Here is a 144,179-nt window from a genome sequence, read left to right on the forward strand (position 1 = left end):
TGTATGACGATATTTTGAAGACGAACTGAGCTGAATGAATACAAATAGTGCTTGCACGATTATTACTTCTTCATTAAAACTTGCTTGACGAGATATATGACGAAAGCTTACGGGAAAAAATACACACCAAAAAGCGGTCGAATATAATATTTGAGCTACATAGTGTTTGCAAAGCGGCAGTATGACGTGGCGCATCTTCCAAAGGTCGCATAGCAATTGCGCTGTAATCTAATCTAGTTTCTGTCTATGTAGAAACGCACCACAGTGCTGCTTGCTTCGTTATGGACTCCCTTGAGGATATTGCGTACTAGTATTAGCTTTGCCTGTAATGGTATATTATCTCCTTCCATATAGTTGTTAGCAAAGAAGTAACATGAAACATCATTATTATGCATGTATATATATTATATAGTATTCCATATACATTTCTATATCATAATATATATGTATATATGTATATATATATATATATATATATATATATGCATACATATATATATATATAAAATATACTATATATGTATATATATATATATATATATATATATATATATAGAGAGAGAGAGAGAGAGAGAGAGGGTGCGCGTAGGGGTCCCGACCGTGTATACAGAACCAGTGTTAGCTCCTTCATTATCTATTCAGTGCATTGATCACTATAGCTACCCGTGGTCAACGTCCGCGAATGCTCTTATCTTCTCGCACTGTGTATGTGTATTATGTATAATATGTATATACATATATGAAGATTTTGTTTGCAAAAACCGATAAGTCCATTTTTGAAGATTTTGAAGTACGGTCTCTGTCATAAAGTGCAAAATAATACCTTTTAAATGATATATTGGTCACTACATAAATAAAGGTACATTTTTGAAGTTATGGTCAAAAGAAGCAGAAATTTTCTTATTATTCTCTTTATTTTTCTTGACCTTTAATCCCAAATTGATATGATAATGTCACACTGTACTTCTTTTTTTGACTTAGATGGACTTTCAACATAACCACAACTAATTTTATTGAGGCAAAGTTGTAAATTTAAAGTTTAAAAATCGGTTTCTGATATCCGGAGCTTTCTGGGGTTTTCTGGTCAAAGAAACCATGGAGTGGGAAGGTTGACCCTACTCGTACTCGGATATATAACCACAATTAATTTTATTGAGGCAAATTTGTAAATTTAAGGTTTAAAAATCGGTTTCTGATATCCGGGGCTTTCTGGGGTTTTCTGGTCAAAGAAACCATTGAGTGGGAAGGCTGACCCTACTCGTACTCGGATATATAACCACAATTAATTCTATTGAGGCAAATTTGTAAATCTAAAGTTTAAAAATCGGTTTCTGCTATCCGGGGCTCTCTTGGGTTTTCTGGTCAAAGAAACCATGGAATGGGAAGGTTGACCCTACTCCTACTCGGATATATAACCACAGTTAATTTCATTGAGGCAAATTTGTAAATTTAAAGTTTAAAAATCGGTTTCTGCTATCCGGGACTTCCTGGGGTTTTCTGGTCAAAGAAACCATGGAATTTAAAGGTTGACCCTACTCGTACTCAGATATATAACCACAGTTAATTTTATTGAAGCAAATTTGTAAATTTAACGTTTAAAAATCGGTTTTTGCTATCCGGGGCTTTCTGGGGTTTTCTGGTCAAAGAAACCATGGAGTGGGAAGGTTGACCCTACTCGTACTCGGATATATAACCACAGTTGATTTTATTGAGGCAAATTTGTAAATTTAAAGTTTGAAAATCGGTTTCTGATTTCCGGGGTTTTCTGGTCAAAGAAACCATTGTGTGGGAAGGCTGACCCTACTCGTACTCGGATATATAACCACGATTAATTCTGTTGAGGCAAATTTGTAAATTTAAAGTTTAAAAATCGGTTTCTGCTATCCGAGGCTTTCTGGGGTTTTCTGGTCAAAGAAACCATGGAGTGGGAAGGCTGACCCTACTCGTACTCGGATATATAACCACAAATTAATTTTATTGAGGCAAATTTGTAAATTTAAAGTTTAAAAATCAGTTTCTGCTATCCGGGGCTCTCTTGGGTTTTCTGGTCAAAGAAACCATGGAATGGGAAGGTTGACCCTACTCGTACTCGGATATATAACCACAAATAATTCTATTGAGGCAAATTTGTAAATTTAAAGTTTGAAAAACGGTTTCTGCTATCCGAGGCTTTCTGGGGTTTTCTGGTCAAAGAAACTATGGAGTGGGAAGGCTGACACTACTTGGATATATATTTGAGAATCTCTGTAACGAACTGTGTTCAGCTTTATCACTTCAGTATCAGTACACACATACACACACACAACCCAAGAATCTCGACTAGAGTCGACCGTTACCGATGGGCGGTGCTATTCTCGGTTTTCGAATGGACCCCTTCGGGTAGTGACTGGATCGGGCAATCGATGAAACCCCACGCTACGGGGGTCTTTAATAGTTATATGTGCTTTTTCAAAGTCTGATACGATAAGTAGTATTTACAAGCAGGGCGTCAGTCGGACAAAATGCAGCTTCCGAAGCCACGCATACAAATAATTTCCATATACGTGTACTGTCAATTTACCCAAAACACTGAGTTCGGGTGTAATTAATGGTTCCATGATTCCAAGATTCTTTTTCTGTTTGAAACTCTCCTGCATTGTCTACTTTAGACGAGTAAATCACGATTGAACCAAAGAAAATATTTTCTTTGTTTTCTTTACTTTCATCTTTCTTCTGTGATAGTTTTCCTTTTAGCATTTACCGGCACACGCAGGCCTACAAGACTATGAACGCGTACTTGTACATATTAAGTGCATCCATGCACATACGTTTACTAAAGTTTGTCTGTTTATGAAGCAATCAACTAAGGGCTTGAAAATCAGTGTTACCGTTTCCAAACAATTCAATCAGTTATTTTTAACCTTGGCAGGTAAGTGCAGTGATCCCCTAGGATTGGTCTTACCGCTTTTTTTTTACACTAATTGATCCGAGAATGATGAAATTGTAAGGTAAGAATTAAACACCCCATTCTGTGTAGAGTCGGCACAGGTTACGGTCAGCACTAAACTTCAGGTCGGTGTAGTGTTAGGGTTAGATTTAGCATTAAACACTTTGTTGGTTGTATGATTAAACGGATAACGTTAAACTCCTGTTGATTAGGTCCACGTTAAATCCCCGGTTTGGTGTAGGTTTTGGGTCATGTTGCCAATAATGTCCCTGTTCGATGTTTAAGGTTTAAAGGTTAGGATTACCTCTAGGGTTGGTGCAATGATCACGATTTGAAAATGAAATACTGTTCGTTAATCGAAACATTAATGTGGCGTTTTTCCGAAGATTCGTTATTCCGAAGGTTCCATAATCTGAAAATGAAATAGCGTTTGTTATTCCGAAAGTCTACACAGTGAAATAATGTCCGCACCAACGAACCATGCTTCATTTTCGGACTAATGAAGCTTTGGAATAACGAACTGTTACCAATTTCACGGACAACCGTGTAACTGTCGACGGGTCACCCTTTTCTACTTGCGGACGATGGAATCTTCTAGGTACTTTCTTGCATGTTAGTCAAATATTTTTGCAATCGTAGTCTGTCGTTTGTATATGACTTTTTCTCTGCAATGGTATACTTTGGAAAATATGGATGGTGCATGGGTCTGCATGATTGTCCGCTTTTGGCTGTGTACAAGAGACCGCCGAATGCTTCATTTTCTTGAACTTCACATGTTCAAAACTTTTTTTTCATGATAGTGGATCATGGACTCTGTCACCAAACCAGATGATTTAGGCAACATAGAAGGTCTCATCTTTTAAGTCTGATCATTATTCATTCCGAAGATGTGGTTTCAAAAACAGTCAATTTGCTATAATTTGCTTCTTGGCTCATATTGTGGCGGAAGAGTTCAGCGAGCGGCATCACTCACAGAGATTCATTGCCTCTCGCCCAGAAAGTTGACTTGCGAGTTGTCTGCTTGGTGATTTGGCTCATGCCTGGTCTAGAAACTGTCACCCTAACGTCGAATAAACAGTTGCATTGCAGCTTGTCTAAACGATGGTTTGATAAGAAGGTACAACAGAACGTTCAAGAAGCTGTTGCTGATCACCAGCACAATCAGTATATCGGAGACTGCGCAAGGAAGCACGATTCCCGTGGCAGCGCTGACAATATTAGCGAATATATCCGCGCCCCAAGTCAAGTAGAACACACCAGTGACGGCTAGCACGGTGCGTATATCTCTGCTTTTGCGCATTGTAGCATTCAACTGGTCGTCCGGATTTTTATCGTTGGGTCCCCGCGCAACGGAAATATGCGCATCTCTGATGGCGCGGCGGTGCCTGCGCGCTATGCGCACTATAGCAATGTTACAAACTATCGTGATGCTCACAGAAACAAGAATTGGAATGAAGTAGAGAATGTGGATAGACCGTTTGGCGATTATGGTAGACGCGAATTTTACATCGTCCACCCCAGTTTCGGATTTGTGAATCAGGCTGCTCAGAGAGTTAACGGTTCCAGTGAGCATCGCCACAACCAGGAGCAGCGCCATTCGACGTTTCGTGAGGATGCTGTGACATCGCAGCGGTCTCGTTACAGCGATATAACGATCGATACTAACGCAAGTCAGTATCATGACCGACTGATTGGAAATGGTCGAACAACCGAGGACACCGACAATGGAAAACGATCTCAGTTTGGTAATCGGTACGGCCATGCACCTGATCGTGTGGAAAGTGCAGCAGAAGAGACCGACCAGCAAGTCGACTACGGCGATAAACTGGAAGCTGATGCGCGTGTTTTCGCTAAAACACTGCTTGGCGATTCGCAGAGCGACCAGGTTAACGACGTTGGAGAAGATGGTAATGAGACCACAGAGGGCGAACAAAAACGAAAAGATGACAGACGGTGTGCACTGGTCCTCCGAGTCTACCGAAACTTCCCCGAGGACACGGGGGCTGCAGGTAATGCAGGATGTCATTGTGATGTCGCTTAACTTACAGTCAGCAGAATAATGATACTCGATTACGTGTGCTCACACAGCATTTCTTATTTTTTTACCAATTAGGGAAATATTTCCGCGATGATCATGTAATATCCCTATGAGCGTAGTCTCAACCCTAGGAACTGAGCTCCTAGCTCATGTTGTCCTCGCAGTACTGGATTACAACGTCAAATGCGCATGCTCCTTGTTCTGTTAGTGCTGCCCTTCCGTCACAGAGTCTGGAACACGACAGTGTAGGATTTTGCGTGCCTCCTCCATGCTAGAATCAATGACATCATAATATCAAGTATAGCAATCTCTGCATGCTCTTCCAATGCGCGCGAAACCATATCGTAGTGACCTGAAACGAGGAACCAGACGGAAAAGACGATCGAGTGGACGACATCCAATTGACACCGCTACAGAAAACGAGAACGACCACACGATCGAAAACGTCCTTTGCTGTCGTCACAAAGAAGAGGTCACCCCTCCGATAATCCGGTACAGCCTCTCCCATCGGTGCCTGAAATGAAATACACAAGAGGTCTCGCTTAGTAACTTCATTTTTTTTTTTTCAAAGTGTGAATATATGTGTTTGGGAGGTTCGGATGGGCCAAGCGGCAATACTCAATCCCCCCCCCCCCCCTTCAAATCGATGGTGTTGTCTCCGAATCTGAACGCTTGAATATAACACGCCGTTTTTACAAAATGAATGCGACTGGGAAACCATAATTAAGCTTGTTGATTACCGTCTTATGACCCGCGATGATGTAGGTCTATTTTGACCATTTCAAGCAGAACGCACGCACTCTCACAAAATAATTTTACGATGCGATAATTATATCGCGACACGCTTCCTCGAAGTATGTATAGCAGTTTGAAGCCTGATTCTCCCAAGTCTTCGAAGTCTGATTATGGTCAGAATTTTAATAGTTTGATTTTAAAAATATATATATATATATTGTGTCCGTTTTCAAAAAGGCGTAGAATCCCGTTACCCACGCAGTGATGAAGACAACGGGCCAACACTCATTTTTTTTTTCTACTCTAGTTCTTCCTAATGTATTGTTCTCGATATCATAGGAATTATCTGACCTCACTTTCCAATAACCTCAATAAAGTTTGAGACACATCTGTAGACAAATCCAGCCCTTTAACACGCTGGGGAGGACCATAAAACAGCCACGAATTGTAACGTTGTATACACAATCCATAAATCATCCTTTGTGACAGAAAAGCATGTGAACATTGACGTTAAAAGCCTAGTACCACGAAAGGTTTGTAACCTAAAAAAGTGTCCAAGAAACGATCACCTAACCCAAAGCGGTGTCGCGATTACTTCACGGACGTTTGCGGCGTTAAAGGCTGAAGGGAAAATGAGAAGCTGGGCGAAATAGAAAGATGTCCTCTTACATGTATCATCACTGGATTGGAGGACTGCAGTTATACGAGGAATGCTCGCAGAGAGGATGGATGACTCAAAACACCATTTATTGATATTCATAGTAATCACCCGTCACACAATGATTGTCCAATCAAGTTAGTCGGACCAATCATGGGGGCACATCATTCTGCTTTAGCCATCCAATGAAATATTTCTGAATCTTCGACAAGTTATTAATTCGCCCTCACGTGTCCTTGGTGTTTAGATTGAGTTAAAGTGACAAGTCTGTATTCAATGTTATTATGAACAATATAAATGATGGATCAGTCGTTTCTGTGACCCGAAATACTGGATCCATTCTAACCATGGCTTACGTCAAACATCAGGTAATTAGCTTTCTGCATCACGCTTGTGCGGTGTTTGTCGAGCTTTCCGTACTTCATTCTGTTTTGCTCTTCGTTCTTTCTTCGGCAACACTCATCAAAATCAGCCTCTTCGATTTTTCGTAATCATATTTTGTTATTAAGTTTGTTTTTTTGTGTCTGCATTACTCTCCTTCCATTATTTGTTCCAACGATGTCATTATGGAAGAGCAAAATATGATACTTCGGTGGGATACTTACACGTCATTATGTACATAATGAATAATGAGAGCCTTAGATAAGGGTCTCGAATACATGATCATCCTCATCTTTGTCATTAGCATTGACGAAGTCTGGGGACAGTCTGTCTGAATAATCTTCGTTTTCGAAAAGGTCACATTTCAGAGCAAATAACTTTTTTTCTCTCTCTCTTCGATGCAAGAAGGTCGATAATTGTCTCCAGTTCATACTGGTTTATTGCGATGCCTTATTTACACTGTGCTATATTAATCCTCCTCAATATCCGAATTAGTAGGACATTTTCGAGCAAAGTAAAAAAATGAAGCAAACTCCAGTTTGTCATTGACACTGATGACTAGCGACGAAAACAAGGACCAGCAAATGAATGACAGACTGAGTATATTATATTACTGCCAGCAAAGCCATCTAAATCTACTCACGATGGACATCGAGTGACCGTTTACTCTACAGCCACGTAGTTGACATATTACAGTTTGGACGGTTTCCATGTCAATCATCTTACAGGTGTAGCGTTTTCCTTTTGAGCTATAAAAGGCCATGCATATTCGACATGCATGACTAAATGAGGTTTTTTCTTTCTTTCTTTTTTGAGACTTTATATGATATCTATATGAGTGCCCAGTTGGAAAATTAGTTCAGGAAAAATTATAATTTCGTTGTTTTTGTAATAGGTAAAAGCGTATGATCCAATATTTCCTTGTATTAAAGTGATCATCATTTCCACGTATCACTGTCTGGAGAACTGCCACACTCACTGTATTTGTCACATCTTGAAGTCTGAATTGACATCAAATGGAACACACATACACACATACACACACGCACGCACGCACGCACACACACACACACACACACACACACACACATATATATATATATATATATATATAATATCATATATAATAACGAGTTGAGGTTTCACGTATTGGCTTCACGACTAAAGAAATGAAGAAACAAACTACCAGTTTGTTTCTTTATCTTATAATAATTATTATTATTTTCAACTTGAGTCGACAGACTTTGGTCAGTCTCGCATCATTCTCTCCCACGCCCTTCATCCTCAAGAGTGATTAGGCCTATGCTGGTGCTGTGTCAATGTTTTCAATTGTTTTCTGCCCTCCTCCAACCTGCTCTGCTTCGTCTTCTCCCTTCATTAGTTGCATTTCAGTCACTGTCACTTAAATGCTACAGTCACACACGGCCGGGTAACAAAACGGAATAGATCCGCGTGAAGATGAGCCGGATAAGTCCCGGAATGGAGGGTAGTTTATGCTACAGTCACACACGGCCGGATTTCGAACCGGGTCCATAAGGAATTGAAATCGTAACGATCCGGTTCAAGCCGTAGAGACCCGTATTGACCCGTATCGAACGGTACAAAAATCCGCTTTTAAATCCATAACTGAATCCTTTTCGACCAATATCGACCCGTGTCAATCCGCTTCGACCCGTACCGACCCGGATGTAAACCTTGTCATCATCCGTTGCATGAAGGCAATGCGGTATATGCGGCGGCTAAGGTCCATACGGTTTTACGCTGCGGATTGCAGCGGGTGGATGCGAGTCAATGCGGTTCGAATCGGGTCAGTTCGGATACCAATACGGAATTGAAATCCGTGAGAAAATTTTAAACATGACCATTTTTTTTTTTTTTTTTTTTTTGTATCGTATCGTAGCTCCCGGAATCCATCGGGAATTGACACGGGTTACTATGCAGGTCAACGCGGGTCTCTACGGCTCGAACAGGGTTGATACGGTTTTAATTCCCTATGGACCCGGATCAAAATCCGACCGTGTGGACTGTAGCGTATAAGAAACCTAAATCCAAAGAGCAATATGGATTGAGTGAAAGCAGCAACATTGGCAGAACACATCGGTGAAAGTTTGAGGAAAATCGGACAATCGATGCAAAAGCTATTCATTTTTAAAGTTTGGGAGTTGTAATCACTAAATAAGGTGACTACTAGAGTATATGATGTCATGTGTGGACAGCAATATAAAGAAAATAAAAAGAGAATTCCACAAAAATTCATTTTTCATGAACATTACATATTCCATTAACTTGATACTAACATAACAAATGTCCTATTTACCTTTGGGAGCATGATTTAAAAAAATGTTCAAGATATCACATTTCATGCATGTCAAGTGTGTACAGGTCTGTCAGTTGTACCTCAGAACATCCTACCATGCCTACCATATAAAATTTGTACTAAAGCCTGAAATATAAGGAGATAATAACCTATCAGTATTTCTGTTGATAAACTGTAACTGTAGACGGTCTAGTCGTGAAACATTTTATATTATAGCTATTGTTCACATTTTGTATATTTAACAATACTTAACATTGATTTTGCTGATTCAAACTTTTATAGTCAGTTGTTTTAATATATCCCTACCTCGCATGCTAGAACTATTTTACAGCACTTAAATGCTCGGATTTTGTTTCCTCTGCAATGGTAAATTATGCCTATAAGGGTACTAAGCAGTAATTCCCCTAGCCTTTAAACAAGGCGACTCGCTCTGCGTGCCCCCGTATAGCGCGTTTACCCCACAAACCTGTTGGCCGGCGAGCGAGCCGCCTTTATCCACTCGTTCAGGGATGTGTACTTTTGTCGTTGTTGTTGCTTTATATTCTTTGACAAATTTGCGTACAAATTTGACGCAGAAAATACACACGGCACACTACGGCACACACGGCACACTACTTAATATTAACGAGGCTTGCCTTAGTGCCGTGTGTATTTTCTGCGTACACATCCCTGAACGAGTGGATAAAGGCGGCTCGCTCCCCTCGCCGGTGTCACAGTCGATCCGTTCCGGGTTCCGGGGGAACCGATATACTGGCTGAATCCAGTCGATTAGTTCCGCGGAACGAATATACCGCACAATAGGCAGTACGCAGAAACGTTCCGCAACCGCCGATCCTATCCGGGTTGTGCGAGTAGGCCTCATTAAAAACAAAATAATATCTGTTTATTGTGGATGCCTATACCAAAGCCAAAAATCTAAGAAAGCTATTTCTTCATTTTTACGGAGGCACGCAGAGCGAGTCGCCTTGTTTAAAGGCTATAATTAACAGATTAAACGAGATTTAAATGAAATTTAACATTGAAGTTTAATCATAATTCTACGAAGTACTAAGCCTAATATGAGGAATCATGTCTGGGTTGTACACCTGCCACCGATCAGAGAACGCCACACATTCAAAGTATTGTGTCCTTATTCAGATGCAAATGAGTACATGTTCATGTAGTGTGTATAAGTAGCCTGCTCACATCCGTACACGTCAGTATTTAAAGTCAGACTCATTCAACCACAGTAAAAGGGGCGGGCAAGAAATTCATTCTCGCAGTCACAACTCGATCCCATTCATGAATTACGTAGCACTCATTCACGTCAGGAGACGGGATGAACCGTATCATCGGGTGGGACATGATTCCTCATATTAGGCTTAGTACTTCGTAGAATTATGATTAAACTTCAATGTTAAATTTCATTTAAATCTCGTTTAATCTGTTAATTCTACTTCGTACAGCCTAATTTATTCGGAATCATGTCTGGGATTTCAAAGACGATGGTTGAATGAGACTCAACAAGCCGAGTAATTTGTTCGGGCATGATCAAACTTTATTCATGCAGGGGCTCCTCGTGAGATTGAGCAAAGCAAAAAATAACATGGCTCTTACTCGAGAGATGAAATATCAAATGACTTTTTCTTCAGTTCGATAGGCTTCTGATAAAATCTCGCAAAAGTTCTAGCAGAACTCCATCCTGCTGTGGACAGTATTGTGTCTATATCCGTCCCGCCTCTTAGAGCGGCACTCGTAGAGGCGGCGCGAGTACTGTGCCCTTTATATGTAGTTGTGTCGATACCGGCTGACTGGAGGACGCCTTTAAGCCATCGGCTAATCGTTTGGGGGGAAACGTTGCGATGAGGGCGATTGACAGAGAGGACGAGGTACCGATTCCCGCTTCGAAAGCTTGCCGTCCTGCGAAGATATTCGCGTAACGTTTGGAGAACGCAGATGCGGTCGTCCTCTGGGTATGCTGACAGCTGTATCGCCGTAGCGAGTTTCCCGGGCCTGCTAGTTTTAGTGATGTGGTTGACTGAGAAGGTGACTAATGACCTCGAGACCGATGAGTCATGTGGAACTATGTAGGCTATAGTATGTGCTCTCTGACTGGAAACGAGGGCAATGAGCATGACGAGTTTGTGAGACAGCTGTTCTAGTGAAATCTTGTCGTTAGGACTGAGAGTGCGAAGGTAATTCAAAACCACAGCGACGTCCCAGGTAGAGTTGTATCGAGGTCGCGGTGGTCTAGAGTTGAAGACCCCTCTCATGAATCTCGTTACGAGTGGGTGTGATCCCACTGGATGGCCGTCACACGGGAGTAGAAACGAAGATAAGGAGCTGCGTAAACTATTCAGAGTGCTGTATGCTGCGCCAGCGTGAAACTCCTCCGCCAGAAAATTAAGAACGATGCTTACATCCGAGCAAAGTGGATCGCTTTTCCACGTACAACAGAAACGGCGCCATCTCCTATATGCCGAGTTATAGCACCTCTGAGTTGACTGTCTCCATGACCGCATGATGATCTCGGAAGCTGCATGTGAAAGGCCTCTGATGCGTAGGCGTTCCCGGACACATGACATGCCGCTAACGTCAGGTGATGTGATAGCGGATGTTGGCTGTCGGAGGAAGGGAGAGATAAAATTTGGTTAGCAGGAGGCAGAATCACTGGGTAGTCTACTAGCATACTCATTAGTTTGGGATACCAACTTTGTGTCTTCCACAAGGGAAAAACTATGATGGCCTGGGCCTGATCATTAGATAATTTCCGTAGAATTTTACTCATTAGGCAGAAGGGGGGAAAGATGTAGCTGCGAAAGCGCCCCCAATCGAGACAGAATGCGTCGGTTGCCATGGCTTCGGGATCATGGCGCCAAGAGACAAAAGGAGCCATGCGGAAATTCAGGCGCGATGCAAATAAATCTACCTCTGGTGTGAAAAATAGTTCAGAGAGTGAGTCGAAAATATGTGCTGCGAGCATCCACTCAGTATTCAGGTTAAATGTGCGCGAGTAGCCGTCTGCTATTGAGTTCTCAACGCCAGGAATGTGTACGGCGGACAGCCAGATGTTTCTGTCTAGGCACCAGAGCCAGATTGTGCGCGAGATATTATGTAACTCGGGGGAATGGCAAGTCCCGAAGTGATTAATGCACGACACTACTGAGACATTGTCTGATTTAACGCGGATGTTAATGCCGGATTCGTTTGAACATAGTGATTGGAGGGCAAAAAGGACTGCAAGCAATTCGAGATTGTTAATGTGGAGATTCCTTTCTCCGGAGCTCCATTGTCCGTGCGTGCTGCGCTTGTTAGTGGGGCAGTAGACGCCCCAGCCTTCGAGAGATGCGTCTGTCTCGAATTCCAGGTCAATATTTCGCATGATAGGTGAAAATGAGTTACTTGAATTTGATGCCCACCACTGGAGGGCATGACGTGCCTTATCTGACAGGGAAATGATAGCTTCAAAATCCCCTTGATTACATTGCAAAGCAGTATTTTTCTCAATTTCAAGATCTCTCCGAAAAATTGCCCCATAAGGAACAGCGATTTCCGCTGCAAGGACGAGCCCAATAACGCGAGATAGCAAGCGTATCTTCGTTGTCCGTTTCTTTACCAAAGAAATGCATGCTTGGATAATGGTGTCGCTCCTTCTTTCTGGGAGGCTGATTGTCATAGTTACTGAATCTATAATGAGGCCCAGAGACTCAATATTGGTGCGGGGCTCGCGCACGGACTTTTCCTTGTTAATGACAAATCCAAGTGACTCGAAAAGTTCAATTCGGTTCTTAACGCTCGCCGTGCAGTCGTCGTAGCTACGAGCGATTAGTAGGGCGTCATCGATGTAGTTACATGATACATATCCTAAATTACGGAGGGCAGCTATTGGGGGTTTTAGCACTTTTGTGAACACTCGGGGGGCACTGCTCAGTCCAAAGGGCAGAACGCGAAACTGAAACAATTTTCCCTTCCATTGAAAACGAAGAAATTTCCTGTGTTCTAGTGCTATCGGTATGCTAAAATACGCATCTTTCAAATCGATAGAAGCGAAAAAACAATTTGGTTCTACAAGGAGGAGTGCCGATTCAAAAGTCTCCATTTTGAAATGGTGATATGAAACAAACTTGTTCAGGTCTTTCAGGTTAATGACGGGCCTAAAAGATCCGTCTTTTTTAGGCGTTATGAAAATGTTAGATACGAACTCCCCGTCTTGGTGGAGGCATGGCTCAATTGCGTTCTTATTGAGAAGCTTCGTAATTTCATGGTCGATAATGGTAGTTTCACGGGGTGAAAAACTTATTTCGTTTGGAACAAATTTTTTGAAAAGGCAAATGGTCAAATTCAATATGGTGGTGTTGTATAGCGTCTAAGACCCACTGGTCAGACGTAACCAGCTTCCAACTATCCGCAAATTGAGCCAGCCTACCTCCCACAACCGGGGGAGTCGAAGTCTTTGAAGGCAATTTCGGATCGTATGGTCCGGGGTGCCCGGGGTGTCTCCTCGGGTAGGCGCTCCTATACGCCTGCCTGAAGCTCCTGTCTCTGGATGGACGGCCGCGATATGTCGGCGCCCGTCGGCCGCTGAAGTTTGGGTGCTGCCTGGGTCGAAAACTCGAAGAGGAGGGACCGTCGTTCCTCCGTTGCGGGTACGAGAATGAGTTTGGCCGCCCGGGAGGATGGGGTTGTATTTTGCGATAGCAGCTCATCCGCTGCTCGCGCAAGGGGCGTCGTTGCCGTCAAAAAAAGGGTCTGCACCTTTTGTAGCTTCGAATCTGTCACTCGTGTTTCGGTTTTTAGTACGTGCCATACTTCTGGGTTAACCCTGCAAGTGGCAACGGCCTCGCAGTTGGCAGGCCTTGGATATGACTCCTGCTTAGATTTCAGAGTGGGTTCTTTAAGTTTCAGCCGAATGAGCTTGTTCACAATGTTAGCGAGCTTGTCGCTTACTGCTGCTCCCACGGGTTCGCTCTGGTGTTCCACCATATCAGAGAACTCGCCGAGAACTCCGCTGTCCTGCTGAACCAGCTCTTCAATTTCCATGTCGATATCGTCGTCACGGGGTGGTTGCTCTTGCGGAGCTGGAGGGGCTTGGGTGTCCAGCAAGGACATGACCGTGGACTGCAGTGTGGAGACGGCAGTAGCGAGTTCCGAGAAGCGAGACGTGGAGCAGGACTCGTTGGGGGGTGCGCCCAACGCCGCTGGTGCCGTCATCTGGGCGGGGATCGCGCCCGCCAGGGAGCCAGCAGGGATCACGCCTGCTGAAAGGGATGGGGCAGGGATAGCGCCTGCCGCTGTAGTTACAGCGGATGCTTCGGGGGGATGCGCCCCTGCCTGTGGGCGTGGCGTCTTCTTGCTTCGGCCCTTGGGACCTCTCAGCTTGCCGCCTGGGTTGTCGTTCGCCAGCTGCATGTTGCCCGGTATTGGAGAGCTTGGTTCGTTGAGCAGCCGCTCAATATCGCCTTGCAGGTCTTCCATCTCTAGTAGTTCTTCTGGTCGGCCACAAAATGTACACTGACGTGTACGGATGTGAGCAGGCTACTTATACACACTACATGAACATGTACTCATTTGCATCTGAATAAGGACACAATACTTTGAATGTGTGGCGTTCTCTGATCGGTGGCAGGTGTACAACCCAGACATGATTCCGAATAAATTAGGCTGTACGAAGTAGAATTCCCCCTGCTTTCTGAAAGCGGTTGGTCAAATATCCTTTCATTACGCAAGAAAAGTGCAAGCATACTAAATTTTCTTTGTATTTCCTTTTTCTTGTTGTCCACACTTCATGATGTCATAAACTCTATAAATAGTAGTCTCCTTATCCAGTGGTTCCGACACCAAAACGTTCGAAATACATAACTTTTGCATCAATTGTCCGATTTCCTCAAACTTTCACTGATGTGTTGTACTATAATCTTGCTGCTTTCACTCTATCCACATTTCTCATTGGGTTTTTTGGTTTCCTTACTATCAAAACATCGTACTACCACACGGGGGCGCTGTTGCATAAAGTGAATGATTCGAGACGTCGTATCGGTACGGAGCCAAGGACGGTACCCTTCTCTCCAGTTTGAGACTTGCCAAGTGTTTACCTCCTTGGACAAAATGTTTTTACCAACGACGGCACTCGATGCAGGTAAAACGGTTGCTTGGCAACGCTGGGGTAGTCTAGAGCAGTGAAGAGGCTATCCTGGAAGATAATGACACATTATCACACTTCTTATTCTTTATCATTATTAATGCAGAAGTAAGACTGATAAATAAACAGAATGGCCTACGAACTTATTGTCAAAGGGAGCGTGAGAGCAAAGTGTCAATTCTAATGAATCAGCACAATATTAATCATCACCCATCACATAATATTTATTCATCTTTTGCTCAGACATATGCATAGAAGCCAACTTGAACAATAATTGATTAATTAAATTTCGACAATTTGTCACTGGCTTCCTATCAAAATAAACAATCAGTTTTATAGCATTTTTTTTATGCCTCCGCCACGAAGTCGTAATCGTAATGGTGTATATAACATTATGGCACATGCACGAGACAGTATTGTTTCCTTTGTCCAACCGGCGAGAAGGTGTCGTCGATAGTTTGCGTCGCGGCAGATCTAAAGCTCGACTAACATAATCGAGAATCACCTAGTGAATATTTTGACGGCAAAACGAGATGAGCGCCATGGTGTGATTGCAGCAATAATAAGGAGTATTATATTGTTTGATATAAGGCCATCATAAAAATACAAAATGGAACCGTTGCACTGATTCCTCGCTTGTGACATAACAAGGAGTAATCTTGAAGTTATGACTGCAATTTTCCAACAACTTATTTCTTATAATTCCCGTTGCTTCTTAGCAGCTTTAATATCAAATGATAATCTCAAACTTTGACAAAAATGGAATTAATTCGTTATGCAATCAAACCCTAATAATGGAGGGCACTTTCATCTAAGCAGTGTGCTTGACTAAGAAGACGGAGTAGTATCGATTAGTTTAGGGGAAAGTGGGTGAAGTGGGAGAAAAAAAAATGTGATTTGATGACTTTTCTCCCATAACTTTTCTGATATTCAGAATGGGGCACTAGTTTCGGACCCAAAGACTACTGCCACCTGATGGATTGATGGATTGTTACTTCATATTCCTACAAGTCTCATATTATTTTGTGTTATTATTGATTAAAGAAAAAATCTTAACGGGGTGAATTGGGCCACCCCCGAATTTGCTTGCTAGAACAATTTAGAAAAAAAAAAATAAAGTATAAAGTCATGTGTGTTCTCATAGTGCACAAATCGAAATAAAATGATACTAGGCCTTCTTTAAAAGTTGATGATTATAGTAGATGATGCGCACATTTGACCATGTAAGTTTTGTACATTAATTTTATTCATTCTTTATTTGATTTATTTGATTTCATTTTTATTTTTACCCTTAATGTGGGTACTCCATCACCAGCAGTGTTAAAGGACAAGTCCACCTTCATATACATAAGGATTGAGAGAATGCAGCAATATTAGAAGAATATATCAATGAAAGTTTGAGGAAAATCGGACAATCCGTTCAAAAGTTACGAATATTTTAAGTATCTGCGCAGTCAATGCTGGAAGAGAAGACTACTACAGTGTATGATGTCACATGCGTACAACTATACAAGGAAAATAAAAAGAGAATTTCACAAAACTTTACTTTTTGAATAAAGTGCACATTTCTTCGACTTGCTACTGATGTATGTTAAGGGTAATATTATTCTCCCTGCCTTCTGAAAGAGAGAAGTCGAGTGTTCCTTTATAAGAGAAAAATGGAAATATGTTGAATTTTCTTTATATCGTTGTACTCATGTGACATCACAAGCTATAGTAGTCTTTTTATCCAGCCGTGACTGAGCAGAAACTTCAAAAATTCATAACTTTTGAACGGATTGTCCTTTTTTCCTCAAACTTTCACAGAAGTGTTTTACTAATATTGCTGCATTCACTCAACCCACATGTCTATGAAGGTGAACTTGTCCTTTAACTCTTGAAAAATTATAAAATACGGCATATTCAAAGAGCGCTTCCCCAGTAAGCGGTGAATAAATTGTATCATAATAACACAATCTGCACGAATCTTCAGCTTATTGAAGGAGGCTGAGTACTAACAAGAAGAAGAATAGAAGAAGTGGTGGAGAGGAGAAAAATCTCTTTGGCATCTAAATCTTTTTTTTTTTTTTTGGACGCTTTTTATAGCCTTTATTCAGACCAATCAAATGAAATTGTTACATTGTAATGACACAAAATATGACTATAATACACTGTTTAACGGACAACAAAAGGTTGTGTGCAAAATATAGATAAAACATACATAAATTGTACACATTTGACATGATTCAGTCACCAGTCTGAATAAAGATTTACACAGTAACTCTTTACTAAATGGCGCCATCTACTGTCACTCGACAATATAGATGTGACGCACATGCAATGATCGCTCGAAAGACGAAATCTGAGTGACAAGGCACAATGGCAGGCGTGTTATTTGAAGACATTTTTGACGTGAAAGACATCGATCCAGAAGGGAAGAAGTTCGATCGAGGTGAGATGGTAGTTATATGTCATTTAAGTGTTAGGAGTAAGTAATCAGGCCTCTTGGGTAGTGTAATACTACCGTGCAAAAAACGTACAGCGTGTGTAGACATGGGCGCTGCCATCTTGGTTCGCAAAAAATTACCGTATGTACGAATATGCACATAAATGCAGCAGAGATACAGTGATGCTGCGGAGCGACAGTCCCGAACGTACGGGCCGGTGGCCGTTCACAATGTCACAGCTGTCCGATGGTCGCGATGCACTGTGTTCGACCTTCACTTCCCTCATTCTTCACAATCGTTATGAAGAAATCATGTAAAGCAAGAATTGTCTCATATTTTGCACTTGAAACATATATCTCCAGACTGTGTTTGCGTGCAATTTGGTAGGTAATTCGCCAATAATATTATTAAAATTTACACCCTTCATCAGCAATAGAATAGGGTTGTTCCTCACATTTACACAGTTAGGACTAACGTTAGGAGTCAGGACACAACAAAGTCAAAGTCAAAAGAAACAGTGTCATTACTCGTAGCTAAAACTGGAACTAACATCAGGCACCCCTGACATCATGATCTAGATTTTAGTCTAGAAGTCTAAATTAGTTCTATATTTCCAGATGAAGTAATTTCTAAACTAATGAAAGCAAAAGAATAAATCTATAGTATTTAGTCTGAGTAGCGGACCCAGTTTGCGGCAGGTTAGGGCCTTTTCAAGGGTATTTGGTAGTATTCTGGTAAAACGGGCAACAGAAATTAAATATTTTTTTTTTTTTTTATTGGAAGAGGTACCAAAGGCCTCTTGACACTACATCACAATTTTGTATGGTGGACAATTACCCTAGTCATAATAATCAATTTTATGCAGAAAATTTGCAACCACCAAGAGGACCCGGTTTCCAAGAGGACCCGGTTTGCGGCAGGGGGTCCAGTTTGCAGCACCCCACACAAAAATGTCCCCAGATTTCTTCAAACATTAAAATTTTGCAAAAACCAAATATTTTTTGATGGTCCAACTAGTTTTCAGCTTGTTACACTTTATTTGGATTCATTATCTCGATCCTTCACGATATCATAGTTTTTCAAGATCGCATGTATTTCATCAATTTCCACCCATTTTGACATGTAAAATAGCGCTATGTGTGTATATCCCATAGGGGCGCTGCAAACCAGACCCATCCCCGACATTTTGGTCAAAACTGACAAAGGAAATGAAGTTTAGAATATTTAACACAGTTACATGAGGAATCCTTACCATGCCAGGCCTCTATTCATACTTCATAGTAAGATTTTGTATAAAGATACAAACAAGGGTTGATGGTGGTTGCCGAGCAACAGAACAAAATCTTAACGTTTTGTGAAAAGCAAGTCATACTCTTTTAAAAACAGCGTGACACAGACTGTTTAGATTAGAATTATGAAGGCCATCATCCGAGTTATTTCATGATTCTGGTATCAAAAGAAAGCTCTTCAGTTGCTCTTCAAATAAAACAATTTAGAAAAAAAAATACCCTTCTACTTTTGAAGATATGGTTACATATTCCTAGGGGTGCCGCAAACTGGACCCCTGCAGCAAACTGGTGCCCCTACTCTAGGGTCTATTAGCAGACGGATGGAGGTTGAGGTGTTAATTTTCTTCATTTTGTCTCCCTCTAGAAATGAAATGGTATTAAGATCACAGCTGCTGATCTTTAATTTAACAAACATGTCACAAAAAGGATCCTCAGGACTGGAACCTTTCATCTAGGCCTACTGCTTTCCGGACAGATCAGCAGTTACGATCTTACAAATTTCATTTGTAGAGGGAGACAAATTGAAGAAAATTCATACCTCTACTATACTTACATAGTATCATAGTCTTATGATATCTTATGATAATATTTAGACCTGAATTTATTTGTTGTATTCAAAATTTTAGATATTAATGCACCCATCCAATCCATTGCTGGCCATTCGTCACTAATTCTTCCTCCAACATGCTTTTTTTTTTTTTTTTTTTTTTTTTTTTTTGCCAACAGCATGATGGCTCTGTCTGGGGGGGTTGCAAAAACAAACATGCCATTTACATTGTAGTGTTCATAATGGACCCGATCAAAATTATCATTTGTATTGTAAGATATCATCTCTTTTTTTAAGAAGTCTGACGATTAAGTGATGAGTGGTCTTCAGTGTTTATCTCGTGCAAGATGAGATAAAGATACTTTTCAATGTCTTACTCTTGCCGTATTCAGAGCATTTCCCGTGAACTTTTGTGAAACCTTGAATTACTTTGTAGGAGCTGGACTCACAGTAACCGCAGGGCGCGGTAACCAGTAACAGAGCCCTTACAACATGTGTGCAGTTTGTTGAAGTGCTCTGCGGATACATTGTAAGCTGTACGACGATACGTAGTGCGCAGGGACTAAAAGCTCAGACGAAATATTTTGCTGCACTCTTATATCAGAGTTTATTGGAGATTAGTTCCTCTGTAAATTGGATTTGTGTTGTATGTAATCTGAAATATATCCTACAAATTTTTGTACAAAACCCTATATTTTTGTCGCTGGTCCCGCTAGTACTATGCCATATCAGGAGATGCAATGTACATCTAAAGGGATAGGGTTGCCCTGCGACCCCGACACGAACGTGTCGGGGTTGCTGGTACTGTTAGACTTACAGTGGAAAGTCTGTGTGGTACTGGTGATGAATTTCTTCTGTAACCTACACAACACACACAAGTGCAGTACTCTCTGCTTTAAAATTGGTCACTTTGCTTAATCGACTTAAAAACTGAAATACAATTCCTGACATGTGTTAGCTTTCCTGGTTAAACAGATACTGTACAGGCATTCCTAATAAATGGATAGGAATTCTCCAAGTTATCCTGATCTACTTCCATAGTTTTCCGCCAAAAGCCTAAATTTAGTATAATATGAATTTTGAAGAAACTTTGAGGTGCTGAAAGTCAAGAGAAAGCTTGTTAAACATGCAGTTTGGGATTAATTCGCCATATCACTGGCACAAGTAGGCACATACCATGCACTTGTATACAAAATTTATGTAACCAGCATGTCACACACACACACACAGAGCAACACACTAATCACTATACATGTGCCTGTACAAGCTATGACTAGCTCTCGAGAAAAACAAAGAATAAACTACATGTAGCTCCATGCAGTTATTGAGACCCTACTGTTATGCTGGATTCAGTAATCCTTGTGTAGGTAAATTCGGGAGTCCAGAATGGTTCCTAATTACCTCTCAAAAGTTAAAATCTGAATTTCCTTCTCAACCAAAACTATGCCATCCCCGTAAACCTGTTGAGGACAAGTCCCGAGTATACTCGGGCAGTTGTCTATGGGAAATGTGTGTTGTACAATATGAAACCGTCCTCAACAGGTTTATAAGATGCATCCTCTTCAGATGAAGCTCCTTTTATTCTGTTCGTCTTATTTTGATTCATTCATTGAAGTCAGATTGATTATGGTGTAAATTGGCTCTGGCTGCATTTATCATCATGCCATGTTTGAAACACATATTGATACCCAGTACCCACTATCAAAATGGTTTTGCAAGGGCCTTTCAGATTGCATTCACAAGTTGTTTTCGTAAACAAGGGTGTTGAGACGCAAAAAAAAAAAAAGAAAATATGTAGCTGTACCAAAAGGTAAAGCTATACGATAAATTTATACGTCTGAACCCTACCTTTGTAACTTGGACCCCATTTACAGCCCGGCCTCAATTGCACGGCCGAGCCTCGCAATTTTGTCCGTTTACACTGCTGGGCTCGGCCGCGCTTTTAATTCAAACCTTTCTATATTTTGTCGTAGTGGCGCTCTGCTTGTAAACAAACGCAATTTGGTATAGCCTGGTTTTCAGACCCTTTGCCAACTGGATTCCGTGGCGACGAAGTCGCCGTTCGGGCAAAGGCCTTTGCCGAAGGAAAAATCCTTTGCAGGACAAAACCACCTTAAACTATACTAGTTTTCCACGGTCAGGGGGTTAATATCGTGAATAGCGAAATAGTACGGGCAGAGGGTCTGGAAGGCAGACTAAAATTGGCATTTGGCCCAGGTTGCGTTTACACCAAGAAGAGGCCGAGACCACCTCCAGAGCGAGGCCAAATGCGAGGCCAATTTTGGCCTCGCATTTGGCCTTTTGCGCGTTTACACTGAAGCGGGGCTGGGCTCGCACTGTAAACGGGGTCTAAGGAAGAGACGTATTTACAAAACAACGGTCAGAGCATCATTTTGAACTACGGTACCGGTACTCGGTGTAGAACTCGATAACAAATCAGCATTCCATCGTGTCCATTGCGCATCTGAACGTCTATAAATCCCTTTAATACGTAATGTCAGTGGCCTTGCAAGGATAGTATATAAAGGATTGTTACATTAAAAAGGATTACAGTTGTTGGAACATCAACTTCTGCTCATATTAGTTTGAGGAGAAAAAAAGAAGAATTTGCCCATTATGTAAAAGGCAAGCAGTGAATTAATGCAAGGACAGAATGTTATCAAGTTTGTCTAAAGCCAAAGGGACAATCAAACATTATAGATGATGACTGGCGGGGGAGGGAACATACCGAATGTTCCACCCGAAGGGTTTGAAGTGATATTGAGGGAGGTTATAAGTCCAAAGATGAAGTCGAGGGACTCATAGCCTCCCGAAATAGCAATTCAAACCCTGAGAGTGGAACGTTTGGCACATGTTCCCGACATCAAAAGTCATTATCTGTTATATTATATGGGTTCATCAAATACCATCAATAATCGGTCATCTCCTTTTTCACATTGTATGGAATAGGCAAATTTATCCTATCGATTGCGTGAAAAATATGATCATTCAATCGTTTGGTATCGTTTGTCATTTGTTACATGAAAATGTTTTCCCATGGGAGAACATTACAGAAATGTTCTGCCCATGGGCGAACATAACCAATGTGCCTCCATCACATGATTGTGTTTAGCCAATAACTGACCGGTATTTGACTAACCCATTTAATATTAAACACATAATGCTGGCAGACATTCTGTGCAGTGTAGTGAATAGGGTCTGCAATCTATGCACTAGGCAGAGAGTGTATTGCGCCATCTTGTGAAATCTGGGACTGTCTATTGTGGAAGAGTGCAGGCTGTGAGTTTGAAGGAGGGAATTGTGTAGTCTTGCAAAAAGACTTTTTAGCGGCCTTGTGAGTGTGTGCATACATATTGTGTGTATGTGTGCAAAAGCCTTTTTAACAAAGGCTGTGTGTTTGTACTTTTACATGTATCCTATCCTTGAATAGTGTTTCATTTTGTTCTATATCTTGCCTGCATCCCACCATACAAGTGTATTGTTATTCACAAAATGTTGTTTTAAAATTTTAGTACAGTCATGTCAACTTTTGTCAAGAGTAAATGTTAGATTTGTGTTTTATATTTGCCCATCCCTGTTCAGTCATTGGACTTTCTCATGTGCTTATCAAAAATTTCCCATTTGATACCATATCTTGATTGTTCTCATTACAGCAATAAATGTTCAAGGATACAAACAAAGCTTCAGAAAATTTCTATGTCAAAAAAAAGAATTAAAAATTTAAAGAAATTCATTTGTTTTTAAGAGCTGTGTTTTGTGTGTCTTTACATGAAGTAGCTTTATGAAAAATAATGGAATGTTTTCATTATTGAATCGTATGGGAGACTGAACGAATGATACAGTTGTACAAGGTATATCACATGATCCAGTTTCTTATTCATTTGAATAGAAAAAGTATGAAATTCAAGTGATTTCTCATGAAATTTCAACCAATTTTAATGACATTTTCACCTTTTCCATGTTACTTTGAATGTCTTGCATATTTTTTGACCAATTTAATGAAACATTCTTTATTTTTCCATGTGCTTAATCACATTTTTTCATCAATTTCAACTTGAACATGTAGGACCCTACTATGTAGTTTTACCTCTCAAAAGAAGCATAAAAAACTAATACCTGAAGAGTTTCCAAGTACTGTACCATAAAAACTTTCTAAAAGGCTATTACATTCAAAACTTTTCAAGAAACTGTTACATGAAGAGTATCCAAGAAACTACTACATGAATACTTTCCAAGAAACCAAATTACATGAAACATTCCCAGGAACTATTACATGAAAACTTACCAAAAAACTGTTAAGACTTTCCCAATGAATCAATACATGAACACCTTCCAAAAAACTATTACATGAAGATTTTCCAGGAAACCATTACATGAAAACTTTCCAAGAAATATCTTCAGGCCTCTTCACATGATGTGCCCAGTTGCTGTGTTTTATCGATCCTTTCTCTACCATGCAAACCTACACTGTACAAGGTCAGGCACGGGAAGACTGCGCACAGTATAACATGATACCAAATGAGTGCTTAAACTTGAGTGTTGTATTTTACAGTGTAAAGAAAATTAACTGGGAATAAAAAGTAACATTTCTATTTAAAAAGATACAGTCTGCTCTGAAATGGGACATCAAAATGTTTGAAATTTGTGGCAAAGAAGACTTGTAGCTGAAACAATTTTGATTGTAGATGTGGTAAGAGATTGAAAATCTGACATTTACATTATGTGCAGATTGAGACTTGTAAAATTAATGTAGGTTTCTTTGAGGAAGTAGATGTGTACATTCTGAGTGTACATGTGGGCCCATCATACAAAGCTGTGTTGGCCTCCATGTGCTGTACATTGATTATTGGAGTGCTCAGGATGTCGGCCTATCACGCAGTTGACCTTGTGTGCAGAGTCCAAGGAAGGACTACTTGTGTGCTTCTGATTGGCTGAAGGGCCCTCGGGTCAATTTCATGTGGGCTTCCCTGATTGGTTGCTCTACGGGCTTGTTGGTGCAATCGAGGGAAGTTGTCTGTTTTTGTGGCGAATCCGTTTGGGCTCTGCATTTGGTGAAGATGTTGAGAGTTTTCTTGTGCAGGCGTGCTCTATGATATCTTCAGACTTTGGTGTGTTGCATGGGCAGAGATTAGAAAGTGACCCAACTTAGCTCCATTTCCATTGTGGGATTTGCGATTATACATGCTATGTTACATCAAACCATTTCATTTTCAAAAGAGCTTGTTGATTCAACTGGTCATGTCCCAGATACTGTGAAACCAGTTGTGTTCATGTGCACTTTAATTTTACGAATTTTGCGAGAGCCAAGATTTGGCAAAATTGAAATGCACTGCTAGAGTTCTTGTCTACATTATATGCAGTGAAGGTCCATTATGTATTGAATTTCAGAAGTGGTGCCTCAATTTCTGACCTCTTTCAGTCTCGTAAAGTGGGACAAAGGTCTCATTTCCAAGTAGTCTCATTGAAGTTTTGGCACCTTTACCATTATCTCTACTATCCATCACCACTTTGATCAAGCTTTTTTTATTTTACACACAAATGTTTCATGTCTAGCTATGAAATAATGCTGTGGTACATTCAAATAAGTACTGTAAACATCAATATTTTCCTTTGATTAAATTTTTGCGTTGGGCACATCAAAAACATACTTGAAAGTTCTTGAATTTGTGCTTTGTAATTGAAAATTGTGACGATACCTTTGCCGGTTTTAGTAATTGCAAGAGCCAAAATAGTGTGATATACGCAATTTACCAATGTACCATGATGATTTTTTTTTTTTTTTCATTTACAACAAGTAGATTATGTGTGCCATAATATGGATGCATAATCTCTATACACGCATTCACAACTTGGAAGGCAGAGCGTGCACCTTCTGGAGATTCCGTTGAGACTAATTCCTTTAAGTGCTCTCAGAAAATAAGGGGAAGGAAATTCACAGAATTCACTCATGTCCCACAGCCAAATTTGCTGGTAGTATATGAGCTGAAATTGGATACATTCTTTACTTGTAGTCAAATCTTGATATGAAATGTGATTGGTGCTGAGATTATCAAGACTTTCTAGGATCTTTATGCTATTGCTAATGTTTCACAAATTTTGTCTCGATACCAATTAGATTGAGATTTATATCTTTCGCCCATTCAAAAAGAAAACAGAATTGGTTAGTGCAAAATGCATAGTATTAGGTGACGGTTGCTATTTGTGGTTTTCGGAATTTAACCTGTTTGGCAGCGAAGAAAGATTGATTCAGTTGTACCACCCTGTAGTTACGTTCAGACTGACAGGCATTAACCTCGAGGTTAGGAAATCTCGGGGTTAAGCTCTTGCCCCCTAACTACAACGTGCGTCCACACGGACGAATCTTAAACTCGAGGTTAGGAAACCTTGAGGTTAAGCTCCTGCCCCTTTGAGTACGTTGATTTTTGTGTCCACATGGTGCTTAACTACAAGTAGGACCCCCCCCCCCGCAGCTCGTGGTTAGAGCGCTAACCATAAGATATCTTGTGGCTCTTAACATCGAGCTAACCTCGAGGTTAGCTAACTACGAGCTATGCGTCTACATGGCCTCTAACTACAAGCTTAACCTTGAGGTTTCACCTCGAGGTTAAGGCTTGTCGTCTGAACATAACTTGTGTATCCCCACGCTACCAGATTTTAGAAGACAACTCAAAGCTGCAGAGAATTTCACTCTAGTGCCTTACAGGTTCTGGTGTAATAATATGCAAACATATGTGCAGCACCAATGTTGCTACCATGTACTACATAGTATTCCCAGGGAGGTGGGGATTCCATAATTCATTGTCACTCTATGGCACTCATGAGAACTTTGGACATTTTGTGGGAATAGTGTGGTTTAGTGGACTAGTATCGGGACTTCCACACAGAAGGTGGGGGGATCAAACCCCCTGCTTGGCGCTGACGTCCTAGGATAAGATGTTTTGCCCTGAATAGGACCATTCACACGCAAGAATCATCATTATACAAAAATGAATTTCACTCACATCTGGTAACCCATTGAGGATGAGTCCAAGTATACTCAGGCAAGTGTCTATGGGAAGTGCGTTTTCTGGCAAAATCAGCTCGTCCTTAATAACAGATTGATACATACATGTATGAAAAACCCTGTCTTCTGCAAGTGTAGCCCTTTAACCCTAAAAGGGCCGGGGGGGGGGGGGGGGCGGAATCCCCCCCCCTCGACGTTTCGCGCTATAATTCTGTAACGCGAGAAGGCCTCATCGCGAGGCTTCTTGACTTTCTTCGTTCAAGTCTCGCGCAACTTTTGAGACCAAATTTGCAACGTCCGCGCATACTTTTGCGAAGCCACGCCCATTTTTGTAACGGAATGTCGCTCCAAAACGGGCACAATTTTGTGATTTTGTGTACATTTCCTATGGAAAACAGTACTCTGTCATGAAAGGCATAAAAACCTGATTATTTTTACAGTTAATCACTTTCATTGATTAATTTTGTGCTAATTATGGTAGAAAAGTGGTCAGTGACAATTTCCAATGAAAAAACAAAGAAAAAACAAAAGTTGAAAAACAGAGAAATACATAAGAAATTCTGAAAACAATAAAATACATAAGAATTGAAATGAGTTTTGGAAGTTTTTGTGATGTACAATTGTTGAATATGCTAAAACAGATTTACAGATCAAAAATTAATTAATTAATTAAAATTAGAAATTGTTTCAAAAAATCTTATAACACAATCTTGTAGATTATGACGCGGGTCTCACGCATGCAAAATTTCATCGCGATCGCTCCACCGATGGCCGAGATCTCAGGGGGGGGGGGGGGGGGGGGCGGAATCCGCCCCCCCCGGTCTGAGCATAGCCAAAAAAGCCCGGCCCCTTTAGGGTTAAAGTATCTTAAACTATTAGTCAGTGACCATAGCATGACCCCAAGTACCCTAATACACCAAGCTTTAATAGTGGGATGAGTTGTACCATGGGATTATGTCAACTGTCTTTGTGGCTTACCATTCACTCACACACAAACCCAACTGCACGGGGCAAACTGTTGTGATGATGTCAAAACAAAACAAAACAAAACAAACAAACCAAGATGGACTGATTTCTGTGTTGCGATGCAAGTCAGAGCATGGAGGTAGAAAATACTTTTCTACCTCCATGGTCAGTGTAATTATTTCTTTTGTGTGTGTGTATGTGTGTGTGTGTGTTTGTATGTGTTCACACAAGAATTAAATCTGTTTTGGCACTGAATTTCAAAAACTGATGATTTTAAAATCAGTAAGGTGTGTGTGTGTGTGTGTGTGTGAATAGGCCAAATGTCTCTCATCACACATGCAGGAAAAAAAACATGGGTCACTGTCATCATTGATAAGGAAGGTTAATACAAGCCCCTGTGCCTCCTTGCCCTGGGCATCTAAAATCTCACAGTTGGGCAAGTAAAGTAAATGGGCACTTGCTTCTTTAAAGTCTGGCACTGTTGCTGAAAGGACTAGTTAGGGCAAGTGGGCAAATTATCTTTTTTTTTAATGTCTTGTAGCAAGAGTTTCACTTGAAAGAACTGAGCAAATGCTGAATAGGCTGCCCTGGCTGGGTAAATGAGACCATAGTTGCATTTGAAATAATGATATCATATTTGTGGTAAAACTCTTATGATGAGTTTCATTTTTTTTTTTTTTCAAATCCTCTTGAGTGGCTAGAAGGAACGAGGAAGTGGAAGAAATCCAGTTTGTGGTTTTATATGTCACTAGTAATGCATAAGGTCATTGCAGCTGATACTAATATTCGACTAGTGCCTTTTCATGTCTGCCATCGACCAATTTGAAGCCTTTGTACAGTGTAGAAACTGGGTTGAATTGCAAGCAAATGAGTACATGCACTTTCTCTCTGATGCCGGTTTCCATGGCGATTCCTCCAGTCACATGATTCCCCGGTCCGCTGCCTCTCTTCGCAGAGGAGCCCCCAGGAGCAAATCACTTTGTACACTCATCACTGCATCATCCGCAGTGCCCTTACCTGATTCACAATGAGTCATGCTGGAAGCGCTCATGAATATGCACGAGATGCTATTTTAAGACATGCCAAGGTGCCCCACTGGGTGGGCTGTTTCATTGCAAATTTAGGGGTGGACAGTGTTTTGGTATGGGATGGACTTCTTGTCTGCCTTCTGTCTGGCATATACTGACATATACAGCATGTGTACAATGTATGTAATGGCTGGCATTATTTATGCACAAACGGTTGTTTTCCTGAGAATGTTAAAAATCAAGGACTGCAATATACAATGTACATCATTCAAAGGAGCCAGATGTAGTATGTGACTATGTAAAACTAGGGTAGTAAGAAAACGAGGCTGCAACTTTTTGTGGTGAGGAAAATTGCAGCCACAGAGGCAAATATATTTTTCTGTATAATATGATTGTACAGAAAGCTTTAGAATTGATGGCCATGTATTTATTTTGTTACTATGGTATTAAAATTAAGGCTCAGTAAAGACAAACAAAATCAGCTCGGTACAGGATATGTTCTAATAATGCTGTATAATAATACTCAAAATCATCATGGCCCCTCTGCTTAACAATCTCTTGTTTTCAGTACTGCCTTTTCCACCTTGAACTCTTTAACATTAAGCGGTGTCAGAATTTTGGAACTTGGGTATTTCTTCCAAGCCAAGTTCATTGTGTCACTGCCGGCAACCAGGGATAGCCTGGTGGTAGTATCGCTGCCCGGAAAGCACTGGATGACAGGTTGAAGATCCAGTGTTCCTTTTTCGCCGACTTCTGTGTTAAAATCATAGATCAGCAGTTGCGATCGTATAAATTTCATTTGTAGAGGGAGACAACTTGAAGAAAGCTCACACCGTAACCTTCCCCCCTCTGCTTAATAATCTCTTGCTCTCATTTCTTGTTCATTGTTCAGATGATTAATAGCCCCATGTCTCCTAAATATATCAATCACCATAGATTTACAAAAACACAAAACATGGGGTTCCTGTATGGAGAGAGCATTGGCACAATATCAGTAGGTCAGTTAAAATGCCACGCAGGAAATCTTGTGCTCCAAAAAGGAGTTCACGGGGGTTCTGTGAAGTTTACCAGGGAAAGTTCGAGGGTAAACGTTCTGAAAAGTCACCCGGGTGGCATTTTACCTGAGATTTCACCTGCAAGACCTTTCAGTCTACGAGATTTCCTGGGTGAAATTTGTTAAAAGAATGAAAGGGGTCTGAAAAAAAGAAATACACTTAGCTTTACCTTGTCTGAATAGCACCAACACATATTATTTGCTCCTTTACTTATTATACAGAGACGAATATATTTTAGTGATGTGGAATGTATGCTAGAAATAATGCTGAAACGTGATCCATTAAGGACGTGTGTATTGTATCCTTAAAGATTGATGAAAATTGATATCATACTTCACCCAGCTGTGCAGTTTAAGTCAAGTTGTTTTAATACACATGTACATGAAGCAGTAACTGTTGAAAACAGGCTAATTTTGCTACAACACATATTTCCCGTATATAGACATCCGCCCGAGTATACTTGGGACTTGTCCTTAACGGGTTAAAACATTAAGTTCTCATACAAGTTTTTATAGTCAGGATGCTGTATGCTGGATACACACCACAGTTACATTTTAATCCTTCAGTCTTTTTGGCAGCAAGTTTACGTCCAATATCAATGGGATTGCAGGATAGGGATGCTGAGAGGGTTAAAGAGCATTCAAAACTGAAATCTATAACCCAGAGTACATTGTCTCAGCTCGTCATATAAAGTAAAGCTGCCACCATAGACTGATGGATAGGACCATATACTATTACTTTCACTTTACCGGATCCCTGGTCCAAAGTTCAGACTGTACTGTACCTGTGTGTGCGCACAGTGGGTTGGGCCATCTACATTGTACACCAGCGCTGTAATCCTCCGCATATGTTGTACAGCATAGAGTCAATCATACAACGTATATTGTATGGTGCCATTTTGTTTGTGCGTGACAAAGCTAATGCCTCCTCTACTACTTTTCCTTGTGTTTGCTTTGAACCCTATAAATTATGTGTGAGAGACTGTCAACCCAAGATGCCGTAATGTAATTTATGCAACGGTTATCATTCATACAGTTGGCCTTTGAGTGATGATAAGAGCAAAAGTTTCAAATAACCTGTTCAGTGTATGGTTTGCTGATTGAGCAGTCAATAATGAATTGGCTTTAAAGCAGCGAAATGTCAAAGAGCGCAAGAATGTAGTACTATGACTGACAGTGTGAATCTGAAGTACGTTGAGAGTCAATAGGGATGTATTACTGTATAGCTGTTATTTTTGCGAGAGTTTAATTTTCGCAAATATAGGGAATCACAGTTGCAACGCGAATTCAACAACACGCGAAGATGTCGCCACGCGCTAGGGTAGTAGCGCATTTACAATAAATTCGCAAAAACACATCTCACTAAAATGTCCGTCACTTCCTCATTCGCAAAAAATACATGTATCTGTATGTGAAAATAACAGCTTATACGGTAAACCTAAATAGACCAGAACCAAGGCTGCCAGAATGAGGTATCAAGGTGTGGCCAAGATACAAATTGTAGCTCTGGAAATCAGCTTACCAGTACATTGAGTTTGTACAGCTTTGTATTGTATGTACATGTAAAGTGATTGCCTGGATTCTGGCTTGAATTTTCGCAGGTGCGTCATCGTATGACGTCAGAGGTCACTAAGAATCAGATTTGTGTATAGTGTGATCATGAACCCTGGGTATCTTTTTAGTGGGTATTATGGTGGTTTGATTTTTAAAAAACTAACTGACTGACAAATTTTTTTTTCTACTGGGACTTCTGAGCAGTGGCCTGATTATTGATATGAAAGCCTTTAATGTATAACAGACAGAATTTAGTAATGATATATAACAAGTAATATACAGTATACTGATAATATTCATGAGCATGATATGCACTAGAATTTCATGTAGTTTGCTAGAGTTTTGAGACAGAAAATCTGAAGCACATCTTCTTAGAAGGTGGGGAGATGGGTGAAAACAGAATAGCCTCCATGGCAGTGAGGATGTATTTGCTGCCCTCTGGTGGTGGGTGGGAGGAATCTAGGGGAGTAGTCTTCCTGCCTGATGTTTGCTTGCTTCCTGGATCAAGAGAAAAAAAAAAAAAGATTAAAAAAATGGGAGAAGGAAGTAGTGTGGTTTCTTACACAGGAAGACAAAGAGAGAACAGGAAAGAGTGTGCTCTGATATGATGCCTCTTTATCACTGCGCGCATGGTGGTTTTATCGAAGCTTGATTCGCCGCCGTCCACCACCATATGCGCACATTTGCATGGTCTTATGAAGTCACACATGCCTCCAACTCCACCGAACAATACATGTGACCTTTATTCAACTGTCCAAGATGAATGTAACTATATGCAGATTGATGTCCTAATATGGTATCATGTGGCCTTTGCTCATCATACACTGTAGCTGTACCTAGTTTTCTTGTGTGATGCATTTGTAGCAGTCTGCAACAGTCTTGTAACATGAATGAAGGCTAAACGTAGACTACAGGTGTTCATTAAAAACTTCTTTTTTTTGTGATGAAAAACGTGTCTGACTTCTGGTAATTATATTATTGGTCACATTAAAGTGGACAGGCTGTCTCTCTGGACTTGATTTCTGGATCCAGTCCACAGGCAGAAGGAAAATACTATTGTGAGGTGAATAGTCCTGCTAATGGCACATCGTAACCATCTTTGCCTTATGGAATATAATTGAGATCGATCAGGAATTCGTTGTTCCCAAAAAGTGAGACATTCACATTAACCCGTTGAGGACTTACTAGCTGATTTTGCTATGTACAACACATATTTCCCATACACACTTGCCCGAATATTCTCGGGGATTCATCTTCAATGGGTTAAGGATAGTTGTTGAAACCACTGTGAAACTTGATTCGTTTTATAACACATGAGTGTGCAAGTGTGTGTAGAACAGCAAGATGAAAGATACAAAATGAACATGTAGGGAAATTTGCTGCTATAAAATATTTGTTATTAATGATGGACAGAAGGAGCATGTTATCTGAATAAAGTTTTCATTGAATCAAGGTTAAGATTTTAGGGTGTGAGATAGCAGACAAATTGAATAAAATTTGTTTGAGTCTCACATGGCTAGTTAGCTTTAGAATCGCTCACAGTCTTGAAAGAACTGGAAATGACAAGAACAGATTATGTGGAAGAAATCTAATCAAAAAACCATTTGGTCATTGAAAGAAAGAAAAAAAAAACTGTTGAGGGGTTCATAAATTCTGTGTAACTGCTGAACTTGAATCATATTCATGATGATTTTGGTGAACGATATTGCACATTTCACTCACATTTTACAGGCGTAGTAGTTTAGTAGTTTAGCATACAATCGCTGAGCTTGTGTAACCGCGACGAGCTGGACCAGAAAAAGGGCGGGAAAAGCTCTCAGCCAGTCAAGCCTTGCCAGCACTTTGGTCGCCTCTCGGTCAACCCTCTCAAAACCAGGAAGCGGAGCGCTCTCTGCTTTTGCCTGAAAAATGAAACCGAGATAAACAGACCGGGTACTTCCCACTGTTTGCGTGTAGGACCAGCGCCCACTTATGTACATGCCGAATCAGTACCAGCATTACGAATTCATCTATTTTTTTTTGTCAGCGTCCATGGCTGTGTAGACAAGAGAAGAGGAGTTGAGAGAGAGAGTGAGTTTAGGATAGAAATAAAAGTGACAGGGAATGAATAGAAAGTGAAATCAGATCATATATTAATGCCTGGAAGGCGGGAGAATGTTTCTGCTCGACTCTTTCATATCTTTGAAATATGATAGGTTTATCGTGATTGAACAATGGTCAACAGAAAGAGAGAGTAATGGGGTTGTAAGAGATGAAAGAATAGAAAAGAAAAAGTGATAGCCCAAGTTTAGAGACTGGTCGATTGATTGTGCGTCTGGGGCAACGCGGAAGTTAGTTGCTAGAAAAGATGGTTGAGTCACTGTTAGCTTTGGAAGGCAATGGTCCTGTCTTGGCCATCGCTTTCATTTTAAAATAAGAAAATAGGATATACAATATTGGTTCAGTCAGTTCCTAATCCTGCAGACAAATGAGAAATGAGGTAATATAGTTAAAAAAGTTGGATTAATTTGTCGCTTTATGAATGCAGCTCAAGTGACCCCCCTTTTACTCATCCTTTTTACCACTTCAAGCCAGTTGGTATAATGCCACATCAATTTTCACTGTGGCTAATTAAAGGACAGTAAAACCCCAATATACATGCAGATTGAGTGCAGCAACATTTAGCACATCAGTGAAGTTCAAGTTTGAGTTTGATTTGAGTATATATTGGTATAAAGATAGTAATACTGGTACTTGTTATGATGAATTCACTGATACCAAGGGAGGATTCCTGTGGTATTATAATGAAGCATTTTCAAACCTTCCACCTCTGTGAAGGCTGATACAGACTGTCAAATAGAAATATGGAAATAAAGATTTCTGAAAGCCACTGTTTTTATCTCTTGTCACCATGGAAACATTCCTTAGAGACATTCCTTACAGACAGATGTATTTTGTTGTGGCCCGTCCTCCACACTTTCTCCCAAGTTTATCTGGGCCCCATTTCATAAAAGATGTTAGGATGGCAACTCTTGCTGGAATGGTAACTTCTCATAGCAACAGCCAATCTGAAAAGTGGATTCTTTTAGTTACCATGGCAATTGCCATTTCACCAAGAGTTGCTATCATATCAACTTTTTATGAAATGGGGCCCTGGAGATGTCATTTGTAATGAATCGGCACATGTTGACACTCGTCTTTGAAAGACCTGGGCCCTGTTTTATCAAAAGATATAATCGATTTTGAATATCCTTAACACACAGGCTGCCATAGACTTACGATAGAAATCAACTTTATAATCAATTTTAACTCGTCATAAAACAGGGCCCTGGTACTGTGGGGCTTCATGGAGCGGGAAGGCTGGTCTGGTTCAGTTTCAAGAATCCCCATAACAAATTGTGTACAGCTCTATTACTGCTCTCTCTGTAAAGTCCACACACAACTGAAAAAAATCTTGACTGGAGTAGACTCTATATTCTTATCGATGAGTGTACGCTTCGATGCATGTTTTCGCTGACCAGTGGTGTATGTGGTTTTCAAATGCACTTGGGTGAGCAGCGAAGGAATTGGGTCACCTATGAATCCCTGTGCTATCCCTAGTGGGTCTTTAGTACAGTTCAGCAGTGAAGAGTGACTGTAGTCCCTGAATTTCCTTTTATTTTCATTTTGAACCCTGGGTTTATTTTAGTTCCCTGTGACCAAGAAGGTTTGGTTTATAAGATGTGAATGTCATTTTCAGCAACAATAATAACAGTTCTTGCACAGAGCCCTGTAACCCAGACCTAGCTAACAAGGGCTCCTGTCGCTACAGCCACAGTGTGATTTCAATAACAATGTAAATCTCTTGTATTTTGTGCAAAATTTCCAGTGCAAAATACCACATCCAGGTCTATGCAGTGTCAGTGTTCTGGATTGTTAGACTACAGTAGCTAACACATAGCCTATCTGTGGCAGTTCACTTATTTTTAGATATTGAATAAAAAGAAGCAGAGCAGTACAGGATTTTTAAGGCCATTTAGTGCATAATTCTTGTTGTATGATACCAAAAATGGAAACCCCAAATGTCCAAAATTATCAATAGATTTATGACATGTTTTCAGTGCTCTGTGTCAAAACCTTTGCACAATATATATATTATTCTTTTCTGGAATTTTCAAATGAATTTAAAGCCTTTACCGTAATTTCTAAAAGAATTTGTAATGTCAAAACTTATAATGTACATCATTGTCGAGATTCAAGTTTAAAGGGGCTGTACAATGTGTACATTGCAGATCAATATTCATACAGTAACCCAAATTTATCTTTCTCGCTTACAGTCTGTGGTAGCTGTGAGTGGCAAGAGAGAATGAACTTGAACCACGCTGAAAATCAATTCAAATGAAAGCAACTATCACTTGGTGTATTTTTCATGCATTATTCGTAATTTAGGATGACCTCACTGAGTTAAAAATGCAAAGAGCTACAAAACGATCACACGTTGTGTGGTGTGTAATAGCCCTGATTATTATGTAGCCAGGGGTATTGTACGAAATCATATGACCCGCAGGTAACCGGTGTGGGAAGTGTGTTTCCCCGTACAGCTGTAAAAACAAGAATGGGATAGAGCTAGGCCAATCTGTAATAGCATGATACAGCAGTTCGTTTTTCCCCCGTAAATTTCCTGTTTCTTTGCTACCAGTGGTATGTTTGCTTAAAGCCAAATTGCTGCTTGTGGTTCGAAATGCATCATAAAGTCGTGCCGCTTGCGTCATTTTTCGTCAAGTTTTTCCTCTTAATTCTCAATCATTAGGTGCATTCACATTTGAATTATAATATTGAATGGTATTTGTTGGCACCCGTCTCATTTGTCAAAATATAGATTATACTGTGGTATTGCTATTGGTACTGTTCTCACTCACAAAATCGTATGTGACCGTGCATCAAAAAATTAACAAAAAGTCGCCAGATGTGGATTTTTCGTTAAAGCGGATTCTGAAAGAGCAGACTTTAAGCTTTAAAATGATACAACTCACTTCAAATGGACTCTCGTAACCTGTCCTAATATTTCAAAGAAAGCACAAACTCTGGAAAGTGTGAACTGAGAAAAGAGGCTCTGAAGTACAGTGTCTATTCAAGCGCTTGATTCTTACCATTGAGCTTGCCAGCTGAGCGATGAATGGAACAAAAAACAGTACATTGTATGTTGATAACCAGAGCAACAACAATGAAGGGATGAAATCAGATTAAGCTGAAATAGGGCATGCTTCATTAACACATTCTGTAGATAATTCCAAATTTCAAAGCAATAGCATCATTCTTTCCAAAGTTTTAAAGAAATGAAAAGAGGACTCCCATGATAAACACCTTATCACACTTTTCTAAAAAAAGGTGTGTACGAAAATCTGCTAAAAAAATGCAATTTCCTGTTTGTTTTATGATCCCAAACTTTAGTATAATGTAGAAGAAGACTTTACTTTCAGAAAATGTTATTATGACAAACTTAAGATTGGCTGGGTTGGCCCATTTCACCTTTCTTCAGTTCTAACACAAAGTCAGTGCTTGCGACTTTTTGTTGGTTTTGTGATGCACGGTCACCTATGCATTTCTGGGATTAAAGCACTTTGCACGCCCTTATCAGCCTTAAGGAGGAAACAAAAAGAGTGTAAGGTCAGGTGACAAATACACCACTGTGTGATCGATGGTATTCATAATTTACACTCAAATCTCACATGCATGTTTTGTTCCAGTTCGAATTAGGGGTTATGACGTCATGTGTGGACAACAATATAAAGAAAATATGAAGAGAATTGCACAAAAATTCACTTTTCTAGCATAATGAAATCTTGAGCATTTGACTAACCGCTTTCAGAAAGCAGGGGGAATAATTACTCCCCTTAATATAATTATGTCAGTATCATGTTGATGGAATGCGTAATTGTCATGAAAATTAATTTTTGTTGAATTCCCTTTATATTTTCTTTATATTGTTGTCCACAAATACGTCATAACCTCAAGTAGTCTCCTCATCCAGCGGTCCCAACACCAAAATGTTATAAATTCATAACTTTTCCATCGATTGTCCAATTTTCCTCAAACTTTCACTGGTGTGTTCGACTAATGTTGCTGCTCTCACTCAATCCACATTTCTCGTTGGGTTTTGGTTTCACTTAATTACAATATGTACCTTGTGCATCACAATGAGTTTGGCCTTGAGAGTTCAGGACTTTCTTTCACAAAGCACTCAATTTTATCAAGGAAGGAAAGTTCATTTCACTTCTGGGGCTAGAAGGAAGTTTGTCTTTGAAAACTGACACGCACAATTGTTTCGCTGTCCATGCTCATAAAATTTCTTTCAAACTATAAGAGATTTCACTGAAGGTGGACAATTAACTGAAGTGTTCCACTTAGAGAATTCAGCACACCCACACTCAACAAAAATTCAATACAACTTGCATACGAGAATCCCATGGTAAGAAACGTCGCGGGACATGTGAGGACATAAATTTCAGAGAGAAAGTTTTTTTCTCCGTAAGATAGTGTGGATTGCTTTTGTGATGTATTTTTCATTTAAGGGTCTTGTGACTTACCAATTATTAATTTACTTGTTGTGTAGAGACTTTTTTGGGGGCAGACAGTGTCTCATGTGAGCTTCTTTTCTGAAAGGACCTATGCTTTGATAAAGTGGTTGATGTACGTTATGAGGAAGTATTTGAATTTTATTACCTACTTGGTCATAGAATTGCTTTTAAAAAAATTGTTACCAGAGTTTCCTAAAATATATGTGACTGCCCAGCCAAAAAGCTCACAAAAACGTAGGCCAAAATGAATTTTCTCTTTTCTACTATAGTATAAAAGCGTAAGTTCTTAAAACTTTGAAATGATACCCGGTACATTCATTTTTTTTTTACTTGTTCGAGTCGGACCATCCTAACCCATTAAAAAGTGATTGATATACAACTGTGGGAGAGGTAGGAGGTGCAGTTTCATAGAAAAGGGTGAAAAAAGGATTAGGCTAACTCAGGTGTGCTGTGCAGAAGTATCAATAAAAGTATATATTCTATTTTCCAGTGAAAGCAGCACATGTTGGATAAAAACTATATGACCAAGAAAATACTGTGCATGTCTCATTTTAGATTTTGTTTTAAACTGCCAAATTTTGATAGGAGGTATAGAAAAGATTACCCTGGTACTGTCCCAGGTAAGACGAACTTGAAAAAAAATGAGTCTGTCAGGTCAACCCAAATGACATAATTAAGTCCATTGCGGAGAATCTCAAATCTGCGACCCTTTGTTGGTTTTGAGCTGGGTGGGTCGTCTGTGTAATATCTGATGCCAGAACATCTGTTTTCTGGGTGTTTAATGCCACCATTGTACATGTATCTTTATTGTACCTGAACTCCTATCCTTCTCTGAAATGTATGCAACATTTGTGCTGGTAGATGGAAGGTAGAAAAAAACGGTGAATGGTGCTACACTGATTTTGCGGTGTTCTGGCTTGTCAACAATGAGCTAAATTCTGTGATGGGTAAATTCTACAACAGATAAATGATTAATTCAAATATCAAACATTTTTTTCTAACACAATGCAAAATGAAAACAAACAGGCATTATTTTATGCATTATGCAAATATATGCAAACATTGTGATGCGCGGTCACTAAAGGGGCAATAAGTCTTGTAGTTAATTTGCCTCAGGGTCAGTTTTTGGTCACCCAAGCCAACAGTCACATGTTTTTGTGCAACATTGTAGCTCCCCTCATGAGAAATATTCATCTCTCCTTCAATATTTTATGTGGGAAGGTTTTGATTATTAAGTATACACTGCATTTAATAAAGCCCATTGTAGAAGCTCCTTTTCCACAATATTCTATGTCCTGTACATTTAATGCCCTAGTAAACTTCACGGAAAGCAGTGTTTTATGACTGTACGTGACTGGTTTCAATGTGTACTTCAAGAATTGGAATGACATCTATTGATACTCTAGAAAACTCCATTTAGCATGTTTTTAATGGTTTGATGTGCAACAATTCTGTTTCTATCAGGTATTATCTTTTAGACGATATAACTCTAATCTGTACAGGTTTTAATAGGTTTGCAATTGCGGTTTTAAGAATCTGAGTGATTGACAATTATTGAGAACTTGTAGGCCTGTCGCGTTGTTTAATATCCCTTCAGGTTTAATGATTGGAAATAATTAGATAACATTAGACTGAAACAAAACACTCAAACCCCAAGCAAGTCTCAAGCTCTGTTTTAACATCTGGAACCTTTCAAATTAGAGATACTGCAAAAAAAAAAACGTGTGGGTAGCATCCCTGTAATCTTTTTCTACACTTCCAGTCGAGACGGTCCCTGCAAAATGTTGCTTGGATGTTGTCGTGGTAACTTTCGCTGAATTCTACTCTAGCCAGCAAGGGTAATTACTGCGACGTTACCATGACAACCCTTGTATTAGAACACATCCATGGTAACATTCCTTTGATACACTCAACACGCATGCGCAACATTGCAGACAGAAAATGATTGACACGCTACGGCCCAAATTCACAAAGGCGGTATTTATAATTCAAACCATGGTTTCAACCATGGTTTATGCAAATTTCTTCTGCGTAAATTCAATTGACAGATTGTAAACACCAACAGACATCCAGTAGCAAACGTGCATTGGGCCGAATACATAAGACAAGCAATTGCTTGTAAGCGATTGCTTCAAGCAAAAGCACAAGCTTGTCTAGCAAAAGGTCTAGCTCAAGCAATTGCTTAAAGATAATATAAAGTTTTGGTACCTCAAAAGTTTCCCTGAATTTCCTTGTTTAATTTGTGTTTTAGGTTAAAGTACCTAAGTTTAAACCACCTTCATGAATTTGGGCCAACACATGTGCATGGATTGTAACCACTCATCTCTATGTAGTTGAGATCAGTGATTGTAACCATGTTTTGTTTATTTTTAAACACGATTGCCTATACCTAGATGTGCACAATCTAGAAAAATAGGTGGCGCTAGTTTAGCGAGCGGGGTAGTCAGTGGACACACCCCCTTTATGGAAGCCTACCCGGAAAATTTTTCTTTGGTTCAAACTGTGCAATGGAGCTGCGCTGTGACAAGTTCTCCCACATGTGGTTGACGTACGATAGAGATGATAAATACTACAATTATAGAAACGTGATCTGAAAGGCCTTTGCAAATGCGTTTTGATAGTGGGTGCTGAAACGTGTTTCAAACATGGGAAAGATATATATTAACACAGCCTGTTACTTACTGGTAACAAAGCATGGCTACACGCTAACCCATTTTTTCTACTGGTCCAACCTGTCCGTCGGACCAGGAGGTATCCAGTTTTTCCATTCTTTACTGGTCCATTCCTAAAAAAGTTCCTGGTCTGATGGTGATTTTTACTGGTCCTGGACCGTCGGACCAGTGCCAGTGTACAGCATTGAATAAAGATTTGGTATCGTCAATTGTACTGGGAAATGATCTTAACATTAAAAGTGAGTCTTCTTTCCTACATGAATTTGGATGAGACTTCTCACAAATGAGATTCTACCCTACCTGGTCTCCAAACATCTGTCAAACCTTCACACAGTGTGTACAGTTACATGTATGAGCTAGAGAAGCACTCTGAGAGTGCAGACCTCCGCCAAGCATGCAGCTCATTTCCACCACTGATCTTGTTCTTCCATAGAGATTAGTGATTTCCACCCATAGATATATATATATACATGCGAAAAATCGCCCAATTTCCCAATATAGAAGCCTTTTGATACATCATCATCTTCCAGCTGCACGGCACACCTTGCCCTAGCAGAAACTAGAGCACGCACTTTAGTGCAAATAATGGTACATGTAAACCCTAAAAAAAAAATGCACAGTTTGAACTCCCAAGTTCATTGATCCTACCTACCACAATATCAAAAATCCTTCATGGATCACTACCAAAATTGTATCATCTGTTCCCTGGATCATTCTCAAGCTTTCCTGTAAGTTTCATCCAGATCCGTTTACAACTTTTTGAGTTATTTTGCACAAAGACAAACAAGCGAACCAACAAACAAACCAATGCTGATGAAAACATAACCAACAAACAAACCAATGCTGATGAAAACATAACCCCCTCCCTTGGAGGAGGTTATAACAAAGTTTGAAAGCACAATTGCAGCTTTAAGTTAGCTGCTGGAGCTCTGGCAGTTTTTTTTTTTTGAGAGGGGAAATGGGGTCTTGGTCTTCGGTGTAACCGAGGACCAGCACTGCACGATGAGATAACGGCAAGCGGCTTCCGAAACCAGGGTGAGAGTGATCCGGCTGGCTGTGGTGCGTAGGTTGGAGTTGGAAGAGCACTTTGGGTGCTGGGCCTGGCTCCTGCCTCTCTCTGCCTTATTTTTCTCCTCACAAATAACTTTTGTCCTTCCTGCGTGGGGGGAATTTATGGTTTGTTTTTAAGAACACAACCTTTTATATAAACAGCGTATTCATAGGACACTTACCTCCATATTCTTTTTTTTTTTTTTTTTATTTGTCAGGAGAAAGAGAGAGAGAGAAAAAAAAAGAATACTGATAAAAACATGAAAAGATACAATCAAGGTAGCCCCATCATCTTGCCAACATTGTACCGAGGTGTTTTTGTTTTTTTCTGAAAGAATAATAGTACCATGTGAGCTTATTGTAGGCACATCTGAAAGCATTCAATCCCTAGATCATAGCAAGGCATTCTATCCAAAGAAAGGAACATTTTATTTGGAATCATGTAGATAGTTCCATGTAGTTTGTGATAGATTTTAAGAGGACGTTTTCCCCGTACAAGGATATGGAAACAGTTAGTGCAGAAAGGTGCTCAAACACACAATAAAAGTTTTGTGAAAATTGGACAATGTTTTTTTTTTTTTTTTTTTTTTAAGAATTTCATGTACTACCCTTCCCAGATGGTAACTGTACCGTATGTCCCAAAACAAAGAAGTTACAATGGGACCCTCCGCAATGATATCTTTAAAAATATTGAATCAATCTAAATACAAATTCAGGGTATGAAACTATAACTCATTGCCCACATCTTACAGAAAACCCCATTCAATTTGCTTCAGTGCTTAAAGAGAAATGAGGAATTTTGTAGAGGATGTCGGGAATCTCTTCCCTCCAAGTTCTGTCTATTGTATTCACACACAAGATCATCGAAGTGCTAGACTCGGAAGAATCAGACTCGTGACATGCTTTACAACAATCCACATTTCTCTGTGACAGCCTGGTCAAAAGCGAGTGGGGTTTTCTGCAAAATGGAGCTAAAATGTTATATTTTAAGACCCTTCTGAAGTAGCATTTGGACAGTTTAATCATATTGGGTGTTATTATTACGAAAATTTGAGAGTAATTTTTTGGGGGACATACTGTACAACAATTCGTGATGTCATAGAACCATATGAAGTTGATGAACAACTACCCCACATAATTTTCCAGGATGAAAATTTCACGTTCCCTAGACTTGCTTATCCAGTTATGCTAATTTGTTAAACCCAGCCAAGCGAGTTGTGTTGCCAACATGTGGGAATGGCAGCGAATAAGGCCAATATTTGCATGATGATCCAGAAACCTCTAATTCTTGTGTATTGATGGGACATTAGAGACAAAAGTTCTGTGTCTCAAACTGAAACATTCCAACATAGTTTGAGCACAGATACCAACGACCACCACGACGAACAGGGAAGAGAGGCAAAAGAGACTGGGGAGGGCATGGCAAGGTCAGAAGGAAGAGGAACCAGGACTGGCCTGGTAGCTGGCTGGAGCGAAGACCAGGATGTATGGTCAGCTTTTATGACCCCGGTCTAAACCTTCCCAGTCTTCAACCTACCAGCAGATGTTTGGCGAAGATAGGGTGGAGTGGCTTAGTCTTGATAGTCAGACTCAATTAGCTCTTTGTTCCTGTAGGAGAGAGTTAAAGATGCAATGCAGGAAGTAGTATTAGTTTTCATTAGATTAAAATCTCATGTGTTGCAACCAAGTGCTGAAGTACAGTATTATGTATGCCTGATTCACAGACTCAATATCACAAGACAATAATGCAAGGCATAAATTGTATACTAGTACATATATCAAACATGCTACATTGTATTGTTCATATTCATACTATACATAAAACCATATCTCAAAATACACACTATGAGCATTACATGCATGTAATACACTAAGAAACTTTGTGATTTATACATGTTGATTTTTTTTTTTTAATTTAATAAAACATATGGATAAAAAGGCATAAATTGTTTAGGTACTCTAAACATGCTTTGAGTTTTGTTCATATTTGTACTTTACATAAAACCAAGTCTTCAAGTTGCACACTGTGAGCATTAGATGTACATGTGTATGTTATATACGAAACTTGGCAGTAGCAGCTAATGTGTGGATTTGAAAAGACAAATAGATGAATCAACGAACAATGATAATAAAAGAAAAAAAAAGATGTGTTTATAGTCTCTAGAAGAGTAATGACTACACAATGTGTTGCAGACTGTACTTGAAGACTTAATTTGCACGTGGTTTAGGTTATTGTGTCATGTGTTGCATTGTATTGTATTGTGAAGACGATCTAGCCAGTGAGCTCAGTTGGCAGTGTGCCAGCAGTTACCACGGCGACACCCGTACGAGTGGCCTGAACTTGTTAGGCTTATTCACACGCAAGAATTATTCTGGGATCGCGCTGCAAATTCTATTTTGTTCACCGTTGTTCAAGCAAAAAAAGAAAGAAAAAAAAAAGGGAAGACAAAATCTAGACTTAGAAAATTTTCAAGACTGATAAATTAGGTGATCCATTCAATTAGTTATTTTGGGAGATTGTCTATATGATGTATTTTTTGAGATGTTCATCATAGAATAGATTTGGAAAAAAGTCACTGCACCAAGATTCAAAGATGCTACTTTGCGCACATCTAGCTACTGGTACTCTGCTCAAATGCACTGCGTGTATTGCACAAAATCATCGTGAATTAAACCGTAAGTGTTGATTTCGACCAGATAAGTAGGCAAGATCCCAGCAGATATTCAGAACAACAGGGTGTACATATGATTGCCATATAAGTGTAAGTGAGCACTACAATGTAGTTATTGAACATATTCAAATCTGAGAGAATGGCGTTTAAGGATAAGTGAGCTTCTGCTCAATTAACACAGTTATGTCAATTAATAGCATTTCAATTAAAAAAAAAAATGGTCAAATTTTATGTGGTTGATTTCAATCGATTTTTTCATGGTAATGATGTATTCAAATTGAAACACTATAAAACAAATTTCATACAGTACAGCACACTGAAATCTGGGTAAAAATTGGCAAAGAATATCAGAAATATGTTGAAATGAATTTGAAATTTGATGGTGTCATTGTAAAATTCATCATTATCTTTTCTGTGCCCGCACAGAATGTCAACTTTGAGGGGCCCGACTGATGTCATATCAAGTCGGATAGACTTGAAATTCGGTGAACATACTCTCAATGATATTTGAAACTGATTCAATTAATGGATGCAAAACTTTCATTTTTGCCCAACGGACATACACTGTACATAGCTATGGGTACGAATGACACTGTCATGGACGTGCTTGCGCAAACTTTTAAAATGTGCAAAATGATGTCTAGCTCATTTGGTGTACACTTTGCAATTTTGACACACGCCATCAGGGCAATTTTTTATAATGTGCAACTTTTATATTGTGCCCATAGATCTTTACATGAAATATGTATCTACCAGGTTTCATTGCAAAATGTTGTTTAGAAATGGAGATAATGACATCATACTGACATCACAATCAAGAGATCACAAGAGAGAGAGAGAAAAAAAAAAATGTTAGCATCCTAAGCTCATATGAGCCATATGTGATCAATGTAAGTTTCAAGAGATAAGATTTTGGACTTTTTTAAAGATAATCAATACATAAGGATCTGTACAAAAGAAAGAAAGAAAGAATAATAAAATCAAGGAATTCATGCAGAAACAAAGTGGTTTTTGAACTCTCGTGGATCTTGATAATAACTCTGCAATCACAATTGGAAATGAGGTACAGTATTGAAGACTACTCAGTGTTAAAAAAAAAAATGAACATGACTTGCTTGTTTGGTTGTGCTATAACTGTGTATGATTTCATACAGATACAGGGCATGGTATTAGCATATTTTTACTGTGTACGTGAGAATATCTTGTCTCGCCAGTGGTACAACTCATGTTCATAAATTATGCCAGTAATTCTACACTACAGTAGTGCCTGAGCAATACGATGCTTGATGAATTCAAGTAAAGTAAGACATCAACAAGCAACTAGTTTTGAAGGTGTTTAAAGGAGTAGTAGGTGAATAAAATAGACTGGTAGTGGCTTGTAAATCAATGAAATTCTGTCAGCAGGAGAAGCAAACTACGCTGCTAATAGTTTTTGTTAAAGACCCAGTAGCATGTAGAGGGAGCTAATGTTGGCCCGCGATTAGATTCATCTTCATTCGCTACACCCACCAAGATCCAGTACAATAGAAAACCATGGCTAGCACAGGCCTGCAAGGGTAGATTCGCCGAATGTGTGCATCAAAGTGTACGCTCGTTGGTAACATTGGACTCTAGTCAAGATTCTGTGCTGTGTATGTACCTAGTATACAGATCATTGATAGAGCTCTGCACAATTTGTTACAGGAATTCTCGAAAATATTTGTGTCGGGCCATGCAACCTTCCCGCTGCATGGTATTCCCATGCTTGCTAGGTCTTTTAAGGAGCAGACTCCCTGCTGTCTTCAAGAAGAAATCCACCCCAAAAATAAATGGACTTCAAAAGAAAGAGACAAATATTCTCTACAAAATGATACAAAAATGATGAAAAGTGGAAAAGAAATAAGGAAGATATGACATTTTGAAATTTCACATTTTTTCAGAAACCGTTTCTTGACCAGTCCGTATGGGTAAGTTGATGATGTTGTGACTTCACGTAATGATTTCAAGTCATGATTTGGAAGTGGATTTCCTCTTTAAGGAAAGTATCAAGCAAATTTTCCCAAACCCATCCTTCATTTTCCCTCGCAATACCCCTGCCCCAGAAAAGAAAAAAGAAATTTGACAAGTTTTGCTGACATTTGGCAGACTCTGTAAATTAATTACCTCCCAAGGCCTAACATCAGCATTAATTGTCCTTACATGGAAATTAATGATTTCCTGTAAAATTAGCCCTCCATTGTTAGGACAGGATTCACCTCATGCCTAGGAGTTTCTCGAGTGCTTCATTTCTGCTACGATGACACCATGTTTCCCGCCTGCCACAGCAATCACGTTTCAGGCCACCGCGGACAAAGTGGGATGGACGTGAGACAACATGGAGGATGGGATGGACAAACGTGACAGGCCATGATTGCCATAGATGCTGTGTCAGAAAGTATTTGTGTGTATGTGTGTGTGTGTGTCCACACGTAAGAACTAACGGTCTCTGCATCATGTTGCAAAAATCAGTATTGAAAATAAAGTTTAGTTTTAGGTGCGTGTGAACGGGCCTTTAGTAACCCATAGCTACAAACCCATATCTATGCTTTGCTTGCCCTAGATCAATAGAAATGCTAATAGTTGGGCAAGTAATTTGAAAGGTCATTTGCCTGTTAAAAAATATGGGATCTATATCAGAATGCCCGTTTGGGGTATTTTGGGGGGTGATATCTGTAATGCCACACCCCTGTACACTTTTTTTTTTTTTGGGGGGGGGGGAGGGTGGTGGGTGATAGGAGGGGGGTAGGGATGAGAACAGGGAGGTAGAGGGGATAGCAGAAGTGGAGGGAGGAAGGAAAAGGGGAATAGGTCAGAAGAGAGACAGAGAGATTCCGGTTTTCCAAAGCTAAACTTGCATCGGATCATTAATTTAAATACTTCAGAAAGACCCTCTTATTGTCAGCCGTGTCCTGAGTCAGTAACTTGCGTCTCATACAAAAATTTCACCAGTATACTGGGTAGTGATGTTTTAACTCTCTGTGTGCCATGTTCGCACGCCTGACTCAGTGGACCGCGTGCAAACTTTGCATATTTTACTCAAACGCATGAACCCACCCAAACCAATCGACAAATTGCCAAATGCCACAGTGCAGTGAAAGTGTTCCTTGTGATTCCATTTCTGTCACATGTAGCTTTCATTTTATGTGGTGATTGACTATCAAGGGGTGCTCCCTCCTGGATTTGCGAGTAAATTCGAAGTTTCTGTCACTGTTTTGTGCACAGATGTAATTTCTTGGGCACAAAGAGTCCACAAATGTCCCGCTACTGGTCATTTGAAAGAAAAGCAATCATAGACTTGTCATACAATTTACGTCAAAGCAAAGCGTGGCATTTTCTCTACATCTTTGCTCATTACATGTCCAGGTAACAAAAATCTATGAAAGTTTAAACATAGATTTGAAAAACAGAACGTTTTCCCAAAGCATGACTACGTTGCTGTCTCAGAATAAAGTGGCACACAGGGGGTTTACACCATGGCACATAAAGAGTTGAACATGATCCAACATACATCCATCAATCAATGTTATGTACTACAAGCTTCTCTGAGCACTAGTTAAATGTGATATGTGTGTTCTGTGTTTTCCTCTATGCAGCAGATCTGAAACTTTGCCCCAGTGTGTATATGCAGTAGTTCATAAAGATTTATACCTTAACAAGCCAGCCATTTCTGTATTTTGCATGCATTGTCCCTAATCAACCAGTGGTACAGCTGTACTGCTTCTAGCAGTGAAAATATGAAAGTGATAAATTTAGAGTTTCATTGTCCTTTCATTCAACAACTTGGTTGTGATTTATTGTACCGTGAATGTACCATTGTGTGCCCTGGCCTGGTTGTAATGACATCAACTAGTAATGCCGCTATTCTATCATTAGAGAAACTGTAATGAAAAGTAACTATGTAGTATTACAAACACATTTATTTCTGTTAGATCGATATCTTCTTCATGTAATATGCAATGGTTGCAAAAAAAAAGAATGTCAAAACTATGTGGTCTGCGTACAGCACCTGCAAAATCTAAGCCAGCGACGCTTGGGCGTACGTGGAGTCATTAATCTGCAAAAATGAAACCAGGAAGTGGAGAATGGGTTTAGAACCAAGAGTAGGGTCACATGACGGCGAGGACATTGTAGCGTGGGTTTCCTCTCGAGCCGTAAGGAGTTTAAAGGGGCAGGCGTGCTCGAGTTTGTGTCTATTGAGAGACGACTGAAATCATATCCGTGGCGACACAAAGAGGCCATGATTTGTGTCATGTTCACATTTCTGGTGTCTTTGAGGTGCTAGGATGATATGTAAGAGGAGCATTTTAAAGCCTGGCTGGTCTTTCTGTAAACTTCCGTACTCCTGCATCTGGTCCCTATCTCTCTATCTCTCTCGCTTGGATATCGTCCTTTTGCGGTGTAATTTCATGATCAGTTACAGGGTGGTATACAACTTGAAATTTGAGCATGTTGCAAGCTCTGAATGTGAAAAATGTTGCGGAAATTGTACATGTACTGTATGTGCATGGAGCACGCATCATGAGCATGTGTGCACAATATTTTGCGGCTTATTTATCCTGTGCTTCGTACAGATGTTTGATGTTCGATCTCATGTTTTGCGCACAAATTTTCTAAGGACCAAGTAGTTTGATGTTTCACAGGTTGTGCGCCTGTTTTTCACGTGCCACATTTTATTTTGAGCAGGTTGCAAATTCTTGAGGATGTTGTGTAGCATGTTGCTGGCTTTTGATGATGGTGCACAAGAATTTGAGGATGTTGCAGCAACATGCTCAAATCCCTCATGGACCCTGTCAATCTAATGCTTAACTTGAATCTTTGGTGAACAGGGGTTCATGAGAAGTAGAAAGTCATTAAACTTCGTAGACTCCATGTAGCATTGATACACCCATCTTGTTCCAAGCTGATGAGAAGTAGTTACCTACTCAAATAAGCAGACATACACAAGGGTGACCAAATTCGAAAAATTGATATTCGTTATTCATTCCCCTTTTCCTATCTCTCTCACATACACAGGTAAAGCTCTGCACCAGCATTTAACCTGCTGAGTCTCACATTTGTAACAATACCAGCAGAGATATGTTGGCCCTCTATTGCAGAGCACCGTCATTTCAAGTCACGGATCCATATCATGTTCGTGGCAGCCAACATGCCAGTGAATACTTTTAAAACCACTAAAGCCATGTGCCACACTCGTCTGCATTCTGCTGGGGTAGGAAATGGACAACGCAGCTGTGAATGAGTTTAGGAGGGTGTTTCGGAAACACAAATATGGGATTTTCGCATGGTTTCCTCCAATGCCCTCCTGGTTGGCAAAACTTGGAAAACTGTTTCTGCAGTCACTATATCATAGCAATGTTTAAATTCTTAAATTTACGCATAGAAAGATGCGTAATACACATGTCTTTCAAGGTTCATACCCCCCCCCCAAAAAAAGTTTAATGATAAGATAAAAGCATGAATTTACCATTTAAAGATACTGTAGTACCCTGTATCTTTGCAACGCAAATGGCTGGTCTCCTTTTGGATTAGAGGAATGCAGTGAATTGTTTTTGCTGGAATGAATTTTAAAGAGATTTTTCCTCAAAGAAAAGGATGTTTTGAATGTCAACATTTCTCTACAAGGTCACTCGTGAAAGTTTCAGTAAATTAGGAGGAACGATAGAAAAGTTATAGCCAGCATGAATGAAAGTCGGTGTTTTGGCTGACTTTACTGCTATGTAGTCCAAGCTTTCTTGAACCATCTCGTTGGCATGGCTTGTATCATGCTCTTCTCTCGCCTTGCATACAAACTTATCAAATTTGTCTGGAATCAACCCAGAAATAACTTCCTCTTCCTTGGAGATGTGTTTGAAGGAAGCTGTGCAGAAAATGTCTGTCTTGAGAAAATGTGAAGTTGGTGATATTTCATGCTCAAAGCTGAAGAAGATCAATCAACAAGCAGTGACACAGTTAAAGCCATAGGGTACCATTAATAGTAATGAAAGATGAAATCCAGTCTATTCCAGTTAGGTTGACTTGGAATAGGTTTAATTAGATAAGCAGCTACATAAAAGTGTGAGTAAAGTGACACGCAAATGAGATTGTAAAGTTTCTTCCTCTTCTTTTTAACAGCGAAATGAGCTGTTTTCGTTGAGTGGTTAAAGACTCTGTAGCATGGGGATACCATGAAGTGGAAAGACTGGCCGGGATCGATATTTTTGAGAATTCCAGTAATGAATTGTGTACAGCTTTATCAGTTATATCTATGTAAGTGCACACACAGTGGAAGAATCTTGACTAGTGTCGACCGTTACCACTAAGCCTCACATGCTTCAAAAGCCCACTGCACACAACATGATCAGACTGGTCGCACGACAAAGGCAAGCTGGGTCATACGACCAGTCGCACGACTCGACACCGAACACTAATGTAAAACATGATATATTCGCGGCATGAATTTTTCGCGAATTGGAGCCGACGGCCTTTTTTGCGGCATGAAATTTTCGCAAATTTGCCAATGGCATTCAATGCATATAGTGTAGACAAGAACTTTCGCGTGCATTTTAATTTCGCGAATGTTGGCGCTCGCAAAATTCGCGAAATTAAAATGCACATGAAAATTCCTCGTTTTACAGTATACAATCAGACTACACAGCTAGGCTTTACGACCGCTCTGGCTTCAGTACATAATACTGAAGCATAATTGGCCGAAAGCCCACAACCTGTCGTGAAAATTCGACATGTCAAATCTCTTCCACTGGCATTATGACTGGGAACTGGCAAGGCTGGTGACGTCACACTTGCGGTCATAAGGTCGTGCGACCGGTGAATTGTGGCAAAGTTGTGTAGTGTGCAAGTGGCCTTTAGACGCACAATTCGCCTATGGGTGCTACTAGTGGTTTTCGAATGTACCGTGGTGGGTAGTAAATGAAGATCAAGGTACCTGGTACTCGGCCCACCCATGAATCCCCATGCTTTCTGGCCTTTAAGACCACTGACTTCCATGTATACACATACTGTAAAACGAGGAATGTTTGCGTGCATTTTATTTTTGCAAATTTCGCAAATTTAGCGAGAGCCAAGATTTGCGAAATTAAGGAGCACGAGAAAGTTCTTGCCTACATTACTGTATAAGCTCTTATTTTTGCGTACAGATATTTTCACGAATGGGGAGGTCACAGACATTTTCGTGAGATGTTGTTTTTGCAAATTGACACCGAGGCTTATTGTAGATGCGCTGTTACCTTAGCGCATGGCAATATTTTCGCATTTTGTTAAATTCGGTTTGTTAAAATCTACTGTGATTCGCGAAATTCACGAGAATTAAACCCTCTCGTAAATAGCAGTATATGCTTTGAATGCCAGTGGCAATTCGCTAAAATTTTTATGTCTCGAAAAAGGTCATTGGCTCCAATTAATGAAATATTCATGCCGCGAATATATCATATTTTACGGTATGAGATTCAAATCCCAGCCCGGCAGTTGTGCTCTTTGGCAAAGCACTTTAAATATCCCCATTGCCAAGTCTATCGGTGGAGACTTAAAGTAAAGCCGTTGGTCCTGCATGCAGGAGAGCTATACCGTATGCACATGAAAGAACTCACTTCTCTCATAAAGAGCTGGCTGAAATCCAAGTGGAGTGGTCGAGCACACAAAAACCAGGAGATGTCTGCAACAATCTTTGTGATTGGAGGAGGTACATAATCCTTACAAAGAAGAAGATTCAAGGGAAGAACAGAACAAGATACACTGCAATATCATGAATAATCTCTAGCTTAACCATTTCTGTACCAGGGACTTTGGACAGTGTGTTCAAGGCTATGGGGTTTTCTGTGCCAATCAGCACTCAAAGCAGACATAGGCCCGGATTCACGAAGGTGGTACAAATGAAACCATGGTTTAAACCATGGATAAAAACCATGGAGCGCCAAGTGTCGCACGAAAAATTTCGTTACGAAATTGGTTATTTCGTCGACAAAATGACCTCTTCGTTAACGAAATTATCATTTCATGGACGAAATGTTCATTTAGTTACAAAATGTTGTCATTTCGTTACAAAATAATCATTTCATTGACAAAATGACTGATTTCTTAACGAAATATTCCGTGTGACACTTGGCGCTCCTTGGTTTAAACCATGGTTTCATTTGTACCACCTTCGTGAATTTGGGCCTTTGGGTTAAGATGAGATGGTAGTGATATCTTTAAAGCGTGTGTACAGTTCTGGTCGAGGTGAGGATTTAGCTTTTAACGTTTTGCGAGATATTCAGAAACCACTCTATGAGATGTCAAAGAGCATGCAATTCTAAGGGGTATCAAAAGTTTATTTGATGAAAATCTGGTTTGAAATGACTGAGATATCCAAAAGCAACGTGCAACAAAGAGATCCTAATAAAAGGCGTGGCCTGTTGCCTTTTATCATTATCACTTTTTTGGATATCTCAGCCAATTGAAAACCAATTTTTATCAAATAAACATTGAATCCTTCATAAGATTACATGCTCTTTCATATTTCATAAGAGGTTTCTCATTATCTCACTTAGGAATGTTCAAAACATGAATCCCCACCCCAACCAGTACTGTACAGTCTCCTTCTACCTTGCCTTTAGATCTCAAGTAGTTTTTCTATTATGCAAAGAATTGAAATGAAAGAAATGAAATTGATCACATCCCTCATATCAAATAGTAGTTCTAAGTTACTTAGTAGCAATGGCCTTGGAGCCCTGATTTGCTAATTACAGATTAAGGTAAAATTAGTAAGGTTTTCATATTCAATACAGATTGTGCCCAGGAGACCATAAGAAAGAAATCCATATCTTGTAAAACTTTGTCACCATCATGCAAACTATGATTATAACATGTATGCACGTAAAAGTTAGACAAGAAAGAATGCTTGAAGACCAGGATTTAAGCCATCATAAAATACTGTATGGCGATTTCAGCCACAATCATTCATACCCATGCGAATAATTCTTGGACTTAATATTCTGCAAGTTATATCATCATCTTCAAATTTATGAAGCACACATTATTATGAAACATAATTGATGTGGGATTCAGTATATTCTCCTTTAAAATCAAATATCGGCCAGTATTCTGAAATATTTTTTTTTAATTTTTTTTTATTTTGCTGTTGCTGTTGTTGATGTTGCCGACACTTGGCTACAGCTTTCAGATGAAAATATCTTCATTGAGACAGATAAAAAGGAAATTTGCATGTCAAATCACCAATTAGCACTTCAGGCCACCTTTTATGCGAGTGAAAGTAAAAATGCTGGAGGGGAATTTCCACCAGATTTTGTTCTGGTCAAAAGTGCTTTGTCTGCTAATAGACCGAAAGTACTTGGTCTTGCTTAGTGAGTGTAACTGAGATGGTGTATCAAAACATTTCCTTGAAAATCATAGCGCGAAAAACTATCCAAGTTGTTAGGACATGAAGACATATGAGATTGAGTTGCACAAAGATTTTTTTTCTTCTTTTTTTTAATGTGAAGATTGATATCACTGTAAAGTGTTTGCCTTTGAGGAATTAGATTCCAAATGATTGCTTTTTCAAAATATAATTCATGAGGAAAATGTGTGCAGGAAGAGTTATTTTTTTCAAGTATTTTCATAGATAGATTTACAAAGCCTACACGAGCCTCTTGAAACTGTAAAATCTTTAATGCTGATATTATGTTAATAGGTTAAAGTGGAAAATTCCACTCCAAAATGAAGTTGACTTTAGAAGGTGAATAAATCATTAAGCAGGCAAAAAGAATGGTATAATGTTTCAATGAAACTGTGTGTAGAATAAAAGAGTTAAAGAATTCTACTGTGCATACAACGTGTACCATGTTTCTGATGGTTTTCTTGGTAATTACACATCATCTCTTCACAAATCGTCGCCGGTCACACGAACCGACGAATCACTCGATTTTGGGTCAAATTTTCGATTTTGAGATTTTCACTCATTTCGATAGTAGACATTCCATACTACATATTCAGAAATTCTCAGTGTGTAATTTGGTGTAATTTTTACGTAGTTATCACTTTTGTAGAAGTATGTAATTCCATTTGTGAAAATTATTTGTTTTCCCCATGTGTTAAACAATCAGGCGATTCAACGGTTCGGTGACCGCGCGTACTAGTACGCGCGGTCACTGAACCGACGAATCAGTGCGCATTGACTTGCGTGTTGTTTTTGAGATTCAACAGTTCATTGACCGCGCGCACAGTGCGCGTACTATGTAATACATGCATTGACAATGACAACGCTCAATGTACATGTACATATGGACACACATGGAAAATGACAACGTTCTTTGCAGACCGAAAATACATGCATGCAGCTCTTTGACGATTTCCTGCTTATTTGATAACAATACAATTCGATAAAAACTTCACAAGTTAGAGCAAGAATTGAAGTCTGATGTACTACAAAAATAATTGGAAATTATAGACATGAAATTGTAGCAACCATAAGTAAAAAATGGGTTAACTTCAAACGTGATTTTCTCGAATTGTCATTCTTACGCAAACCTGAGGGATTCGTCGATTCATGTGACCGGCGACAAAATGTCCCATTGCTCTGCACAAAAATCATAGGGCCTACTGTTTGGTGAACGTGATATTTAACCTGTTGAGGCCGAGTCCCAAGTATACTCGGGCAAGTGTCTATGGGAAAAGCGTGTTGTAGCCAAATGAGTCTGTCCTCACCGGGTTAAACTGAATGATTACTTAGCATTCTCATCTCAAGTCAGATATGAGTGAGCATCCTCCCAGTTTGTTTATTTAAAGGAAGCCCAAACCCAAAGAGAAATGTGGATTGAGTGAAAGCAGCAACATGAGCAGAACACATTCGCGAAAGCTTGAGGAAAATCGGACACTCGATGCAAAAGTTAAGAATTTTACAGTTTTCTTGTTGCAACCGCGGGATGAGGAGACTGCTAGAGGTTATGATGTCATTTTGGACTACAATATAAAGAAAATATAAAGGGAATTCCACAAAATTCATTTTCCCTGAAAATTATACATTGCATCAATTTGATACTGACATATGTTAAGGGTAGTAGTTATTCCCCCTGCTTCATGAAAGCGGTTAGTCAAGTGCTCCTCCATTATGCTAGAAAAGTGAAAGCATGTTGATATTTTTTTTTTATATTTTCTTTATAATTGTTGTCCACTCATATGTCATAAACTCAAGAAGTCTCCTCATCCAGCGGTTCCAACACCAAAACTTTAAACATTCATAACTTTTGCATCGATTGTCCGATTTTCGTCAAACTTTCACTGATGTGTTCTACTAATGTTGCTGCTTTCATTCAATCCACATTTCTCTTCGGGTTGAGGTTCCTTTAATATAAATCTCTTGCTTAAAGTCTTCTTAACCCTTTGTATGCTTTGAGTACTGACAGGCACAGAAAACCTCTTAGCATTGTACACACTGTCCAAATTCCCTGGCACAGAGAAGGGTTAACATGGCATTTGCATTCCACTTTTGAAACAAAGAGAAAATGTAAAACATCAGTGGCTCCCAGGCAATGTTTGAACACATTAACCCTTTGTATGCTTTGAGTGCTGATTGACACACAGAAAACCCCACAGAATTGTACACACTGTCCAAAGTCCCTGGGTACAGAAAGGGTTAAAGCAAGCAAAGATTGTAGCATACCAATCTACACTGAAGCCAGGGACTACATCTATCAAATCTGTGCAAAGATGTGTCATACCAGAGAATTGCAATTAATGGTGTAACTTTAGAAGTGAATATCATTCTGATTGGAATGATTTTTTCAGTCATTGTGATTATGATAATGATTATGATGATTATCATCATTTTGATCAGCAATATATGACTGTGGGATAATAACAGACCTCAAGTTGGTCATAGAATAGGACAGTCTATGTAGGCATTTTGACACAGATGTCCTCACCATGTAGGGCGCCCTCACATGGTTCAAAATGTTCAAATGCTCTTCACACAAGCAGAATACAAATGTTAAGCATACATCTCGATGTGTTCAGTAAATGAGACAGGAACACCATGGGATAAGTTCTTGACTTTTTAATTGAAGATTCTGAGTTTAAATCCTATGTGGTGTATTCAGTGGATATGATTACATTATTGTATCCACACCTGTCCCTCTTGACCCATGAAATGGGTAAGTGGGAAGGCTATGTTTATAAAAAATGGCAGGCCCTTTTGAGAAGAGTGATAGTTTATATTGAGTTTTTTATTCTCTGTGTGGCCACTAAAGGAAATACTCAATGCGTATGAGCAAGCTACCATTTTGACCTACAGCTAGCTGTTAGTCCCTTCCAAAGGATTACCAGAGGGCCCTGCCATCATTATTACCACATCCAGCGTTGCTCCTCTATGTACAGGGGGTGTAGAGGGACATTGTTCATGGAATGTCTCGTCTGAGGATGAAAACACGGTGCAGATTTTGAATCCAGAGTATTCTGTGTAAAATCTCAGGCCATATCTGCTATATCACTGAAAACCCACTGCCTACTATGTACACCATGTATTTACCGAGTCTAGTTTATCGTGAATCAGGCCTGCCTGTCAATTTTGCAAGTGGTTATAGTTTGCAGTTATGGAGTATACCCATGGACAGAGAAATGTCTGTGTGCACACTGCATTCATATTGGGATCAGAGTTGACATTTTTGCTTGTGTTGAAATCCGGCAACTGCACCCTACTCATGAAATTTGTGAAAATAGAAATCATTTGAAATATATGGTGTATACTGAATATGGTATGACATGTTGGTTAGCTTTGGGGTTAGGTTTGGGTCTGCTTTTGCTCCAATCCAGACCAATCCATGGTCGATGCATTTTTGCTTGATCCTTTGATGGATCAATTTTCCTTTGGACAGTCTTTTAGTGATGCTATCACTGTTTGTGCTCTAGTGTTTTCATGATGTCATTGATTTCTTTGTTTGTGTTTTATTATGTTTACAGATTGTTTGTAAAATAAACACATTAAACTGTCCTTGTTTAAAAAATCCAGTGGAGAAACGGGATAACCATGGCAACAAGAGTGAGAAAGTATATCTCTCAAAATGTAGGGCCCTACCAGTCTCCTATAGATGTGTGATGTTGTAAAAGTGAATCTGGTACTGGGAAAATGCTGCATTCATTGAATGAAAGAAAAAGAAAAAGAAGCAAAATGAAAATTCATGTTTGACCTCTCTTTCCAGAGATCAATGTGCTAAAATACAGTTACTCGTGGAATGACAAGAGTGCAATTTTCTTTTTCTACCTAGTGTCGAGGCTGCATTGTGAAAGTGAAAGTTTCAAGATGGACCTCATTCTAGACGTCAACACACAGATCTATCCAGTGGATTTGGGTAAGTCAACTGATTGATGTTTCTTCCATTTTGATTCCTGTGTTTTGGGACTTATAGTGCATTGTCACTGTGCTAAACTGTGTGTGTGTGTGTGTGTGTGTGTGTGTGTGATTATATTGATTATATTGATTGGAAGGGTAGAACAAGTGAAATATGAATGAAGATCTGAGCGAGTGAGCAATCCATATTGGTTACCTCATCGCTATAACTTTCTTGATTGCCTTCTCATTCTTGCCCTGTTTCACATTAAAGTTTGTGTGCTTGTGTGTGTGTGTGTGTGTGTCTGTCTGTCTGTCTCTTATTTATCCACTTGTCAGTTTATCTGTGTATCCCGTTGCTTTTCTATACCTGTCATGTTTGCTCTCATTCTTTATCCTTTTCATGTAGGCGTACGTACAAATAATTACCCGGGATTGTCACTTCTATTCTGCATTTTTGTTTCTGTTTGAAGTCAAGTGGAAAATATCTTCCTCCTTTCTGTATCTTAATTTTACTTGTTGTCTTTGTTATGATATGAGTCACTAGCCTTATGCCAATTCTAGTGCTTCTGGAGCGCCTCGAGTTCTCACGCTCTGGGCTTCATGGGAAATTGAACAGCACCTCCACCCACTTCCTGTCTCCAACATTTGACCATCATCCTAACCATTGTATCACCCACTTGCTCCAAAATCAATTCCAGTGTTCTCCCTGACATATCTATTATCCCTCATTCTTACTCTATCCCTACCCCAGCCATACCCCATCCTGCTCCAAATACCCCATCCTAATCCCATTCCTATCTTTTCTCTATAGATCCTGTCCCTACCATATTAATACCACATCCCCATCAGCCCCTATCCTGCCCCAGCCTATCCCTTCCATTAGCCCTACCCCATCCTCATCCTATCCCTACTCCACCCTAACCCTGTCCTTACCCCTTCCCCATATTATCCTTCTAAAGTTAGAAGTTTATCACTACCACCCTATTCCAACCCCTTTCCTATCCATACCCCATCCCTTTCCTATCCCCATACACCAACCCTAACCCATCCCTATCACATCCCCACCCTTTTCTACCCATCCCTATCCTATCCCCAATCTACCCCATTCTATCCCTTCCCCACCAATCCCAACCACATCCCATACCTACTTCAAGCTCACCCCTACCCCAACCACCCCACCCTAATCCTTACCCCTCCCATTTCACTCCTTCTACCCCTTCCTCATCCCACCCCTTCTTCCCCTTCCTCAACCCACCCCTATCCCATCCCCACCCTACCCCATTCTATTCCATCCCTTCCCATCATATCTCTACCTACCCCATCTCCCCCATTCCATCCAGCCCCACCCCTCCCATACTTGTATCCCATCCCCACCCTATCCCGATCTCATCCCTATCCCAACTACCCCACCCCAATCCATACCCCTCTCCCATTCTACTCCTTCCAACCCTTCAACATCCCACCCCATCATATCTCTACCCCACCCCATTCTATTCCACCCCCTCCCTGTCATATCCTTACCTACCCCATCCCCACCCTGCCCCATTCTATCCCTTTCCCACCACATCCGATATGGTATCTAAACCTCCCTGCTCTGTCCCATCCCACCTTATACATCCAGATCTCATCCCTACCCCATCTAACCCCTATCCCACCCATTTCCCATCCATTCCCTATCCATTCCCTATCCATTCCCTATCCCAATCCCTTCTCCATCTCCACCCCATACGCATTTCTCCCCTTTTGGTACCACTTCTCTAGACTCCTCCATCTTCCTTGCTCTCATCCTGAGTAGATGATTTGTCGTATGACATCCTTAAAGGACAAGTTCACCTTCATTAACATAAGGATTGAGAGAATGTAGCAATATTAGTAGAACACATCATTGAAAGTTTGAGGAAAATCGGACAATCCGTTCAAAAGTTATGAATTTTTGAAGTTTTTGTGCAGATACCGCTGGATGAGAAGACTACTGCAGTGTATGATGTCACATGTGTACAACAATATAAGGGAAATATAAAGAGAATTTCACAAAATTTCATCTTTTGAAAAAAGTACACATTCCCTTGACTCGTTATTGACATATGTCATGGGTAATATTGTTCCCATTGTCTTTAGAAAGAGGCAAGTCAAATGCTCTTTTATTATGCGAAAAAAGTGAAAATATGTTGAATTTTCTTTACATTTTCTTTATACTCTTGTACTCATATGACATCACGAGCCTTAGTAGTCTCCTCATCCAGCGGTTCCAACACAACAATTTTAAAAATTCATAACTTTTGCAGTGATTGTCCAATTTTCCTCAAACTTTCACTGATGTGTTCTACTAATATTGCTGTATTCTCTCTATCCTTATGTTTATGAAGGTGAACTTGTCCTTTAAAATGAGGTCCTCATCAATCATGTCCAGTTCTGACTAGATATACAATGATGTTTACATTTCAGGTCACCAAGCAAAACTTTGCAATTTGATAAGTTTTCTCCTTTTTCAAAGTTATTATATTTAAAGTATATACCTTGTGTAATACTGTCATCAAATAAAGCATCTTGTCTCTGTATTCCTTCCAAAAACCACTATTAGAAAAGCATGATTTATTTTTTTTTTTTTTGCTTCCTCATAATCAATGATCCTTATTACCTCTCTGTATCTCCTATGTTAACCAGGCATTGTGCAAAAAACACACACTGACTTTCCCACCATCTTTCCTTGAATATTGACCCCATCCTCTTTGGTGTCATAGACAGTCCTCTCCCTTCCTCATCCCCCTTTCTCCCCCCTCTTCTTCCAACCCCGTCTCCATCTCCCCCTCCCTCTTCATCTCTTCCCTCCCACATCTCCGGCGTGTACCCGTTTCTGTTGCACCCCATTTCCCCAATTTCTCATGCTCCAGTTTCTACCAAGCGCTGGAGCCCTACTTTCATCATCGCCATCCGTTTATCCCCCTTGTGGCTCCCATCTTGGCCGTATTGTCACCCCTCTCACTCCTCATTTTTCTCCATTTTTCATCTTTAATAGCATACATACTCTTCTTCCCTCACTCTCCATCTCTCCCTCAATCTCTACCTATCTCCCTCTCTCTATCTCTCCTCATTTTCCTTTGTATATTTTCCTTATTTGCTCGATGGCATTGAAGTGGGAGGACGAACTACATCTCCTTGGGTCACCCTGTCCCTCTTTTACTCCGGTGTTAATTTTTACCTGGAAGTCATGGTTTCGAGTGCAGATGATGCTGTGTGTGTATTTCAAAGCTGTTTGCTGGATCCTCATCCTCCCCCTCCTCCTCCTCCTCCAGAGTCTGTGTACCTCCCACGCTATGTGTCATCCATTTGCTCTCCCTTGCACTTTATGCATGCCTGTTTGATAAAGAGGACTCCCATTTTAAGCTGGTAATGCTACTGTAGCAATGGATGAAAATGGTAAAGACGATAATGATGGTGATGATGATGGTGGTGATGGTGATGATGGTGATGATGGATATGATGGTGATGATGGTGATGATGGTGACGATGATGATGAGGATGATGATGTGATGATGATGATGATGATGATGATGGCAATGATGATAGTTCGTAATGGGAGGTCTTACATACTAATGTGATCATTATGATGGCAGTTGTGCACATCAGGGTGATGACGAGATTGTGATGGAGATGGTGAAAATGATGATGTTGAAGATGATGAAGAGAAGGAGGATGCTGATGATGGTGCTGGTAGTAGCCAGAGTATGGTTCACATTTTAATAATGGCTGGTTTAAAAAAAAAAACAATGACTGTGATAGTATAATGGTAGTGAAGATGATGATAATGAGGAGGAGGAATAGGGAGACAGAAGATAACAATATGGACAAGGATGATGGTCAGAATCAGTTTGTTGCCAGTATTGACATGTTGTTTTGCTCTTAATCAGGATTTGATATGAACTAGCACAGAGGGTAACCATGGCAACATATACCAATGGATGATGACAGTGTGCCAAGGATAATGAATGTAGTTGTGTCAGTGACACACAATTCCATTTCATATCATACAATATTATTTGGTACAAGTTTCTACCATTTAATACCTGCTTTTAATCCTTAATATGAATAATAAGATAGCAGTAATTCATACTAACACTACTGATGATGGTGGTGACAATCGTGATGATAATGATTATAATGTTGATGATAGTAATGATAAGAATCATTATCATCTGTCTAGAAAAACCCATGTCGTCACTAATGATTTGTTTTGTTTTCTACAGTGATTCATTCCTATTTTATCTGAATTGATGTCCATCTGAATTCCCACTCCCCCCCCCCCCCCCTTTGGATGAATTGTCTAGAAAATATTTCATGCTTGTATCTCATTTGGTCTCAAATCATATCCCCTTGTCACCTCAGCTTTCTTGCTTCATCTCAGTAAATAGTGATGCATCTTCATCCCTGCCCATTTCCACATGATAATCATAACTTCCATAAGTCTGTAACCCCCCCTCCCCCCGCCCTCGAGAGAGCATTCTCACTGTGCAGATAGCATATGACTGTCTATCTTTTTGTATTTCTTTCTTGTCATTGTTGAAATTATGGGGAAAAGATTTGTGTGGCATGTCGGCAATGTTGCCGTCATATGGCGCGTTGGATTGTCAACAAAACTTGTGTTTGTCCTGCCCGTGTTGTCAGCCATCAAACACACAGTCCAGGAGTAGAGCTGAAGATGGCAGTAACATGACTAAGGATGATTCACACAAGTGTCATCATAGACGGAGAGCGCCGCAAAAGCGCATTGACAGGAGGGGATGACAATCAAGAGCCATTTCTCCGGCAGCCCATCGCCATGGCGATGAGGGATGCGGGCCATTGACGAGTCCTATTAATGAGAGACACCGGGGCCCCGATCCCCACGCTAACAATGACGACTGTGGCAATGATGCCAATTGACATCATCAATATGCAAATTTGTATCGACATTTCTGGGCACAGCTTAACTGATAACATTCAGTAAAAGCCGAATGTGAGGCAGGGATGTATGTTTTGATTAGCATCATTCTGGACAAGCATTGCAAAGGATAGAAAGCTCTGATTCATAAAGCGCGTGGGGATCTCTTCAGAACTCACTTTCTTGTAGCTCAAATATTAATGCTTCAACTCCTGACTAGGTCTGAAAGTGATATTCACCTGTGTGTTCAGAGCTTTTACATTAAAGGCATCAGATTATCAAGAAATCTCAGGTAAAATTGCCTTTGATGTATCAGTCAGTATTGCACAGGTTAAAGACCTGATAGTGAGGGGACCCCATGGAGTAGGAAGGCTGGCCTGGCTTGGATATATTTGAGAATCCCAAATGAATTGTGTCCACCTTTATAGCTGATCTCTATGTAAGTATGCAAACATCCAAAAAATCCTGACCAGAGTTGACCGTGATTGGTAAGGGTATGCTTCAATGTATATATTCGCTGACCGGTGCTATTCGTGTTTTTCAAATGTATGTCAGGAGGCAGTGAGTGAATCAGGCCATCCATAAATCCCCATGCTACTGGGTCTTTATTAACCAGTTGAAGACTAGTGCCAATTATACTCGGGCAGGCATCTATGGGAAATGCTTGTTGTAGCAAAATCAACCCGTCCTCAACGGGTTAAAATGCGGACTCCCCAGCCCATGAATAATAACAATCACATTTGTTTAACTTGCAATTCTCGGTGCAAATAATGGCATGAGGGCCTTGGAAGAAAACTAGGATTTTAACCAAAAGGGTTGGACCATGATAAACCCATGTCTAATACATATATCTAGCCTAGTGAGACTTTCGTATTAAAGGTTATGTTGAGTCATATGAAAGAAAATGGTAAGCTGGCCTTTAGCATGGGAGCTTTTTCATTGTTGTTGTTGTTGTTGTTATCATTGTGGTGACAGGATAAGAATGAGTCAAAATGTTTTCAACCAAATTAAGTTCAGTCCGTAAATAAGTCAATGAAGGTCTTGTCAGGAAGCCGTTGCCTGTGTGTTATCACAAATTGTCATGTAAGCAAACCTTGCTGTATGAGTCATCAAATAATCACCAGGGTGAGCTTCATTTCTTGCATTAGAGCCATCCATGCTCCTTTGAAAATATGACATAAAAAAAAACCTGTGATGTCTAACCTTTTCTATTCACACCGCAACAAGAACTCATGAGTTTGTGCCGACGATGAATGCACCATACCCAGTTGGCTTGGTAGACTGCTGCAAATTTATCACCCCCCCCCCCAAAAAAAAAAAATAAATAAATAAATAAATAAATAAATAAAATAAAATAAAATAAAATAAAATAAAATATGAATGGATCTTTACATTGATCATAATGCTAGTTCAGATACAGGTGTAGGGATTTTTGTGTGTATGTGTGTCCACACTTGCGATTTATCAATTTTTACATTGCATTTCAAAGATTGAGGTTTTAACAGCTTTCTTCTTTTTTTTTTCAGGTGTGTATGATTAGGGCTAGAAAAGCATTTTTACATCAACAGGTCAAAACCAAGTTGTTTTTTTTTTATCAAAATCCAGATATCAGCAGTTGCTAGGCAACTAAACCCTGAAGGTAGATGAAAAAGCCCTCAACTTATAATCCTCATGGAGTGCAGTTTTTCTTTTTTTATATTCTGTGAGACTTCCCCTGTTTTGTTTTGTTTTGTTTTGTTTTTGTTGTTGTTGTTTTTTTTTTTTGGGGGGGGGGATGTTTTCTCTATTTATGCCAGTGTAAATGCTTGCTCATCTTTCACAGGTGAGAATCCCATTGTTCAGTTATAATGTAACTTATCATAGCAAGTACAAAGTGCACTTTGTTGGGGTTTGTTTGCATCCTGTACCTTTGCTGAATACTCCAGCAAAAAAAAGCAGGGCATGCAGATATCTTGTTTATACTTGTAGGTTGAAAGTTTTCTGGTCTTTTTACTGGTGTAAATGGAGAGTGAAAACTCAGAGTGTTTATTTGTTTGGCATTGTCTTTAATATCATATTTTGTCAATGAAAATAGTCTTTGTTATTTCTTATAGATGTGAGGTTTACACAAACCTGTTAGTGGCAATTCTGTAGATCTATACTCTTACACTAAGATAGATTATTTTGCAGTTTTATGTTTGTCGTAAGCTGTCCATGAAAGGCTTACTACATTATGCTCAGTCCCTCATATACAGTTTCATGTAAGTAGAAATGCTTTGATTTGAGCAAACATAGTATTTAGCAGAGAAATCTGAAAATGATATTCTTTTAAAACATATGATACATTGTTGTACATGTGTTTCTGTTTTGTTTCTATTAATGTTTGTTTGTGACATGTCTTTTAGAGTTTGGGCTGTTTAAGCCATCTCATAATATTTTGAAATATAAAATGCAGAAATGTTGTATTTTGAATGGGGGGGGGGGGACAGACCTGGAGACTAATTTTCAATACATCTATGGTAACTATCTTGCAAGCCCCAACAAGTTCAGATTTTCCTTGATATCACCGTTCTTTATATCGACAGGAAGTACTTAAGTCCCACTTGGATCTATTTGTTTGCGTTATTCATGCCAACTTTCCCATTTTGGTGCCAGGCATTTGTGTAAGTCCGATTTCTGAAGGAGAGCCTTACAATCTTGTGAAAAGGTCTCAAAAGCCAGAAGGTACAATGTGCATACCACTGGAGTAGTCTTGTCAATCAGACATGTGCTGTTTCTCTTTTTTCCATCATCCTTTCCTTTTTTCATCATTACAAAAAGTCTACACGCGAACGGTGACAAACAGATAATGAGCTATGACGTAGCTCTGTCATTTGCATACCACCTATCACAGTGCGTTGAGCGTTAAAGAATGATACATATTCATGATGCAATCACGCGCCGCAAATGCTACGTTGAGCTAATGTATTAATGAAATCTAAATAGTAATAAAGATGCGCGCACCTATTTGTCACGTCACGAATTTGCATACGCGCTAAGTCACGATCACGCGTTGACCCGATGCGACCTCGTAAGGCCAATGACATTTAGCCAATCAGCATAGCGTATTCAAGTGAGAAGCACGCAATTGCTTTAGTGTATGAACATATTGGTGGGTTATTCACTCGGGGCTAAACTGACATGGTTTATGAATATTGAAAAGGTACCGATGTCGAAGTTTCACGAAATTCCTCCAAACTCAGTATGAATACACGTGAGTATTTGCTGCAACTTACTAGGCAGGTGCATTGTACAAATACAACAGGTATGGCAGTAAAATAACCCTCCCAAAATGGCCTTCAGGCTCACAGTTGGCACACCGCGCCGTCAATGTAAAATTGCGTGTTGTCGTAGAGCTGATTGCGTTTGAGTGAGAAATGACACCTAATTTTCAACTCGAAAGGTACCGATGTAAAATTTTCACAAAACTCTACAAATGAAGATTTTCATAATAACCAGGTGCATTTTTAAAAGCAAAAAGACATATTCTGGGAGTTATGAGTTCGTAAAGTCGAGAGTCCGTGTAAATGTCCTATACCTGATTGTGCGCTCTGCGCGGTGCATTTAAAAACGCTCGTTTCCTATGGAGGATGTCACCGCACTTTTTGTAATGTGGTTTTTTTTCCCTTTATCACTGTCATCATATCTTTCTCAATTTCCTATCCGTTTCCCTTCCTTTCTTTCTTCTTCTTTCGTCTTCTATGTATTCTTATTCTCCCTCTTACCTTCTTCTTTCTCATTCACTTTCTCATTTTCTGTTCTTTTCATCCTCTTCTAACACTTTTCTCATTCGATTTCCATTCATTTTATTCTTTTCTTTCCCTTCTTTTTTTCTGTTCTTTCTTCATTTTTATAACCACTATTGTGACTTCCAGAATCCACTCAGGCTGACATTATTGTGGAATATATTCCTGAGCTGCTCTGTTGTGTTATAAATGGAAGTCATTGGCCCTCAGATAGAAATTCTCCAAAAGATTTCTTTATCACGTATTGCATATGATTTCATTTAATCCATTTGTGTCAGATTTGTCCTTCAAGGTATAGATTGTGTGCTTTAAAGAATGATCTCAGTCCTTTCCCTTTTATTCAATGAAAGAAGTTATATTGCATAGTTGTCATAGTTTATAAGTACATGCAACAAAGCACAAAAAGTTTTGCCTCTCTTATGCAATCAAGTCAGTATATAGTTGTATGTGCATCTAACATGCCCCCCCCCCACCCCCGAAAAAGAGAAAACAACTCAAAAATTGTACTGTTGCTTGTTACATTCTATAATATATACACACAAAAAACAAAAAAAAAAATGTCTGGACATTGCTGAAAGTTGAGTTTGGAAGTTTATTCTTGAATACAAAACACTGGTTTCTCTAGCTACAAGCATACAAAAAGTTTTATTTCATGACTTGTGATCATCTGAAACTTCAAATCATTCATGGTACATCAAAAGTGAGAATGAAAATTACTGGACATAAACAATGAATCAGTCAAGTGTTTTAGTAGTAGTCATGATAATAATAAAATCATGGGCATACATATACTCGCAATGGATTTGAACCAACAACCTCCTGATCACCAGACAAATTCAGGTGTCTTTATAGATCCACTAGACCACAAAGCCTCTGCCCAACAGCCAGTGAGTGCTGCATATAAATATTCAAATCAATAAAAAGATGCCTGTCCTATGATCAGGATGCTGTTGGTTTGATTACTTGTGTATACCCATGATTTTTTTTTTCATTATGGCTATTACTAAGAGCATAGTTTTGTGGATGTTGGGCCATTCATCAATCAGTTGCAATAGAAACAACTTGATGCAAGAATTTCATTAACTTGAATGAAGATTTCTGTTACATCATAATTTTTGACCACATGTTTCAGAGGTTATGAAAATATGGGGAGTTTCCATTAAAGCATATATTTCAGGTATTTTTTCTTTCTTGCACGAAACATTGCCGAGATCAACGAGATCAAGCATTGTGGCGATGAATCAGGTTCTGAACAGGGTCTGCTTTTGTAGACTATACTGTGCCTTTTGTTTGACAGAAGGGTGCAAAGTCTTGCCTCCACCACAAACTTGTCTGGACTTGCCACCAACCACATGGCAGCAGCATTAGGGCAGGCACCATTTCGTCAGTGGGGTGCAAAATTCATGAAGGGGCGAGAGAAACACAAGAGATGGAATAATTAAAGCCAAGCTTACTTATTTTGATGGGGCAACTGATTTTTTGAAGTAAACTATTGTTCTAGAGTGAAAAAAGGAGGTATGCTTCAACATATTCAGCAATAGGTTTGAGGCAGATATTGCGAGGATTTTGTGCAGTGATTGGTAGAAATTTTTGTGGCCCCTCCTGAGCAGTGAAGAAATGGTAGATTCCAAGTCCCCAGCTGATTTCACAAGAGTGTGTGCACATACCACTGGAAACGATGAAGCGACGTTTGTATTTCTGCCAAACTTAGCGGCTTGGAAGCTGGAAATGTGAGTAAATTTTCAAATGTTACACTCTGTTTACTGTGAAATCTGTGAGGTGAATGTTTTCTGAAACAAGTGTGAGATCTGATCAGCTTGTTTTCCCAAATTGCCACTCATTTTGGGGAAATATCTTGATGTCTTACTGTCACATTGTACACTCCAAGAAGAGACAAATATATTGTTTCCTATAACAGCATGCATTCATATGTTCAGACTCTGCTGCATGCTGCTTCTGTGATCAATGTGAGTTGTGACATGTTGCAATCTGTCATGTGGACTTATGGAATACATGAGAAAGCAGTACAATATACATGTATGTTAGCTGCATGTTCACTAATATCTTATTCACTAACTTATAGCAGTCTTGGGATGTAGAGCCCATGCCCAATTATTGACCACAAAATTAAATTTTTATGTGCAGGATGTATTTATTTATTTATTTGTTTGTTTGTTTATTTATTTATTCATTTATTTATTTATCATTTATTTATTTATGTATTCATTTATTCATTTATCTGTTTATTGTTTATTTATTTTATTGATTTATTTATTAGTTTGTGTGTTTATTTATTTATGTTTGGAAGATAATTTTTAGGCTTACCTGCTTCAGCTTTGACATGGTATAATTACAATCTGACTTTTGCCATAGCTAATCAATTATTGTTACATAAACATAGCTGGATGTGTACAGAAACTGCATACCACTTGCTATCTTCACAAATTGTTTACTGTATACGCCATATATTTCGCAAGTCTAAATTTTCGCAAATCGGGAATTCCCAACGATTTCGCGAGTGATCAAATTCGCGATTGTGGAGTCCTATACTGAACGGAGAAATGTACACGCGTACATCACGTCCACATCGGGATCAGAGTCAATATTTTCGCATGTCTTTAATTTCGCGAATAGCACCTGACTCGCGAAATTCGCGAAAATAAAAACCTCGCGAAATATTCGGCGTATACAGTATTATAAGTTAACTATGATGGTTATTGGGCTGTATGATGATCTTCAACCATGACAGCACCTGATTGAGGTGGAATGAAAGTGTCATAATGCCCAGTTCCAAAACACTACTTGAGTTTGTCAAGGCTCAAAATAATCTCCTCTTTTGCTCGTCTTGGATTCTACTTCTAATGGGATATTCTACCAAAGATGTTCTTAATACTGTGTTCACAGGAAATCTTCATATTTATACCCTGCATACATGAAATGTATTAGGGGCTATATATAGCCTATAGGAATCAGCGTGTGGTCGGTCGGGCAGTCGGGTGGTCCGTTGCTTGCGTCGCGAAGTCCTTCTACAGTTTTGAAGCAATTTCGATGAAACTTGGGTTACATGATGACATTGAGGTATAGATGTGCAAGACATGTTTTTGTGTGTTTGTCGGAGAAAGCGTTGCCATGCTAACCACAATTTCCCCCAAAACTGTGTGGAGTGAACTACTTCCACAGTATTTGAGCAATTTATTTCACATTTGGTATGTGTAACGATCTGTAGTGTAGGTGTAGTTATGCAAGACACACTTTGTGTTTGTGCCTGACAAGGCGTTGCCATGGTAACTGCATATTTTCTTCAAATTTTGTGGAGTGGACTACTTCCACAATTGTGAAGCAGTCAAACTCACCAGGTACTCATAAGGTATTTCACACATGTATACACACAGACAGACAGGCAGACACACAAAGACAGACACACACACATGACCTTTTTTCAAACCCAGGTTCAATTCTTTTTCATAGGAATCTGGGCTGTGGGAGTAGGGATATTAATCACCTTTAGTGATTCCCTACTTTTAGTTGGATTTGGATTATGTGGGATTCTGGGATTTCTGCTTGTATTGCCAAGTGTATGAGTTCTTCTTATAGGTATCAAACTGAAATAAAGGAGCCAGATTGTAAGTTCAACTGCTGTACATGTGTCATGTATTAATGATATAACGAAAATATAAAGAGAATTCCACAAATTTTTATTTATTTATTTATTTATTTTTATTTTTTTTTTTTTTTATTTTTTTTTTTTTTTTTGGGGGGGGGGGGGAGTACGCCATTCCAGTTGATTTGGGGCATGCGCAGTTTGGTTGTCAAACTAACACAATTGGCAATTGGTAGGATATACTTCTGTCCTTCTGAACGGGTGCAAAAAATCTCAGTATTGGGATCGTGCTCATTATCCCCCTATTTTGCCCGGGCGAATGCAACTCATGATGATAGCATGACAAGATTTCTGGGAAAAGAGCTGATCGGTCCTTGTCGGCCTCTTATTGCTTGGCTAGGAATGGAAACTGTGTTGCGACATCCAGGCCTTGAGCAGTGAGGTGCTCAAATTATCACTATTAAATTGTTACGTGCTGCCTTTGTCTATCGTTGTCAAGTAATGTCTGCGCTGATATCAGCGTACCATTCTGCTCCATTATGCTCCATTATTCAGCAGTCATCGAGTGGGTTGCGAAAGTAAAAGTTTGGCAGGGATGAATAAAAATTGCTCTGAAGGGTATAATAGAAGTGTAGCCCTCATAGATGATGAGTTTAATTAGCGTCAGCCTACTTTCGAGTGATTTATCGCATCGTTAATACCTGGCATGGTTCATTTTTCTGTCTCGCCTCTCCCTGTCTTTCTCCTTGTACTCCTGCTCTATGCTTTCCTTTTGCATGTTATGAAACTCTGTGGGACTGTTTAAAGCCACCATTGAACATTAGGAGCAATGATTCAATTTTTTAAATCCAAGTTATCACATTTGATACATATGTTTAGTTGCATCACAAAACACCCTCCCAGTTCAAAAATTTGGCAATAAAGCCACAAATATGTGGAGATATGACAATTTTCTCAATATACTGTCATGGTGATGGTTTATTCTAGAAATGTTTTTTTAATAAAACTGTTATTCACATTTTGCATATTATCTTTGACAATACTCAACATTGATTATACTGATTGACATTTTCGTGTTTGCCATTTTATCTCTAACTCACATTTTTAGAACAATGTTGAAGTACTAAAATTGTTCTTTTTTTTTCTACGAATGTTAGCAAGGAGCTGGAGGTATACATGTGTACCTCAGGCAGAGCTACTTTTGTTGTACTTTGTCTGTGATTGCCTAGAGTTCACCATTGATCTCCCTTTGATTTCATCTGTTCCATTATTCTCATTCATGATAATCTTTCCCTCTCCCTCTTCCTCTTCTCTCTCTCTCTCTCTCTCTGTTTTTTTCTCTTTCTGTCTTTCCTTCTCTCTGTCTCTATTTGTCTGTCTATATATTTATCTATCTATCTCTATCTCTACCTATCTATCTCTATCTATCTATCTATCTATCCATCTGTCTATCTATCCATCTATCCATCTATCTATCTCTATCCATCTATCTATCCATCTATCTATCTATCTATCTATCCATCTATCTATCCATCTATTTATCTATCTATCTATCCATTTATCCATCTGTCTATCCATCTATCTATCTATCTTGTTATTAATCTCTATCAATCTATCTATCTGTCATCCTTTCTTCTTCCCTTCTTCTTGTCTCTCTCTCTGTCATAACTCTGGCTCTGTCAACACTGAATCTGAGCAGTTTAATACAGTAGTCACCAGTCACAAAGTGTGACTGGCGACTTTCGTGGAACCAAAAATATTCGTCAGCATGAAACATGCGAATTTCTTCTCATTGAGCCACGATTAACACAAAAAAAAAAAGATAAAAGGGATGCATGCAAAAGTTTCTGTCTACACAATGCATCGAATTTCAATGGCGATTTGCGAAAGTTCACATGCTGCAAAATACTGTAAAAGTGGAAATTTTGGCGGTATTGAAATTTTTGCGCATTTTGCGGAGCTCGAAACTAGCGCGAAAATAAAAGCATGCAAATATCTTTGCTTGCCACATGCTCCAGTAGTTGATGTCTTGATTCCGCGGAATTAAAAACACGCAAAACTCTTCTTACCCTGCGGAGCGCGAAAATATCCACTTTTACAGTAGGTGGTCAAGTCCAATTCGCGAAAGTTTCATGTTGCGATTGTATCTGTTTTTGCAGTGTATTGTACAAACAGGGCTGAACACTAACCCATTTTTCTACTGGTCCGACCTGTCTGTCAGACCAGTAGGTACCCAGTTTTTCCATTTTTTACTGGTCTGGTCTGACAGTGTTTTGTACTTGCCCTAGACCCTCGCACCAGTGCCAGTGTGCAGCCTTAGTACAAGTTTCCCCGCTGCCCAGACTGAAGGAATAGACACCTGCTGCAATCTTGATGAAAAAGGAATTTTCTCTTAATTCAGGAAAAGCTCCAAACCCCGAGATGAAGTTGACTTCAATAAAAAGAGCAGTAATTAAACAGAACAGAAAATGTGATATCAACAGCTAATAGGAAAAATTAAAAGTTGAAGTTGACTTCAGTAAAAAGAGCAGTAATTGTAATAACAGAACAGGAAATTCAATAAGCAACTAAGCCAAAAATTTTTAAAGTTGAAGTTGACTTCAAAAGAAAGAGTAGAATTAAACAGAACAGGAAATTTGATACAAACAACTAAGTGGAAAAATTAAAACTTAGGCAGAAATATGAGAAAGCTTTTAAATTTTCAAAGCACCTGTGTTTTCTTTAAATAGTGATACTACTCACTGTTTCATGCGGATGTGAGTTATAAAAGGAAAAGATGGTTTCACCTAAAAAAAAAAGTTTCCCATTGACTTGCTCACAAGTCTTAAAACTGAATTTTGAGTGTGATGGAACAAGATTTCACAGACAGTGAAAGATGAGATGTACTCTTTTCAACATGGCGAAAATAGAGCATTCTCATCTTTCGCTGAATGCAAAATCTCGTTCCATTGCACGAAAATGATCATCACTATTTGTGTTATAGCATATTTTATGCAACACCATCTAGACATTCATGTACATTATCCAATGTACACACCATTTCTGAGGGAAACTGGTATTATACCACAAAGTGATTGATAGAAATAATCAGTAATAAGAACATAATGAGTGTTTGTAATGTGACTGAATGCGCACTGCAAAAGTATGCATATTGTGACATTAGAGGAGTGTGATGGTACGGCGCTGCGAGTTGAAGGTAGCAAAGGTCAGAGGTCAAAGATTGAGATCAAGTTCTGAAAGTTCAAAGTCTACAGAGTACACAAATGTAGCTTTATATAACATCATGCATCAGATCTTAAATGTGGTATCAGCGTATGAATGCGCACTGCAAAAGTATGCATATTGTGACATTAGAGGAGTGTGATGGTACAGCGCTGCGAGTTGAAGGTAGCAAAGGTCAGAGGTCAGAGATTGAGATCAAGTTCTGAAAGTTCAAAGTCTACAGAGTACACAAATGTAGCTTTATAACATCATGCATCAGCGTAGTAAATGTACATTTCGAGGAACATACCATTTATGGGCCAGCAGAGTCCTCATTCCAAACATGTGGGTTGAATTTAGCCTCGAAAAAGTTTCCAGTTGTAGACCAGATTACATAACTACACAGTGCTTCAGATATTTTGTTCATTGAGAGTAAAAGTGTATCATTACCAAAATTTGCATTTTTTTGTCTGGGTTTTTTCTAGTACCTTGGAATTGCCTGAGATTTAGTAAAGAGTACATGTTTGTTGTTATTTCAGTCATATATTTGTTTCTGTTTCTGTCTTTTATTTGCTTATTCTATTTTTTTATAAAAAAAAGGAAAAAATAGCTATGCTGTGTTCATGGCAAATGTTGCATTTTTGTCTGGAAGTTTTCTCATGGCCTTTTTCTTAGAATTGCATCAGATTTGGTAGAGAGTGAATGTTTGTTTCTGTCATATATTTGTTTCTTTTATCTTTAGAAAAAAGTTAGCTATGCTCTTGTTGGTGGCAATTATTTCCCTCTGATACTTCTTGGAATCAAGTCCTTCCTGGTTGAGAGAGATGTGGAAGTGAAGTGAGAAAAGAAAGTAAAAAAAAAAAAATCATTGACTGACGCCCTGATTTCCTGTTGAGTAGGAATTTGGGGTTTTACTTCCATGGTATGTTTTTATCATTAAGCATGAAATTAAATACGTAAGGCACAGGCTGCATTCATATCTAGTTCGAGAGACAGAATCACATTTCAAACTGCATTTCGAAAGGCATTTACGAATGTGGTTTGAAATGCGAATTCTCTGGGTGCTGCACTTTCTTTCTTTTTTTTTCTTTTCTTTTTTTTAAATATCATGAATCCTACAAATCCCACAAGCGAAAAACCAAAGCTTTTGAATGCACATTTTCGTATGCTGGATCTATTGTCTGGAACACTTTGCCAAAACAACCCTGCCTATGATGTGTTTTAGAAGAAATGTTGAGAAGGAAACTTCAGACTGAACTGTTTCAGTTGTAATTATGTTGTCTCTATCTTTTGTGAATGTCTTATGTTGATTGTACAGCACTTTGATCAGGTCCTGTAAAAGCACTCAATAAGAAATAGTTATTATTATTATTATTATTAAGTGCGATTTGAGTATTATCACTGTGGAGTTGCTTTGTGCCGTTCGACCCAGGAAGTAGAGGTCAACTGAGGCACATGTTTGTTTGTTTGTTTGTTTGTTTGCTTGTTTTTAACAGATGGCATGTACTGAGTATACTGGTAGTTGACCACCATAGCAGCTTGGAGATCTCTAAACGTAAAGTGTTTCAAAATGGCATTGCATATATCTACTTGCAGAATGGCAATCATGGTCTCAAACGAATTTCAAAATGCCCTTGGAACAGCATTTCAAATTGGCATATAAGCGTTTGAAAACGTGGCTGCATTTATCGATTTGCCCGAAAATGCCTCAAACACTTTTAGTTGTGTCATCCTAGCTCAGAAATTTGTTTAGATGTATTATATGCACTGTCAGTTTCCCCAGCTGATTTAACTGTACCATCATTACTGTGAAAAGCATTGCTATCCTGTTGAGGACGGGCTGATTTTGCTACAACACGCATTTCCCATAGACCCTTGCCCGAGTGTACTCGGGACTCGACGTCAATGGGTTATGGTGTAGCTAAAGATGGAAATGCATTGGTTGCCCTGTGCCACAAGTGAACCATGATGTTAGCATTGTTCAGCCACATATTTAATGCCTCAGTGACTCTGAAGATACGCACATGTTACATGCTTGCCGACTGTGCAAAGGTGGGGCTCACCCGTGAAATTTTGATACTGAATGATTATAAGAAAGAGACAAATTTTCAGCTGTGATACTGTGTTATGGATTGGCAGGTTCAAGGCATTGAACCATTGCTCTACAAGATTTTTAGTTCGAAATGAATTTACCTCAATTGTACACCCATGCATTCAGTGAATGCAGTCTAAATATTACTAGAACACATCAGTTAAAAATATGAGGAAAATGGGACAATCTGTTTAATAATTATGAATTTGCAAAGTTCCAGTACTGCCATGGCAGCATAAAGAAAACTAAAATAATTTGTGCTGTCACAGTAGTACAATGATATAAGGAAATATATAAAGGCATTCAATGCATTTTAATTTTCATATCATAGTGAAAGAGTGCCTGACTATTTTACTTCTGGAGTCTCCGAAAGAGACTACATTGAGAGACCCGCTTTGCGCACACGCAGTATGAGAGACATATGAATGCTATATACCCCTGACATATTAAATCAGGGCTGCACACTGGCGCCGGTCCGACGGTCAAAGACCGGTAAAAGTCACTGTCGGACCGGTAACTTTTCAGGAAATCCACAAGTTACCGGTCCGACATGACCAGTTAAAAAAAAAAAAAAAAAAAAAAAAAGCATTGGTGGGGTCAGTAGAAAGGAAAAGAACAGCCCCGATCAGGGAGAAACAGAATGCAAGATATCGCACTGTTCAACAAGTTTTACGCAAGTTTTCGTTTATGTCTAGCGGTGCAATTTGTACAGTAAACATTAGTTTTGAGCACTAGCAGTCGACCAGTTACATTCGCGCTCGCTTGCGCATTTGGCGCTGCTCACGCACTGCCATGCAATGCAATACATGCAAAGCAAACGATGCAAAGCATGTACAGTGTAACTGCTTCTCGTTTGCTTGCGATCGGCGGTCATGCCAGACAAGAAGCATTGAAAGAATCGCACGCATTTCTGGGTCATTTTACTCATGATTTTTTAACGCAAGATCGATCCGATCCCGGCTTCGCAGCAGCGTGGCAGTTATGTTAGAACTAATTTACTTGTGTCGATTTTTAGAAAAAGTAAAAAACACACTCGATATTCAGCGATACAGTAAATGGATTTGATTGCGTTTATTTTCATTTTGAGCAGTCATTTCACAAATTAATATTTTCATTCGCTCAGAATGTTCTCATAACGAAGATAGGCGCAAAAAGGATCACGAAATCGGCCCTTCCGTGTACTTTTTAAGAACGCATGCACAAAATGTGAAGAGATAATACTTATAGGGAGAAAAAAAAAATCATGAAATCATGGCAGTCCCGCTTGCATATTCAGGTAGAAATCGTCCCCAAAAGGATCGACCGGCCGCGTCGTATATCTTCCAAAGGTTATGTACGAAATGCGAAAAGATTATAGAGGAGAAAAAGAAAAAAAAATAAAGGACACATTTTGGTGAGTGCATCATAAACGATTACAGCCGAATAACAATTCATGAAATCAACGCAATCCCCTTGAAATTTGAGGAAATGATAGGCGCAAAAAAAAGGATCTTGAATTCAGACCTACATGTCGTCTTGGTTATCAAAAACGCATACACAAATGCGACGAGATTATCGGGAGAAAAATATAAAAGAAATTTTTACCCTTCTGGTGCGTGTATTACAAAAGATTACATCCGAAGTAATTCAAGAAATCGCCACAATCCCGCTGATATTTGAGGTAGAAATAGGCGCAAAAAGGATCGTGAATTCGGCCGTGTCGTATACCTTGTAGATAAGAACGCATGTACGAAATGGGAAAAGATTAGCGGGAGAAAAATAAAGGACTCATTTTCACCCCTTTTGGCGCTTGCATCATATAAATTACAGCCGAATAGTAATTCATGAAAATTTCGCAATCCCGTTGGAATTTGAGTAAACAATAATAGGCGCAAAAAGAATATCGAATTCGGCCCTGCATGCAATGTACAATTCTGAAAACGCCAAATACAAAGAAATTATCGGGAGAAAAGTAAAGAACGCGTTTTCAACCTTTCTGGTGAATGTATCACAAAATATTACAGCCGAAATAATTAATGACATATCGCAATCCCGCTGATATTTGACGTAGAAATAGGCGCTAAAAGGACCGTGAATTCGGCCGTGACGTATAGGCATGTACGCAATCCGAAGTGATTATTGGGTGAAAAATGCAGCACACATTTTCAACCCCTTTTGGCCCGTGCATCATAAAGATTATAGAGCGGGGTGATAATTCATAAAATCATCTCAATCCCGTTGAAGTTTGAGGAAACGATAGGCGCAAAAGAATCATGATTTTTGGCCGTGTCGTGTATCTTTTAAGAACGCATATACAAAGTTAATGCGAAGAGTTTATCGGGGAAAAATAAAGGACACATTTTCAACCCCTTTTGGCGCGTGTATCATAAAAGATTGCATCCGAAGTCATACATGAACTCATCGCAATCCCGCTGATATTTGAGGTAGAAATAGGCGCAAAAAGGATCGTGAATTCGGCCATGTCGTATACCTTTCAAGAACGCATGTATACGGAATGCGAAGAGATTATGGGGAGAAAAATAAAGAACGCATTTTCATCCATTCTAACTGGTGCGTGCATCACAAAAGATTACATCTGAAGTAATTCATGAAATTACCACAATTCGTCTGATATTTAATGTAGAAATAGGCGATAAAAGGATCGTGAATTCGGCCGTGTCGTGTACGCATGTACGAAATGCGAAGAGATTATTGGGAGAAAATACAGGACACACTTTCAACCCCTTTTGGCCCGATCATAAAGATTACGGCCGAATAATAATTCATGAAATCATCGCAATCCCGTTGAAGTTTGAGGAAACAATAGGCGCAAAAAGAATCATGATTTTTGGCCGTGTCGTACATCTGTTTAGAACGCATTACGAAATGCGAAGAGTTTATCCGGGAAAAATAAAGGACACTTTTTCAACCCGTTTTGGCGCGTTTATCATAAAAGATTACTGCCGAAGTTATTCATGAAATCATCGCAATCCCGCTGATATTTGAGGTAGAAATAGGCGTAAAAATGATCGTGAAGTCGGCCGTGTCGTAGAACGCATGTACGGAATGCGAAGAGATTATGGGGAGAAAAATAAAGAACGCATTTTCAACCATTCTTGCCGGTGCATGCATCACAAAAAGTTACATCCGAAGTAATACGTGAAATCGCCACAATTCCGCTGATATTAGAGGTAGAAATAGGCGCAAAAAGTATCATGAATTCGGCTGTGTGGAACATCTGTAAGAACGCACTTACGAAATTCGAAGAGTTTATTGGGAAAAAAGGACACATTTTCAACCCCTTTTGGCGCGTGTATCATAAAAGATTGCATCCGAAGTCATACATGAACTTATCGCAATCCCGCTGATATTTGAGGTAGAAATAGGCGCAAAAAGTATCATGAATTCGGCTGTGTAGAACATCTGTAAGAACGCACTTACGAAATTCGAAGAGTTTATTGGGAAAAAATAAAGGACACATTTTCAACCCCTTTTGGCGCGTGCATCATAAAAGATTACAGCCAAAGTGATTTATGAAATCGTAATCAATCCCGCTGATATTTCAGGTAGAAATAGGCAAACAAAGTATCATGAATTCGGCCATGTGGTGCATCTTTTTAAGAACGCACTTACAAAATTCGAAGAGTTTGTCGGGAAAAAATAAAGGACACATCTTCAACCTCTTTTGGCGCTTGCATCAGAAAATATTACAGCCGAAGTAATTTATGAAATCGTCACAATCCCGCTAATATTTGAGGTGGAAATGGGCGCAAAAAGGATCGCGAATTCGGCCCTGCATGTCGATCGTGTACCTTTCAAGAACGCATGCACAAATGCGAATAGATTATCGGGAGAAAAATAAAGAACCCCTTGTAGCGCGTGCATCAGAAAATATCGCAGCTAAAATAATTCATTAAATCGTCGCAATCCAACTGACCACCAAGAGCAGGTTACTCAGCAAGTTCGTGTGCCGATGTTTAGAAAAAGTCACAAACGCATTTGATACAATCTGATTTTGTTCATTATCATTTTACACTGTAATTCACAAACAAACATTCTATTTTTTCCTATCTTTTTTTTTTATTTTTTTGTGCAATAAATAATGCAAGTTTAAGAAAAAATATTAATCTGTAAAATGTACATGGATGGGGGGGGGGGGGGGTTCGTCCATAAAAAAACAAGAAAATAAGTTTGCAAGTCATTTAATGGTTTTTTAGGTTGTTGTTGTTGACCGGTAAATTTTCTGTTCGGACCGGCAAAAAATGGAAAAACGGGGCATTTACCGGTCCGACAGAGACAGGTTGGACCGGCAGAAAAAATGGGTTAGTGTGCAGCCCTGTATTAAATGGTAAGTAATAAGTTGAAGGAATGTGTTAATAGCAATGTGGTCTTTAAAAAAAATATTGAAAGCACTGAACTTTATACCTTCAGTCTGCAAATAAAGAAATAGTGTAGATCTGTCCATACACATCAAAAATCCCAACTCAGCGTAGTTGACTAAAAATGCTACTTTCAGGCGTACTGCTGAAGCAACTCGTGCAACTTTTGTAGGTTTTGTGATATGTGGTCTCATATTAAGTGATTGAGAGAGAAGGAGATAGACAGATGGACAGACAAACAGACAGAGGGAGAGATGTAAGTAAATAAAATGCTGAACGCACAATTTCTTTAATTCTTGATTCTTGCAATATACAATTTGTATGTAATACTGAATGGAGTTGCAAAAAAAAAAGTTATGAAAGCCATGTTTTTGCTGAAAAGTACTTACACAAATATAGGTTTATGGGACCCTTATTGATTGATATTCATTTGATACAAAAATGTGTCTGCAAATTCTTGGGCTGTGGCCAGCTTCTTGTTTAGATTGTGTTAGCTTACACATTTGCTTGTTTGCTCAGAACTTGGAATTGTAAAGGCATCAATTCTTGTTTTCTTTTTGTTGTGTTTTCAATTCATGGTTTTCAAAACTGATGTACAATTTTCTTAAGCCAATCTGTAGGTGGTACATTTGCATTTAATAGATTTCTGGGTTGATTACACTGCTATTAACCAGTTGTACCTGGTCTTGGTCATGGCATGATATTAATTAATTTCTTGCCATGGATATTGACCCGATTTAGAATTACATCTACTAGTAGGACTCGACAACCAAGTGGGAATGAATCTCACCCGGAGACCAAGTAAACTGTAATGAGTGCTGGATTTTCATCTTCTTCTTTTTTTTTTTTCCTATCTGAGGAAATACATTGTAGTTGGATATCCCATATTCAGCTGCAATAGCTGGTCTTCCATGGGTCCAGTTGGATATCCATTATTGTTAGGCAGAAATACAATGTACTTCACCGGTTTAAACACCCTGCCCTGTGTTATGAATAAAAGTGAAGTGGGATATAAACAAACTGTGAACAGTAGTTGTGATAAAACTGTTTCTCGAACAAACCATGTACAGTTATGATTTATTGAGAAAAAATAGTGATATCTCCTTATGTTTTAGGCTTCATTGCAAAATTTTTATGTGGTAGACTAGGATATGTTTGTGATACAACTGACCTACATATGCATCAAATGTGATAACTCAAATTTTTTTAAATCACTGCTCCCAATAGAAAATAGTACCTTTAAAAGAAAATACATGTACTCCTCTACCACACAAGAAAAAAAAAATAGATCGGAACCTCACTTCATGCAGTTGAACTTGCTTAGGGAAGTCTAAGAGGGTGTGTATTTAGGGAGCCTGGAAGCTTATAATGTGCAGCAGTTCACAATTTTTGTCAGAATTAGCAATGACCTTGTTAAATGACCACAGATGTGTTACAAGGAAGGCAAGGTGTTAGCCCGTGATTAGATGTGTTGTTTGCTGCCTGCCTGTCATTTTCACCATAACTTGGCCTGGTGGAAGCAAGTTTGTATCCTCTTCAGGAAGTAGTGCCCCGGTTCTTCCTTCTTCGATCTCTCGAAAACCAGAAAAATGTTTTCCCTTCCCCCCTCCCCTCCTCCTCCTCCTCAACCCCACCCCCATCCCCCAGGGGGTTACTGGTTTGGTAGTGTCTGCAATGAATATTCATGACTGCTGCATTTGGCAGCACCAGCACAGATTGGTGGGCCTGAGTTTCCAGGCAAACCACTTCCTCATGCTCACAGAGCTCCCATTGGTTTGCTGAGTCAGTACCAGGCGGATTAGCCCCGCCCCTCTCTGGGCAAACTCATGAATATTGAACAGTGTGTCTGCTATGTCACCTTTGCCAGCGAGAGTCTGGCATGCATATTCATGTCTCTAAAGTTACTGGCTGCTGCTTGATTGGTGAGTCACAGGTCATGTGATTAGGCGTTCCGTGAGTCAGAAGTGGCCATGTGAAATCAGATGCTATTTAAACACAGTGATTGGTAACCCGTGTTTATTCCATCTAGTGCACTGAGGTGAGTCAGCCTGTCCGGACGTGTCGTGCTCTGGCTATTGTGTGCATTTGGACTTGTGCATGAACGAGAGAATTTTGCCAATAGTAGCAGTCATCAAAATTCTGGAAACCTCGGGAGGTTGTTTGGAGAAGAATTGTTCAAACCCATTGGCCATGGCAGGTGTAACTGAAGCATATCACAGGAATTTTCATCGGACTGGATTCATTATCTTAATTAACGGGCATGCATTCAACCGTACTGAGATGGGAGGCGGTCTGCGGGCACAAACAGGTAATGCCTGCCCTCCCTGGGACCTGAACTGAGGGCCCTAAGCGTCTGGTGTAGGTGCCTGAATATTTCAGTGTCTTTTCTGAGGCGATGCCGGGTCAAAATGCCACAGCCGTTTCTTCTGTGCCACGCTGGAACCATCGAGTGTGAGGTAAAGTTGCGCAATATTTGCTCAATGCTCTCTCTCTCTCCCTATCTCCCTCTCTCTTTCCTTCTCTCTCCCTTGCCTGTCGCTGCCTGCTTGCATGGTGATACCTGTACAAAAGAGCCGACCTGTGGCCATGCCATGGGACGATGTGTGTAGGGCTGTAGCAGATCTCTAGCAGTTTCTCCGTTCTAGCCAGATGCAAGGCCTTACCGCCCCTCCACGATTAGCTCATGAATGGTGTAAAATTCTGTCCCATCTCCATGACTGTTATCTACCCCATGAAGCCTCAACAGTTCCCCCCCCCCCCCCCAGACCCAGGCCTGGCTACCTCATCTAATCCCTCCTCGACCCTTTCTGCCACCATACTGCTGCCTTGCTCCCCCTAACCGCACCAGGGGTGTGGATTTGTCATTCCTCTTTTACTTGGCTAGTGTCGTTATTCTTTGACAGGATTTGCCAGATTTTTGAAACTCCTTGTTGGTAGGGATGATCATTTTTTGCCATAGATAATGATGGTGACCAGTTCTTGTGTGTCGGCTCCATGCTTTTACATATTGAAGGTGATACATTCAATATTTTTTCTTCTTCTTTACAGTGTTAAAGCTCCAGAACAGTGCTCTCTCAGAGTTGGTCAGCCGCAACAAATTAAACACTGAAGTCAAACTGAAAAATCTTTTGTGTTAATGTGAATCTACAGAAATGCAACCTAACAATCTTTAGAGACCTGTGCATTTAGTGCTCGTGTAGTTGACATTGATCCAAAAGTTCACACACATGCACCTATGCCTTATAATGAGGGTAGAAAATTTGTCACCATTACATGTAATTGCCAACGAATTTAATCAGTAATAAGTGCGAGTGTGGCTCTTGAGTTATGAGAACTTGCCTTTGTAATCCTCCATGTTTTAAGTAGGCGAGCGTGAGTGGGAGTACGCCTTTTTGTTTCTCACCGTGCATCTTCCAAAATCATTCCACCATTTCTTGTCACTCGAAGGTTCACTCGAAAATTGGGATATTCAGTTTGAGTGGGATTTGTAAGAAACTGTGACCTTTTGTCACTGAAGAATGCTGCATTTTAATCGTGCCAGCAATGAGTCAGCAAGCCTTATGTGCCCTTCTGCCGTTTACAGACAGGCATAATGAGGGTAGGGTGAGACTATACACAATGTATGACACTGCTGTCTATACAGAGAAAAAGAAGGGTTAGATTGGTGGCAACAGGCCAGCTTAAAATGACCAGGCCTATGTCTTTGTGTGTATTTCTATGCTTATCTCTGAGAGTAATGTTTCCTTGTTTCTTGCTGCCTTACCATGTTTGAAGATAAAATGAGACCCATGTAAAACAGATTGACACAACAGTCCCCTAGGTTAGAAAAAAAAAAATTGTCACTTATCCAATTAGCTGATATCCCAAATTCAGTCGGTCTCTTCCCACCTCTCTGGTCTATCATGATAATGTACTCATGAAATGGTTAGTTTATATTGAGCCAGAAGCATTGATATTGAATTGTGTTTTGGACTTGGGGAAAGAATAAATCATGGATGAAATAGGGAAAATCAGTGAGTTATCTACAACAAAAAAATCATTTTCATGCTTCACACTGAGCTTTGCTGCTTTCAGAGATATCGAAACTTTTGAACTTTGAACTCGCTGGCCGTTGCTAATGACGTTTGTTCTCTTGCCAAACCTTATCTCCTTTATACCAGTTTGATATGATGAAGACCATTGTCATTTACTAGTGTACATGTAGTTTGTTCCAGTTGGGGTGTTCATCCATCGAAATTTAGATCATTTTGAATCTTCTCCGTAAAGATACTCTGCATGCTTCCCCACGTTTGATGTAAATGTTTGGTTCGCAAGAATAGAATCATGGTAACTTGCTCCAGTGTTTTCCCACCTTTTTCCTGAACATTAATATCCTAATCATAATGTATAATTTATCACAATAGTGAGGTCATATTGATAGCATCCCAGGACAAAATGAGCACTCCATTGCCCAACTTGCCATCAGACTTGTTCACACACACCAAAAATAATGGTTTTATAAAACTTGATTTAACTGCAACACAATTTGAAAACAGATACTCTTGTGTGTGAATGGGCCTGCAGATTATGTATCCAATTCTTCTGTGCACACGTTGATCTACTTCCAAAATGTAATTTTGACTACTGGTACACATTGTACATTCAGCTTGAAAAAAAAATAATATTGGCAATAATGTGAGCATTTCTGTACAACTTTCAATGAGCAACACATCACTTTAATATGCCTGGCTCACCCATGGCAACTCTAACTCACTATTGGGCAAGTAATACAAATGAATGTTAAATGTACAGGACACTTGTGAATTTGGGCATGTAGTTTAAAGTTCTTGCTCCTTGGTTTATGGTTTACCAGAAAGGCTTGTGAATTCCTTTATGTGCAGAGTAGTAATAAATACTTATTGTATTGTATTATGCACTGGTAATAACCAGAGTGGAGTTTGTATTTTATGCTCATTCTACAGGGGAAAAGATTTTTTTTTTTCTTTTTTAATTCAGTTCTTTTTCTTTTGATTTAGGCTGTTGGCTTGAGTCTGTTCTCTTTGACGGCAAATTGTATTGCTCAGTATTACCGCGAACAAGACTGGTTTAGAAGCTATAATATTTTCACATAAGGGTTGTGTTAGATAATACTTTTCCCACTTTGATTTTGACAGAAGAAGTCCCTCCCACATGCCCCTTCCCCCACCCAACTACTGTTGTTTTATTCCCTGAAAGTCACATATTTTTTTCTCTCTTTTTTTTAAATGAAGCATCTCTCGTGAATAAAGTATAATATGAGATGCTTGTAAGAATGATTCATGAAAACCTTCTCGTGTACTAGGCTGTACAAAAGTCCTGCCAGCAATTAAAGTTTAAAATGTAGAATGGCTTTAATACAGGCATAAAAAAAGATAAAAGATGGTTCATTTCATGGAGACCCCATGCAGTGATACAGAGGGTACCAGCAGAACGCTTGATAATCCTCCCAGGTTATGTTCCTTTACCCGTGAATGGGCCTCTCACCATATAACTCTCTTTGTCTTATTGGCAACAAGAGTATGTACGCTACCAGTCAAATTTTGCCATGCTGGCTGTTGGTATTACTGCCTGTTTTGTGAACACAGGGTTTGGTTCCTACTATGTCACAATCTTCAACAAAGCTGGCCGTTAAGTTTGGCTGGAGTAACATTTTTAGTTAGATTTTGTTGTTGTTGGGGGTTTTTTTATGGGGGGGGGGGGGGTGTGAACATTATTAACATGGTACCATCATACCAGCTTTTTATCTGATTTGGACAGACTTTGGGGGGACCAACTTCCATGTCCGCACCCTTAGTCCCGATCATGCTGAGTATTGTTGCTGGTTAGATGCTGAATCTGGGATGGAAAGGAAGTCATGAAACAAAATTAAAAGACCGGAATTAAGGCACAGTTTTCTTACAGCCAGCTAACTTAAGTCCAGACTTATGAGAGCTGCAGACCTGCTTTGAAATAACTAGTGTCTGATGGGGAAAAAGAATGATGTCAGAAAATGCTGTTCTTTCAGACTTAGATCCAGTAGAAAGAATGTTTTCAGTCTATTTTCTGTGACTGCCAGAGCATAAAAACAAATACATGTGCATGTGCTGTGTGGAACAGTATGGTGGAGTTCATGATAAAAAAGAATAGTAAAAGGAAGTGAATATCCTCTCACCCTCATCATACTTGTTTGTCTCAATTGCATTTCTTCGGTATACTGTAGTTGTTATCTTCAGGCAAAGACATTTATTTATTTTTTTTATTATTGTTTTTTTTTATTTTTTTTTTTTTTATTATTATTTTATTTTTTTTTTGGGGGGGGGGGGGGCCTTATGTTGTGAATGTGCTTTTTATTTGTGGTTAGAAGTCTATGTTACAACTACCAACAAGGTATTCAAACGTGACTTCCATGTTGGGAATCCCAAATACACGCTTTGATTATTGCTATGCCAGGCACACCTTGGACAAAGTTTCTAATTGGCAGGTGCAGGTTTTATGGAAAAGATGCTCCATACAAAAAAAAACAGAGCCGCCAAATTTCCTTGAATCTTCAGCAGGCTCCCTAAAAGCTGAAATTTCCCACCGTGTCTTGACAAAAGAAAATAAAATCCTCCCTTATTTGGATATTATTTTGGTCTCTTGAATTGCATGTACACACACGTACAGTCTGTACAATGTAATATGCCAGTATCACATCTTCCTGACTGCTTTGTTAGATCTTCATGATTTTGATGTTGGAATATTTACAGTGATGCATGAGATTAAAAAAAAAAAAAATATTGATAAACTGTAGAATAAAATTCCCACCCATTAAAAAAAAATGAGAAATGATTAAAAAAAAAATCAATATTTCTTTCTTATCTTTTGAGGTTTTCTTCCTGGGGTAGATGTACACCCAGTCATAACAAAAGGTGGACACATTCCATGGAATGCCAGCAATGTGTGTAATGACAGGTCTATTATGTCAGGTTTCAAAAAATCATCCATGTGTATCATGGCATTTCTTTCTGTCAATTACCAACTCCTCTACCCCCGTCCCCCCTTACCAAGCTAACATATCAACCTCGCTCACTGAGATTGTTGGTGCAATGTGAATGAACTTTGTAAAAATTGTAATTGTGTGTAGAATGCCTTTATGTGTGAGTGTGTGTTGTCCATGTATGAATGATTCATATTGAATTTGGTATGTGTGCCCATTTACTACATTAAAGTACTTTTGAAATCTATAAAGTTTGTGATACTGACAGGGGTCAGATACTGATAAGTAGATGTTGCTCACGTAATTGTTTGATTTAAAATCACTCACTTTTCATGTGCTCTCTCCAACTTCAGAAGTAAGGCGTGGGACTACACAAAGATTTCCAAAGCAGTAAAGTAGGAGCCAGTTAACAGAATAGAAAATGGAAATAACTTGGCTTATAAAAAATTCTTAAGATCAATTAACATAATCCACAAGGTAGCCAAGTAAAGAGTTTGGGTACATGGAAGCCATTATCAACAATGTAAGAGGGCTCACTTATGATTTGTAATTCTTTTGAGCATGTCTTTGTTATCCATTCTGGCAAAAGCTCTACAGACTTGATATTTCATTACAGCCTGTGGTGATTTTCTTGGATCAGCTACAAATGTCAGTGACATGACTCTAAATCAAATCATCGTTTGTTTCCCCCGTTCATGCATCTGTGTAGGTGACAAATTCCGCCTCGTACTCGCCACCACGCTGCGTGAGGATGGCTTCCCAGACGAAACCGACTTCGTAGCCCTGGACGATGGCCAGCCGAGCCGGGCCGACAGCTTTGAGTATGTGATGTACGGCAAGGTCTACCGCATCGAGGGAGATGAGAGCCTCACGGAAGCAGCCACTAAATTGTAAGATTTGTTTGTTCTCACTCGAGTTGCAACATAAAAGAGTTTACTCTTATGGTAGCTCTGAATCTAAGATAATAAAGGCACTGAGTTTCCTACCATATTCTGAGCAACAGTCTTTCATTAAAGGACAAGTTCACCTTCATAGACATGTGGGTTGAGTGAATGCAGCAATATTAGTAGAACACATCAATGAGAGTTTGAGGAAATTCGGACAATCCGTTCAAAAGTTATGAATTTTTTAAGTTTCTGCTCAGTCACGGCTGGATGAGAAGACTACTATAGCTTGTGATGTCATATGAGTACAACTATATAAAGAAAGTATAAAAAAAGTTCAAGATATTCTCACTTTTCTCACATCATAAAAGAACACTTGACTTCTCTTTTTCAGAAGTCAGGGGGAATAATATTACCCCTAACATAAGTCAGTAACAAGTCGAGGAAATGTTCACTTTATTCAAAAAGTCAAGTTTTGTGAAATTCTGTTTTTATTTTCCTTATATCGTTGTATGCATGTGACATCATACACTGTAGTAGTCTTCTCCTCCAGCAGTGATTGAACAGATATTTTAAAAATTCATAACTTTTGAACGGATTGTCTGATTTTCCCCAAACTTTCACTGATGTGTTCTACTAACATTGTTGCCTTCACTGAATCCTCATGTATATGAAGATGAACTTGTCCTTTAACTCGGTGCTTACTAGAACTCAATGGATCTTATGCAAAGCCTATGGTGAGTATCAAATCTGGCAGGTCTCGGGGTTAAGAAGATGTGGCATGAGGCGCTCAAGGGTCTACGCACATATTTCTGCGGTATCCATGAAGGTTGGCAGAGGATGTTAACTTCACGGCTGTGACGTTCTCTGATTTTGAAGTGCTGGCGTGACGGCAAGCCTTCCACTGCTCTAAGAATTCACCTTGATTGAGTGATTCATCTTCAAGTCACTACAGGTCATGACGATGTCTATCTCGCAGTTCAGTCCCTCTGTCACTTCAAACTCCTCTACCCCTGCCTTCTGTTGCCTCTCACTTCTCTCCGTAAGACATGGGCAGTATCAAGTGGGGTGATCAGACCTCCCAACCATTCTGAATTTGGAGGAAAGAATCTGAATTTTGACCATTTCCAGCTCTTGTTTCAATAGGAGTTCCTTACTTTTCTTGATAATTTTGCTACTCGCTCCTTATGGAACTGCTCTTTCTTTCCTACTTCTGGGCCAAATCATCCCTATTTTCAGTTGAATAGAAAGGGTAGGAGGTCTGGTTGATAATACTCCGTACATACTACGTACCGGGAAACCTCTCTGGATTGAAGTTGCCAAGACGGCTAATTTTATCTTGTTATAACAGGTACCTTCTTTTAAATGTACAACTCTGTACTTTTCAGAAAAGAGAGAGGTCAGCTAATCATAGTTTTGGAAAATTAGGATTGCTACAGATCACCATGACTGCCGATTATACCTTGTTGTAAATATTCTGAAAAAGCAAACAGCTGCAATGCAAATACAGTAATGGGAATTGGGGATCACCAGTTCACCTTGTTGAAAGTGGCACCTCATTGTAAGGGAGCTCGTTAAAATGGGGTTTCCCTGAATAACAATCAAGATGTTATGTTTTCTGATAGATATATAACATACAGCTGTGCACTGGCTAAGTCTTTTAAATATCCAATACTGCAAAGATTTGGGTTCGTCTTTGAATTTTGTAATGAGAAAATTAATGAAGTGAGACAAAACAAGACTTCTCTAATTTTAATAGACACACAGAGGTCCAAAGGAAAGATGAAACATGGGTAAGAGAAACTGAAACACAGGATAAGGTGGTTTCAGTATCAACAGATGGGTTTGTGCAGCTGCGAAAAGGAATTTATAGATATGGTGTTCAAATCAACATTTTGTGGTGTGCATGTTGTCATACGTTTCTGTGAAACTGCATGGAGGAACATGCAATTCTCTGTTTCAGTCTTTATCCTAACCCTGGTTTTGAAGACATTTAAGCTGTACGTGTAGACAAAGAACCCTATGCCAGAAATTTCGAGCAAATGGAATGCGTGCTGTGGAGCTGAGTAAGGCAACTCAGAAATTGCATCATGAGCTTGATACTTGCCTGCTGCTATCGCCTGACCAAACAAAAGGGAACAGCTGAAATTTAGTGGTTGGGTATGAAGTTACCTCTCAATGAAATATTGAAACCAAGATCCATCCCACCCCCCCCCCCCCCTTTTTGAATGATATTGGTATTGGTAGGACACTTGTACCCCGTAGTACACATCTGTGTTGTCGTGGCGATGGCACCTGTTCGGTTTCAGCCATGTGTTTGAGCACCTGCCCGTCCAGTCATGCAAACATACAGCACCTCTTCCGCCAGTCGGAAAGCACTAAATAGTCGTGTATGTAAGAGGAAGTCATCAGCGGGATGCTTCTCCTTCCAGGAAGAGGGGTGTGAAACTGGACGGGTTTTCGTGTGCATTGCTGAACAGTTGTTCTTCATTTGTGGTCTCTTTCAAGCATTCCATCTTGCTTTGTTCATTCACCTCTGTCCATGTAAACAATGTTTTTTATCTATCCACGAATATGGTTAGCCTTGTGAGTGTAAACCTGGCTGCATCTGCAGAGTGTAGCCAACCTACAGCTGTCCTGTTCCTCTTTTCTTCTCTCTTCACGACCAAAAAAAAAAAAAAAAAAAGAAAACATGCTTTTACTCTATCAGATGTGATCATTCTCATGCCATACAGTCTAACCTCTCTTATCCAGCCACCCTTTATTCTTATCTCTCTTCAGCTGGACATGATCTCACCATGATTTCATATATTTATTTTTTCTTTAAATCTAACAGTTTTGGGGAAAAGAGGGATTACAAACTCAAACAAAATTCCTACACAAACTCACATGAATTACATATCATTCCCAACATGATTAGCATACATTCACATAAAATTTTCATCTAAATAACATCCATTCCGACATTCACTACCCCTAAAGCACCGCAGTGTACGCTACCAGCAATAGGTTACATGTAGCTACCATACGAGTCTCCCATATCTGGCCGCATCCCTTATCCAGATGAGTGCCGGTCCGAATCGTCCGGATAAGAGAGGTTGGACAGTATGTCTTTGTCTCCATCCACGTGTGTCCTCCCTGTTTCAAAGGCTCTCTCTCCACCCAACCAACACCTCTAATCTAAGTCTTCTGGTCCATTTCTTTGTTGGCATAAAAAAATGATAACAGAGTTATCATGCTCAGGCAGGTTGCTGAACTTGATCATCGGCCTCTTGTGCTCTGTTTTCGATCCAGGAGTTTGACGTGGACTCCTGCGTGGTAAAGGAAGTTGAGATGATTCCTTCAAATTAGACCTTTTTTACTCTTTTTTTTTTCAAAATCGGAATAAGTGAAATGTGAGGTAATATTGTCAGCATGCCCTCCACTTTCTCACAATTGTCTTCCTCATGCCTGTAGTAGTCAGAGAGAGCATCTGGTCGTTTGTTCGGCTAGACGGTTTCCTCTTTATCACCTTACGCCCACCCTTTTTTGCCCAGTGATTCCAGCCAGCGCTCCCAAGCAGGGGGTTGTTCCCTCTGAAGGTTGAAGATTGCGACATCTACAGATCTTGTGTTAGTCTACCTGCACAGACCCATTTGGTGTTAAAAGACAGTGCTGAGGAATTTTTAGGGTACGACAGTAACTAGCCTAAACCTGCAAAGTAGTGCGATGCTGTCGGAGCCAGGAACTCATCCCAAATGTAGCCCACATGTCTGCTAAAAGCCTAGGCACAGTTCAAGGGGAAAACGCATACTTTATGCAAGTACAGTCTACTAGTAGGCCTATATCAGACTGCAGAACTTGTAACAGTAGCTCCATAATGGTAATTAAATTCCTCAAGATTGCTATGTCATATCATGGTGATCTTGTCATTGACTTACAGAAGCTGGTGTGAACTTTGGATTCATCCAAATTGTGTGCAAAGTCTTGCCATACCACGGGATATATAGTCTTTTTTCCAGACTTCAGAATGCATTTGATAAGTCCTGATACAGCTTGACGAAAGAGGAAATAGTCAATGGCTTTCTAAGTCCAGAATTCCAAGTGTTTATCTTGCATCATCAGGCCATAGTTTCTTGAGATATAGTGGTTCTGTGTGTGTTATCATCAAAAACGCTAAAAGTGTAAGGGTAGTTTGCTTGGTACCACAGGGTGAAAATGGTACCATGTATTTGTTTTCAACCACGATATATACAACATTAATCTCCTAAACCCTACCTTGCTATATTGCATGATAGGATCCAAGCAGTATTATTTTGTTGTAGTGAAGTACCATTGTAGTAGTCTGCAAGTTAATATGATAACCCTTTTATATTTTGTTGGGTGTTTTAGTTCTTTTTTTTCACTCCAGGATATTTGCCTCAATTTCTCACAAAGCTCACAGATTTCCATGAAAATAGAGTGCGAGGGTACATAGGCCTTTTTCTTTTACTTCTCATCCTCATTCTTCTGCCTCTTTCTTTGTCTCTCTTTCTCTTTCTCTTACTCTGTTTCTGAATGTGTAACAATATGACCCTATGGCTGTTATTCTGTACACACCCTCGCTTGGAGGCATTATTCATAGACCCAGTTCATTCCTTTCCTTAGCACAATTGATAATTTTTGTGACATATTTGCAAGTTGCAAACCAGAAATCAAAGTTCACCTAGTGAATTCAGACAAAAATCATCCGCCTTCTATCATTTGGGACCATTTTATGATCATTCTAGGTGTCATGCTCAGAAAAAGTCTGTGTGGGGTCTGCAAAGGTGAGACTAGGGCCATCACCTTCTGCTACTCAGGCAGAGCCAGCATTCCAATGTATGACATCATCAAGCCACGCCCCTTGGAAATCAGGGGGTTCCCCCAGACCATTTGCACCTGACTAGCTTTGTTATCAGCCACCTCAGACCTTTTCTCGGTGTGTTCAAAGTGCATTCCCACAGGGAGGATCATCTTTAGACAAAGGCTCACATTTTTAGAGAGCTTGGTATAGGCTGAATAGCCTTTGTACAAGTCTCCGTCATTTTCATCTTCGTTTGTCGGTGTGGCCAGAATCAAACTCTTTGTTCCGTATTGCACAAATATTTCTGTCTAATTCATACATCTGTTCAGAACCCTGTTGAAAGGAACTATCCATGGTGCTCATTTTATCTTGAATAGCCCATCTTTTATATTCACAGAGGTGAAAATGGTAGTATGCCTGCAACATACATATGTACGTGCATCAGTATTTTCTCTTTCAAGCTCATAAGCACTAGGGCATTAACACTCTCAACTTTATGCTACTCTGTATGTGTGGGTGTGTGAATATTCCTATCCAGCCATTTTTGCAAGAGATAGTATGCGTGATAGCTCTGTTGTTACTGTCAGTGAATTTATTTATCTTTTCTTTTTTTTTTTTTTTTTTACAATCAAAACATTCCTTTTTTTGTCTGTTGTCAGTATTTTAACTGATGGAGACAAGTTCATGACTAACTTATTCTAGAAAGAATTCCTGCTGTTGTGTCGCCAGCTCCCGCCATCTTTCATCCTCTCTCTCTCTGCCCGGTTTTCTGTTCACCGAAAAGACCAGCACGTGCTATTCTCACGTGAGCCGTCAGAGACTGTGAATACATCTGCTGGTTTTTATCGGTGATTTCAGAGCTGCCGTCAAGACCGACATTACAAACAGGTCTCGCCTGTGTCATCGTCGTCTGGTTCAAATGAAATTTTGCTCGCCCTGTTCTGTGTGTTTGTCTTGTTACAAGTGAGCCTGTAAGCATTTTCTTTAAACAAAGGTTTCCATGGCAACCTATATTATCCATCCATGGCAATAACACATTTTTTTTTTTCACTTTGTCGTAGAGAGTGTAGGGATGGTAATTCAAAAAGGTGGACGATGAGGGTTTAAAGTAATCTTCCATTAATTACAAAACTGACACACTGATAAAAAAAAATTAAAAAATTTCCAATTGTTTTGAAGCCATTGATGCATTTAAGCCGACTTCTCTGTAAATCACCTACATTGTCGTTATTTTTTTCTCACTCATTGTGTATTTATCTGTCTTATGAACCATTTTATAGTGCATTGTGGACATAAAGATTGGTTTTTGAAAGGTATTCCAAGCATCCAGAAAACTTGACTGTGGTTGTCTGATAAAACAGTATAGAAGAATATTGAATTATTTGCTCTGTGAAAGGTATGGGATTGGTACATAACACTGGGACATATAAAAGAGGTCAGCATTGAACCAAGCCTAGCATACCTTTGGATTCACATATTATAAAGACCCCTCTGACTTGATTTATCTCATAGCACAAGGTTGATTTCTGGACATAAGGGATCAAACTTCCTGTATCAGTCTGCCTTTGCTACATAATTAGTGGCTTACTTCTTCATTTCCTGTTCTGTTTTCCTCAATTTAGTAGTCTTTGTTCCAGGCTCATGCTTTAAAACTTTTAGCAGATACAGTGAAATTTTGCCTTCATGTAAAAGCCCTTCTCAGCATTATCTTTGAGGTCTTCCCGATTGGTTTTCTTGTGTGTCGCGCTCTAACACTTACTACCTCATCCCAATAACTCCTGTTTAACCTCACCCTTCTGTGCACACTTACAAGCGGTTAGAATGTCATGGTGATTCTTTTCGCATTATCTGGAAAATGTTCATCTTTGCTTCTTCTTTTTTTCTCTCCTGAATTTTGTAACAAATTGAAGAGAGAGAGAGAGAGTTGTAGAAAGAAAGTATGATTATGGTAATACACCCAAGAGTTGGAAAAAAACAAAAACAAACAAATAAAAAAAAATGTCAATTGAAAATGTGTCCCCTTTTATACAGAAAAGGATGGTTGGATTTTTTTCAGGGGCCGAATAAATTCAGTGGAAATCTATAGTATTTATTCCCTCTACATCACATAAACAAGTTTTCAGTTTTGTTGTTCTGTGGAAAGGTCTAAATTACCTGTACCTCTATAATATACCGGCTTATGAAAGGGATCTTCTCATTTTCAGGGTTGTAAAAGGGACAACATAAACTTTTAAGTTCGCTCATGAAGACTCTTTTACAAAAGTCTCTAAAATTGCGCAGAACTTTGGCTTCTTTTCAAGCAATACATTGTTTGCAGTGAGAGAAAAAGAGAGAGAGAGAGAGAGAGAGAAATTATATAGTCTTCATCTCCCTCCCCCCCCCCCCCCTCCCTTACATAGCATGATATTGCCCCGCCCCTCTGTAATATTGATAAGGGCCCCAGCTCTCCCAAGCTGGCTGTGAATAACTGATAACACTCTTCCCCATTAGCTGAATGATATCAGCAATATACATTCCGACTGTGCCAATAAAATGACCCTTTGTCCTTTGGTAGCGGCGGGGTAAGTCCACTCTGCCTTTTTTCTCACAGCTTTCATCAATAATATATTTTTCATGCTGCGGAGTCGGAGTACAAAGGGGCTATTACACATAGTGATTTATAGTCTTAATAGACAATGGCAGATGGGGAGAGAGAATAGTCTAATTTAGAACAATAGGGGGCTCTTTGGCACAGCAAATTGTATGAAAAAGGAGGGCAGTTTGGGCTGGTCTCTTTAAAAAGATTGCAAGAAATAATCCGGTTGAATTTTGGCAAGACATGTATTTTCATATGGTGACGAATAATTGAATAAAACTGTATGCATTGTTGTCAATTTTCTTTTTGAGAAAGAATAAAACGATTGTTAATTTTGGTGCAGGAAATAGAATAATTTCACATAAGTTATTGAGTTATATCAAAGATTTTATCAAGATTTTTCTGTGGCATTAAGATAAGCTCTCAGCAGAAAAAAAAAAGTGATGCATGCTATGATTGCTAGCAAATTGCAGTGTAAATGAGGATAGTGGAAGAAATGGTTTAAAAGCACTTGCTGCATCGTAAAATTCTGTCTTTGTCATCACCTCACTGTAACACCTGCAATCACTATCATATAGTTGGTCGGACTTCCCTTTCTTATGCCATTGAGACTGATCACAACATGTTTAAGACAACATTAACCATTTGCCCTCCTTTATGAGGTTGATAGTCTTCCTTCCAGTCTTTTGTTTTTTCATCCATTCATGTCATGATAGGTGTCTGCTGTTCCTTTGTATCTTTGTGTCTGTGTTTTTTGTTTTTCTCTTTATCTTCAAGGGTGATGCTTTCCATAGTGGTGTACTGGGATTGGGGGGGGGGGGCAACTAAATCAGAAGATGAGGATAAACTTGAACAAGATAGTCTAAAACTCTTTAAAATATGCCAGTGTATCTTTGGATGTGGGCAATTATTTTATGTTTACTAGAGACAATTATGAAAATTCATTTGTCTTTTCATCACTTATTTCTTCTTCTTTTTTTGCTAACAGTTTCCATGCATCATCACTTGTAGTTTGCAGTTTTATTAGTATGCTTCTTTGTAAAGATCCTTTCAATATCAATGTAAACAGTCCTAAGAAACAATGTTAACAGTGATTTGGTTAAAGTGGGAAATGAGTGGAATGTACTGATCAATCATGTATCAATCATCTCTTCTCATTGGATGGTGGGGAGGGCAGAGAGATCAATTGTTTGCCCTGCCATGCAACATTCTTTATAATTATATTCATGGCATGCAACATTCTTGATATATTCATGACATGCAACATTGTGGCTTCCTACACCAGTGATACTGTACATGTGGCTCGGGTCCAAAAAAAAAAAAACCCAAAACAGTGAGGGCATTGTTCTGATCAGATGCCTCTCTGATTAGAGTACACTTTTAGTGAATGAAGAATAGCTTGGCAAGTGGAGATGTATTGAATTTGGGAATGAATGCACTTTTATTCAAAGCAATAAAGGATTTGCCCAGTCCAAAAGATATCTTTTAGAGGGGGGGGGGGGGTGGAAATGATTTAGAAGCCCTTTGTGGACTTTGTTCTGGGTGTTCAGGAGTAGCACAAGGGTATGTGACCGAGAGGGGCACGTACACACACGCAGGCCAGCTTGCTCCGGCGAGTCTGGGCAAATCCCTGCTCCTCCTCCTCAGTATATAAGGAATGAGTAATCGGCCACGTGTCCTGTAGCTATAAAAACCCTCAGCTCTCCGGCTTTCAGTTGCATTCTACGGTCTGGGTGAGAAGCGCCGGGTGATCAGTGTGACTGCTGCGTACAATGCTCGCGTATTATTTGATTGGGGGGGGGGGGGCTTCAGAAAGTTGGGAGAATGTTTGAATGGGAACTTGTGACTTTGAATTGTTCTGCAGTGAATGCTCTAGCAAACCCAAATTTTGCATCATTGTTTTAGGCTGCTCATGTTTCACATCATCTTTAAAAAAAAAAAAAAAAAAAGAATCATCATGTTTGTGACTCTTTACATCTTTTTTTTCTGTTTCTGTTTTGCTTGAAGAAGCGCGATTGAGAATTTGTACAGGTGATAACAGCATGTCACATTTGACAGTGACGCTTCTCAGGGAATACATGTAACTTCTACAAGTTTTTGTGGGGCTAGGGGGAAGTTGACATTGTCACGTCTGAAACTTACCATTTAGGCCTATAGTTGATATCTCCTCATGGAGTTTGAGCTGAAAGAAATGACGACTCTTCCCAACCTGCCTGTGACATGTCTTCAGTCTGTAAGCTGATTGCTGATTGGCTGTCTTCCTTCGGCAGTGTAGTTAGCTGGTTGTTCCACTCACCAATCACCAACCAGCTTGCTGCAGGGCCCCAGGAAGAAGTTTTGAGTCACCGCTGGAGGACCCACAAAGACGACGAGACCAGTAGTCTTATGACGGAGGAAGTCCCGAGGATGATATTATTTGCGGCCGGAGAACAGAAGTCATTCTGCCATGACACTAGATTATCTAATCATGTGGGATAGGCCTACATACCAAACACATGCATTCTTGTTACCTCTCAGTCAATATTCCTGTATCAGTCAATATTCCTTTATCAGTCAATATTCATGTATCAGTCAGTAGTCATGTATCAGTCAATAGTCACGTATCAGTCAATATCTAAAGATGTGGTGGCCATCGTCCCCAATACATCTTTGTCTCTCCTTTGCTGTATTTTCCAACACTCTGTCCAGTCCCTGATCTTTTTGTGCTTGTGTACATTTTCTGTCTGTTCTGTGTTTTTATTGAGGCCTTTAGGAACCGACTGTATAATTAGTGCATTGTCAGAGGGTCCTCATCAACATTTTCTACATCACTATCTTGTTTGGGTCTGCGGATCCGCAAAGTTTTTGTCTTGTTTGAACTTTAGAGGTGATACAATAAGTGTTGAATTAAAAGCACCCTTGAAAGAATGAGGTGCCAAGTTATGATTGATAAGGCATGCTCAGACTTGTTCTTGGGGAAAAATAAGATTCAGAGTAGGTTCGTAAGTGTCACATAGGGAAGTTTGGCTGCAAATATTGCAATGTCTTGGTAATGGAATGTTTGCTTAGATTATCACAAGATATGTGATGTATGATTACAGTAAAGAGGAAGCAAGCCATGTGTAGCCATTCCAGTATTTCATCTCATAAACCACAATTCTGGGACAGTGTATGGATGGCTTTCATCCTACTATAGAATATAGTCCTTCAGAAATAAGAATATATTTAAAAAACAAATCATAAATAGGCCTCATTTTATGTGACTTCACTGAAAAGAAAATTAGTTTAGCCTAGATGCAGTAATTTTGTTGTATTGAATAAGGTTTATTGTGTTTAGGAGTATACTATGGAGAAAATTGTGCGTGTATATATGTACAGTTTATGTTGCGACCTCCAGTGAAGGAACATTCTTTCCATTTTTATGAAGGGCAGTTCGCAAGTTTTGTCTCCCCCTCAACCCCCCCCCCCCCCCCCCCGTGGACCTAGTAAGCAGCCCTGAACCCCCAGTATCCCACCCTCTGTTTGCTGTAGCCTTATCACTCCTTCCTACCTAATCCATGGTTAAATACAACCCTTAAACCTTCCCACCCCCCCCCCACCCCCCCGACCCAGCTGTAGTATGGTACAGAACTAAATCACCTTCTTGTATTTCCATCCACAGTGTGGAACATCTATGTCACCCTCCCTGTGTCCTACATTTGTACATGGTGTATCAAATTTTTTGAGTACAGTCATTTAGCTCCATGATACAATCCCAGCCCCCTCTAAACACCCCATCATGAGTTTGGTACTGACTGGGTCTGCCCCCCTCTGCCCGGTGCTCTGTGTGGCCGGTGAGTCAGCAGTGAGCGATTTAGGACACCGTAACCGCAAAGATGATGAGGAAGGCTGGATCCAGTGATGCTGCGGTATCTGTTTGGTATGATGAAGACATCAGGGGCCCTGCATCATCACCCTCATCATCTTCTTTAAATATCAGAAAAGTCCTCCCCTCCTCCTCTTTCTCCTCCTCCTCCTCCTCTCCTTCAAGGAGTTTCCTTGATTTGTGGTCAGAGCAATGCATGAGACAGGCTATGTATTGTCCTCTTGGTAACCATGGATGCATACATGGTAGCAGTCTGCATCCTGCAAAGGCATCCAAAGTTTGATTACCCCCTGATCAAATCTGTTTGTCCTCTACCAGTGTTTTGTCTGATGAAGGCATCAGTGTATTGCAGTGTTAGCCTATGTTCTGATACATTTTCCTTGGGAGTCAGTAGCCCTATTTGTGTGAAATGTTGTGGGGATTTGAACGAAAATTACAAAATTTCTGCCCACAACAATACAGTTGATATGTTTGCAGCACTTCCACATAATATCACATGATTATCGGTACTTTAATAGTTATACTAGTTCAAAGACAGTTCAGTATAGAAATGAGTGGGCACTCAAAGAAAAATAGGAGACCTCTGAAACAACATTATTTCTCTCAGAATGGACATAGCTTAGTCATGAATTTCGTTAATTCTCATGCTTATCACCCAGTCTTTTTCAAAAGTGAATAAAAAGATTAACCAAAAAATAACAAAATGGGATTATCTGTCACAGAGAGAAATTCTCAATATCAGGATGGTGACATTCATGAAATGATATACACCATTAGGGTGTATCACTGAGGTGCATTCACTTCTAGCAAGGTGTCTACTTTCTCCCCGATCTCGCATTTAAAAAGAGTGCAAATTCAGAAGTGAAATTATCACCCGAGTAACACCACAATTTTGATTAATTGGTGATTGAAGTGGAGAAAATCTCACCATGCTCTTGGTTTCGTTGCTCACTATTGTCACTGCCTTCTTGTGGGGTTAAGTCATTATTTAGTGTGATTGAGTTAGCTGGGATTGGAGAGTCTGCTAGCACTGTCTGATTCATTGGGCAATGTATCTCTTGTATTGGAGCGGGCATCATGGTGAGAAATGCATGTAGAGGTCGAATGATAGATAGATAGATAGATGGACAGAAAGATAGGTAGATAGAGAAAGAAGAGAGAGATGGGGAGAGAAATATATGAAAATAAAATGTAAATAGTATTTGCATTTGTGTGCTTACAGAGAGAGAGAGAGAGTGTGTGTGTGTGTGTGTGTGTGAGAGCGAAAAAGAGATGAGGATAGGAAAAAAACTATAAATCAAATTGACCAAGAAATTCAAAGACATCTGTAGATAACACAAAGACAAGTTTGGCAGAAGGAGGCAACAACCTCTACAGAGATTAATGAGTGGATTGATTAATAATACACACACAGGCATTCATGTGTAGTTGATCATTTGAGACAACAAGGTAAGAAATTAGTGAAAAATAAGCATAAAATTGTTGATTCCTGTGGGAGCAATGAGAACAGTGCCGGCCTGAGAAGAATCGAGGCCGCATTAGAGAGGCGTTTGAGTAATGAATGGTCGGATGACCAGTCGTGACATCATCGATATATTTGGCGGTATGACTGAGGAATGACATCATCCGGGGCGCTAGGCAACCGTGGAGAATGGGATGAGGGGTGATGAGCCGCTCCAAGGAGATCGACTGGAGATGAATCACTGGATCGGCGGGGAGGGAGTCGGGGAGACGAGATGTCGTGGGGATGGGATGGTGCACGGTGGGGTGGGAGAAAGGTCTAGTGATAGCGATTTGGATGACGGGTTTGTTAAAAGCTCATATGCAAACTGTCATGGGGGATTTCAGACTGAAATTTAACAGCACAGTGATTTAAAATGGCAACCATTTCATGAAAAGAAGCAAACGTCAAAATTTTTACATCATTGTATTATTTGTCTAGCATATTGTTACTCGTTTGCACCTAGATCACTCCGCAGATGAGATAAAAAGTTCAAAAAAATGAATGAAGACATTGTTTGTAGTCCGACACATCGGTAGTTTGCTTGCACCTATTTTCTTTGAATTTTGAAATCTTACAAATGCCTTTTGTAGGTACATTGTGATTGGACTAATTACCAGAAATACAATGACAAAAAGTGTGTCAGGACAACTTATCGGAGGAAATGAGACCTACGCTTGTGCCTCTTTCACGATGGCTGAAAAAGATTACCACAAGACTCCAAGTGAATGGAGAGTGCAAATTCTTTGTAGCACATAACACTCTCTGTCACACACACACACACACTCACTCACACAGAACTCGTGTGATTTTGATATTTTCACTGGCCATCCCTTGTACGAACTCATTGTAATTTATAATGAAAAGCGATGTTAAAATTGCGGGGGAAACCTATGTGACAGGAGATTACGTAGGAAAAGAAAAGGAAGACACCGAGTTGGGGTCAGACAGAAATGCAAAGGGTCAGGAACAGCTTAATGGAGAGACAGACAGAGAGACAGATGAAGAGGAAGGATAGAAGAAGAGATTAGCAGAGAGACTAAAGTGGAAGGAGATGGGAAAAGATAGACGGAACGAAAAAAAAAAGTATGCAAAGCCATGACAGGCATGAGGGGAAAGGCATGAAAACAATTATTTGAAGGAAGGATGGTGAATAAGGAAGAACAGATGGAGGAGCAGGAAGAGGAATAATAAGAAGAGAAGGAGAGATAGAGAGAGTGATGGAGAAAGCATATGGAGGAATCAATAGGAAATTAGTCTTTTGTTGAGGTGGACACTGACCAAAATCCAGAAGAAAGGAAGGGATGGATGGATGGATGGATGGATGGATGGACGATGAATGGATGGATGGATGGATGGATGGATGGATGAATGGATGGATGGACGGATGAATGGATGGATGGATGGGCAGATTCAGGGAAGAAGAGAAGAGTGGACAAGGGAATTATTTATCACAGACTGAGTGAGAGTAAAGGAAGGGGCCTTAAAAGGACAGAGACAGAGAGAGAAGAGAGCGTATTTTATTTACGGCAAAATAAGTCGTTCATCGGTGGGAGAGGCTTTCTGTGTGCTTTCGATGAGTAACGCCTATAATGTATGTTGACTCGCTGAATCGAAAGTCTGCGAGGATCGGGGGAGCAAGAACATTTCTTAGTCATCATTTCCGATTAATTTCACGCCTCTATCTTTCATTGTACGTGACAAGACAGTGAGTTATGTATAATTATGTAAGTTGCAACATTTATTAACATATAAAAAGAATTTTTTTGTAGATAAGGATGATTTGCTCCAGAGGCGGGATGAGGTTAGCTACAGAACAATAGACAAGAGCAGTAATGATTAATCGCATGATATTACAAGGCACTATGCACAAAATTATCTTAAGTGAGAAAATTAGCAGTGCAGTGAGAATATTTGGGAGTGTGGTTCATACCTTTAGCTGCATTTTTAGCATAAATAAGCCTGCTACTGCTTAGTTTAGCACGCACGTACAGGTACGAATGCTTCTGATACTGGATCTCATTTATCTCAGTTATCTTTGGGGGGGGGCATGTGTGGGTTTTTTTTTCTTCTACTTTGACTTCTCCTCATTTTCATTACCTTTTTTTTTTCTTCTTTTTGTGTAGAGTTTACCGAGGCTACACATCCTTCTCTCATATTGGTGATTACTGACTAGCAAAGATAAGGTGTGTATCGTGGTCTCAGCTTTTGAGTTATAAGAACAGTAGAGATGGACATATTGCACTTACCAACAATTTTAAATGAAAAATGAAGATGCCATTAAATCCCTTCTTTGCCAAATTCAGGTCATTTGGGGATTACAGTTCATACAAAACACCTCATGGCTCAATATATTTGATCTTCTATATCACGGCTGTTGAAATGTGCATGGTAAAGGTTATCACTGCGGCCAAAGCAGTGACAAAAAGAAATGTTGAAGAAAAGTCGCAAACGTGAGGGCACCTTTGAAAATGGATATTGTGTTCCAGAAAGGAAAAGCATTGCCTGTAGCGTATGATGAAGTCTTGCAGCCAGCAGAGATCATACAAGAGACCAAACTTGGTGCTTTTGCTGACCATTTGGCTGGCGGAGCCTTCCCCCTAGCCTCCCGATGCCATTGGGGATCATTCGAGTAAGAGAGAGATGGGGGGTGGGGGGAGAGTTTAAGAGAGCTTGCTCATTTCTGAAGTCACATGACCTGAACTGGTGAGGAATGCCGACTCGCGCCCGTATGGCCATTATGAGGGCAGCCAGAAGGGGGTCACGAGATTACAAACAGAAATAACGTGGCGGAGGTGATCCCACGTATTAGTCATCAGCTAAGAAGGAATAGACGCTATCCTTTTTTTTTCTCTCTCTCTCTTCATCTTCTTCCCCGCTTCCCAGGTTATTAAATCGTGCCACCTTATATATTATTCACTTTCATTATAGTGCGGCTGAAATTTTTGTTTGCGACGTAATGTACGGAATTTTTTGCTTTCTCTGAAAGGCAGAGTTATCAGGGAGGAATGAATTCATGATTCAACATCATTCTGATGAACATTTTGTACACATTTCTATAGACTAATTCATTCTTGAGTGTATGACGCAAAGATTATAACCATATATGGAGGGCTACAAAAATGTCTGTGTCCATTGATTCATTCTTCTTTTTGTATGATGTTATGCATGTTATAGTATGTGACTTTTTTGTATGCAATGCATCCTTTTCTGCATTTGACAATAAGATTAAACAACTAACAAATTTTTTGGCTCAATTGTACCTGAGTTGACTGAGTTTAAAAACAGTTAGGTATGGTTGTAGACATCCCTTTTTATCAAAATTTCAATCAAATTGGTATATTGTGTGGCTGCTTTTAAAAGGCATAATTATAAGATGTCTATCATACATGTACATGACCTTAACCTGTTGGAGACGAGTCCCCGTGTATACTCGGGCAAGTGTCTATGGTAAAGGCATGCTGTAAGCAAAATCAGCCCATCCTCAATGGGTTAAGCAACATTTTGATGACAGTTGGGAAGGTACTGGCACATTCTCGTGGTGTTATCACTGCAGTAATGGTGCCACTGTGTTTATGGTTGGAATGGCAGGTGGTGTGTGTCTCTGTATTATGCACTTGACTGGGAGCTGCCTGCTGCCGATTGCATCATTCTTTAACTGGCCATCAATTGCTGAGGATTTCCTTGTCATGGTTATTGCCCCTTTTATGTTTGTTCCTGGGAAACTTTGAAGTCATGGCAGCCTTTTGTTTCCATGTGATAGTCATACATGTGTTTTGTTGCCATGGGGATTGGAGCAAACTGTCATATCAGAACAATCACTAAATAAGCTTCTGTTTTCTCTCCTTGTTTTCAGTGCTTGAGACAGTGTTATACCTATGAAGGTCAAGGTTTACACATCCTGTCATTATTGTTTGGGGCTCCCACACAAAGGGTTAATGTACAAGTAATGTTATGCCTGTTGCCCAGGGTAACCTTGCTTCTTGCAGCCCGCCAAGGCCCCAAAGTCAAGTGCCCTCTGATGGTCCCATGGGTGTCGCAAGGGGGGAGAAAGTGAGAGGGTGGGTTTGGGGAAAACAAGAAACTTTTTGGTAGTTCTGAGAAGAGCCAGGGTGGAAAGGCGGCGGGGAATTTCTGGGAATTTGTTGGACCTTGCCAGTGACCCCTGAAATCAAATCTTCTCCTCAATTCTGGTTCTGTTCCTGTCAAAGGGGAGTTATAGGGCTGAGATCAGTTGATTCTGTTCACTCATTCGTATCCATCTGTTCTTTTACAACAGAGTAAAAGAACAAACAAACAAACAAACAAAAAATGTAGAAAACAAAAAGAAAGTAGAAAGTGATATGTACAGATGAGATGATATACAGTTCATTTAGTTATATCATCTATGATTTTATGTTTTCTAAAAGCAGATTACTGATTATCATACTTTGTTACTGATCCTAGATAATTGTCTTTAGAGTTATGGTAAAACCGGAAACATTTCTGGCATAAAACCTTGGCGAATTGCGACTGCAATTCAGTGCATTTGTAGACAAACACTTTTATGTGCATTTTACTTTTGCGAAACTTGGCTCCTTGTGAAATTTGCAAACATTTAATGCAGGTGAATATTTCTGGTTTTACAGTATTAGCTTCTTTTCTGAGATACATACAAGAAATAATCACATAGACCCATGGCTAACTGGCCCTCTCCATTTCTTCTCTCTCTCTACCCATCTCCAGGTCAGCCTACATCTCCTACGGAGGCCTGCTGATGCGGTTGCAGGGTGATGCCAATAACCTCCACGGTGTGGAGCTCAACCAACAAGTGTACCTCCTCATCAAGAAACTGGCCTTCTAACGACCTTCTTGCGATGACTCGACAGAGAGAGAGAGAGACGAGTGTGAGAATGAGAAGAAGGAATAGAGAAAGAAGAAATAACTGAGTCCGAGTTTGTCTACGTACAGATCGACAGATGGACAGAATATAGCAGTGAAAGGAATATGTTCAAACGCATACTTTTGCAGCATTTGATAAAGATAGAAGGACCCTCTAAATTGCTGGTAGACTCAGTGAGTCTTATCACAAATACAAAATATTTACTACTTGTCATTTTTGTGTCCGACACAATATCAAAAGACACATGAGGAGAATCCCTGAGCAAGTTTATCAGTTGAAAAGGAGGGATTCCTTAACCAAAACCCATCTGACTTTGGGTCTCATGCCAATGTGATCATGGTATCCTATAGTTGACATTGACTTTGAAGTCTGTGTCCTAGTAGAATGCTAGAGTTCTGATGTTGATGATGGTTTGAAGAGGAACCTGGTATAAGCCCAGAAGATGACTATAACAAATAAGTTCTTATGGATGATCTTTTGGATGTGGTAGACCTCGGTCGCCAGATCTACTCCAATGTTTTGATCCCTACTACTCAACAAGAAAGAAGATTTTTTTTTTTTTTTTTTTTTGGGGGGGGGGGTTACTCCTCAATTGTGTTCATGAGTTTAAATCAGTTCATGAGCCACCTTAAACACCACCCTTAATACTCTGCTACTGGAGAAATGGCTCATTTCATTGTTTTCCCTTTTTAACTCATCATCCAGCATCTAGCCTGTGTCTAGCATTGTCTGTTGTGCATGTGTAAACTTTCTACATTTCCAACTTCTTCTTTAAGACCCCATAATAAATTTTCACCAAACTTCTTATGTAACAATCTGCAAGAATGTGTGGATGGTATACTTGGGATACTCGAGTGAGCACTTGACCCGCAGGTCTGGTCTGTTTTTCAGTGATACTTGTAACAATGTTTCACCAGAAACTTATGTGATGCTAAAAAAGAGAAAAATACACAGTCAGCGTGCATCTTTAATGTGATATTGAGTGATATTGCTGACAAGTGTGAAAGATCAAATGGGTTTCAATCTATTTTTGATTTGATGAATTTGCAGACTCTCTTGACGACTTAGTCGACCTGAAAGTGCTTCATTCCCTTCCAAAGATAAAATTAGCAGAGGTTTGTTGAATGAAGAGCTGTTTTTACTATGTTGTCTCAACATTTTGAATTCATCTCCAGGATTCTTGTGTATAGAAACATGCAACTGTATTTACTAAAACAGTCATCGCCAATATGGGCAGTACATACTTGAAGTCTCTTAGTACCTTTCTCTGTTTTTCAAACACATGGTGCATTTAACATGTCTGGTAAGAAACACAGCTCTTAAAAAAAAGAATGTTTTACTGTGAGTTGTATAAATATGAGTGATGTATTTATGTGGCATTCATGGATTTGAAGTTATGTACTTTGAATGCTTGTAAGAGAAAAACAGGTTTTAAGCTATTGAAAATCAATCAAGTGCATTACATTCTGCTACAGTTCACTGGTTTTTTTTTTTTTCAATTTACGGAGAACTGATTCTAATAATGGGTTTTCAGGGAAAAGAACCTTGAATATTAGAGAGTGTCATGATCAGCATGTAATCCCTTTTCATTCCTCACCCACTAGCCGTGTGTTTTTGTTAAAGATAAGTGGATTTCTTTTCTTTTAAAGAGACCTCTATAGAGAGAAAATCCTTGTTGATTCTAAGGATAATATGAGCATACCCAAGATGCATTGAATATATAATGTTAGAATGTGAAATTGGAAGTAAGAATTAAACAACCCCCCCCCCCACACACACACATACACCCTTGTTTCTCTATTAGTTTATTTTAAATTGTGTAATCTGAAGCGTGCCAAGTTCCCAGCATTATTATGTAATTGAGGGACCAATTTAGAAAATCTCTCTCATTCATGTCACTGGTTACTGGTGTCAGTGGAAGAAATCAAAGAAGATCTTAACTTCATTTTCACCCAATATTCAAATCAACTTTGTCAGTCAACCACGGTTGAGGGGGCTTTAGAATGGGCATGTATATCTTCCCTGCTCAGATAGATTGATACAGAATTTGTGACAGGATCATATCAGTTCTTAATTTTTATGTTTCTCCCGAAGAATGCTGTGGTGGTATTATTCTATTTTTTACAAGATTTTGAGGAGATATTGTATAATTCATTTTGGAATTGTATCACATGATTTGTAAATATGTAAATAGATTCAAGTCTGAATCATGGACAATGGGAATGTACCAAGTGTTTTATAAAATAAAATAAAAGTTGTGCAAGGAAAATGAAACTTCCTGCACTGTGAAGCATACATTATCTGTGCAGTTGCCTTTGTGTGTATGTATAACTATGTGTTGTAGATTGAGTGTGCGAAACAGACTGTGTAGTGTATACTGCCCTACTTTGGCAAAAGGAAGCAAGTGACATACCATCCGAATTTGACTTATTGATGCTTTCATAATTTACATAATGAGCTCTTCTTCCAGGCCAAATTTCATGCAGAAGCACTCATCCTACTAAGGGATATGTTAGATAAGACATCATGATAGTCCATTGACGTCAGTGTAAATAACAGACAAATTTTGCTCTTTTACGAGAAATGTCACTTCTGTCACTTGCTTCCTTTTGCCAAAGTAGGGCAGTATTCAGTGTGTTTGCTTGTGAGAGATACATGTGCTCACAGGATGTAGTCATTGCATGCAATGCATTGTGGGAACACACAAAGAGAGAATAAGGTAAAGTGGTACATGTATAATTACTAAAGATAGCATCTCCATGATAAATACATACGGTGGAAACTCGATATAAAGAGATCTGATATATCATAATACCTGATATAACGAACTAATTTCTCAGGTCCCAATGAACTTATTTCCTTTGTTTTGTATTGTTTATTGACTACTGATATAACAAAACAAAATATCTGATATAAAGAACAAATTGTCTCGGTCCCAAGCATCTCGTTATACTGAGTTTCCACTGTACCTTACCTGTGCCTTTATATTGCATTATTCCCTGAGGATAGCATTAAGAAATAATGCACTTTAAAGGCACAGGTTAGAATTTAGGACAGGGGTATATTTATCACTAACAGATAAGATGGTCATTAACTCACCCTTTAAATGAAGATGTTTTCACAGACAACACAAACAAAAACAACACACAAAATCTAGTCTTCGAAATGCTGTACTTATACCATTCCTGTGATAGAGTGACTTTTAATTTGATTAATACACAAAAGTTTGCATCGTAATGCATTTTCTTGCTGGTGTTGTTCAGATTATCTCCATTTTTTTAACCAGAAACATAATAAAAATGTTCACCCCATTTCAAGGAAAATGAATGAAAATGTACTGAACTGAACATCTCTTTCATATCTGACTTCCCAATACTGCAATGGTTCGTGGTATAGTATTTGACAAGAATAATATTTCTGGCCTATAAGTCCAACATGAGGCAAAATTTCCTGGATGAAGAAGGCCAAAAACACAGATTTGCTATGTGCAGATTTAGTTTTTTGTTTGTTTACAGATGATTTTCTGCAATTATTTTATGTAAATGTCAGCAACAGTCATATGACATAAGTTACAAAGTAATAAAGCAACAAATGGACAAACAATTGATACAGTCTACATTGATATGATCAATACAAAACCTTGTATAATAAGTTAAACATAATTTGGATTAGAGGGATGATATAGTATTGGTCGAGGTGAGGGTTCCTATTTTAACTTCTTGTGACATACATGTATTCAGACACCACTTAATGAAATGTTGACAAGCGTACAATTCTAAGAGGAATAAAGTTTACTTAGGGGAAATCGTTTTTGAAATGGCTGAGATATCCAAAAACAATCCAAAAACAAAGCAAAACAAAGCGATCCTAATAAAGAGTTGGTCCCACGTTTTGTTAGTATCATTTTGTTTTGGATATCTCAGTCATTTCAAACCCAGTTTTCATCAGATAAACTTTTATAATAATCTTCTTAAACAATGTGAATGAAAATTAATTTCATATCCATTTATTTCATATCTCATCAGAAGGAGTATAGCAGTATAACCAAGGAGGTACTAGGCGAGCTAGTACCTCCTTGGTATAACCACAGGGATTTCCTATATGTTGACAGATAAAAAATAATATGACAAGGAAAATAGCATAGTAGGACAAGTGGGAATTGTTCACTTGCCAAACCAGTTTATCCCTATCTTTGTAATGTATTACACCAATTTCAAATTAATGTGATTATGCACATACAAACTGTATTTGTGAAAATCACAGAAGACTTCGCTGCATTTCCTACCTTTTCATATTAGAGACATTTTACCCTAATTTTATCCTACTACTCTGAGACTAATAAATCTATAATGGAAAGATGCATTGTCATTGTAATAAAGAATGAAATTATTAAACCACTTTATGAACGACTTTATCAAGTTTTCTTCTATGAAATCAATTCCTGTCACAGACGATATTGTTTCCAAGTTGGAGGTTCTAATAAAAAGTATTCAAGGCAAAAAAAAAAATAAGTTAAGAAGGCACGTTTCCTCTTCTATTTTACAGTTGGCAAGTAGAGTGAGAAAAAAATATATATGTTCAGTCAAACTGTTCCATTAATTCACTTTGTACTATGTACAGATCACGTTCACGAATACATTGATTACATTTACAAGGAGGATTTTTTTTTTTCTTTTTTCAACGAACGTTCCCACGGCTAACTCAAGAGAACGCTCGCACGGGCAGACGATTCGAGAGATATGAACGTGAATAACGCAGGTCTTTGTCGTCTAGGCCCACTCTATCGGTTTCTTTTCAGCGGCCAAGGGGTTAAATGGCAGGTATTTACAGGCCCAGGGGTACCCTTTGCACAGCGAGTGATTGTTTGGGGTGGGGTTGGGGATGCTCTTGTGGTATGTAACGTCCGGATAACTTTCGTTTTCGCTTTGCATACACACACTTCGTCCCGTTGCACAATAAATATACAGCGGCTTCATTGGCTGTGTGTCAATGGTGTCTGTTGGGCGTCGGAAGTCGGGCACGTTCAATGTTGTTACAATGCACGCGATCTCGTGTGTTTATCACGCTATCCATGACTTGCCATGTCGCTCCCCAGAAAACGATACGTGTATTTTAAAAACTCCACACACCCGGGGGGGGGGGGGGGGGGGGGTTACTCATTAATAAACATGAACCATGATAATTATGTGTTTTTCATGATAGCACGAAAAGCGTGGATCCTAGGGAGGTCTCTTCCCATCTCCCTGGTCCTACCCTGATCCCATGATCGCGCAAAAACGATACCAAAATAAAGGTGATATAAAACGACAAAATACAAACATGTTATGTATTCACACATTACTTCAAGTGTTAATGTTATTACCTCACGCTTTCATAAATAGCCGTTTCTCCCTTTCATTCTTTCTTTCAATTCGACGTGGCAGCATACATCGTACTTCAGAGCAAGATTAGAATTGTAAAAAAAAACGTGGGATATACGTAGGTGGGGAAGAATCGAAGGCCGGTAGGCCGTGTGAATAAAAGAATATTGTAGAGTCTTTTTACCGAAGATTCCTTGTCCATCGTATATATTGAATCTTTTACCTTTAGTACAATGCTGCTGCATTCCAATCCACTCGCGTCATCATACAGTGCACATGTATTTTGTCATAAACGCGCCAGAGGAAGACTTTCAAATAAAGTCACAAAAGTTTCTGGATATCTGGCGTGCCAAGTTATATTATAACAACATATTTCACCCTCTGTGATTATGCTCTATAAGGACTTTAGGTGAGGCGGTTTCCTCTTTGCGCCCGGTACATTGTTCACCTCTTTGATTTCATTCCGTGTACACTGTGCAAGTTTGTCACACAAAGTCGAGCAGTTTCATTGAACAGTGGAGACAGCAATATTCTGGTCTTAATGTGTCAAATTTTTCTGTGCATTTGTATTTTTTTTTTTAATAGGGGGGGGGGTATTATTTAGTATCACCTGCAGACAGAGAAATCTACTGAATAGCTTTCAATTTGCAGGCGGTCGTATAGAAGCAAAATTTTAATTCCCTCATTGCTCAGTGATGTCTCGAAATGTGTGAGAAACAATATTAGAACAGAAAAAGTTTGGGAGGTGGGACCACCTCTACAATATGGAAGGGTTTTACGTATAGTTCACATGCAGCTGTGACCAGATTGTGTGGTAGATTTCAAAGCACAAACTCGCCCGGAGCAAAGACTACCGATGCACTGCTATCGGCTGGTACCAGTACCACGGTATTGCATGTTGGCCCAGGATCCTGGTTCGAGGCCCTCCCAGAGGATCAGGGGAATGGGAAAGCTATAGAACAATGATACCCGTCCGTATATCTGGCTATCTCACTTTCTTCCTGTCTCTTGAGTCGACTCTATCTTTAAGAATTCATGAAATGCATATCTACCCGTCTATTCGACAAGATCTGACGTCATCACTTTCTTTTCGGAGCCAGAATTCGTTGTAACACGTATGTCATGATTGTGTGAGATACATTAGTTGGTAAAACCCACTGCGACTTCATGCCAACACGGCCCTTGTCTGTTTTACTTCCTTTCCAAGTGTAAACAGTAACTCCAGCGATAGTAATCTATCTTTGATCGGCCTTGAGGAAGTGACATTTTATGCCGATATTGAAATAATATAGATAGTATAACAGACCCGTGAATTTATAATTTTTACAGCTACGAGGATTCAATAAATATGCTATCGTGCTCAATGTAGAAACTGAGAATTTTGAGCTTGACGTGAGCTCATCAGCTGAAAAAGTTAAATGCTGCTGGAGTATGTGATTTGAATCTGAATCAACGAAGTTACACCACGAAAAACCTACCCGTTTGGTTGTACATGTATACGATTTCCATATTTTGAGTGTATAAGCAAAGCGTCGACAATTTGGTCACGTATTATTTTTCGTCTTAGTAAAGTTAACTACGCTGAACATGATTGTAGCCGTAGCGGCCATGCGGTATGATTATTCATATCGAACACAGGCAAGCCATCAAAAGAACATCAATCAATTCAACAGCAACAAACAGAATAAACAACAACAGCAACAAACAGTGTAAACAACAACAACGACAATATGAAAACAATTTGATGTTTCTTCAAATCAGCCAAACCGCCAGTCGTGATGTTATTGTACTGTTGTGAATGAAGAACATTTTGCCCGAGTCAAAAAGGCGCGTGAGTCAGACAGCGGGAATTCGTGGCGGGCAATCGACGGCAGGCCCGGGGTGGCAGACGACTCCAGGTCGCCTCGATCCGTGCCCACCGCTAACGACACAAGATACTGCCTCCGCGGGTGTTGTAGAAGACAAAAGCAGCAACATCTTTGATAGGAACACACTTTTAGCCTCAATGTGTACAAATGAGGGACTTTCATAGGGGGAAAAATAACAAACAAACAAGTGAAGTAATGTTAAATTAGGTAAGTTGCGTTGATACCCTTCATAGCTATAGCTACCATTATTTTCAAGCGTCTATTCAGGTTGTAAAATATAGAAATCAAGTTCTGTACGAGAGACAGCTAGCCGACAGACCCTGTAGATAAACCTGTCGCCACGACGGTCATTACAGCAATCACTTGTCTTGCTTGTAGGCACCTACTTCAGTTTCAAGTTGACTGGAAGAAACAAAGCAAACCAAACGAACATACAAGTATATAGGTCCATTAAGATTGCGTATAATATTATGCAGGAGAAAAAAAGAAAGAAACTGGAAGTTTCAGTTGTCACATTTTACGAAACAGAATCGATGAAGGGACACTGACACACACAAACTAAACGAGATGGTATTTTGACAGTCTTTTCGAACTGATTTCTTAATACGCAAAACTCATTATAACAATAGATTTCCTTTTTTCCCCAAGAAATGAGAAGAGTAGGACCCTTACTCATCTTTTCAAACAAAGTACTATGAGGAGCCAGTTACAATGATCATTTGGTTATGATAAGTTTAAAGGGGAAGGGGTTGATATGAAATGATATAGCCCAATTAAGATTATAATATTTCGGGGGGGGGGGATGATGGTTGTATAGGCTATATACGACATTCGATCTGTATACACATATGTGTATTACTTGCTTGCAACCAATAATCACTTCTTCATAAAACATTATGATCTTTCAAATTTCATGACTTTCTTATTCGAAGTCCGAGTCTTTTAAACATCTATTGTATACGATTGTTCATTCATTTGTTGTCATTTAAACTTAAGCGCATGTGAGATTTTACCTTGAACTCCAAGTCCACGCCAGTTCACCATGACTATAAAAACGCTAAACTTATAAGTACCAATAAAAAGCATAAAATTTTGAGAAACTAACAGTGGATATTATACAGTTTCATTCAGAGTATAATGTTTCGCTTCTGTCAAGGAGTCCTTTATGACTGATTACTGTTATCATTCTAATGTCATGTGTCATTGATATTTCTTGATAAACTTGATAAGTTTTCATATTACTACATAATTGGTACTCTCTGTAAATTTGCGGATTTTATTTTTACTCTGTATTATATAGTTGCAGTGATGAAACGTGAATGTATAAGAGGAACTGATACATGTATGGAGATGACTAAGGTTGAAGCAGGATAACTTTTTATACATAACATTTAAGACTGATTCAAGGAATAAATGATTGACGGAGTAGAGGTGTGTAATTTATCGCGTGAGATCATTTCATAATCCATCAATTTATGCATCGTTTCATACAATGGGCTTAGTGAAAGAAAAAACAAAGCAAATTAAATGTACTGGAAAAAGTTTGATTCTTCAGTCTTAATTGAATTATTGATGAAGTCGAATGCGATGACTAAAAAGAAAAATATTATGGTAGAAAAATATGTTTGAGTGATATACCGCACACTGAAAGTTTGATTTGGCGTGATTGAACTTTGGGTTGGTCAGTTGTTATAGCATCGCAGAGCTTTCTCACTTTGATAGCTCACGTCTTTGTTGCGTCATAATCGTCAGTGGATTGATAAAAATCTAAAGCCACTATCACTATTAAGATATATATTTGAACTATTTTAAACTTATTCAACCAGAAATATCATTATGTCTTACACTTTTATAGAAGAAAAAAAAAGAAGATAATTTTGTAAGTTTTTGTACACAATCAATGGAAAATAGTGAGGTTATGACATCATCAGTTCGCTCATTTGCATATTCATCAACTGTTTGAGAAATGTCTTCCGAAAATTTGTACCATTGTGCTTACATATACAACTGCACTCTTTCTTTTTTTTTCAGATTGAATATCAAGAGTCCGAAATTTCCCTTGAAGTGTTTGATAATATATCATTTCAAGCGCATGCTACCTCTTTTCGTAGCTTTACTAGTATTCTCTTTTACAACATCAGAAATACCGGTATATAGGTTGTACATGTTACAGGACCACTCAGCTATACGGTTGTTAAAGCCAGGAACATTTCGTTAAATATATTTGTTTGAGATGTGTTTTAAATTTGTTTGAGAAGGGCCATCTTTAAATTGACGCGAAAAAAGAAAAGACGAGCATGCAGCGTGAAAGGAAAAACAAAAACAAAGCAAGAGTAAAGAAAATGGGAAAGAGATGACGGATGTAGGTATACATGCAATACATTTAATATCCAATATAGTTATTGACAGAGTTTGATAGACGTACAGGGAATTCGATTCAATTCAATTCAATTCAATTCAATTCAATTACTTTGGAATCACATGACACATAAAACGGTAGATTGACAGAGGAGATGAATAGATAGATAGACAGACAGACAGACACACAGAATGACAGATTTTCGTGCAGATATAGATTGATATACAAACGAGGAGATGGTACGGAGGAAATGATCGACTAATGTAAGCAAGTATAATGGCATGCAAGGAAACGTAATCTCCACATGAGTATGATAATAATAATAGTGATAATAATAATAATAATAATAATAATAATAATAATAATAATAATAATAATAATAATAATAATAATAATAATAATAATAATAATAATAATAGTAATAGTAATAATAACGATAATAATAATAGTAATAATGATAATAATAATAGTAATAGTAATAATAACGATAATAATAATAATAGTAATAATAATAATAATAGTGATAAGAATAATGATAGTAATAATAATAATAATAATAGCGATAAGAATAATAATAGTAATAATAACAATAATAATGATAACTATTTCTTATTGAGCGCTTTTACAGGACCTGATCAAAGCGCTGTACAATCAACATACAACATTCACAAAGTATAGGAACAACATAATTGCAATAGTTCAGACTTGAGTTTCCTTCTGAACATTTCTCCAGAATCACATAGGCGGAGTTGTTTTGGTAAAGCGTTTCAGAAAACAGATCCAGCATATGAAAGTGTAAGTTCGAGAACTTTGGTTTTTGCTTGTCGGATTTGTAGGACTGTTTTATCATTTTGTGAGATATGAGATAAATGATTGGATTGAAAAGTAATCATGAAAATTATAGCTTCCTATAGCTATGATAGCTATATATAGCAATTACATAGCTATACAGTATAAGGACAGAGAGGGGGTTGAAAAAGATGATAGATAATGTAACATAGACCAATTCATGGACAAAGCGTATTTAACACAGTCATGATTGACGGAGAAGGGCCGCGGATAATTAGATACGGAAGTATACTTTTACATACATAATTATACGGGCGGTGTAAAACATCGCAATACAGCCATGTAGGGAGAGGAAGAGCATTCACATAGCACAAGAATGGGAGAACGGAAAGAGGTATATATATATATATATATATATATATATATAGATAGATAGATAGATAAAGAAAGATAGACAGATAGATATGAATAGATAGATAGAAAGATAGATAGATAGATAGATAGATAGATAGATAGATAGATGAACAGATAGATAGATATAGATAAAGCTGGATAGATATAGATAGATTGGTATAGATAGGTATAGATAGATAGTTAGGTATAGATAGATAGATAGATAGATAGATAGATAGATAGATAGATAGATAGATAGGTAGGTAGATAGACAGATATTGATAGACATACAGGTACAGAAGAAGATAAATAGAGAGATGGATATAGACAGAGAAATAAATAAAAGAGAAATAGATAGATAGATAGATAGATAGATAGATAGATAGATAGATAGGTAGATAGACAGATATTGATAGACATACAGGCTACAGAAGAAGATAAATAGAGAGATGGATATATACAGAGAAATAAATAAAAGAGAAATAGATAGATAGATAGATAGATAGACAGATATTGATAGACATAGTACAGGCTACAGAAGAAGATAAATAGAGAGATGGATATAATTATATATAGAGAGAGGTAAATAACAGGAAAATAGATAGATAGACAGACAGACAGATAGATAGATAGATAGATAGATAGATAGATAGATAGATAGATAGGCAGGTATGTAGGTAGGTAGGTAGATAGATGGATAGATAGACAGACAGAGAAATGGAAATCCCAGATCGTGCGAGCAAGGGACTTACAGGCACTTCTCTGCAAGCAACAAATATCGACAAAGATGGAATTGACTCATACGGTAAGAATGAAATCGCTTCGAGAAGCTGCGAAGGTTAAAATCTTGCTGGTATCGGAGAGATAGGTGAGCCAAACGGGAGAACCGAGGCCTTGAGGTTAGGCGGGCACGAGCAAAGAAAGGCCGGCTACTCCACGTATCGTATTCATGATCTTGTTTCGTGTGTTGTTATGAATCATCGGTGCCATATTGGTATATAGACTCCTATACTTTCTTTATTCCATTTTAAAGAAAATCTCCAGCAAGGAGTGAGTGTAAATCGTTATCTCGAGATGTCTATTCCTCACATTAAGAATATATAAACGGTAACTAAAATAGGGCCTACAAGCAAAATGATGGTATATAACAGCATAATTTATATTACCATAGTGGAAATGCATTGAATACATGAATATAGACGTGTTTCATATCCGGTCAAGTGACATTTGCGCTTAATCAAGTTTCAAGTTTCAAGATTCAAGATTCAAATTTTATTTTTATTTCCATCAAATAAACAGAGAAATTATATAAAATGTATAAGCAGAAGATATTTGTAATAATAAAAAAAAAACAAAGAAACAAACGGTGATTTAACAAAATACATGTAAATATGAGTAACAGATGAAGAAAACACAATTGTATTTTCTTTTATATAACTTATATGCATATAATACAAGATAATTAAGGATGGGGATGGAAATGGAGGGTCCCACTATGATAAGAGGCAAAACTTGTACACGATATGGGACCCTTAGAAAATACACAAGACAGCGAGTAACGAATTAAGCTACAAACAGATATAAAACAAAATAAAACGAACCAATGTCAACTGACATGAAATCAAATTGGGAAGGAGGAAAAAAAAAAGAAAAAAAAAAGAAGAAAAAGAAGTTAACATGGTCTTGTAGGTATTTTTTCTTTTAATCTCTGATTTGAAGTTCTCTCTGTACTTCCTCCACCCAGTCTCTATCCCCCAAACATGTAACGTATTTGCAATGCAATATCTTTCACACATTTTCTTAGCTGCCGGTAGAATTAATTCAAATTATATGAATGCCATACATTGTTTTTACCTGTCATCGAGAAAAAACAAAGCTACGGTCATGTGAATATTTTTGTCTTTTGATGCAGTATCCGTTTCTTTTTTTCTTGAATTTTGAATGAACAACAAACAAAAATATAAATAAGTAGTGGAGAAATAAAAAGATAGATCGTTGAATATATCGAAAAGTGCACAAATTTACACAAAAAGAATAATTATGCATTCTGCCTGATTTGTTCCGAGAATGTTATAATGCATTGATTATTGCTCTTTTGTCTCCCGTTTTAAATTGTTGCGTTTTCGGCAAAACGTGTGAACGGAATTGGTCAGAATAATAAACACTGCCATCAGGCGTATAGTGATCACAAGTAATACACAATGACAGTTTGGAAGCATCTTATACAGGCAAGGTGATTACTCACTTTGTGGATGATTGTGACTAACTCATGTCTAATCTTAATGAAGAGCTATTCACCTCTCGTGTGATTCTTCATACTTGATTGGATCTTTGTGTACATCGGTTGGTGTTTATAGGTCGAGCAACGATCTGGGCGAACCGCGAGATTTTCGCAGATTATGCTACTATAGTCGCAGCCCAGTGCCTTGCAAGTAACACGTTCATAAAATTCACTGGAGTATGCTTACCACGTTCTCTGTGTCAATACAAAAACTCGAATGAATGAATGAATGAATGAATGAATGAATGGATGGATGAATAAATGAATAAATAAATAGATAGATATATAGATAAATAAATAAATAAATAAATAAATAAATAGATAAATAGATAAATAAATAAATAAATAAATAAATAAATAAATAACAGGAATAATACTAATAAAAGTGTACAATTATCTCATGCCTTTGTAAAAGATTCCAAAGACTTGGACATTCTCTTATTCTTACATACACTTACGTCTATACTCTTGTATAGAATTAAAGTTCTCGTTTTCTCACACAAAATTAGATTTGGCGTATGACCGTAGACGGTCAGGATTGAAGTTCCCATTATGATGCGCCATATTTTACTGCAATCAATATGAAAAAAAAAATCACACACACAAATAAGAATCGCCGATTTCCTGTTAATTCAACTTTTATACTGCTTCCTTTCCAAAACATAGGGATGCGACAGGGCACTGGTCAAGTTTCTCGACAACTTCAGAGATTTCCTTCAGCTAGATAAGATCAACTTTACTAGGTTTCCTTCATAATGGCCTGTAGGATAATTTGTACCATTCAGTGTAAAAATTCTCATAGGGCCTATCATCATTATTGCGTATTTGCATTAGTGTGTGTTTTTATGAATTCAAATTAATTATGATAGACGAAAAACAACAACAAAACCACACCAAAAAAAAAAAAAAAAAAAAACTCTTTGTACAGCTCTACATCATTTGGCACGGATCATAGTCTGCGTGTTCTGTGGATTCGCGTGTGTGCGTGAGAAAGAGCGGGGAGGAAGGAGAGGGAGAGCGAGGGGACTGCACACCACAGCCGGCGTGCATACAAACAAGCATATTACGTTTACATAAAACCCTAAATTGAATATCGAAACTCGATCATTAACGAACTACACAAAAATATTTAATCATGAAATTGTAACGCACATTTCCCGCTTGTGGTAATACACCAAGGTGTTTGTACATCACGCGCATCACTGACCCACCAAAGAAAAGAAGAAAAGATTAAAATAAGCGCGCAAGTGTGATACGTGGTTTCGTCACGCGGTGACCACACGTCATTATACCTCGTGACTTTACACGCAACATGATCTCTTCACCACTCGTGCACGCCGCCCTACAATGTAATGTGGTTACTACTCTATTAACCGTGAAGCCAAAAGTGTTAAAGGGTAACATCAAGATTAAACTTTCTACGCTAAAATGCTCTCAATATAAAAAATTGAATTCCGGGCCTGTAAAAACAAAAACTGCTTCCTGGAGGAATCAAATAATCAAGTAGGCCTACCAGTGTACTATTTATGTAATGGCGCCATCACTGTTGGAAAAGAGATAGGACTCGTGATGGGTGTGACATTATGGGAAAACCAAACTCTCTCTTCTCCCGCCTCCAGTCGTTTCGAGAGAATTCGTGTAGTGCATGCTTTTTCCTCTCTTCATGTGTGTGTAGTCAGCTGAAGAAACCCGGAAGTGGCACCAGGAAGTTTCGCTGAGGGTCTTTCTTGTTTGTTTGTTGTTGCTTGCTTGTTAGCTGATGAAGGCCGGAAGTGGCACCAGAAATATAAACTGCTCCCCCCCCCCCCACTTTAAAAACACTTTAAAAACGTGGCGCCGCCGTGTGTTGTACTAGTACCTTGAAGCAGTTATACACAAAATGATGCATAAATTTGAACGTAATGTGTGATTCCATAGCAGTGCCCCTTTAAGTTAGCAGCTTGCCAAGGGTAGCGAAACTCGACCGCAACGTGCGCCCTGATCAACGACTGAGTGTCTTGTTGGTTTTGAAAGTTTTCCATCGTACCGCGTGTTCCGAGAAGATCATATTGTTCCTTTTTAACACTGTACATTGGTCGTGTGCCACTTCGTGTAGATCACCGTTTTGTCTTTATTCCTTCTTCTTCTTCTTCCTTTTCTTCGTCTTCTATGCCATTTTTATCAAACCATAGTTTGCTAGGCCCCACATGTATTCAATCAACATTTTATTAATCATAGATAATACATACTCTAATTTTGCTTCCTGTGTATTATTCAAATGCATGTCCAATTTTAAGCATTAAATGTGTATACTCTGTTTAATAATAATAATTTGAATTGACCCCCTTCCTTGGTAACTATCTGTGTGTATGTACATCTCAAATTTATTGAGGTGAGAATAAAAAAAAATGAAAAAATTCAACGTGCCATGGAGTTACATATAGTAGCTCCATGAATGTACAAAAAGTACACAGACTTCAAAACTCTTTTGATTTATAGTTTACTGCACACAATATGGACGAATATACTTGTCATAAAGTGTATGTCATTCACCTTTCCAGCCATCTACTGATTCATCTATCTACCAAGAGCTACCTATAGATGTTACTTGTGTTTTTCTGCAGCAAAGTAACCATGGGGAGAATGGGTAAGTGAGACATGAAACAGAGCATAGTGAATATACAATGTATTATCATTTATTTCCATATCTTGTACGCATTTATATATTACAAATCTCTCTGTACATGTGGAAATGAAAAAAGAAACTTTGCAAACACCAACAATACAGAATACTGCGGCCTTTCGACTATCTTGGAACAAAACTGTCTTCCCATCAAATATCATTCTTCTGGTTCCCGTTGAGAATGAGCGGATTTTGCTATAGCACACATTTCCCATACACACCTGCCCGAGCATACTAACTTGTGACTAGTCTTCAACAGGTTAATAACTGCATAATCTGCATATAATTGATTGATTTTACATCACATTAAATCAATGTGAGATAAGGCACTGCCGTTGCCAATATCATTCATACGTACCTGATGACATTAGACCAGACATGGTCAGCAACCAATGGGAAGAAAAATGTACATTAGTATGCACACTTCATAGAGAAAATGTCATCTTGTGTGTAAGTGTGTGTGTGGGTTTTGTTTTGTTTTGTTTTTCTCTCTAATGTACTGCTGTGGACTCCCGTTATAACAAAGTTCTCGGGACCGGCAGTTTTCTTTCATTATATCAAAATTTTGTTATAACTGAACAAATACACAATAAAAAACATAGAGTATATAATTTTGCGGCCTGAATTTTCACTTCGTTGTAACTGGAATTCTGTTACAGTGTATAACCGTGTTCGTTATAACGGGAGTGCAGTGTAATATCCAATATCCTGTTGCATAGTCGCAAATACACAATTTCAATATACACGTATGCATTTGTAAATTCTGTGGATTCACCATGCGTCAGATATCAATATTTTCCTGCAAAGATTGATTTTCACTGTCAGAATGTTACAATACAAATCATATACCAGCTCTTTCTGGCCTTCAGGGCTCTTTTCACTCTGCCATGAATCTTTATGACAATTTACTGCTTTGCACTGCCTTGAATTGATTTGTTTCACAAGGGCAAAAGATGCATGTAAGACAGCAACTATACAGGACTGAGGGCTTCTCCTATTTTAGGACTACGGTAGTCAATGAGGATAAAGTGCCTTGTCTATGGGGCCACAACTGCTGCAGCCAGGGGACTTGAACCAGGAACCTTGTAATTAAAAGTCCCTTGTCTTATCCACTGAGCGTCAACAGCTCCTCATTGCTGCTTTAACCCTTCCTCTGCCAATGAGTCTAATATGCACAAATTTCACACATAAACCTATGGACAGGAAATAAATGAGGGACACAATGGCCCGAATTCACGAAGGTGGTATAAACGAAACCATGGTCTAAACCATGGACAAAAACCATGGAGCGCCAAGTGTCAAACGGAATATTTCGTTACGAAATTGGTCATTTCGTCGACAAAATGACTGTTTCGTTAACGAAATGTTAACTAAATGTTCAATTAGTTACAAAATGTTGTCATTTCTTTACAAAATAATCATTTCATCGACGAAATGACTGATTTCGTAGCGAAATATCCCATGCGACACTTGGCATTCCATGGTTTTTGTCCATGGTTTAAACCATGCTTTCATTTGTACCACCTTCGTGAATTCGGGCCAATAAGGTTAAAGCACAAATTAGCTGCCACCCTAAATTTAAAAGATGGAGGGAAAAAAAGGCCTCATCTAAGGTGTGTACAATATTCACATACATTTCTTTGTGTCTAAAACATGAGATTGGTGGTCTAAACATTGAACTACAAAATGATTTAAAGGTCACCCCATGTGAAGGTGTTGGGATTCTTAATTTCTGCACTTTCTTTTTCATCTCACCTTTCCTTTTTGCTAGCCATTCCCTAAACGCATTTACTAGAATATCTTTTTTCTTGGTATTACTGCTAGAAACGAGACTTTCACTTTCACAAGACCGTCCGGGAAGAGCTATCATGGCCCGCTGTTGCACACTAGTTGCAAGGGACAGATGTTTAACGCTTCACAAGATCCATGAGAGGCTTCAATTACTGTACAGCAATTTTTTTTTTCTTTTTTTCTAATTTTCACTTTTTCTGTTACAGGGGAAGAACCAGTGAATATCCTGTCACAGTCATTTTTCTGTATTTCTCAACAAATTTTCCACTGTGAAGGAAATGATTTTGGATCGTAACCCAAAGAATGTACAAGATATGTGTTTTGGCAATGCTGCAGATGTAATGTAATGTGTGCCAACTGCAGATACAATTGGGATTGATGTTGCACACTGGTCTTTTTTCTGTTTTTTTTTTTTTTTTTTTCACAGTTACCAGCTGTTGGCATAATCGGTGAAATGCTAAATCTCTGCTGAAATCTTGCCTATACATAATGTAGCTTGTTAAATGTGCATCATCTGAATATCAGATATCGTGGTAACAAGGACACCGTTCACTTAAACTCTACATGACCCTTCAAGGAAGGAAGGAGGCAGAGAAGCAAAATAATAATTATACGGCTGGGTCCTCTTATCTTGGTTATGCAAACTTAGCCAAGGTCTCACCAGCAGAGGGCAGCATAACGCAATACATTCACAGGCCCTGTCGTTGCAGCGCGATTCTTTGTATGTGTGTGTATTCTACACCTATGAAGGTTTATGAATAAACAGTAAAATCATATTAACGACTTGTTGTTGGTTTTTTTTGACACTAAACTCTGGTGTCACAAAGAATGCAATCAAGGTGGGTTATAATACATGTACTTGCAGTTACCATGGCAACAGCTAAAGTCCTTGTGCATGATTGGTTGCTACTAAGCTCTGACTTAGGTAGCCAACAATAAAGTTAATTTTACACTCTGGCTGTAAATGTGATACATTGATTAGTAACCTTCAGATCATTTCTCATCCTTAGTGTCAAATGCTGCAAGCATTTTGGGTTCATTTTCAGCAAAATCTCTCCTAGTACATATCTATAGGAACTCGTATACTGTATACGACATATACTTAGCGAGTTAAATTTTGTGCGATCAGTCAGTAAATTTCGCGAGTGGTCAGATTCACATTCGTGGAGTACAGCAACGCACGGAGAAATGTAGGCGTACGTGTGCATGTCACATTCATGTCAGGATCAGAGTTGATATTTTCGCGCTTGTTAAATTCGCGAACAGCAGCAGACTTGCAAAATTCACAAAAATAAAAACCCCGTGAAATATATGGCGTATACAGAATTATGGACGATGTAGATCAAAAGAGATAGGCGGCTCACTGTCTACTAACAGAACACGAGTATCTGATCTTCCTTGTTTGTGAAAGACATACGCACATTTGATACCCTTACCTATCATGAGTAGTCCCTGGAGGATAAACAACAAAAGGCAAGGTGTCAAATAGCTACATTCAACTCGTGTGTGTGTGTGTGTTTTCGTCACCCACTTCAATGGCTGCTCGTTTGGCTCTCTGCGCACTGATGCAGGGTTCCTACTGTGGATGGGATATGTGTGTGAGTGTGTTACTTGCATGAGTCCCCAAGTCTCATGCAGTCTATAGAGATCGGGAAGTTTCATCTCTTGGCAAAAGGGAAGGCTTGCTTGCTCACAAAATTTGGATCGAAAACAACGCTGTAAGTCAAAGCCAGGGCTCGACACAAACTTTTTCCTCTGTTGGCCCGTTTGGGCCACTAAAATCTTTCCACCTGAAATGTTGGTGGCCCGAAAAAGAAATGTAGTAGCACGAAATAATAGGATATATGAAAATTCATTTTGGACTTTACCTGCCCGATCAGGCCCATGAAAGAAATATTGGGTGGCCCTATACATCAATTTTCAGTGGCCCTGGGCCACTGGACCACCGCTAATGTTGAGCCCTGGTAAAGCTAAGATTTGCATCTCATAGACATCCTCAGCACTTTATCATTTCACAGTTTTACTACACAAGAACTGCTCATGCAATAGAACTTTCTCTTCAGTGTAGGATAGATACAGTACATATGGGTACACATGTTTCCACATCTGACCAAGGTTTTGCAGGTCTTGTCGAAATTTTACAGATTCCCATTTAAATTCACAACCACTCACAAAAACCAGGTACATTGGTGCAGAATGCAATATTGTAATCACTGGATATGGCATAGAAGTGGTGCCCTTTTCAGAGAGATATTAACTTGCAGCATAGGTAACTGTGCCAATGCGATCACTCACAAAACATCCAGTACCATCTTGCTAAATGGTCGCTTTAGTCCCACTAATGCATATACTTATCTTGAAATACACATGCATCTAGAAGAGAGGGTCCAGCAGGCCAAATTAGGAACAATGAGAAGAATCCCTTTCCATTTTGGAATGACAGAAATCCATTTCCACTTTGGAATGAAAGTGTGAGTATCAGAATTGTACAAGATCGAATGGAATGACTTCAAATTACAGCACTGCAGATAAATCTAGAAAGAGGCTGACATCTTCAATGTAACGGGAGGGGCTAAAATCCCTATCCCTGTGTAAACGAAAGACAATGGTATGTAACATGGACGGAGAATGGTTCCAGCTTTTGGAGAGTCACATACATGTCCTGGAGAATGACTACGGGAAAGGCTTTTTTTCCAATTACTACATATATACATCATCAAAAAACACTGATTGAGATAACAGCAATGTCTGACGGCAATATTAACACAGAATGGGTAGTAACACGACTTCATCGCATAACTATTTGTATAGTCATATGCTTTGTTATCAATGGTCCGAGCGCCCTTGAAATCTTCAATGACTCTTTGTCTTTGTGTCACTGCCGCCATTTAAAGCAACTCTCCCTTCAAAGCATATTCTCCATCAATTTTTGGTCCAATGATGCGTATCCATGGAAACGAGGCAAAGCCCATCAGACCACGATGTTCTTCCGTGATTTGCTCTCCATCACCTTGTCAAAGTTGTCCAGCTCCTGCATGGCTACCTCCCCTTCTTCATCCGGCATCTCGTACTCACTGAAATGACAGTCAGATTCAAGATTCAACACATCTAAGTAAGTTAAATGATCGCAAAAGCTTACAAAATTATTTGCATGCTAAGCCAAACATAAATTCTACCAAAAAACATAACCCTAACACTATATACTACTCCTCACATCAAACTAACGCCAAAACCCTATCACAAACCTAACCCGAAGTCCTTGCAGAGCAGAAGACTGGAGCAAGTATGGCAGGAGCAAATGTCATGTCACCACTAAAGAAATGATATTCAGATTTACAAATTAAAACCCTGCATCTTGCACATTACTTGAAAAAGAGATATACCATACTCTTGTACTGTATGAAGCATAATGCAAGAACAATATTTTGTAATTTCTTTGATAACTGAAATGAATGAGAAATAGATAAAAATTTCTTCTGTGGAGAAAATGTAGTGATTTCCTACCATAAATAAGACATACAGAACATTTACATTTATGTACAGGGGTAATATTTTCATGAATTCTCAGTCTGGCAAATATTATTTGCTTTGTAAAATTTAGGAAAACAAATCAATTGCATATAAAGTATTTTGTTATCTTTTATCCTGTTCCATACTGAATTCTGAAATGCCCATAGACTTTATACACAGGCCACCAGGTTCCTGTACAGAATGTATGTCACATTGACAAGAAGTATTATGAAACATGTAAAAAAAAAAAGACACAGTTCTGAAAAAAAAAAAAAATTGTCCAAAGCCCAACATGTCAGAAAGACGTTAATTTTCCAATAGTCCTGTTACTAAAACAAAACAACAACAACAACAAACAAACAAACAAAAATTCCTTACAGCTGTTGATAACTTCTGAAGGTAATTTAAAGTGACTTACTCTTCTGGTACGAGAGGCCTTCTTGTTCTATGTGAGATGCTTTCTTTCTGCAGAAAATGAAAAGAAAATACAGTGTAAAGACATGCTTAGAGGTGTACTAGTCCACTAGTCCAAACTCATTTCAAAGGGCAATCATCAAAAGTTCACAAGCAAAAAAAAAAACAAAAAACAAACAAAAAAAGCATTTCAAGAAAACCTCTCTAAATTTTGCTGTTGATACTTGATTATGCTGCACAAACCCTTCATATGTTCATGGGTGAATTGCAGACTAGGCTGACATGGGTAGAATACCATAATAAACAACAGTAACAGCAACAATGAATGGCTATCACACACTGTAAAGATATACCATCACAAAATCAATAATAAGGTGGACAAAAATGTGATGCTTTTTCTTTATCTTTTTTATTGTAAATACAAATATGTGTATATTCAATCATTGCAGGAGATCTGTTTTTGCAGTTTTGCCTTTGAGAGCATATTTTTCTGAAATCTAAAGTTCACATAATCAATTCTATGCTTTTTTTTTCTTGTAATTTTTTTCTCAAATTCATATCATCATGAAGTGGGAGAATGCTTAGTAAGCAGTAATTTGTCATACTTCCTGCTTGTGTGTTTGGTATGTTAGCTGTAGAGCACATGCATGATTCAACAACATTCTATATGAACAAGGCTCAGAGGCAGTAAAATGTTGCCTTTAACACTTGCTGGTATAGCATGGGTCGTGCCTAACGATCACATGTCCCATTTTGGGTTCTTGCTGTTCCCCAGTGCTTGAAACATCAATGGCGCTGCACTAGATTATGAAAGATCAACACTCTGGCATTGTGCCGATTCTCCTGCTAACTTCCAGCATATCGTACGGGAACTCTTCCCTTTGCATTTATCTCGGTATAACCTACCAGCACAAGTACTCCTCAAAGCATACATTGCAAATGAAAAGCCAGTAGCGCTGTCCAAAGCACATTGTCCCATAGGGACATTACCCGGTGTATTTTAGATTTATTTTTATATCTAAGCCAGACAGCTAAGCTAATCATTCAGGACAAAGTGTGTCAGCGGTCCAAGTTCTCCCTCTCCTTCCCCCCCCCCCCCCCCCCCCCGCGAGTGGATAGCTACAAGTAACATACAACTCATGAAAAATCCAATATCGTCTGCTGATTTCAGGCTTTATATCCCCTTTGAAGGAGTACACTACTATATTAGCTGTTATTTTCGCGAGTCATTGTCAGACTGCGAATTCATTAACACACAAAAATGTCGCCATGCACTAGGGTAATAGTGCACTTACTATGGCCTCAGTGTCAATTCGCGAAAACAACATCTTCCGAAAATGTCTGTGACCCGGCGAAAATATCTGTACGCAAAAATAACAGCTCGTACAGCATTTGTCACAGGTCAGTGAGAGATCCAGGCGGGGGCGCACTGGGCATGCACTGCCCTTTATTTCTTGTTAAAACAAAAGAAATAAAAAGAAAAAATGGGGGGGGGGGCACATATGCGCCCCCCTTTAATTTCTAAAGACGCCCCCTCTTTGTGGAATTCCTGGATCCATCCCTGCAGGTTCACTTTAAAAGAAGCTGCTTACCTCTGCTCTCTCTGCTTTCCGCTTCTCCAGGATAAATCTCGTTTCTTCCCTCCTCTTAGCCTGAACAGAGAAAACACAACAAAATAAGCTAGAGTTAAACCAGAGGCTATTACGACTGCAATGTTAAACACTGCCCTCACCTGAAAGGGCTGGCTATTCTCTGTATCCTGTCCATTCCACACAGGACATTATCCAGATATGAGAGCTACAGTTGTACAATGTAGTTTCAAACTAGAAATGTTGAGTTGCTGTGCAACATAAATGTATCCTTCAAGCCAACCAAAATTCTCCCATGTGTAACACTTTTATTACAGAGATGGAACATCTTTGTCATTGTTTGACTCAAGTCTAAAAGTCTGACAATGAGGGCGCCATCACTAAATATTATAGCCTTCTAGATTCTCCCACAACACATCTTCATGGCAAATTTGACCGCAACCCGACAAGCGTTGGTTCCTGGAGGGCACACTCAAGTAGGGCAGACTGTAAATGTCAGAACATAGGGGGCAGTATCACAACAAATTACATGAGATATGACAAGGTGGTGGTGGTGGTGGTGGTGGCATAAAGCTTCCGTATCCAAAATATCCTCCAGGAAAACAACAAGACCAGTGAAAGGGGGAAAGGGCTCATATAAAAGTTTGACACATCATAATCACTAGACTTTGAGGAGCTTATCAATAATAGTGCCCTGTTCATAGGCATATTGCAACTAAACGCTTGATTTTATGACCATGATATTGTATGAGTGACCCCATACTCCTCCTACTTTGTACATGAACTGTCAAATACTCAACTTTTTGGTTAAATTTCTTTATGAGCACATTGATATTTTAGCCAAAAAATTATTTTCTATAACATCATCCATTAAAAAAAAAAAAAAAAAATGCATGAAGTCAACTTTTCTCTACATATCCCTGTAATTTTTGCTTCACTGGAATTGAATAGATCACTACTGATTTAATGCTTTCTTGTGCTACAGAACCCACTTGAAGGCAATTAGTACATTGTATGACGGCAGAGGAACACACAGTAAACAAGGTATATTACAACATGCACATGTCCGGAGAATATCTGTTGACTTTTCGGCAGAAATCAACAAAATATCAAAAGGAAAGAAATATTTGAAACCTTCTCACTGCATCAACTACAGTGATTTGTCAACTTATGCAAGATCTACTGCATGTTGTTAATTTGACCTAGACTGACTTGTTTCTATTCCTTTACAGAAACATATTTTCTTGTTCCTTTTTTTTTTTAGCTGTTATTTGTAACTTACAAGATGTGTCAGTTTCTGGCTTTCTTCATGGATCATCTGGGTATGAGCCGTGGCGAGAAAGGCTTGTAACTCTGTGAGGGAAAGACATTTTAAAGATATTTACTGAAACAATCCTCAGTCACATGACACATACATGTATTACAAATATTGCCACTAGAAGTAATATCTGGGTTGATGTTAATGTTAATGTACATTTGATAATGTTTAAATGTTGTGGTTGATGTTGTTGATGCAGTTATTGAGGTCCATGATAATATTGAAGTCAGTTTTGATTATCAGACTGATGCTCACAAGCATCAGTCATTAGGGAGGCGACATGACACGAAAGAATGACAAAATTTTGACAACAACCAGTGAATAGACAATCAGCAAATCACTTACACATACGGCTGTACAAAGTTAAACATTCTCAGTGAAATGAGCTGATGAACATGTAGTACAGAAAAGAAGTTATCTATTGTGGAAATGGACATCTAGATGTATTTAGCTCTTTGGTCCACATTCTCTACATACAATGTGTAAGTAGGTAACAATATAATGTGACCATGCCCTTTAATCCCTGCTGTGCTTTGTCGATCGGCAAGCAAGCTGGAGTGCTTTCTTGGCCAATATTGGCAATAAATAGAGATTATCTAATCCCCTTAATCCCCATTGTGTCACCCTGGTCTTCCTGCTGAACTGGAGCACATTGCTACACCTGGATGGGCTTGTTAACTAGGTGAATTTCTAGGTCATGTTTGGATAAATTACTGAATGCTTTGGCAAGTTCAGATCAGTGCCTAGCTCCAGGAACATAAAGGTTAAACATAATATTTTTGTAGTGTTGACACAAACTTTGTTGATAGATACAGGTGGTTGTCACAGATAATCATGAATTTACCACTCACCAAGTTCCACACATTGCTGAGAGAAAGAAACACAATAACTGGGAATGAGCCTAGACAATTCATGTGAGGCTTTATACATATATTCATATGCAGAATTATAAATTTGTTTCAAACCAGAGGCAAAAAAAAAAAAAAATCTTTGAAGTATGATAGGCCCTTTCTAATTGTAAGCCTTCTCAATCATCAATACCTGGTTATCAGAAAGTGCCCAGCAGAAGATCATTAGATGGTAAATGGCATTAAGAAATAAGATCTGCTGTTCAGGCAGTGGTTTTAAATGTGTTTGTTTTCAGTTTAATAACTGACATTTATTTTCTGTCAAATAATGTGCTTTGCTCCTTGTGTTTCTCTGAACAGAATTCATTAAGTATCTTTTAAAAAAGTGATATTGAATAATACTGCACTTACTTGGATCATCTTCAATAACTTCGTGCGCAAAGTTCTTTTCTGTGAGGAAAAATAGTGGAAAAGAATACTATGAATGATTCTTGATTCACTCTATTGTCATCATCAATGGCTGATACTAAAATCATTACATTTACAATAGAATATCTAGTAATTTACAAATACAGGGTGTATGGATGGTTTTACCTTACAATTGTTTTGAAAGTGGTTTGAATAACATCAGTGATACAATCACATAATTACAAATAGATGTCTAAACTCCATTTCTATAGGCCTAGATGTTTTATCTGTTAGTTTGAGGGTAAACATATTGGTTTGAAACTTTGAATAAAATTGATAATCATACGATATGGACTGGATCATTTTGTGTTAGTTGCAACAATACTTCTTCAATTCAGGAAGCTTCTTCTCTTATTGGCACATATGACATGAAGTTTTGGTTAATTGTGAGTAGATCTAGATAGACTACTTGGTGTAGTATTTATAGACCTACTACTTAGTACTAGTACTGTCGCTCTATCAGTTCACCCTCTGTTCTGTATTGCTCTGGATCATTATGAATTGAATAGGGTCTAGTTCTAACTGTTGATCTAACTCACTGGTTAGACTGAAATCAATGAAAAACTCTGCTCTTTTCTGAATAGATAGTACGATACTACACCGAGTATCACTCAGGGCCACTGGCACTGCACTGTCTGTGATGCCTGGAATGTGTGGCTAATGACACTAATCACAATGAACATGCACCGCACAACAAGCACTTTTAAATATCCCTACAGTATAGTGAAGTTAAAATGAATACTAGAGAAGCTATATGTCAGAATTGACAATTTGTCACACAAACACTTCATTGATATGCGCAATTATGCTTTTGTTGATTCAGTGGATGCCACGAGCAACAATACACCAATAGTATTGTACGGGACTGCATACGTACCTTGCACAAACGGGCCTGCAACTGGCAGCCTTTGCCTCATATCTCCTGATACAAGCCTCGACTCGATTGGCGGGTGTAAGGTCAGCGATTGCCAAAATAATTTTGCACATGCTTTGTCTTCATCACTTGAGCCACTGAACTCTGTCAACTCAGGAATTCTTTCTTCGCCGGATAAATGGTTCGCACAGCTGCCGAAATTTTCAGAAAGACTGCCCGTTAGCGATCGACGGAGTGCCATCCTCTCATTGGTCCGTTAAGGACGTGCGGAAGCACGAAAACAGTGCGATCCCGTACGTAGAATCCCCGGCGAATTACCAATAATTGCAACCGTACAATTTTAAAGGATTCAAAACAGAATTCTAAGCAAATCAAGCCTGGTTTTGGATCAGATACCAAGTATAAATATATCAATACAGCACTTAAAGTAGTGGTCCGAATGATATTATACCACAAGTTCACTGCCTCTAGCTCACGTTACTGTTGGATCGGCATACGGCAAGTACGTGTACTGCATAAAGCACAAGTACGCGTACGTACGTGCGAGCGGATCTACTCATTAGACTTTACACAACAGTCGTTTCATTAGTGTACTGAAATGGAGAGTTTCGATATGCTCCCAGTCTCTCACTCTCGGAGCAGACAGAGACATCTACCATTAATTGCAACCACAATTAGATCTTCATGTCAGATGAACTGTATGAATAGAATAAAACAAACAAACTTCCAAGTAAGGCAAATAGATTTTGAGAGATAATGTCAGAATAATGGCAACATGCCGGTCAGTCCTAATGAATATATCATATATGGCAACATGCCGGTCACTCCTAATGAATATCATATGGCAACATGCCGGTCAGTCCTACTGACTATATCATGTATGGCAACATGCCGGTCACTCCTACTGAATATATCATGTATGGCAACATGCTGGTCAGTTCTACTGAATATATTATCATGTATGGCAACATGCCGGTCAGTCCTACTGAATATATCATATGGCAACATGCCGGTCAGTCCTACTGAATATATCATGTATGGCAACATGCCGGTCAGTTCTATATGGTAACATGCCGGTCAGTCCTATACTGAATATATCATTGATGGCAACATGCCGGTCACTCCTACTGAATATCATATGGCAACATGCCGGTCACTCCTACTGACTATATCATGTATGGCAACATGCCGGTCAGTCCTACTGAATATATCATATACAGTGTATGGCAACATGCCGGTCACTCCTAATGAATATCATATGGCAACATGCCGGTCAGTCCTACTGACTATATCATGTATGGCAACATGCCGGTCACTCCTACTGAATATATCATGTATGGCAACATGCTGGTCAGTTCTACTGAATATATTATCATATGGCAACATGCCGGTCAGTCCTACTGAATATCATATGGCAACATGCCGGTCACTCCTACTGACTATATCATGTATGGCAACATGCCGGTCACTCCTACTGAATATCATATGGCAACATGCCGGTCACTCCTACTGACTATATCATGTATGGCAACATGCCGGTCACTCCTACTAATATCATATGGCAACATGCCGGTCAGTCCTACTGAATATATCATGTATGGCAACATGCTGGTCAGTTCTACTGAATATATTATCATGTATGGCAACATGCCGGTCAGTCCTACTGAATATATCATATGGCAACATGCCAGTCAGTCCTACTGAATATATCATATATGGCAACATGCCGGTCAGTTCTATATGGTAACATGCCGGTCAGTCCTATACTGAATATATCATATGGCACCATGCCGGCACTCCTACTAATATCATATGGCAACATGCCGGTCACTCCTACTGAATATCATATGGCAACATGCCGGTCACTCCTACTGAATATCATATGGCAACATGCCGGTCACTGCTACTGAATATATCATATGGCACCATGCTGGCACTCCTACTAATATCATATGGCAACATGCCGGTCACTCCTACTGAATATCATATGGCAACATGTCGGTCAGTCCTACTGAATATATCATATGGCAACATGCCGGTCACTCCTACTGGTCAGTTCTACTGAATATATTATCATGTATGGCAACATGCCGGTCAGTCCTACTGAATATATCATATGGCAACATGCCGGTCAGTCCTACTGAATATATCATATATGGCAACATGCCGGTCAGTCCTACTGAATATATCATATGGCAACATGCCGGTCACTCCTACTGAATATATCATATGGCAACATGCCGGTCACTCCTACTGAATATATCATATACAGTGTATGGCAACATGCCGGTCACTCCTAATGAATATCATATGGCAACATGCCGGTCACTCCTACTGAATATATTATCATGTATGGCAACATGCCGGTCAGTCCTACTGAATATATCATATGGCAACATGCCGGTCAGTCCTACTGAATATATCATATGGCAACATGCCGGTCACTCCTACTGAATATATCATATGGCAACATGCCGGTCAGTTCTACTGAATATCATATGGCAACATGCCAGTCAGTCCTACTAAATATATCATATGGCAACATGCTGGTCACTAGCTCCTATTGCATATCACATCACATTTTATGTACAATATATATATATATATATATATATATATATAGTAAAACAATTAGTAGAAGAAGAACCCCCGTCAAAAAATAAATCATAGATCTTGAAGATCTTAAAAACTATATCATGTATGGCAACATGCCGGTCAGTCCTACTTACTTCTAGATCTTGAAGATCTTAAAAACGGAGCATAGCTCTCAAATACTGAAAGGCAAGGCCACACTCTTCATCAGTGCCCATGGTGTGACAAAAGATCCTAATCAAACCCGTTTCTGAAACAGACATGAAAACACGTCTGATCATGGGCAGACGGATTTTGAAACTCACCTTTCAAAGAAGTCACCGTGCTAAACAGATGGAGGTAGCGCGCAGTGTCCATAGTGACGCATCTAATGACGCGTAGTCATGACTGCAAGATGACATGGCAAATCTCCGGCTCCAAAACAGTGAATCTGATAAGGGCCTCATCAGAAATGCAATAAAAAGATTGGTCTGCTATACATGTGTATACATGTTTAATATATATATATATATATATATATATATATATATACACATGTATAATCATACACATACTTATAAATACACATACAATATTGTATGCACACACACACATACATAATGGTGTGATGTAGCAGGATTCGCAGATTCATTCAGAAACTGACAGGGACCGCGACGAGAACGCTCCTGCTATGGCCCCCAAAAACTCACTGCATTTTAACAATTTGCAACAGCATTGCAACTGTCAAATCTCCTTTCCTATGTGAGGCTGATGATATCGATACACCTGGCCTCATATCAGCGGAAAGAAAAAGAGTTTTCTTGCTACGTACCAGTGGAAAGAAATTGGCTTTTCTTGCCACATATCATTGGAAAGAAAGGTTTTCTTACCACATACCAGTGGAAAGAAAGAAGGTTTTCTTACCACATACCAGTGGAAAGAAAGAAGGTTTTCTTACCACATACCAGCGGAAAGAAAGAGGGTTTTCTTACCACATACCAGTGGAAAGAAAGAAGGTTTTCTTACCACATACCAGTGGAAAGAAAGAAGGTTTTCTTACCACATACCAGCGGAAAGAAAGAAGGTTTTCTTACCACATACCAGTGGAAAGAAAGAGGGTTTTCTTACCACATACCAGTGGAAAGAAAGAAGGTTTTCTTACCACATACCAGTGGAAAGAAAGAAGGTTTTCTTACCACATACCAGCGGAAAGAAAGAGGGTTTTCTTACCACATACCAGTGGAAAGAAAGAAGGTTTTCTTACCACATACCAGTGGAAAGAAAGAAGGTTTTCTTACCACATACCAGCGGAAAGAAAGAAGGTTTTCTTACCACATACCAGTGGAAAGAAAGAGGGTTTTCTTACCACATACCAGTGGAAAGAAAGAAGGTTTTCTTACCACATACCAGTGGAAAGAAAGAAGGTTTTCTTACCACATACCAGCGGAAAGAAAGAGGGTTTTCTTACCACATACCAGTGGAAAGAAAGAAGGTTTTCTTACCACATACCAGTGGAAAGAAAGAAGGTTTTCTTACCACATACCAGCGGAAAGAAAGAAGGTTTTCTTACCACATACCAGCGGAAAGAAAGAAGGTTTTCTTACCACATACCAGTGGAAAGAAAGAGGGTTTTCTTACCACATACCAGTGGAAAGAAAGAAGGTTTTCTTACCACATACCAGTGGAAAGAAAGAAGGTTTTCTTACCACATACCAGCGGAAAGAAAGAGGGTTTTCTTACCACATACCAGTGGAAAGAAAGAAGGTTTTCTTACCACATACCAGTGGAAAGAAAGAAGGTTTTCTTACCACATACCAGCGGAAAGAAAGAGGGTTTTCTTACCACATACCAGTGGAAAGAAAGAAGGTTTTCTTACCACATACCAGTGGAAAGAAAGAAGGTTTTCTTACCACATACCAGCGGAAAGAAAGAGGGTTTTCTTGCCACATATCAGTGGAAAGAAAGAAGGTTTTCTTACCACATACCAGTGGAAAGAAAGAAGGTTTTCTTACCACATACCAGCGGAAAGAAAGAGGGTTTTCTTGCCACATATCAGTGGAAAGAAAGAGGGGTTTCTTGCCACGTACCAGTGGAAAGAAAGAATTTTTTCTTGCCACATATCAGTAGAAAGAAAAAGAGTTTTCTTGCCGTATGTCAGCAGGGCAAGGATAAATAATGAATAAAAATGAATAATTAGCTGCATATCACAGTTGAAGGTTGGGGTTAACTTGCTCTTCCAGTCCCAAAAAGGGGAATAGGCCAAATGTTATTACCACACCTGGCCTTGAAGGGGAGGGGAGGACTGGTTAAGACTTACAGTTCCCGCACCAACCTGGTCTCGGAAATGGCTGAATAATCAAGAAAGTAAGAAAACAAACAAAAGTTAGTGATGACAAAAGAATAATATCAAGAAACAATAAAAGTAAGAGCAGTATTTAAAAAACTGCCTCTTACCCGGTTGGGGAACAACCAGCTCTACTCAGTCCCAAAATAGGGAAGAGGCTGCCAGCAATCACAACTCCTTGCCTCAAGAATAGGGGAGGGAGGACTTTTCAAGACTTACGGTGTCCCACACCAACCTATAAGTGTCAACATCGGTGAATAAAGGTCAAGTTCAGTAAAAGGCAGTGCAACAATGAGCTTTACAAACATGCGATTTTTTTAACGTTGTAATTAAGTATCAAATAATTGATTGAAGAATTTTGTATGCCACAAGCACAATATTAACAAAAAAGCATGTGTTTTGTCAACATGCATAATATCAAGTCAATGAATATATAATTTAACTTGGCTGAAACTACATGTATATCATACTCAAATAGAAAGGTAGAAGCCAAGAATCAAAGTGTAACACCTTTGTGATATAAAATTTTGGAACAAGGGCCAAACAAAATATCAGACACAAAGAGTTTATATATTGCTTAAGGTAGCCACAAGCCCATAAGCTACTTATAAGAAAACACAAAAAGTATGCAAAGCAGCATGGTTTCATGTAAATTCATATAGCTTTATGTAGCCACAAGCCTACAAGCTACTCATTCTGAGTGGCTCAGAAAATTGATTAAAATAGGTCACATAGGTCAAAATATTAAGGGAAGCATGGCTTCATGTCATTGGGTATTTTTTGCACCTCCTATAGCTTAATGTAGCCGCAAGCCCACAAGCTACTCATTCGAGATATGAAATGTGACTACTAAAAAGCATGGAAATACAGCATTAAAATGAAATAAAGTCACACAAAATGTGCTGATTACAAAATCAAATAAGCCACATGCTTGCATTTTGTAAAGCCATCAATGTGCACGCAAATGTTCATCAACTGTCCAAATTGGCTTTGCTACAGCATAAGGTGGGGTCGTCCTGGGGTACTCCTTGCTCCATCAAGTCAAAATGGGGAAGAGGCTGCTGTCTATCGCATCACCTTGCCTCGAAATATGGGAGGGTAGAAAGACTGATGGAGGCTTACAGTTTCCACCCTACCACCAAGCTGCTAAACTACTCTAGTCTACTCTACAACTATTCTACAACTATTCTACAAATTCAACTCTAAAACAAAATACAAAAAGCAGCTTAAGGCTACTAAGTGGCCTAAATCGTGTCGATGTGAAAAAAGCAAAACCCCAATCAAAATATCATTAACTATGCCACACAGAAGTTGCAGGTCCATCCATTTCGAGGATTCCTCTTCAAATTACAACATTTCCAATGAAACCACTTTGTGCACTTCTCGCACTCTATCATATTAAGTGTAGTCCTAGTTGTCGTGCATAGATGACACTTCCATTCCCTGCGTTTGTTTGTTACAACATTAAGAATAAGTAGCCATGCATCATCATCAACATATTGCCTCAATTTCCTCAAATCATCTTCAGATATATCTACTACTTTGTCAGACACATTTCCAGGCAGTACCTCAACTTCAGTTTCCTTCACCTTGTCTTGGTTAGTCCTTACTCTTTCAACCACCTCACAAGTGACAAATAGCTCTAACTGTTTTGCACTTTTCCTTGACATTGTATCCCTATCAGCGCTATTAATGTCTGCTGGCCTAGAAATACTAGTATAATCATGGTCGTTTCCCTGGCTTACTACAACATCTGTTCCCTCTAACCTGCATGCAATACTCTCTCGCTCCTCTCTAGTCGGCTTCTCCAGCTGGACCCGTTTACTATTTCTAGGTTTCTTAGTGGACTTGAATGGTGCCCGCTGAGGAGTGACCCGCTGAGGTACATTTGACTCTCTAATACCAGTATCCTGAAATGGCCTGTCGACAACTGGTCTCGAAACCCTAAGCAATTGCAACGCAGCATCCAAGTGCTTATACACAGAAGCTAAGTCTGCGTCCTCTGGTACAGCCCCTAACTGTTCCCCAATCTCATGCAGCTTACACTCTACTTTGTCCTTACCAACCTTCGTCCGTGCCTGCCTAGTCTGCGCAGTCAAATCCCTGAGGAGGTCCTCCTCCGCTGGAGGCAATGTAACATAAGACTCATGGTCATTATTGCCTACATGGTCTAGTCTACCCTGACTCCTGACTACAAGATGAACATGTTTGCACAGTGTACCCCTAACTACCCCATCTAGGCAAGTACATGAAAACTCATGAACACAAACCCTACATTGCTTGCAATCCAGGTGGCATGATCCCTGACATGACTTCGGCTTCCTATCAACAGTGTACACACGCTTTCCATCCGTTGATCTAACTTCCCACCTATTGACCTCAACCTCTTTCACATCTTCACTACGTAGTTTTAGACTTAGCCTATGTCGACTGTCAATATCATTGACTCGTCGACTCTTCTTCCCCTTCTGAAGTTTCACTAGTCTATCAAAAGTCTTATCCTTGACAAATTCCATCAGGAGACTCACACACTTGTCCACTCTCCTATTGGCGAACCCCTTCATGTAGATGTACTTCAGCGAGTGGTGGAATGCCTCCACGTACATGTTCGTATTGATACCAGATCCCTTCCTGTAGCAGACTGCCCACTGTGACTTCCTATCCACATAGCTCCTAAAATACTCTCCAAACCTACGCGTACCTTCATCCCCTAGCAGGTCAGTAGTGACCTGTCCTAACATTGCTTCAAATTTCACAACATCAGGTTCATCTAGCAGGCAGCGCAGTGCTTTGTAGACAGAAGACTGCAACTCGACATTCCCACTGATGTGAGTACGTAGCGCCCCTCTCCATGCCCTATCCACATGCCACATGCACAGTAGTTTACTAGGCCTATGTGCAAAAACACTAATCCACGCATTGAAGTACTGTTCCGCATCATCAGTCATGACCCACTTTGGTGCCACCTCACCCACTATGTCCCTTATCCTACGCAAGAAAGCAGTCAGAACAACACGATCCTCCCTATTAGATATCAGCCATGCGACAGGAAAGCCCTCACCAAACTCATCAACAACTAGAACGGTAACAAGAGAGAAATCGTACCCATTTGTACCATGAGTTGCGTCCATACAGACTATGTTGTTCCCACAAGCCTTCAACATATCCCTCTGTATCGGTGTCATTAGGCCTAATACAAAATCATCCTGTGACAGATCATCTAGGCTATCTGGGCAAGGTGCCCCCTGCTCTTTGTATAACAGGACAGGATTGCTATCTCTATCCATACCAACCTCCTCAACCCACATGCCAACACTAGTTGCATCATCTCTGTGTCTACTGATTCCATGTATTCCAAGCGAGCGCTCTATGTTCCTAATATCCTGTCTAGTCACTAGGTGACGCCTCTCTAGAGTGTCAGAAAGAGAACTCCTAATGTCATCAAGTATTCTATCAATGCTAATTCCCTGTGCAAGTTTCTGTGCAATAGACACACGCTCACTATCGCTCAGCTTGAGATGAGCAAGATCAATATCATGCCCATAATGCGTTGCATTTAGAACTACACTCACAGAGCCGTTAACCTTACAGGTTTTTGCCCAAATCCCTGCAGTACAATGCGCATCCATTTTGCAGGACCCCTGGGCTTTCAGCGCACGCTTACCTTCCCCCTTAGAGTTAAAAAATCCACTGCGATTGCAATAATACGATTGCATACTGACCTCATCATTGCCTGTGGCACCTTTAGATGCAATGAATGAACATTTTTCCTGCCCTTCATATTGCCGCTTCCACTGGATGAACGCTAGGTGAGATAAAGAAACAACAGTAATAAATGTAATACATATGCATAATTTCACATAATGTACTTACACTGGCTAAACGCAATGGCTTTACCTTTTCTTACATTGTATATTACTGCATAATTATGGTATGTTCCACATAGTATTTCAATAGAAAACCACATTGGAAAAGAAATCAGTGTGTTGACTTTTTGCACTCACTAACAATGCAAGTACTTGAAACGTGAACTTGCTTCCAACTGCCAGCCCAGGTGACATCTATTCAACAAACGAAATGGAGAAACGAAATAGTAGTTCAGTTAATCCTATCAAACATACAATGTAGACAAGAACACAACAAAAAATCAAATCAATCTTCATTTGATAGATAACATGGTAACTGAGTAACATAACTGAGTAACATAACAGATGAATGGATGGATGGATAAAGAACAAATTGATGTACAAGCTACTTGCCAAATCTTACTTAAATCAATGATAGTCGCATTGAATTGTAGTACAATATACATCAGTGAAAAGCTTGAAATTTCCTCGAAATCTTCGCTCGTTACATGTCCAGGGTAACAAAAATCTACAAAAGTTACATCGGTTTGAAACCAGAACGTTTTCTCAAAGCATGTGACGACCAGAATGTCAGGATTTTTGTAGGGCTTCTGTGGAAATGAAGTGTTCAAAACACAATTGAGAATGAAAAGATATGACTATAGTTGTTGCAGTTGATGCATGTGCATCATGACTAGAGTGCATTGTATTCATTGACACGTCCTGGGAACACCCACTGCATCCACTGCATCCGCCACTGGGTGTGAAATGCTCAAGGGCCATTGTCCAAAAAAGTGTGCACTCATCTAGTTGTACAAATGACTAAAAACTGTAAATCAAACATTTCAATCAACATTTAGCAATTACGAATCAGAAACTTCAGAAACAAATAAAATAAATTCAGAAACAAATGTACAACAATCAATGGGTGATTTTTTTTTTTTTTTTAATAGTAATAGTTTTCTCCAGAAACGTTACCAAACTCTTAGTAATAAGTCATTTTGAACGTGTCAAATCCAAATGTCAGATACGTTACCACAGGTAGCATCTCTGAAAATCGTTTGATAGTTGTTTTTCACTTTCAACTGAGACAATTCTTGGAGTCAGCCTTCATCTAATCTGTAAAAAAAATAATATCGTGATAAGATGAAGGCTAAATAAAAGTCAAGCTGAAGATTTTTCAATAGAAAACCACATTGGAAAAGAAATCAGTGTGTTGACTTTTTGCACTCACTAACAATGCAAGTACTTGAAACGTGAACTTGCTTCCAACTGCCAGCCCAGGTGACATCTATTCAACAAACGAAATGGAGAAACGAAATAGTAGTTCAGTTAATCCTATCAAACATACAATGTAGACAAGAACACAACAAAAAATCAAATCAATCTTCATTTGATAGATAACATGGTAACTGAGTAACATAACTGAGTAACATAACAGATGAATGGATGGATGGATAAAGAACAAATTGATGTACAAGCTACTTGCCAAATCTTACTTAAATCAATGATAGTCGCATTGAATTGTAGTACAATATACATCAGTGAAAAGCTTGAAATTTCCTCGAAATCTTCGCTCGTTACATGTCCAGGGTAACAAAAATCTACAAAAGTTACATCGGTTTGAAACCAGAACGTTTTCTCAAAGCATGGCTGCCTTGCTACGTCAGAATAATGTGGAACACAGGAGGTATACACCATGGCACATAAAGAGTTAAAGGATTACTTAATCAGCATTACATCACTTATGGCTTTGCTCAGTATGGCTCAAAAAAAATTAAAACATATCTATTTACCTTCTCTGGATTCAAACGTGAGCTGAATCTCCTCCATGGATATCTGATGAGCCACGGTGAGGTGCTCGCGGAGACCTTTACGACTGTGGGTAGTGAACTGACACTCACTCTCCAGGCACCTCACTTGGCCACCCGCTGATGCAGACTGTGGATGTTTCTGCCGACGATGCTTGAAGAGACTGGCGCGGTGACTGTAGACTTGTGGACACTCTGGACACTGGAACTCTCCACTGGTCCTGCTTTATTTAAAGAAAAAATAGAAAGAAAAAAGAAATGGGTAAAATCTACGGCAATACAGGCAACTTTGGGCTACATGTCTATGGCAATAATGCTGGAGAATGCAGCAATATTAGTAGAACAGATCAGTGAAAGTTTGAGGAAAATCGGACAATCCGTTAAAAGTTATGAATATTTTAAGTATCTGCGCAGTCACTGCTGGAAGAGAAGACTACAACAGTGTATGATGTAGCCTGCATACAGCGATATAATGAAAACAAAAAGAGAATTGCACAAAATTGAATTTTGAATAAAGTGATATAAATTTTCATTTTTTTTTTTTTAATTTGTTTAGACCATTTCAGTTCTTCATATATCGAAACACCTAAACATTTGGTGAACTGAACTATTCTAATCAGACTACCATTCAATGAAAGAATGAAATTTTCCCTTTAATAATCCACCCCATTATTTTGTTTAGTGCAACAGTTATCTTAAAACCAGATTGATTAGGGTGCAGTAAATCATTTGCATTCAAGAATTCACTTAGTTGTTGATGTTTGGCCCTTTCTATAATTTTATTCATGGTTGATAAGATTGAGATTTAACGAAGAAATATCTCCTGCTTTATATAGTTGAAGTAGTCATTTCATCCACCGTGACTGAGCAGAAACTTCAAAAATTCATAGCTTTTGAACGAACTGTTCGACTTTCCTCAAAATCACACCGACGTCTTCTACTAATATTGCTGCATTCACTCGACCCACATGTCTATGAAGGTGAACTTGTCCTTAGGAAGCGGTCCTCTAGCTTCATTCTGTACACTCATCAAAGAAATACTTGATATGAACATACACAAGGAGAGATGTTTCAATGTAAAAAGAGAGAATTGCAGGACTACACATTTCAAAGATATTCCTAATTTTCCTGAATATCCATGTGCTCCAACTTTTGTCGGTGTACCATAGCCATGAGGTTAATTCAGGCTTAAACTTAGTTTCAGCAAAAAGAACGATTTTAAATGAAATGAAAATGTACGCAAGAAACATTACATGTAGGACAATGAAAGAATACCAAATTGAAAACATGTAGCTGCATGTGGTTGTCAAACATTATTTGACCAGCAGTACTTTTAGACACTTGGTACATTGTAAGTCTGATAGCTGTGTATTGCTTCATCCCTATATATGAGACAACATCGAAACCTTCCTCCAAGAAAGAGAACCCTCCTCATAACTATGAAGGGCTTTGTCTACTGTATGGGACACCTAACTGAGCTAAGTTACAGACACTAAGTACTGACAGCTGTATATTGCCTCATCAACAACATTGAAACCTTGCTCTAAGAAAGAGAGCCCTCCTCAACTCCAAACAAAAGATTCCACAGACAACAATTTTTATCCACTTAATCCCCTCCATGTACAGAGCTGATTACATTCAGGGTGGCCACTCAAGCCAAAACAAACCATTCTGTGTGCATGAAACCTTTCCTGGCCACTATACAAAGAAGCTGACATATTGTAAAGAGGTATTTAATTCTCCTATGGTGCTCACATTATCCTATCAAAACCACAGACTCCACCTGTGACTAAAATACACACCATCACTTACAGTGTCATGACTTTGTTGTCAAGATGCAGTACTGCAGTCCATGTTTTTAGCGGAAGCCAGTGACGACCAGAATGTCAGGATTTTTGTAGGGCTTCTGTGGAAATGAAGTGTTCAAAACACAATTGAGAATGAAAAGATATGACTATAGTTGTTGCAGTTGATGCATGTGCATCATGACTAGAGTGCATTGTATTCATTGACACGTCCTGGGAACACCCACTGCATCCACTGCATCCGCCACTGGGTGTGAAATGCTCAAGGGCCATTGTCCAAAAAAGTGTGCACTCATCTAGTTGTACAAATGACTAAAAACTGTAAATCAAACATTTCAATCAACATTTAGCAATTACGAATCAGAAACTTCAGAAACAAATAAAATAAATTCAGAAACAAATGTACAACAATCAATGGGTGATTTTTTTTTTTTTTTTAATAGTAATAGTTTTCTCCAGAAACGTTACCAAACTCTTAGTAATAAGTCATTTTGAACGTGTCAAATCCAAATGTCAGATACGTTACCACAGGTAGCATCTCTGAAAATCGTTTGATAGTTGTTTTTCACTTTCAACTGAGACAATTCTTGGAGTCAG

General features: G+C 39.1%; 4 protein-coding genes across 4 annotated transcripts; 1 reads left to right on the forward strand and 3 right to left on the reverse strand.

The window, feature by feature from the left end:
- Window positions 1–3,986: 3,986 nt before the first annotated feature.
- On the reverse strand, window positions 3,987–4,952 carry LOC140229525 (probable G-protein coupled receptor 21). The gene has a single exon (XM_072309773.1). It carries the CDS (start codon window positions 4,950–4,952, stop codon window positions 3,987–3,989), a length of 966 nt encoding a protein of 321 aa, XP_072165874.1.
- Window positions 4,953–13,549: 8,597 nt separating this feature from the next.
- LOC140229526 (uncharacterized) lies at window positions 13,550–14,245 on the reverse strand. Its single transcript, XM_072309774.1, has one exon. It carries the CDS (start codon window positions 14,243–14,245, stop codon window positions 13,550–13,552), a length of 696 nt encoding a protein of 231 aa, XP_072165875.1.
- Window positions 14,246–17,478: 3,233 nt separating this feature from the next.
- Window positions 17,479–106,977, forward strand: LOC140229427 (DNA-directed RNA polymerases I, II, and III subunit RPABC3-like). The gene is made up of 4 exons (XM_072309674.1): window positions 17,479–17,604; window positions 57,221–57,304; window positions 86,902–87,082; window positions 104,526–106,977. Exons 1-4 carry the CDS (start codon window positions 17,532–17,534, stop codon window positions 104,641–104,643), a joined length of 456 nt encoding a protein of 151 aa, XP_072165775.1. The 5' UTR covers window positions 17,479–17,531; the 3' UTR covers window positions 104,644–106,977.
- Window positions 106,978–124,718: 17,741 nt separating this feature from the next.
- LOC140229527 (cilia- and flagella-associated protein HOATZ-like) lies at window positions 124,719–131,447 on the reverse strand. The gene is made up of 6 exons (XM_072309775.1): window positions 131,210–131,447; window positions 130,276–130,314; window positions 128,981–129,051; window positions 127,702–127,761; window positions 126,114–126,160; window positions 124,719–125,259 (listed from the first exon to the last, which is right to left on the reverse strand). Exons 1-6 carry the CDS (start codon window positions 131,445–131,447, stop codon window positions 125,157–125,159), a joined length of 558 nt encoding a protein of 185 aa, XP_072165876.1. The 3' UTR covers window positions 124,719–125,156.
- Window positions 131,448–144,179: the final 12,732 nt, after the last annotated feature.

Source organism: Diadema setosum, chromosome 6 (genome assembly GCF_964275005.1).
Source record: "Diadema setosum chromosome 6, eeDiaSeto1, whole genome shotgun sequence".
In the NCBI taxonomy this organism is placed as follows: Eukaryota; Metazoa; Echinodermata; class Echinoidea; order Diadematoida; family Diadematidae; genus Diadema; species Diadema setosum.

What these genes read in the sequence shown, in the direction of transcription:
- LOC140229525 (XM_072309773.1), bottom strand. Translation starts at nt 4,952, where the DNA reads ATGACATCCTGCATTACCTGCAGCCCCCGTGTCCTCGGGGAAGTTTCG.
- LOC140229526 (XM_072309774.1), bottom strand. Translation starts at nt 14,245, where the DNA reads ATGACGGCACCAGCGGCGTTGGGCGCACCCCCCAACGAGTCCTGCTCC.
- LOC140229427 (XM_072309674.1), top strand. Translation starts at nt 17,532, where the DNA reads ATGGCAGGCGTGTTATTTGAAGACATTTTTGACGTGAAAGACATCGAT. An exon ending in GATCTATCCAGTGGATTTGG is followed by an intron (nt 57,305 to 86,901) that starts GTAAGTCAACTG and finishes GCATCTGTGTAG; the next exon opens with GTGACAAATTCCGCCTCGTA. An exon ending in ACGGAAGCAGCCACTAAATT is followed by an intron (nt 87,083 to 104,525) that starts GTAAGATTTGTT and finishes ACCCATCTCCAG; the next exon opens with GTCAGCCTACATCTCCTACG.
- LOC140229527 (XM_072309775.1), bottom strand. Translation starts at nt 131,447, where the DNA reads ATGGCACTCCGTCGATCGCTAACGGGCAGTCTTTCTGAAAATTTCGGC. An exon ending in AGTTATTGAAGATGATCCAA is followed by an intron (nt 129,052 to 130,275) that starts GTAAGTGCAGTA and finishes TTTCCCTCACAG; the next exon opens with AGTTACAAGCCTTTCTCGCC. An exon ending in GCCAGAAACTGACACATCTT is followed by an intron (nt 127,762 to 128,980) that starts GTAAGTTACAAA and finishes TTCTCTGTTCAG; the next exon opens with GCTAAGAGGAGGGAAGAAAC.